This window comes from Ceratotherium simum, chromosome 5 (genome assembly GCF_057802395.1).
Source record: "Ceratotherium simum simum isolate JZ-2026a chromosome 5, ASM5780239v1, whole genome shotgun sequence".
Classification (NCBI taxonomy): domain Eukaryota; kingdom Metazoa; phylum Chordata; class Mammalia; order Perissodactyla; family Rhinocerotidae; genus Ceratotherium; species Ceratotherium simum.
The window spans coordinates 41,307,911-41,434,769 of NC_141904.1; the positions used below are offsets into that span (position 1 = coordinate 41,307,911).

A 126,859-nucleotide genomic window follows, 5' to 3' on the forward strand; every position below is an offset into this window, starting at 1 on the left:
AAGGACCAGCAGCCTAATAGGAATGAAAGTATCACTTTATTAATAGCGTCAAAAGGGCCCAAAATGTCTTTTACCTGTTTAAAATCTCTGCATGGCGGGCTCCCTCTCAGTTTTCTCACAGAGGTCTTCTCCAAACTCCCTAATTATTCTATCACAGTATAATGGCCTTTTCCTGCACGATGCTTTGTAACATAATTACCTACCTATGTACTGGCTTAGTTGTTTACTGTTTCTCTACTAGACCATATGCTCCATGAAAACAGGAACTAAGTTTCTTTGTTTTCTACTGTATACCCAGTGTTTATGACAGAGCTCTTGCATGGAAGATGCTGCATACGCTGAGAAAGAGGTTGAGGTTTGGCCTTCTGGCCTTAAACAGCCACCAACTCCCTGCTCATTAAAAACATGTAATCTTAACCTCTATCAGGCCACACGGAGAAAGTCCAGGACATGGGGGAAAAAATGACCAGATCCGCAGAGCAGGTTCTGGCTCAACTAAAACATCAAGCTATACACGTGGAGGAAGTAGAAGAGAACTCATTAACGCGTGTATAGTGACCCTGTCCACCAGGGGTCAATTAACATCTTGAATTTTCACTATTAGGTTAGTAGCTCCTTTTCACTGGGGAAAAGAAAGAGAGGAAGGAGGAAGGAGGCCAAAATCTCTCCCTGAAGTATATACTATTCTGCATATAATTTCAAGGGAGTTAAAAAAAAAACCAAAAAACCCACAAACCTTCTGAAGTCTGTCTATGATCCACAGACACCAACAATCCCGGATTAAGAATCTCTGTTTATGGATCTTTCTATTGGTACAAATCTTGAGATCTCTAATCTTTACCATCATTTTTAGTTCCTCTCTGATATTTTTGATCCCCATCCCTCTTCTCCCTGCAAAAAGAAAAAGAAAGGCAACACATGGCAGTAAAGAAGGTGTCAGTAGTAATGGCTGAAACCAATTCCTACAGCAAGGCCTGTGCTATGTTTTCAAACTTGGGCACCTTTGCTACGACTAGGAATATTCTATTCTCTCAATTTCCACCTGCTGAAATTATGTTAACTTTGCAGGTCTGGTACAAATGCTATCTCCTCCACGAAACGTTCTTCAATGGCACCAACCAGGTGGAAATCTGCTAATAGCTCCATTCCTGCAGCTCCTAGTTCACTGCTTTGGTTTCGTGGTCAGTGGACCTCCTACAGCAGAGTTCAGCACAGGGCTTCCAGTGCCTGGCAAGGCCTCGGTGAAGATCTCTTCCTTAATGACTACTATTGGTCTGAAAGACGTTCAACTGAGAACAGTTTTGCACCTAGCCCAATCCAGGTTGATCCTTTTTTCCATTTTACCAAGTGCGTTCAATTTTCACCTCATTAATTTCCCCAATGGACCTAAGTGGTCAACCTGAGAAAACTGAACTTCAGTGAGATCACATAAAAGTCTAGGCCGTTTAAACGACCCCCAGCCCACTGGGCCAAATCTCACTTGTGTAACGGCTCACGCCGCATCAGGGGAAAAAGCCCAACCTTTCCCCAAGACAGATGCTCATTTGAGCTCCAGACCCAAAGTTGACACTGGACAGAACTCCGTCCCTGCCCAATAAGGTTACAGAGAAGGCCCCGACGTGCGCTGCAGAGAGAACTTCCGTCTTGAAAAAAGTGTCGTCATGGGGCAAGCTTCCGGTAGCACTCCGTCCCCTAGCTCAAGGCCTTTTACCCTAGTTGGCAGTTGTCCACTCCCCAAGGCTACCGCACCCAGCTTCTCCTTCGGCCTTCTCCACACCCTGCGAAGCCGCTGGCACGTCTCGAGGGTGTGACGGTTACGCCGCGAGAAAGCGACAAAGCGAGCGTGCACCGCCAATCTTCCAAGACGAGAGCCCTGGCATGCAGAAGCACGCTGAGAGCCTGGAGGCGGGACTAACTTCTGACTGACGTCCACACACACCCATTGCCTTTCGGATTCCTTCTCAAACAAACCAATGAATGCGACGACAGAGACGGCAACGTGCCCCCGCCGCAAGAAGTGGCTCCGCCTCCTCCGCTCGGCCACCCTTTGGTCGCCATGCTTAGTGTGGCTACCGCCTCTCTGCTACTTTAGGCTTTTTTCTGGCTTTGTGCTGCCCTCGCTGAACTCCTTCCTAAGCGTTTCTTCCCTTCCACTGTCAACTTCCACCTTCTCGGGCTTCTTGCTTGCTCGCTGCTAATCCAGCCACACTTGACATGGCGGCCGAGGCGGGGCCGAGGCGGGGCGTGCCCGGCGCGGTTACGTCAGCGCGCTGCGTGTCGGCAGGTGGAGGGAGAAGGGAAAGTTTGGCCCGTGCGTGGGGCTGGGGTGGAGGGCGGGACGGAGGGGTTGGGCCGAGGCGAAGCTGCTGTCGCTGCTGCAGCGGAGGCCGAGGCCGGGACTCGAGCCGGGCCGGGGAGTGCCGGACGCGGAGGAGCAGGAGGCGAGGTGCGCCGGAGCTTCGAGACCCCGCTGCTCTGCCGCGCGGTGACCCCGTGCCCAGGCGCCGTCCGACCCGTGGCTGTTCCCGAGGCGGTTGTTGGGGGCGCGGCGGCAGCGGTTGGGGGTGGGGAGAGGCGCGGCGAGGAGACGAGAGAGGTCAGCGAGTTTGAGGGAGGACCGGGAGCCGCGCCGCCGTCATGTCCGAGGACTCGAGCGCCCTGCCCTGGTCCATCAACAGGGACGATTACGAGCTGCAGGAGGTGATCGGTGAGAGCTGGCGCCGCTGAGGGGGGAGGTGCCGCGCTGGGCGGCGGGTGACACGCGGGAACATCGGGACCCGGGGGAGCTTCGGGAGCGCAAGACCCACAGATATTCATGGGCACTCGTGCGCCTGGGGGTGTGGAGGGCGCGTGGGTGAGGCTCCGGGTTTGTGCAGCGCGTGCGAGGCGGGGAGGGGATTTGGAGTGGCGCGCTGTGAGGCGGGGTGGGGTGGGGTTTGAGGGGCTCATGAGAGATTTGTGTAGTGACAGATGTTTGAACCTGAGCAACAGATGTATCTGGGAGAGGAAGAAAAGTGACGGCGTGGGGCAGGCCTTTACGAGGCTGTGCGAGAAATGGGATATTGGAGTTGTGGGCACATCCACCTATTTGAGGGATTGTGGGATAGGGTGCTTTAGTTCATTCCCGCATCCGTGCAGAAACGCTTGAGTGCCCACGAAGTACCACACATGCTGGGGTGGAGTTGGGGATCCTCTCTAGATGAAGCTGCAGGTACCGCTCTGAGCGACGTAGACACAACTTCTGACTGCTTGGAACTGACTTTCTAGTCTGGGAGTTAGGCATTAAATAAGTAGACAAATGAAAAGAATTACAGGTTTTGGCAAGTGCTAGGAAGGAAGTAAACAAGATGTTCTGATAGAGAATAACCTGGAGACCCAGTTAGGGTGATTTCAAGGAAAATTCTTTGTCTGAGGCATCAATATTTAAGTTGAGCACTGAAGGATGAGAGAGAGTCTTAAGAGCCTAGGGAAGATTTTTCCCTACTGAGGGAAGAGGAAATGCAAAGGCCCTGAGGAGGAAAAGAGCTTAAAGTGTTTAGGACCTAAAGGAAGACTGGTAAGGATGGAAAGGTAAGGGAGGGGCCAGATTTTAGGGATCTTCTCAGCCCTGGGAGGATTTTGAAATTTTATTTTGAATGTTATTGGAGGGCTTCAAGCAGGGACATGACATGATCCGATGCATCTGGCTGCTGTGTGTGGCATGGATTTTAAGGGGGTCCAGGAATACCAGTTGGCAGAGACCAAAACTTGCACAAACATGAATTGTAATTCTCTGAGAGGCACAGTGACTGGGGGAGGGTGGGGAATGGGGATGAGGGCAGTATTTGTTGGATAACAATAATCCAGTGACTTGAGAAATCAAAGGGGGGTGGGTTTAGCTAAACAGAAGCTCAATCCAACTGACATGAGCAGACCCCTGTGTATTGGAGAAAGGACATTGTCTACTTTGCTAGATCAGCATCCTGTCCTAAAATTAGTTTTATAACAAAGACTGGCTGAAAACTCCTTAGCTGCCCTTGGGGTGTGAGTCTTTATTGCACTGTGTCTGTTTTAGAGAAACCTTGTCATATTTCTTTTTTTCACTTTACTTCCCTCTTGTTTCCAAACAAATCTGGGCTGAGTTTTATCTGAAAGACATCACATCTTCTTTTTCCTTAAGCCACTTCATGGGCCCGTGTCTTTGCTACATGCTGCGTCTTTGACATGTACTGGTTGGTTTTAAAGACAACTAGCTAGGTCTCTTGTCTTGATTGATAGCTTCTGGGTCCCTCAATCAGAGTTTTATACTGAAGAAAGGGATTAAGTGAGAGATTCCATATTGATATGTGAAAAGTAAAGAAAGGGGGTCCCTATCATTGTTTCAGAAGAGGAATTTTGCTTTCCTGGTAAGGTGTTCATCTTTCTAGGGTGAAGAGGATGATCATGGGCATTCTTAGTGCCTTTGCTAGTACGATGGCATAGGGCTCTGGAGATTTAGAGACTTATTAAGTTGGTGTCCTCAGACCCATAGGGTGTCTGTGCATGGGCAAAAGGGAGTCTCAGTCCTCTGGGATAGGGTTAGTCTTCATCTCATTTTCAAAGTGGTTCGTGGATAAAAGGTTAAGAACTCCAGTGTGATTTGACCACTGTATTTTTTAAAATAACTTTACTGAGGTATAATTTAATACCATGAAATTACCCATTTTTAAGTATAAAATTCAGTGATTTTTAGTAAATTTACTGTATTGTGCATCAATCAGCATAATCCAGTTTTAGAATATTTTGATCTTCCCAATGAGATCCCTTGTGCCTATTTACAGTTAATCTCTGTTCCCACCCCCAGCCCTAGACAACCACAAATCTACTTTCTGTCTCTATAGATTTGCCTTTTCTGGACATTTTGTATAAATGGGATCATATAACGTGGTCTTTTGTGTTTGGCTTCTTTCACTTAGCATAATTTTTTTCATTTTTAAAACAATTTTATTGAGGTATAATTTATATACCATAAAATCCACCTGTTTTAAGTGTACAATTCTATAGTTTTTTAGTAAATTTACAGAGTTGTTCTATCATCACCATGATCCAATTTTAGAACATTTCCATCATTCCAGAAAGATGCCTCATGTCCATTTGTAGTCACTCCCTGTTTCCACCCCCTGCCGCAGGCAACCACAAATCTACTTTCTGTCTCTATAGATTTGCCTTTTCTGGACATTTCATGTAAATATAACCATGTAATATGTGATCCTTTGTGTTTGGTTTCTTTTACTTGACATAATGTTTTTTGAGGTTTATCCATGTTGTAGCCTGTTTTATTCCTTTTTATTGGCTACCACTTGATGGATATTGTGTTGTTTCTGCTTTTTGGCTATTTGGAATAATGCTACTATGAGCATTCACACCAGATCTTCATGTGAACATGTTTCATTTTTCTTGAGTGGAATTGGTGGGTCGGGTCATATGGCAAATTTATGTTTATCTTTTTAAGAAACTGACAAACTTTTAAAAAATGACTGTACTATTTTACATTCCCATCAGCGATGCATGAGGGTTCCTATTTCTCTATATCCTTGCCAGCATTTGTTGTCTGTCTTTTTGATTATAGCCATCCTAGTGGGTGTGAAGAAGTATCTCATTGTGGTTTTGTTTTGCATTTCCCTAATGACTAATGATGGTGAGCATCTTTTCATGTGCTTATTTATCAGCTTTTCATATATCTTCTTTGGTGAAATGTCTATTCAAATCTTTTGCCCATTTGGGTTGCCCACTGGGTTGTTTTCTTATTGAGTTATAGTGGTGTGTCTTTATGTATTCATTCTGGATATGAGTCCTTTACCTGATATATGATTTCAAATATTTTCTCCCAGTCTGTAGCTTGTCTTTTCATTTTCTTAATGGTGTCTTTTAAAGCGCAAAAGTTTTGAATTTTGATAGAGTTTAATTTATCACTTTGTTTTATTAACTGTGCTTTTGGTGTTGTATCTAAGAAGTCTTTACTAACCCAATGTCATAGAGTTTTTTCCTTTGTTTTCTTCCAGGTGTTATAGTTTTAGCTTTTCCATTTAGGCTTCTGATACATTTTGAGTTAATTTTTCTGTATGGAGTGAGGTAAGGTGAACCATCTTGTTTTACAGATGAAGATATTGAGATGTAGAAAGGTAAAATGACTTGTCTAAAGTTATAGAGCTAATTAGTGGCAGAGCCAAAACTGGCGTCCAGTTCTCCTGTTGCCTAATTCAGGATCCTTATTCTTGCATCTGCATTTGATTGGTTTTTGGATATAAACTGGAAGATGGTGGTCATAGTCCTACAGATTAAGGGAAATATCCTTACAATGAAAAAATCTGATAGGAGCAGATATTTTGTAGATAACCCTTTTGGAAGTAGTAGGATTTGTTCTTTATTGTGTATCCTATTTTGTGTTTTTTTAAGGTTCTCCCTCTCATTAGTAAGTTCCTGAAAGTTCCTAATATCCTTCCGTCCCATTCCTCACACTCTCTCTCACCCCATCTTCCCAACAGGGAGAAAAAAAAGTTTTTCCTTGAACTATAGCCTAGTATAAGTAGCAAGGCTCAATAAAGCAGTGTATTCTTACTCTAACTTTGCCTCCATACCGAAATGTTTGGAATATAGTATTTTGTAATAAGCTGCAGTCTTCAAAATGAATCTGGGTGATTTCTTCAGATTACTCTCGATTTTTTCAGGAAACAGATGATTGGAGTCCAGAAAAAAAGGTTTAGGGGATCATTTGAATTTTCTGTTTTCAAAGGATTATATTTTAAGGAAACAATATAATGGTGTCTCCTTTCTCATCAAAGCACATACATTTGTTTGAACTGTAATTTTTTTCACATGTGCTACCTAACACTACAGCATGTACCGCATAACAATGTTTTGGTCAACGACAGACCTCATTTATGACAGTGGTCCCATAAGATTACTGTCATATAGCCTGGGAGTGTAGTATGCTATCCCATATAGGTTTGTGTAAGTATACTTTGTGATGTTCACACAACGACGAAATCAACTAACGACGCATGTCTCAGAACGTATCCCCATCATTAAGTGACCCATGACTGTATAATATTTGTGGGGTTAGTTTCTTATGTTCTGTTTTGTTCCCTCTCTTTCTGGCAAAATCCTATAGAGAAAAGAAAACTCTCTTCCTAGAACATGATAAAAACATACAGATTAGGAATTCAAAGGACTTCCTTTTAAAGAATTGTATCATCTTTTTTTTTTTTTCCCTGAGTCTGTCAATTCTGAGTCAGGAGCCTCCGTTAATTTCTTCTTTTTTTTTGGTGAGGAAGACCGGCCCTGAGCTAACATCTATAGCCAATCCTCCTCCTTTTTTTTTTTCCCCTTTTTCTCCCCAAAGCCCCAGTAGATAGTTGTATGTCATAGTTGCACATCCGTCTAGTTGCTGTATGTGGGATGCCGCCTCAGCATGGCCAGAGAAGCGGTGCATCGGTGTGCGCCTGGGATCCGAACTCGGGCCACCCGTAGCAGAGCACACATACTTAACCGCTAAGCTACTGGGCAGGCCCAGAATTGTATCATCTTAAGCATGCTTTGATTTGAAGTTCTTTAAGTATGATTACTTAAAAAAAGATGTTAGTCTTATTCTGACTATTAATCATTCATCTTTTCAGTGTTTTGGGGCTCCTTCCTCACCCCTATTATTGTATTAGAATTTCTGACCAGATGTTGTATTTGATATGTGTTGAAGCAAGTGTAAGAGTATGGAGTTTGGGGTTAGACTGACTTGGATTCAAATCCTGGCTTTCCCTCTTACTACCTGTGTGATCTTGGGCGATTTATGTAACTGATTTTAGTGTCAGCTTTTTCTCTGTAAAATGGCAATGATGGTACCTATGTCATTGGAGCTGTTATGCAGATTAAATGTAATTGTTTGTAAAAAGTGTTTTGCTTTTATCAGATGCTCCATAAAATAGTTGTTGTTGTTTCTGCCTTTCTTTTTTTGTCCTTCTCCTTGTCCTTACATTTCCTAATTTTTGGTATTGCCAGGAAGTATGAAATACTGTGCGATTTGAAATCTTGTAACGTTTAAATATTTTGACTCTGTAGTAATGCTTATTGGAACATCACTGCATCTTTTTTTTTACTTCCAGATCTCATTCAAGTTTAGATGGATTTAGGGATTTATGTTGGACAGTCAGTATAGCTGTGTGAGGCCCTGCCACCTATGGTATTGCCAGCAATACATTATGGTGGCAAAGTGGGAAACCAGTCTGTCAAGGATTGTGCCATGTGGCTTTTATTGTCATGCATCGTGAAAAGTCTTGATAAATATTTACTGTTTACCTCAGACTAGGTTTAGAAAATTGTTCTTTAAGATCTGTTTTTAGTAAGGTACGATTCACTGAGCTTTGACACTTTGGTCAAGGCAACTCACTAGCTTTATTCTCTACTTTCCCCTCTCCTTTTTTATTTTTATTAATTGTTCACAAGCCACACATTTTGATATCTAAAGTTGTGGTTGCCAAATACAGATTCCAGGATCCCACCTCTAACCCCTCTATGAATGTGAAAGATGTCATGCCCTATCAATAGAGTGGTGCTTAATGGTTAGTGCACAGTATTTTCTCCCCCTGATTGGGAGACTTAGCTATGGTGACATTTTCAATAAGGCCATTGTTGGGCCAACAACCTCAGAGGGTTGTATCAAATAGGGATTGTATTTGGCTGCATGTAATGGAAAACAAATACTAGTAACTTAATAAAATACTTTTCCCCACTTTATATAACAAGAGAACTGGAGTGGCAGCCTAGGTGCCATCAGACACCCAGGCTCCTAGTTTTTTCACTCCACCACATTTAGCACGTGACTCTCATTCTCATAGTTACAAGATAGTTATTCCATCTCTAGCCTCATGCTTGTGTTCCAGGCCAGAAGAATATGGCAAAAGGACAAAGCACGTGACAACTCAGTTGACTCCCTTTCAAAGGGCTTTTTTCCTGGAAAGAAAATTCAGTGACTTCCATTTCTATTTTATTGGCCAGAACTGTGTAATTTGGCCATTTGCAAGGGAGGCTGTGAAATGAAGCTTTTTAGCTGGGCACGTTATTACTTCAAACAAAATAGGTCAAAGTTCTTTTATTAAAGAAAAAGCAAAAATTGTATGTTGGATAGGCAACTAAAAATGTTGGCCTCGGGTTTTTTTTTAATTAAAATGGTTAAGACATTGCAAGTAAATAATTTAACCTGACACATAGTAATCAGTTAATAAATGTTAGCTTTAATCTAAAGAGGCAGTTGCCTACCCATTAAGAGCATGGTGTTAAAACATCGTGTAGTTCTGGTTTCTAGGCCATACTCTGCCTCTTACTAATTTATGACCTAAGTCTTAATTTTGCTGATGTTGCTTTTTTTACTTTGCTTTGTTAAGATCAATAATACCTAACTCATAGGATTATTGTGAGGATTAGATGAAAGAAAGAAATGCAAGTAAAGAAAGTGCTCAGCATAGTACTTGGCACACAGAGTAAGTGTTCAATAAATGTTAATGCCCATGATGGTCATAATGAGGTAATGCCGTGAAGACTGGGTTATTTTTGTGTTTGTTCTGCCCCAAGTGAGTAATTTTTTTCCTTGAAAATATATGCCACTAGTTGATTGATTAATCTATTCAACAAATATTTATTGAACTCATCTTATGTGTCAGGCACTGTTCTGGATGCTAGAGATACAGCAGTGAAGCAGACAGACAGAAATCCCTGCTTTTATGGAGTTTATAACGTAGTGGTGGTGAAGGACAAAAATAAAGCAGCGAAAGCGGGTGAGCACTGCTGGGGATAGAGATGAGTTTTAAATAGGTCAGGGAAAGCCTCACTGAGAAGGTGACATTTGAGGAAAGACCTGAAGGAGGTGAAGAAGTGAATGTTGTGGTTATCTGCAGGAAGTTTATTCCAAGCAGAGGGAACAGCAGGAGCAAAGGCCCTGAAGTAGAAGCTTGCTAAATTGACTAAGTAATAAGGAGGCCAGAGTTGCTAGAGCAGAGTGAGACAGAGGGTGAAAGGCAGACAGGTGAAGAGATCAAAAGAATAAGGCTGTAGGGATGTGTGGTCCTGACCATCAGATTGTGTGAAGTCTCCTCGTAAGTCATTGTGGGTACTTGGCTTTTGCTTTGAGTAAGACTGAAAATCATTGCAGGTTTTGAGCAGAGGATTAATATGCTCTGACTTATGTTTTAAAAGGATAACTCGGGCTGCTATGTGGAGAATAGTTTTGTGAGGGTGCAAGGGTGGAAGGAGAGGTTATCCAGGGGAGACAGGTGGTAGTGGAGGTGGTGAGACGCAGTCCGATGCTGGATATAACATATTTTGAAGTTAGAGATATGCCATTGGATTAGATGTGAGAAGATTCCAAGACTTTTAGCTGGAGCATCTGGAAGGATGGAGTTATGATCCGTTGAGATGGGAGATCACCAGAGTGAACAGGAGAGAGAGGGATGATTCATTGCAAAACCATAAGGCTGCTTGACTAATTACTCAAAGCATATGGCAATGTGTCTTTATTTTCATCTTTGTGTGGAGAGAATAGCATGATTTTTATGATGATGACTATTCTTACAGCTGTTTCACCAGTTCTAGGAGCTTTAATTTTCACCATGACTCTGACAAGAGGCCTTATTTAGAAAAGAGTTTACAAAATTGTAAGTTCCTGTATTTTCCATGGTTCAGGTGACAATGTCTTAGTCATCTTTCAGAATGAACAGTCTGGGCTAGCTCTTTAGTAAATGCAAAACCTTACTAAAAATACTTAAAAACAAAATCTTTAGAATATATATCTGTTATAGTGGTGGCTGACCAAAATTGTTGGGAAAATATTTTCAATTGATTTGGTCCATTTGATTGATTTTTTCTTCACAGCTAGGGATAATATCCATTTTTTTACTTTGTTTTTTGAATGTCTGTGTCTAGTAAAGTAGAGAGTGACTGGAAATTTTTTTAGTCCCCCTCATGCCTTTGGGCAGCTCCTCTCTGTCTCAAGAGATGAAGTTACCCGGTTTGAAGGATTTCAGAAGAAAGCTCATTTATATTTTTGCACATGAATCCATTCTCATGTGTAATGTACACTAACATTGCAGTTAAAGAACTAACTAGGAGAGGACAGAAGAAGAGTGGAAGAAGTGGGGAGCTAGGGAATGGTGCATCAAGGATGCTCAACAGTGTAAAATAGTGAAAGTCTGAATTAGGATGTCTTATTGGAAATTGTTTTACATTTTCCATTACATTATTCCTCATGTTAGGCCAATGCTCAGTAGAGGGCATTGGAGTAGTAGCTTTCACGCTTTGACTAAGCCATTCCTAAGAGACACCTTTTACATATTTGCATGTGTATTTATACTGAAGTAAAATTTACAAAATAACATTTACTATTACCATGTGCAAGGCATATGGTGTTTTCTATTTGATTTTATTTCCTCTAAGAAAAATGATGGTTAAAACCCAGTAAATTGACTTGTAGCTTGAAAAATTCCACAGGAAGGAACCTACTTCAAAGAAGAGATGAAATATTTTCAAAATTTGTCTCTAATCCTATATTTTTAAATTCTTGCCAAAAATTGGTGAATAGTTAAAATGATTATAAGTACATTTTTTAGATATTCTTCCCTATCCTTGTATTTACATTATTAGTTGCTATTTTCTGTGAAGTAAATTTTTTTATGATGAAAGATAGAACATCATTGGCTCTTCTGAATTAGTAGTGTTGAAATTAGAGTTTTTATTGCATTACTATAATCCTTTATGTTAGTACCTTAACATGTTTTTTGATTGCTGAACAATATTTTGGCGTTTGTTTTGGGAAGATCATATGAAGATCAATGAAAGTGATTGTTAGCATAGAAGAACTGGAGCCTAAAAGTCTCTTTTTGTCGTCAGATGTGGGAAATGTTAGCAACTTGTCTTTTGGCGATTTGTTAAATCACAGCAGAATTTAATATCTTGCTCCTAGGGAGATTTGTTTATTGAGTGAATCTTTGAGTGAAAGAAAGGTCCTTTTAGTATATAAACAATCTTGATTGATAATACCTAGGTTTCGTGTTTCGTTATTAGTGACGTTAATTCTGTGTTTAATAATGACTAAGAATGAATAACAACTAAACTTAAAATCAGATATTCCTATATCTATATTTTTAACCCCAGCATGGTTTTGGTTTATGTAGGACATGTTATTAGTATGTTTAAAGCTGGTATGTCAGATTTTGTGTATATAAGATAATCAATTTTGGATTATTTAGGGGTAGAATAACTGGTTTGAGAATTAATACTGGTTAAAAAGAATAACAGTAGATAGTACATTTGTGAAAATTAAAATGATGAAGAGTCAGGGAACTACATATTAAAAGATGTCTGTTATATGGGACCAAAGGTACCTTGTAGAGGCCACACTGTGTCTTCTGTGACTTGAGACTGCCTCTCATCTTAGCCAGACAGATATGTGACCTGCATGGTTAACTTCCTTCCTGTCTGACATTTCCCAGAGTAGGGCAGTAGCCTCTCACTGAAGGTGAAGAGAGAGATATTAAATTTTCTTCAGGATTTACATGCATAAGGAATTAGGAGAGGAAAGGATGGGAGAGGGAGGAAACAATGGCAAGCATTAACCGTCTGCCTAACTCTGACCCATACTCATGTGCAGAATAAAGAGAGCCCAGCCAAGGAGCAGACAAACTGCAAACCATTTAAATTGTAGCATACTGGATCATTTTTATCAAGCGATATGTTAGTATTCCTAAATTATTGTCAAAATAGTTCAAGTACACTAGTATTGGATGACGTCATTGAATGGTGAATGTGTTCTTGAATATCAGATTTTATTTTGAATTTTGCATTACATGAGCTTTGTGCAGAGTTTTTACTTAGTTTGTTATAACTGTGATTTGGGTTAATCCATGTTAGTGTTGACTATGGACTAGTATGTACATGTGGCTTTAGTCAGGGATTTGAAATGGATTTAAATGTAACAAACACAACTTCTGTTGAATTATATAGTTGTATATGTAAATTGTTTTCAATTTTTAATGTTTGTAGCACATTATTATTAGAAACTTGATGGCATACTTGAAGAAATTTTTTTTTTTTTTGAGGAGGATTAGCCCTGCGCTAACATCTGTTGCCAATCTTCCTCTTTTTTTCTTCTTTTTTCTCTCCAAAGCCCCAGTAGAGAGTTGTATGTCATAGTTGTACATCCTTCTAGTTGCTCTATGTGGGATGCCGCCTCAGCGTGGCTTGATGACCGGTGCCCAGGATCCGAATTGGGGAACCCTGGGCCACTGAAGCGGAATGTGCGAACTTAACCACCACGCCACCAGGCCGGCCACTGAAGAGATTCTTTTTTTTTTTTTTTTTGTGAGGAAGATTAGCCCTGAGCTAACATCCAGTGCCAATCCTCCTTTTTTTTGCTGAGGAAGACTGGCCCTGGGCTAACATCCATGCCCATCTTCCTCTACTTTATATGGGATGCCGCCACAGCATGGCTCGACAAGTGGTGCGTCAGTCCGCGCCCAGGATCCGAACCTACGAAACCTGGGCCGCCACAGCAGAGTGTGTGAAGTTAGCTGCTGCACCACTGGGCTGGCCCCCCTAAAGAGATTTTTTAATAACAGCTTTATTGAGATGTAATTCACTTAACCATAAATTTGCCCTTTTAAAGTATGCAATTCAGTATATTCACAGAGTTGTGCAACCATCACCACTATCTAATTCCAGAATACTTTCATAGCTCCAGAAAGAAATTCCATATCCATTAGCAACACTCTCCATTCCTCCCTTCCTCTAGTCCCTGGCAACCACTAATCTACTTTCTGCCTCTGTGGATTTGCCTATTCTGGATATTTCATAGAAATGGAATCATACTATATATGGCCTTGTGTGTCGGGCATATTTACGGGTTTTCATACTATATATGGCCTTGTGTGTCGGGCATATTTACGGGCTCATCCGTGTTGTAGCATGTATCAGTACTTTATTCCTTTTTTACTGCCGAGTAATATTCCATTGTATGGTTATACCACATTTTCTTAATCCATTCATCGGTTGGTGGACGTTTGAGTTGTTTCCACTTTTTGGCTTTTATGTGGTGAACATCTGTGTGCTGCTATTTATATGTACATGTTTTCTGTTCTCTTGGGTGTATACCTAGGAGTGGAAATGCTGGGTCATGTGGTAAACCTATGTTTAACATTTTGAGGAACTGCTACACTCTTTTCTAAAGTGACTGCATCATTTTATAATCCCACCAGCAATGTAGGAGGGTTCCAAATTCTCCACATCCTTACCAACACTTGTTATTGTCTCTCTTTTTGATTATAGCCATCCTAGTGGGTGTGAAGTGTTAACTTGCTGTGGTTTTGTGAAGAGATTTTTAAAATTGAAAACTTTCTATTAGAAAGTGGTATACACTATACATTGTATGTTAATCTTGATTCCTAAAGTAATATTTGAGTGAATATAGAAACAATAAATAATAATGAATGAAATAACCTTAACACTGAAATAAATGATAATTCAGAAGAGTAAATTTAAGTTGTGATGCCTGAGCCTGACTTTTTTAGACATTTCACTGCTGTTAGACCATATAAACAAAGGCAACTCTCAATTCATGTTTAAGATTGCCTTTATTCTTTGCCATGTTTTGATGTTCATATAAGTTGCCTTATAATTTGAAAATGATTGCAAAATTATCAAGCTTCTTTGGCTACTGAAATAATTTTTTCTTTGCTAGAAACCCAGAAATCTTCTAGAAGATTTAGATATTTCATTTTAAGATGATGGAAATAGAAGTGATTTCTTCTGGTAATATAAATAATAATATGGCTTATAGATTGGGGAAAATGGACTTGCTACCTAATCATACTTTTCTACAGTGACTTATAAGGACGGAATATATGTATTTTTTCTTTTGTTTTCTGATGATAAGATGCTGCTTTTCCACTCTCTGTTAACCACTCTTAATAGTTTCTGTGTATCCTTTCAGAAAACTTGGACACATAAGTATCCTTTTATAGTGTTTTGCTCTTTGCTTTTTTCCCCTTAGAAATTTAAGTTTTAAAGCCCTAGGTGTTAAACTGCCTTATGCTTCTCTTAGATGATCTAATTAGCTCTTTTACAGGCTGATACAGGGTCTTATTAAAGTAAATATCTCATTCTCCAAAGTAAATGCTCTCTGTGAGAGTGTCTAGGTGGTATTTCCCCCAGAATATTGCAAGCATGTTGCATGTTACATGAAGCATTCTGCTCAAAGTTGCTTTTTCTTAATATAATTACTCTGCAATTCATATAGCACTTTTTTGTCCACCATGCCCTCTTTTGCCAACATTTTGGTGATATTACTTTTTATTTGGAAAGAGGTTGAGAGAATGGAGAGGAAGGGGGAAAGAATTTAATGATTGCACATTTTTCCTTTTTTAGTGTTTACAGTTCGTCTCTATCCAAGGCTGAGTATTTGTACAGGAAAACATTTAGTCTATGTTCATACCAATGATTAAAACGTTGAAAGAAACTACAGTTTTAATGGAATGTATAGAGATGGGAACTTGGTGGGGATAATTTGTCCTTGTGTGTTTTGGTAAAGATTCAAGTACTGTAGAAGTATAATAAACCTACCCTAATACATGAGGAAACACAGCAATGTCTTTTAACAGTTTAAACATCTAAAAGTAAGGTAATTGGTAAATAAATGAGCAATAGCGACATTTATTGAGCATTGCTATGTCCAGGCGCATAGTCAGGAGATGAAGACTTACTCTGCTAATAGTAGTGGAGCTTAAGTTTGAATCTAAGTGTGTTTTCCATGGAGCTGCCTGAAGTTAGGTGAGTTTTGAGTTGGGCTTTGAAAGAAGGGGGTGGTATGGATTAATATGTAGAAAGTAGGGTGAATGGCTTGCACAGAGGCGTGGAGATGGGGATAAAATAAATTACGTCTCAGGTATGGAAAATAATGTGTTCAGCTATCAAGTAGTACAGTATCATGTATCTGCTGTGGTTTAGGGATCTGAGGAGTGACATTGTGAAAATGATGTTTGAAGATTATTTTATTAATGGTAAGGGATGGATTGAGGCCCAGGCATTTTTTTTTAAACAATCCACAGAACTCACTCAGATTTCATAGGTTATATATACATGTACTGTACTCCTTTGTGGTCATGTGGGTATAGTTCTCTGCAATTTTATTACGTGTATATCTTTGTGTAAATATCACTAAACTCAAGATACAGAACTGTATCCCACCACAAAGTTCCCTCAGGCTACCCCTTTATAGCCAAACCTAACCCCTGTCAACATATCCCTAACACTTAGCAACCACTAATCTGTTCTCCATCTTTATTATTTTTGTTATGTTAAGAGTGTAACATAAATGGAGTCATAAAATATGTAACTTGTTGAGATTGGCTTTTTTCGCTCAGCATAATGCCCTTGAGGTTCATCCAAGTAGTTATGTATATCAGTTTGTTCATTTTAGTGCTGAGTAATATTCCTTTGTATGGATGTACCATAGTTTAACTGTTGACTTGTTGAAGGATATTTGGGTAGTTCCCAGTTTTTGGCTATTATGAATAAAGCTGCTATGAACATTCATATACGAGTTTCTGTGTGAACATATGTTTTTATTTCTCTAAGATAAATACCCAAGCATACAATTACTGGGTTATACAAATCCATTTTTAGTTTTAAAAGAAATGACCAAACTATTTTCCAGAGTGGTTGTACTGTTTTTTAAATTCCCACCATCAATGTATAAGTGATCTAGTTTCACCACATCTTCACCAGCATTTGGTGTTATCACTTAAAATTTTTTTTTAGCCATTCTGATAGGTTATTCTCCATTGAATTGCTTTTGCACCTTTGTCAAAAATCAATGGGGCACATTTGTCTGAATCTATTTCTGGGTTCTCTGTTCTGTTGTGTGTGTATGTCTGTCCTTCTGTCAATACCACACTGTCTTGTTTACTCTAACTACGTGGTAAGTCTTGAAATTGGATAGTATGAGTTCTTCAACTTTGTCTTCTTCACTATTGTGTTGGCTTTTCCTAGAATAGCCTTTCCTTTTCATATAAACTTAAGAATAAGCTTGTCTATGTGTACAAAATACTTTCCTGGAATTTTGATAGGAATTGCATTAAACCATATATGTAGTCAATTTGGGAAGTATTGACGTCTTTACTATGTTGAGTTTTCTAATCCATGAACACAGTTAGTCACTCCAGTTATTTAGGCCTTCTTTGCTTTCTTTCATCAATTTTTGTAATTTTCAGCATACAGATCCTGTTCATATTTTGTTGGATTTACACCTAAAAATTTCGTTTTGAGGGAACAATTTTAAATAGTATTGTATTTTCAAATTTTGGTTTCTGCTTGTTTGTTGTTAGTATATAAAAATACAACTGATTTTTGTATGTTGATCTTGCAATCTTGCTAAACTCTCTTATTAGTTATAAGAGCTTTTCTTGTATATTGGGATTTTCTTTATAGACAAGCATCTCATGTACAGATAGGGATAGTTTTATTTCTTCTTTTCCAATTTGGATGCCTTTTATTTCTTTTTCTTACTTTATTGTGGTGGCTAGGATTTCCAGTACTATATTGAGTAAGAGTGATGAGAACGGACATCCTTGCCTTTTTCCCAATCTTTAAGGGAAAGTATTCAGTCTTTCGCTGTTAAGTATGATGTTAGCTGTAAGTTTTTTTTGTAGCTGTTCTTTATAAAGTTAAAGAAGTTCTCTATTGCTGGTTTTCTGAGGGGCGTTGATTTATCATGAATGGTGTTAGATTTTTAAAACAATGTTTTTCTCTGTCAATTGATGTGATCATATAATTTTTCTGCTTTAACCTGTTGATATAGTGTATTACATTGATTTTTTTTTTGAATATTATACCAGCCTTGCATACCTGGAATACATACTGCATGGTTGTGGTCTATTATCTATTGTTGGTTTTGATTTGCTCATACTTTGTTAAAGATTTTACACCTAAGTTTGTGAGAGATATTGGTCTGTAGTTTTCTTGTGATATCTTTGACTGGTTTTGGTATTGGTAGTACTAGCTTCATAAAATTAGTTGGGAAATGTTACTGCTTCTTCGATTTCTGGAAAACATTGTGTAAAGTGGCTGTTAGTTTTTCTTTCAATGTTTGGTAAAATTCTCCAGTGAAACCATCTGGGCCTAGGGATTTTTTCAAGAAATTTTCAATTACAAATTTGATTTCTTTAATAGTTACAGGATTATTCACGTTATCTACTTCATCTTGACTAAGTTCTGGTAGTTAGTCATTTTCAAAGAATTGGTCCATTTTTTTTCTAAATTGTTGAATTACGAGCTAAAGTTGTTCATAGTATTCCCTTATCTTTTTTTAAAAAATTGAGATAAAAGTCATATAACATTAAATTCACTATTTTAAAAGTATGCAGTTCGTTGGGGTTTTTTTTGGTATATTCACAGTGTTTTGCAACCATCACCACTATCTAATTCTGGAGCATTTTCATCACCCCAGAAAGAAATTCTGCACCCATTAAGCAGTACCTTCCCGTTCTCCTCTTCTCCCAGCCTCTGGCAACCGCTAGTCTATTTTCTGTCTCTAGATTTGCCTGTTGTGGATATTTCAGGTAAATGGAGTCATACAATATGTGGTCTTTTGTGATTGGTTTATTTCACATAGCATGTTTTCAAGGTTCATTCATGTTGTTGCATGTATCAGTACTTGCTCCTTGGCTCATGGTTCCATCACTCTGACCTCTGCTTTCATTGTCTCATCTCCTCTGACTCAGAGCCTCCTGCCTTCCTTTTGTGAAGACCTTTGTAATTACATTGGGCCCACCCGGATAATCCAGGATAATCTTCCCATCCTTAATATAACATAACAATACATGCAAAGTCTTTTTTGCCACATAAGGTAACATTCACAGGTTTCAAGGTTGAGGACATAGACGTCTTTAGGGGGACCATTATTCTACCTACTATGTGGACTTTAGATCTTTTATTATCATCCCACTGCTCCCTGAGACTCTTCTTTGTGTTAGTCTTTTTTCTCTCTTTTGTTTAGATTGAGTAAACTATTGATCTTGTCCTCAAGTTCACCGAATTTATCCTTTGTCATCTCTGCTACTGGGCTTATCTAGCAAATTTTTTATTTTGGAAATTGTATGTTTCAGTTGTATGATTTCCATTTGGCACTTTTTTAAATAACTTCTGTTTCTTTCTGAGATTTTCTCTTTGTTTTAAGAGAATTCTTAATTGTTTGTTAAAGCATTTTTGTGATGGCTGCTTTAAAATTCTTGTCAGATAATTCCAACATGTGATTCATTCTGGTGTTGGCATCAGTGTGATTGTGTTTTCTCATTCAAGTGTGTTTTTCCTGGTTCTTGGTATGACTTGGTATGACTTTTTTTTTTTTTTAATATCCTGGACATTTAGGGTATTAATGTTAAGAGACTCTTGATCCTATTTAAATCTTCTATTTTAGTAGGCAGTTACTTTATTTAGGTTTAGTGTGTAGGTCCTAGTCCACTTTTGTGAGCTGTGTAATTCGTATGATAATTTAGTTTTCAGAGTTCTTGCAGTGCTATTCTCTTCTGTTTTATTCTTCTGGAACCACAGGGACTCCTGTTTGATCTCTACGAGTGTTACCTGTGCTTACTGGTGGGTGTGGGTCCCCAGCTCTGCTGCTGCCAAGGACAGATTGGCTGGACATGGCCCCAGGTGTGGGACGGGGACTTGGTTGCCCCTCTGGTGAATCTGGCCTACTGCTGTCTGGGTGTGGGGTTGAGACCCTGCTGATGTTGATATTGATGCTGTGGTGGATTGGGTCCCACACTGTCCTGGGTGGGGATTGGGGAATCTGTCTCCCCTCTAGGTCTCTGCTGAGCTTCCCCTTTCACAATCCTTTGACCAGAAAGCAGGATTTTCTCAATAGTTTATTTATCTGTCTGTCTATCCCTATGTGTGGTTCCGGGTTGCTGTTCTGGTGCCCACTCATAGATATATAGGAGATAAAAGGAAACCCAGCGAACAGCACCACTCACAGTGGTGTTTTTCCTCTCGTCTTGAGCCCCCTAGCCAGTCCACCCTCTTCTTTGTGCCTTTCAGAGTCATTTTATGATTGTTGAATTATTTCTAGGGTATTTAGTTGTATTTAGAGGAGAGGAGCAGGGAAATGTGAGCCTGTGCCATCATATTCTAGAACTGGAACCCTAACAATTTTTTTTTTTGCACTGGTATTTATTGGCGATTCTCTGCAATGGTCGAGGCTTATGTTTTTATTAACACCCTACTTTTTAGAGTGTTTCTCTGCATCTGTTGTTGAGTGTAGGAACAAGATAAGAATTATTCTTCTCTTGTTTAAATTGTATGGGAATTAGAAATGTCATGTTTTTATCTGTCCATCTATTTATTTGCTCATTTATGTATTTATCTTTAGGGAGTGGAGCAACGGCTGTGGTCCAGGCAGCGTATTGTGTTCCTAAAAAGGAGAAAGTGGCAATCAAACGGATAAATCTTGAGAAATGTCAGACTAGCATGGATGAACTCCTGGTATGCACATCTCATATTTCTTATATGGAGAGATATACTCATATATTCATATTAGAGTGGGAAATAACTTGAAGTGTTTTATTTCTTTTTTTAAAAAAGGTGTGATTTTTTCATTAAGTAGTAATGTTTATTGTAAAATTTATAAAAATCCAGGTAAGTAGAGAGAAAAAAATTAGTTATTATCCTGTCATGCTGAGATTAATACTTGCTATATAATCTTTCAGATGGCACATTTAAACATCTTTGTATTTTTATGATAATGTAATCATATAGTTGTTCTTTTCATTGAAACATTTATCATAGAAATCTTTCTGTATCTATAAATATGAATTAATATAATTTTCAATATGTGTGTAGTATCCGTTGAATATGTAGACCACACTTTATTTAACCTATTCTCTGGTATTGGACAATTAACTTGTTTCCTCTTTTTCATTGTTATAAACGATACTTGCTTACTTCTGTCTTTCCTTAAAATAGTATCATTCAATTATGATTTCTGGGTCAAATGGAATATCCTTTAAAAGGCTTTTGGCCTCCTAGGAACATGGTACCAGTCTGCATTCTGACTATTGATGCAAGATGAGAGATAGAATGACCCCCCCAGGGAGAAGAAAGGGAGTCCCAGGAATCAGTAACTGCAAGAGATGTTCTGTGGCATTAAAAGCTAGTCACACGGGGATTGTTTTTACTTCTTTTATGCACCATGACACCCAGAGTAGTTTTTTTTTTTGTGTGAGGAAGATCAGCCCTGAGCTAACATCCATGCCAATCTTCCTCTTTTTGCTGAGGAAGACCGGCCCTGAGCTAACATCTATTGCCAATCCTCCTCCTTTTTTTTTCCCTTTTTCTCCCCAAAGCCCCAGTAGATAGTTGTGCGTCGTAGTTGCACATCCTGCTAGTTGCTGTATGTGGGATGCCACCTCAGCATGGCCAGACAAGCGGTGCGTCGGTGTGCGCCCGGGATCCAAACCCGGGCCGCCAGTAGCGGAGCGCGAGCACTTAACCACTAAGCCATGGGGCCGACCCCCGGAGTAGTTTTAAATAAGTTGTAACTGGTCAGCAAGGGAAATGAGATAGTTTTTCAAATCATTTAACTTTTTAAATCCTCAATTTCTTTGGCTTAAAATGGAAATAATATCTGCTTTGTGTACCTCATGAGGTTTTTCTTGAAGATCAAATGATACTGTACTTGAAAACTATAAACTGCCATACAAATATGAACTAATATTGTTATTTGATTAGGTAATTTCTCTAAGATCATGTACAGCTAGTGATAGAAAGGACAGGAATTAGGATTGGGATGATCTGACAGTCCAGAAGTTTTTTGCATTGTCCCAGATTGGATTTAATTTCTGGTATAGTCTGTACTGACTTAGGGAATAATTGGAATAAAAGGAAAAGAGATAATAGAATTATATGTTGAACTTTTAAGCAGATGAGACAAATGTATTTCTTCAGGAGTTGGTAATGCATGAGCAGAAGCTGAAGAAGTGGGTTTCTGGAGTGATCTTGAGCCGTCTTTGGTGAGCGAACACACACTTGGAAGGAGATGCTGATTGAAATCCTCTTTGATGATCTTGGATTTACAGATGCCAGCAATACCTTAGAGCACCGTTTGGACATTTGAACTGCAGTGATCATAAAAGAAGTCTAAATTGTAAACTAATTCTGTTAAAGAAAAGTAATATTGTTAACCTACATGTTGACTGGAATTTGAGACGCCCAATATAAATTCCTATCATTTGCCATTTTACATAATCCATAAGGATAGTGTAAAGATGAGTAAAAGTCTTATTATTTATTACTTCATGACTAAAGAAACTGAGGCTCAAAGTTTAAATAACTTGACTAAGTTCATATGATAATAATAGCTAACATCTTTTCAGTGCTAGGCACTTAAGCGTACTTGAACCTCATAAACCTCTCTATGATATAGGCAGTAGTTCCTTTTTATAGATGAGGGAAATAAATCATAGTAAGTGACAGAGTCTGGATTAAAAATCAGGTCGTTCTGCCTCAAGTCTATTATTTTCTACTTCAAATAATAGCAAAAAGATTATAATCTTAGTTCAAAAATAGAAAGAACATCTTTTCTCATGTCATTTGACATTCTTAAAAGTATTATTTGTGTTATTACACTAGGGCCTTACTTTTAGAGGAATGCAAATTCAATACAACCTAGTAAAAGGAAAAAAATTGATTAGACCTCCATAAGTTTTGCCCACATATTCCAATAAGCTTTACATTGGAAATATAGTATTTATATATTTGGCAAGTAAGTAAAGGTGAGGGAGTGACTTTTAGTGAAGCAAATTTAAGATAATTGGCTTTGTGGGAGGCAGACAGGTAAGATCTCACTAAACCCTGAAGAAACATCAGGCATATAAAGAATGCCTGATTTATTTGTGGTGTTTGTTGTGTCGGGACCTGAGATCTGAGTGCCAACGGCTCTATTTCTGTGATATGAAGCCCTTCAGTTTACCTTAAAAAACACCTATTAGATAAACATACTAAACTTTTGATGTTGTGATTTTAAAATTTATTTTCAAAACTATGTTTATTATAATGCAGAAAGGGTGCTCTGGATCTCCAGAGAGTGCTGACGTAAACTGATTACAGGTGTGTATCGTGTGTGACAGTTAATAGTGAGGAGGCAGTATATCATTCCTTTCTCTTGTCAAAATGTTTTCTTTTGTCTGACAACCTTTGCTAAGTGTAATGGGAAAATCAGCTGTCAAATCTTACTACATTTATTTTCGCCAGGGGATTTTACTCATAGGCTTTTCTCTAAGAAGGCACACAGTGCAGTGTTTTGAGATTTTTCTCTTCTTTAGTAGATGCCGGGACCAGGTTCATTGACAAACATCTGAGGGGGGAACATTAAGAGTTTTAGAGTTAAGGCTCTTGCCTGCTGTACAAGGCAGAGTGTGACAAATGCCTAGGAAAGGTATAAAGTACTGTGGAAGTAAGAGGAGGAAGAGAGTTCCCAGTTATGAAGATGGAGGCCTTTGTGGAGATGTTTGTGTCCTGGGCTGCCAGGGCTGGGGAGATGGAGAGATGGAGTCCCTGCCAGGCAGGGGTTTAGAATCATTAAGGAATAGCATATGTGTGTATGTGTGTGTGTATGAAAATATATGATATATATGAATATGATATATATTCATGAATATTAATATAACTGAAACAATATTTTCATAAAACAATTCTTAATTATATTATGTGGAATGCACTCTGATTTTCTATTCTGTTTCTTTTTGTTTGTTTTTAACACGATTCACTAAATTTATTTCATGACCCATGTGAGCTGCATCCCATAGCTTGAGGAACACTGGGCTACACAAGAGGTACTGAGGCTCTAAATTCAGGCAGTGACAGTGACAATGGAAAGGAAGACACAGATTCTCTAGACATTTTATAGATGGGAAAATTGTTAGTACTAGAATGAGTACTCCATGAGGGCAGGGGCTTGTTTTGTTCACTCTGTATGAATGAATGAATAAATTAACATTACTTGGGAGCTGACTGAATTGTATAAAGTGGAGGAAAACTGCCTACCTTGGGGTAATTAGAAAACCAGGGAGTAAACAGTAGAAATCAAGATGAATGAGTTTCATGAAGCAATGAAAAGTCATCACTAAAAAATTGCTTCAGAAAGCTTCAGGTGGAGACTGAAAAGTCCAAACAAAAGATCTGGTACTAGCAGATAATAGAGGACTTTCTTTTTTTTTCCTTTTTTTGTGAGGAAGATCAGCCCTGAGCTAACATCCATGCCAATCCTCCTCTTTTTGCTGAGGAAGACTGGCCCTGGGCTAACATCCATGCCTATCTTTCTCCACTTTATATGGGATGCTGCCACAGCATGGCTTGAGAAGCGGTGCCTCGGTGCAGGCCCAGGATCTGAACCCGGGCCGCCAGCAGCAGAGCGCGCGCACTTAACCGTTTCGCCATGGGGCCAGCCTCAATAGAGGACTTTAAAGAAAACACTTTCATTAGTAGGGGTGGAATTCACTTATAAGTGTTGAGGAAGCTTCTGGGAAATTTGAGTCAGAATGAATATTCACTCTTGCAAAGCACTTATATATTTATTTTTCTTTTTGAAAGGAAAAGGAAAAGAATAACTCCAGTGGCAGTTAAGATAAAAGAAGGTTCCTTTTCCCCCTTTAAAGGAATAGAAGAGAAGAAAAGGAATATTTAAGGCCCTTTTAATCTTTGAATTTTATGGTTCTCTGATAGACTCCCGTTAGAAAACCCTTTGTAATACCCCCCTTTTTCAGGGTAAAGCTCAAAACCTTTAGCTTAACATTTAAGACCTTGGACAATTTGACCCCAACTTTTTGCATTAATTGTTACTCTCCCATGTTATTCCTGTCTGTCTCACCTCCCCCATCCGACTGGTCACCAAGTCCTATTGTTTATACCTCTTTAGTATTATCTCTTGACTTCTCCCTTTCTTTTCATTCATATTGCCACTTATTTTTTTAAACTTTCTATTTTGATACAGTTGTAAACTTACCAAAGTGTTGCAAAAGCAGTATAGAAAGTTCCTGTATGCAGTTCACCCAACATCTCCTGATTGTAACATAACCACTATACAGTGATTAAAACTGAGAAATTAGCTATTTATCATTTTTAAGGCCACCATCTCTCTCACCCAGATCATGGCAATAGCCTTAAACTAAGTCTTTGCCTCTAGTCTTGCCTTCTCTTATTTATTTTCTACATTACAGCCAGAGTGATTTTTATGAAAAAATAAATATAGTTCAACCTTTGATGCCTTTCCATTGCTGTTAGGATGAAGCCTAAGTTCTTGAACACAGTTACAACGTCCTTTATGATATGGTCACAGGTAATTAAACAATCAAAACCCATAAAAACCTACTTATCTTTCCTATTTCAGTGTCAGTTCAGTAGTAAAACTTTTTATAGGAAGCCTTCCCTGATTATCACTCCTTGATAATTTGCCTCTTTGATGAAATCATGTAGTATCTAGTATTTCCTCTATTAAACTGTTTATTAATCTATGTTGTAAATTAGTATTTGTTTAACTTCTTCACCAGACAAGTTTCATGAGGCACCTAGCACTACACCTGCCACGTAGTAGGTGCTTGGTAAATATCTGTTGAAAGCATCAACTACTTACCCTAGACAGGTTTACTCATTGTGTCCTAAAATCTGTCTTGCATATTTCATCTTTTTTTTTTGTAATTATATATTCCTTGTACCTTGTACTGCTGTAATATCTTCACATCCTGCAGAACTAAACCTAGTTCCCACCTCCCCTGTGAAGACTTCTTGCCTACCTTAACTATTCTTTCCCTTGGATTCTTGTAACATTTAATATCTTTACTACTCACTTGGCACATACATGCTGTCCTATATATTCTCTCTCATATGTACATGTCTTATCTTTTCGAATCCTGTATAACTATGTCAATAGGCAGGTGCTTACTTTAGTTCCTTCTTCCTTTTCCCTCATATTTACTTAGCTTTTAGTACAGAAGACTGTGCTGGTGACTTTGGGGGTTACAAAAATTCATACGATAAGGTCCTTGCCATAAAGAAATTTACATTCAAGTAACAGAAGATGAGAAAAGAAAAACTAGTGTTTATCAAGCACTACTTATGAATCAGGGATTATGGGCAATTTTTACACAATTGATCTTACTGAACAAATACCAAGGGCATATAGGGCAAGTACATGAATAAGTAAAAAGCTATATAAAGTGCTGTAGGATTTCATTCATTCAGCAAATATTTATTGAAGGTGTACTGTGTGCCAGGCACAATGATAAGTGCCAGGAATACCAGCGTCTTAGCTCTCATTGAGCTTACAGTTTTGTGAGGGATGCAGAAAAATAAACAGGCAATTATAGTATAGTGTAAGTTCCACAGTGTTTAGCAATCCACTTTTAAATACTTGCCTTCATGGAGCTCTCAGTCTAGCAGGGAGGGACAGACAAATAAGCACCTGATGTACTAGCCAGTACACACGTGCCATGAGGTAAGGAGAGATACAGGGATCTTGGAAGCCACGAGAAGGGACACCTACCTCAAACTGGGGAGCTAGGAGGAAATGATATTTTGGCTGAGATCAGAAGGAAGGATTGGTGTTTTTAGCTAGGCAAAAATGAGGAAAGTGTATTTGAGGCAGAGGGAACAATAAGGTTAAATGTTGATGGTTAGAAGCAGCATGGCTTGCTTGAAGTTACTGTGGCTGGATCGTAGGACTGGGGTGTGTTGCAGGTAGGATCAGTGAAGGGAAATAGAAATGAGACTAGAGGGCCGGCTCCGTGGCTTAGCGGTTAAGTGCGCGCGCTCTGATGCTGGCGGCCCGGGTTCGGATCCTGGGCACGCCCCAAGGCACCACTTCTCCGACCAACCCGAGGCCGAGTCCCACATACAGCAACTAGAAGGATGTGAACCTATGACATACAACTATCTACTGGGGCTTTGGGGGGAAAAAAATGAATAAATAAAATCTTTAAAAAAAAAAATAGAAATGAGACTAGAGAGGTAAGCAGGACCCTCATCACACAGGGCTTTTTTTTTTTTTTTTTTTGTGAGGAAGATCAGCCCTGAGCTAACATCCATGCCAATCCTCCTCTTTTTGCTGAGGAAGACTGGCCCTGAGCTAACATCTATTGCCAATCCTCCTCCTTTTTTTCCCCCTTTTCTCCCCAAAGCCCCAGCAGATAGTTGTACTTCATAGTTGCACATCCTTCTAGTTGCTGTATGTAGGACCCGGCCTCAGTATGGCCAGACAAGTGGTGGGTCGGTGTGCGCCCGGATCCGAACTCGGGCCACCAGTAGCGGAGCATGCGCACTTAACCACTAAGCCATGGGGCCGGCCCCACACAGGGCTTTATAAGGCATTTTATCACACCAAATCTAATCTAAAGTCATTAACTGAGATACTGTAAGCTTAGACTTTTGGCTCAGGTTTCTACTTTGGATTTAGTTTATGACTTTGCCCTGTTTCAGTATATTTCTCTTTAGAGTGGAAATTGTTAATCATTTCACAAAAATGGGATGAAGTAATATTTTGAAAAAAAAAAAACCCACAAACAAAAACCACCCTCTGTTTATTACTAATTATCCTCTGTAACTCTAAAACCAGATTTCCCAAGATGGTTCTTCAAGAGCACCTTGAAGTAAAAATTTGTGTCCCAGTGGAGGCCTCTGTGGTGCTGTGCCAGAGTGTGATTAACAGTGCATGTTTCTAGCTTCAAAGATTACTGGTGTAATGAGTGAAAGGAGTAGAGTCAGAATGGACTGAAGGAAACTAAGTGATTTTTTGGTTTAACCATTCTTGAAGAGGTCAGGGCCATGGAGATCCCAGAAAGGTTATAATACATGTAGCCTTGGGATTTCCAAATCTGAATTCACTACTTGTAGTGTTGTTTTAGGCTTACATATAATGAATTATCATGTTTTTTCTTCTTTGTAGAAAGAAATTCAAGCCATGAGTCAGTGCCATCATCCTAATATCGTGTCTTACTACACGTCTTTTGTGGTAAAAGATGAGCTGTGGCTAGTCATGAAGCTGCTAAGTGGAGGTGAGTAGAGTACAATGAAATGTTAACTTCCATAGCTCGTAAAGTTAATAAAAATGTTCTTCTTTTCTATCCTGGTTTGGTTTTCATGGACATCTGCATTTAAGGAGATACTGAGAATATAGTATTTACTAATGATGCTAGTGTATGAGCTGAGACAGGTTTCACACATTGAGTTTGGTTGTCATGCCTCTTAAATCTCTCTTTATCTAGGATGGTTCCCTCCCGCTTCCTCACCTCCATGACCTAAACTTGTTGAAGGGTCTAGTCTGAAGGGTCTAATGATAACTATTTTGTAGAATGTCCCACGTTCTTCTGGATTTATCTGATTATTTCATCCTGGTGTTTAACTTGATTTATATTCCTCTATTTCTTGCAAATTGAAAATTAGACCTAAAGATTTGATTAGATTTAAGTTAAATATTTTTGAACAGAATATTTTGTAGGTGATGCTGTGTACTTCATACTGTATCACATCCGGCACTGTTTGCTATCTGGTTTTATCTTTAATGGTGGTGTTAAGTTGGATTGCTTAAGATTATGACAGCCAGGCCACTCCATGAAAAAGTTAACTGTTTTTGCCCTTTGCAGCTAGCAGGTAATCTGTGAGATAATACTTTGGCACTGTCATTATCTGGTTCCCCATAAGTCTTTTGTCTAATGATTTTAGCATCCATTAACAATCTTTGTTTGAATCTCTTATTGTATAAGGGGTTGCAGAATGGTGACTTTTCTTATTGCATCCTTTCTTTTACATTTACAAACTGGCATGCTTCTGTGTAAAGGAACTTTACCTTATTAACTGGGGCTCTTTGATTAATCTGTACTGTAGTTCCTACTGAAAAGGCAGGATAAATAATTGATTATTCTTTTATGAACCAATTTTCAGAGCAAAGAGTTAGTTAAATAATCACCTCCAATGGTAGCAAATCAGATGAGTTTTTGTTTTTTTCCCTCTTTCCCATTGGGTACTGCTTTCATTTTTTTTTAGTATCATTATATAGACTCAAGGAGTTATATATATTCAGTATGTTTCAGTCAGTTATACTCTATTTGGATGCTCAGGTTGTCCAAAATTTTGTCAGTGGGAGTCCCTTCAAGCTTACTCTTGTGTCCTTTTGACATGAATCCATCAGTCTTTGATAACTTGCTTGTTTTTCAGTTCAAGATTTCCTAGGTTTGTGTTTATATCGCTTTTCCCAGACCCAGAATCAGCCAATGCTCTAAGGAGCTCTGATCTTTTTTGTGTGTGTGTGTGTGTGTGTGTGTGTGTGGTAGTTTGTGGGTAAATGTTATTGATATAGGCGTTTTTTTTTAAATTAATTAATTAATTTATTTATTTTTCCTCCAAAGCCCCAGTAGATAGTTGTATGTCATGGTTGCACATCCTTCTAGTTGCTGTATGTGGGACACGGTCTCGGCATGGCCAGAGAAGCGGTGCCTCGGTGCGCGCTCAGGATCTGAACCCGGGCCGCCAGCATCGGAGCGTGCGCACTTAACTGCTAAGCCACGGGGCCGGCCCAGCTCTGATCTTTTTTATGAGGGATGGTATTTAGAAAGCTTAACTTGGATGCTTGGGTTGCTCATTACTACTACTTTGTCATTGCTTCTAGTTGAAAGAACTCGGAAATATAGCATATTAAAAATAAATCATGATTTGACATTAATACTTCTAATTCAAGTTTAGCATTACAGACCTTAAAACTTTAAAATTATACTTGAATCTCTTTTCTCTTCACAGAAAATCTTGGTCCCCGATATTAACATAATTAATTATGTGCTTTATCCTGCAGTATATATAAAGTTATTTCTGATTTAGTCCTTAGAATAAAATGTAAGTATTGCTGACTGCAAACACTGAACCCTTGGCATGTATAGAGAGAACATTTTGTTAGGTTACCTGACGGTCCACCCCATGTAGTAAATTAGACATTTTGCCAAGCAAGGCATGGATTTGAATCATGTGGCAAGATTGAGAGGACTAATGACTGATGGAGCCACCCAACTTTCCCATCACTATGCTGCTTGGTTTTTGTTTGCATATGTATTTTGTGTAGGAGCGTGATTTTCTGTTTTAGAATGTAGGGTTTCAGAAAAGAAAATCCGTGATTTTTTGCAATTTTAATACCATGCCTCATTGAACACTTTACTTCCCCAGAGAGGCTGTAAAGGAAAGAGCATAGGTTTTAGAATTAAATTCTAGCTTTTCTACTTAGCAGTTGTATGTCATTGGACAAACTGTTTCAACTCTTTGAACCTGTTTACTTGTCTGTTGAATGGGGATACCTTTCTGTATTTCAGGGTATTGAGGGGGAGTAAATGAGATAATATATGTAGAGCATCCACCACTGTGCTGCCACGTAGTAGGTGGACTAGAAATTTTAGTCATTAATAATAATAATCCCTCGTTATTTAATGCTTTTCAGTGTAGCCAGAATCACCTTTTTGTTTCAATCCCATTAGTGACACACTGGAGAAACTGGATTGCTTTGTTAAAGGCCCTGTTCATATGATGATTGGAAGCCTTGCTAACACCAACCACCTTTCAAGATGGTGGTCAAGCATGGTTCTTTCAGTATGGACAGATATGGGAATATTAGGTAATACTGTATCTTTCATTATTCATCACCTATAAGCATAATTTTCTTTATTTGTAATTTACAAAAATGTGTAATACAAAGTTGTTAATGCTTTGCTAAAAAGTCCTCTGATGACAACGAATAAATCGTTTCCTTAATTCTCTCATCCATAGCTGAATGCCACCCCATCCTTTCAGCTACTCCTCAGTAAAATAACTTTTTTTTTTTTTTAAAGAATCCGTTTTCCTCTCTCAGTGAGTATGTGTCCTCATCACAGAAGGGGCAGGACATGTAGCTGGCTAGGATGTCTTTTAAATGTACCTCTCTGTCCCTCCTGGTCTTAGGTTTCCTGGAACAGTGCCCAGTTTTTCCAGCCTAGCACTCAGCAAATGTCCTGGATAATTTTCAGACGTGTTCCATGCATTAATTCTTTTCATAATTACTTATATTTTCATGAGTCAACATAATCTTACATCTAAACCTTGTAAAATATTTAAAATTTTGCATCTTTTTTAAGGAAAATGAAATTTTGCAATTGTAGTTATAAAGTGAATACACATTTAAACTGAAGAGATACGTTAAATAATATTTAGAAAACAAAAGATAGAACTAAGTGCAACTTAAAATTTTTTTTTTTTTAATTTTTCGTTTTTTTTTTTTAATTTAATTTAATTTTTTTCCCCAAAGCCCCAGTAGATAGTTGTATGTCATAGCTGCACATCCTTGTAGTTGCTGTATGTGGGATGTGGACTCAGCATGGCTGGACAAGCCGTGTGTCGGTGCGCACCTGGGATCCAAACCCGGGCTGCCAGCAGCGGAGCGCGTGCACTTAACCACTAAGCCACAGGGCCAGCCCTAAAATTTTTTTTAAAATAAGAGGAAACTATATCAAGATAGCTCAGTTAAAATGCTGTTCATCAAATACTTATTAATCACCAATACATTGGTGCATCAAACTGTTGGTTCCTTGCTCTTATAGCTATTATTAGCTATATATTACAGCTAATATTCCGTATTAGCTAATACGGGAAAGTTACAATTAAATAATTTTAAGTGTCCAAGGGCCATGAAGAAGTATCAGGCGCCATGGAAACAAGTACCAGGAGAACCAACCTTATTGAGGGAGAATGGATGCGATGGAGTTAACACAGATTTCCCTCAGGAAGTGATGTTCAACTGAGACCTAAAAAATAGGTAATAATTTGGGCCAGCTCCGTGGCTTAGCGGTTAAGTGCGCGCGCTCTGATGCTGGTGGCCCGGGTTCGGATCCCGGGCGCGACCCAAGGCACCGCTTCTCCGTCCAGCGCGAGGCTGAGTCCCACGTACAGCAACTAGAAGGATGTGAACCTATGACATACAACTATCTGCTGGGGCTTTGGGGGGAAAAAAGTGAACAAATAAAATCTTTAAAAAAAAAAAAAAAAAATAGGTAATAATTAGCCAGGTGAAATGGGAGGTGGAGGTGGTGTCGAGAAGGATGGGAGAAGTGATCCAGATGGAGGGACCACTGTGCAGAGAAGGGTCTAGAGGCAGGATAGAGGAGTGTGGTGTGTCTTGGGAACTGATGGTGGTATCACAGCTGGAGCAGAGACAGTGAGAGGAGAGGACCATTGATAAGCAGGGGTTCCCTTTGAATAATTAAAAAATATAAATAACCACAGTTAACTGAAATATATATAGGCTGCCTTCTTTCACATCAACTTTTTTAGTCAAAATATTTAAAACAAAAGCATATTTTTGATTTAGCAACATCATACTGAGGTAGAGTTTAATAAGCTAATTAAATTGTAAAATGAATTGTAACTGTCATTCTTAAACCCGTCAACCAGCCGCACATCATGATTAAAATAAGTTTAAATGTGTCAATATTATAATTATTTCATAATGCTTCCTTATAACTAATATTCTTATTTTTGCTAATTAAAACTCTGATGTTGAATGTTGGTATTTATTTATATAGAAAGTCAATCTTTAGAAATTAGAAGCACTTTTGATCTAAATAGCTTTTTCTATAATTTATCACCAAACTGCAATATAAGATTTTTAGAAATCAAAGTAATTAAGAAAGCTTCTGAAAGGAAAAGAGAAAGAAGTACCTGTAGGACTTAAACAAATGAATTGTAGAAATGTAGAAACCTAATTTAAATTTACTGTCTTAGTGAGTTGTTTTGTTGTTTAGAGATGGTCTCAACTTTGTCATCTTCTAAGATGTAAAAAGTATGGGAACTTCCTTGATCTTAAGCAAGACTCAGGGAAAATACCTGGTATTAATAGTGACCAGCTTTGGATGCTCAAGCAACAGGGTAGGGTATGTCTGTTGCTGTGAAATGGAATACTCAGACCAAGCAAATTTTGACCTCTTTGAAAATGTGAGAGATCGAAATTTGGCCACTCCAAAATATATCTCTTTACCTTGATTATTTTCTTTGATGGACTTTTGACCGCCCTTAAACTGCCTAAAGAATTTAACATAGAAGGCCTGTTTCAGGAAGGAGCCACTACCATATGATGGCTATAATCTAATGTAAAATAGATGCTACAATGGGAAAGGCACCAACAAGCCCATCTTATCAAAAATTCTGTCTCTCCCAGGCCACATTCTCTAGGTGGCCCTGTAAAGGGTTGTCAGACAAACATTTACATTTATAACGGAAATCTCCATTTGTAAAGGTATCTCCGTCTCTGTACTGGGAAGAGGGGGGATGACCTCATCTCTAGAAACTTATCAGTTTGGAAGGTGAGGCATTAAATCTGCATAATAACCTTACTTTTGTTTACTGTGCTTTTCTGGTAATCTCCCATAACTGACTCCCCCCATCCCCAACATCCTCTTTTCTCTTTAGCTGAAGATAATGTTTAAGATGAGAACCTCCACCATTTTGTTGAGAAAATTCAGTTTCCCTGGTTTCTCCCATGTATACATGTTATTAAACTTGGTATTATTTTCTCCTGCTAACCTATCTTTTAATTATTTGGCCAGCCATAAGAACCTTAAGGGAAAGGGCAGAAGGGTATTCTCCCTCTTCCCCAACAAAACCTTCTGTGGCTCAGGAAGACACAGACAACACCCAGTAGCTAAAGAGTGGCTAAAACTTATTGGTAGAAATACTAGTGACTAAAATGAGTAAGTTAATTTTGGACTCAAAGAGTGTTTTTTCATAAAAGTAAACTGAAAAACATATTGACTGAGTAACTAATTTGATTGAACTATAATTATCAGATTTAACAAGCATCTTAAACTAGCAGGTTTTTCACTACTTTTTCAATATTATTTTAATATTTAGTAATAATTTTCTTGGACAGTTAAAGTTTTGCATTGCTTTTAAATGTTCTGTGCCATAGGCTGTGAAGGCAGACATGAGATGGTTTTGGGAATAAATGATCTACATTTTAACTTTTTGCTTTCTTACAAAATTTGTACCAAATCGCTCTTGTTTTTCCTTATTTAATTTACTTGCTTTTACTCTGAGAAATGCTTGGATTTCAAAGGAAAGTGTTCATCAGGTAGCCTGGGTTGTTAAAATGCAACTTCTTGGGCTACCTCAGATCTTTTAAATGACAGTCTGTAAGGCCTGGGAATCTGCATTTTTAGCTAGAAGTAATTCCTTCATGTATTAAAGTTTAAGAATAGATTATCTCTGTAGAATATTTCTTTCAGATAGTGCCGAGAACATAACACTGTATATGCTGCTATAGCCTTCCTTCATTATTCCTACTTTTCTTTAGGTATTAATTTGAATCATCCAGTGATAATCTACAGTTTTCTTTTCTTAGCATATTTTACCTTCACCTTTCTCTTAGTTGATATGAAGAATTCTATGTAATTTTGATATTAGAGGTGAGAGGATTGTAAGCACTACCATTGTGTTAGATGCTGCAAGATGCTGAGGATATCATATGCAAAAGAAGGGGGGACCTTCGAGGACCAATATTTGTCAGTTAAGGATGAAGGTCTTAGTGGCATGATCATCCCTCCACTTATAAAAATTATATTGTTGGGAGACTGAAACTGAAAAGACATTGTCATCCCAGGGAAGAGGGGGCTTCTTATATAGCCTTGTTCAGAATATCTGTTCTGGACATAGCTTGGGGATGTTTATTGCTTTAATTTCCCCCTTGATTGTTGGATTATGTGAAATCAATAAAAATCTTCTGAGATTTTGAAAAGGAGTTCCTGCTTTAAACTCTTTACAAATACAGATCTAATAACTTTTTATGTGCCCTAGGGTCTTTGTTGCCCCATTTGTTTGATCCACCAGACTGTAAGTTCCCTGAAAGTCGGCAGTAGTGCCACATGTATCTTGACATATTCTGTGGCACCCAATTCTAGATCTTGCATGTATAGCTTAATTGTTGAATGAATAAATCATGTTAATTTTTAATTCCTAGTAGGCATTTATCCCTTTGCATTCCTTATTTTAGATATTCTTTACATTACAAACATGTAACTCAGTTGGTGTTTATATAGATGTGTTTTTACTAACCAGTTCTTGTGTGGCCTAGATTTCTCAGAAGAATGAAATATATGGCTTGTTGGTGTAGTCACTTTGCTTTGGGGATTAATGTGTGATTGATTAAGCAGAACAAAACTTCTCGCTTAGGTATTCCCCTTTGTAGAACACAGTCTTCTGAAGCCCATCAATAAAGAGGGAAAAGTGTAATAATATATTAGAAAAGTTACCCGGAATCGAGAGCCTCCCTGGTTCTTTGTCTACAGAGGTCTCCTGCTGGAGATGGGGAGTGGTAGTGGCCTGGCTTCCAGAGAGGGGAGGAGGGATCCAAGAATCCTATTCTCCCTTATATGAACTTTCAACCAGTTTTCCTGTTTTCCTCCCTTTCCTTCAGTACCCCCTCACTTCCCCTTGTGTGGTCCTTGGTGTATGTGTTCTGAGCCTTTGTGGAGCTCTAGGTAGGGATCCACTTTTTGCTAATAGGCATATCTCCTCTGCAGGCATTGAAGAGGCATTGAACTGCTTAGTCAGTTACTTTTTCTTTTTCTGCTTTTGCCTTCTTCCAAAAAATTATTGCCATCTCTCTTCTGTTATCTTCTTTCTTGTTTTCTTCTTTATTCTGGGTTTATGAAGTTTATCAAGTTAGTGAATTTCAAGTGGGAGCTAAAGTAAACGTGTGTTTAATCCTCCCATGCTTTCAAGGATTCCATCTAGATCACTTCTTTCCATCTGTTTGGAGGTACGTTTTTTTCTTTTTACACGTGTGAAATAAAAAACACCCACCAGGGCAAGTTTTTAACAGAAGTGTGTGTTTGTTTGTTTGTTTTGTGAGGAACATCAGCCCTGAGCTAACATCCATGCCAATCCTCCTCTTTTTGCTAAGAAGACCAGCTCTGAGCTAACATCTATTGCCAATCCTCCTTTTTCCCCCTAAAGCCCCAGTAGATAGTTGTATGTCATAGTTGCACATCCTTCTAGTTGCTGTATGTGGGACGTGGCCTCAGCACGGCCGGAGAAGCGGTGCGTCGGTGCGTGCCCCCGGGGATCCGAACCCGGGCCGCCAGTAGCGGAGTGCACGCACTTAACCGCTAAGCCACGGGGCCGACCCAGAAGTGTTTGTTTTAATTTTAGTTTTGATCATTGAGGTCTTTTGCCAGGAAATGGGCATCCAGTCTTTTTAGTGCAGTTTGTGTTATGTTTCAGACTTCTTGGCACAATTTCTAATATTGGGGATTGTTTTATTTTGGGTCTGTCATCTCTATGGGCCATTCTACTGCCAGAAATCTTATGAATCTCTAGCAAACTTTTTTTTTTTGGTCAGGAAGATTGGCCCTGAGCTAACATCTGTTGCCAATCTTCCTCTTTTTGCTTGAGGAAGATGGTCGCTGAGCTAACATCTGTGCCAGTCTTCCTTATTTTGTATGTGGGATGCCACCACAGCATGGCTTGATGAACAGTGTGTAGGTCCGTGCCTGGGATCCGAACCCATGAACCCCAGGCCACTGAAGTGGAGTGCGTGAACTTAAGCCCTATGCTACCAGGCTAGCCCAAACTTTTTTTGTATGACAGTCATCAGTTACGATTCTGCGTTACTTTATTATATAGGTGTCTTTTCCCTCCCTACTCCTAATTTTTAGTAGGAGTATTATTTCCCATCCTTGGAAGAATGGGATTGATAATACATCTGGACTGTTATTTAAAGAGAACTGTATTTTTATTCTTTTCATATTTTTCTTTGCTTTACCTATTTTATTTCTATTATTTATTAACCTGAAATGTAATTTGAACGCTTATTAAGTTAGTTTGCATACACATGTGATCTTTACTTTCCAAGTATTTCTTCTGTAATTTGACCTGCATTTCAGTTGTGTTTTTATATCTTTATTCATACAATGTTGCACACTCTCATCTGGTGTTAGAAGCCTATATTGATTTGTGATATTTTATACTAAAGTGTTATTGATGGGCATAGTTTATCTAGGGATTTTTCAGAGGTAGTTAAATCCTCTCCTACCTTTTCCAAGTTCTCATTAGGAGTCTAAAGGAGATGCTGGTGTAACACTACTATTTGGATATCAGCAGGCGGCCTTCTGTTTTAAATTGGAATTGAGAATAAATTATTGATATTAAACTTCGGTATTTCCTTATATTGGCTATTTTTTCCTTTCTTTCCCAGACAGTTAAGTTTATGAAAAGGTTTACATGTGTTTTGATTTCATAATGGCTCTGAATTATATTGAATGAACTGAAAATATATGGAAAATTGTGTCTTCTGTTTTCAGGTTCTGTTCTGGATATTATTAAGCACATTGTGACAAAAGGGGAACACAAAAGTGGAGTCCTAGATGAACCTACCATTGCAACAATACTCAGAGAAGTGCTGGAAGGGTTGGACTACCTGCATAAAAATGGACAGATTCACAGGTATGTAAAAAACAACACTCTTCTCTTTCGGATGAGCGCCGTATCATTTCAGTGAGGCCATTCCCCATTCTTTTGCAGAATTAATCATAATCTCTGAGTGTTAACATGGCTTTTTGTATTACCAGTTTCAGTACATTGTGGTTAGGGTTTTAATTCATAGTTAGTAAGTATTTAAAAAGTAACAAATACTTTAATCAAATTGGAAAATACAAAAATAGGAAAAATTCCCAATTTCCTACCAGGAGGTAATCACTGAAAACATTTTGGAATATTCCTTTCCAGTTTCTTTTATATGCTTAAAAATATTTAAAACAAAACTATATATAATTTTGTCTATTGCTTTTTTCAGTTCTTTTATCTTGAGTATTTTCTCAATTTATTAAAAGCTCTTTTTAAAATAACTTCTTTTATTAAACCTTTTTTTTTTAATAAAATAACATTTAAAATGTTGTGTAACATTTCATGGTTCAAGTATTTCTAGCTATCAATATTCAGTTTCTGAGTACAGATAACAAGAATTCAAATGGTGATGGATTCTGTTAATACAAATCTGCTTAGTCCCTGCATGTGGTTTTCTTTTATTTGAGGATATCTTTATTTCCCCTTTATTCCTGAAGGATAGTTTCCCTGGATATAAGAATTTGTAGTTGACAGTTCTTTTCTTTCAGCACTTGAAAAATACTGTGCTACTTAATTCTGGCCTTCATGGTTTCAGATGAGAAACTTATCATTTGAATTGGTGTTTTCTAGTTAATATGTTGTTTTTCTCTGGCTACTTTCAAGATTTTTTCTTTTTCTTTGTTTTTGAAGTTTAATTACGATATGTCTGGGTGTGGATTTCTTCAAATATATCCTATTTGGGGTTCCCAAATTTCTTGAATCTGTAGGTTTTTGTCTTTTACCAAATTTGGGAAATTCTCAACCATTGTTTCTTTGGCACTTTTCAACCTGTTTTTCTCCTCTTTTTCTGGGACTCTGATTATATAAATGTTAGATCTTTTGTTATTGTACCATAATCCCTGAGGTTCAGTTCATTTTTTTTTTCAGCCTATTTTTTTCTCTGTTCAGATTGAGTAAATTGTATTGATTTGTTCTCAAGTTCACTGATTCTATCCTCTGTCCTCTCCATTCAACTATAGAACCCATTCATTGAGTTTTTTATTTCAGTTATTATAATTTTTTAGTGTTTAATTTTCATTTGGTTCTTGTTTATGGCTTTTATTTCTTTACTGAGATTTCCTATTTTTCATTTGTTTTGAGAATTCCAGATTGTGTGTTGAAGCATTTTTATGATGGCTGCTTTAAAATTCTTGTCAGATAATTCCACCATCTGATTCATCTCGGTTGATGTCAGTTAAATGTTTTTTCTTATTGAAGGTTTTCCTGGTTCTTGGTTTGATGAGTGATTTTTTATTGTATCCTGGATGTTTTGGATGTTATGTTAGGAGATCTTGATCCTATTTAAATAATATATTTTAGCAGGCAATTGCCCTGTTTAAATTTAGAATATAGGTCCTGGCCTACTTTTGTGTGCTGTAGTTCCAATGATTGATTTTTAGAGCCTTTGCAGTGTTGTTTTGGTTTGTTTTGTTCATGTGGCACTGCTTGGGTTCTCTACTTAATCTCTGCTGAAGCCACCCATGGGCAGAGTGCTCTTGCCTGGTGCTGCTAGGTGGAAGATGGGAGATAGATGTTGTGCCTGTGAGTTTGTGAGCACTTCCTTAGAACCCACCCTGTTGGCCAAGCATCTTAGTGAGAGTGGGGCTCCCATTCATTCTCTGTTGGTATTGCCTGTGGGGCGTGGAATTTCCCATCTGGTCTTCATTGACACCTCCAGTTCTGGCATAGAAGGCCAGCCTGCAACTCCAGCAGTGGAGTTGGGGGTGAGGTCCCCTGCTAGGTCTGAGCTAGGCTGCCCCATTCCTGCTCCTTTGGCCACAGAGAGCAGGCTTGGAGCTTTTTTTTGGTCTATATCTGTTGATGGTTCTGGGTTGCAGGACTCTCTAGTACCCAGTTCACGGTATACAAGATTAAAAGAAAACTCAGGGAAGTGGTATGGTGCTATTTGAAAGTGGAATTGGATTAAGTGTAAATGCAGATAGCAAACTCTAGGGCAACCATGAAAAAAAGAATAAGAATTGATATGCTAAGAGAGGACATAAAAATGAAATCATATAAAATTTATAAGATCATATAAAATTAAAATCAAGGAAGGCAGAAAAAGAGTGAAAGACACAAGATGTCATCTTAAAAATCACCTACCTTTAAGGAACTAGAAAAAGAAGAACAAACTAAGCCCAAAGGTAGCAGGAGGAAGTAAATAAAAAAGACCAGAGGGGCTGGCCTGGTGGTGTAGTGGTTAAGTTTGCATGCTCCGCTTTGGCAGTCCAGGGTTTGCACATTCGGATCCTAGGCGCAGACCTACACACCGTTCGTCAAGCCATGCTGTGGTGGTATCCCTGGCACAGATGTTAGCTCAGGGACAGTCTTCCTCAAACAGAAAGAGAAAGATTGGCAATGGATATTAGCTCAGGGCCAACCTTCCTTACCAAAAAAAGACCAGAGCAGAAAAACATGAAATATACACTAAAAATGTAGTTGAAAAAATGAATGAGACTAAGAGCTGGTTTCTTAAAAAGGTAAACGAAATAGACCAACTGTTAGCCAGACTCACCAAACAAAAAAGAGAGGACTCAAATAAATAAAATCAGAAATGAAAGAGGAGACATTACAACTGATACCACAGAAATACAAAGGATCATGAGAGTCTACTATGAACGGTTATACGCCAACAAATTGGACAACCTAGAAGAAATGGACAAGTTCCTAGAAATGTACTATCTATAAGGACTGAATCATGAAGAAACAGAAAATCTGAACAGACATATTACTAGTAAGGAGATCAAATCAGTAATCAAAAACCTCACAACAAAGGAAAGTCCAGGACCAAATGGCTTCACTGGTGAATTCTACCATACATTTAAAGAACTAATAACAATCCTTCTCAAACTCTTCCAAAAAACAGAAGAGGAGGGTATACTTCCAAACTCATTTTATAAGTCCAGCATTACCCTGATACCAAAGCCAGACAAGGACACTACAAGAGAAGAAAATTACAAGCCAATATCCTTGATAAACATAGCTGCGAAAATCCTAAATAAAATATTAGCAAACCAAACTCAACAATACATTAAAAGGATCACACACCATAATCAAGTGGGATTTATTGCAGGGATGGTCCAACATCTGCAGATGAAGCAATATGATACATCATATTAACAAGTGAAGGATAAAAATCATAATCATCTCAATAGATGCAGAAAAAGCATTTGACAAAATTCAACATCCTTTCATGATAAAAACTCTCAACAAACTCGATATAGAGGGAATATACCTTAACATCATAAAGGCCATATATGACAAGCCCACAGCTAACATTGTACTCAATGGTGAAAAGCTAAAAGCTTTTCCTCTAAGATCAGAAATGAAACAAGGATGCCTACTCTCACCACGTTTATTCAACATATTATTGGAAGTCCTAGCCAGAACAGTTAGGTGTGAAAAAGAAATAAAAGACATCCAAATCAGAAAGGAAGAAGTAAAACTGTCTTTATTTGCAGATGACACGATATCATATATAGAAAACTCTAAAGACTACACCAAAAAAACCCTCAAACTGTTAGAACTCATAAACAATTTCAGTTTTATTTCTTTTTCTTGCCTAATTGCTCTGGGAAAAACCTCCAGTACTATGTTGAATAAGAGTGATGAGAGTGGGCACCCTTGTCTTGTCTTTCATACCTGTTAAATGTCTGTTATCAAAAAGACAAGAGATAACAGATGCTGGTGAGGATGTGGAGAAAAGGGAACCCTTGTACACTGTTGGTGGGGGTGTAAACTGCTACAGCCACTATGGGAAACAGTGTGGAGTTTCCTCAAGAAATTAAAAATAGAACTGTTATATGAACCAGCAATCCCATTTCTGGGTATATACCCAAAGGAAATGAAATCAGTATCTCAAAGAGATATCTGCACTCCTGTATTCATAGCTGGCAGTCTAGTGGTTAAGATTTGGTGGTCTCACTGCTGAGGCTGGGGTTTGTTTCCCGGTCAGGAAACCACACCACTCGTCTGTTGATTGTCTTACTGTGGTGGCTGTGTGTTGCTGTGATGCTGAAAGCTATGCCACCCGTATTTCAAATACCAGCAGGGTCACCCATGGTGGACAGGTTTCAGCAGAGCTTCCAGGTAAGGCAGACTAGGAAGAAGGACCTGGCCACCTACTTACAAAAAAATTGGCCATGAAAACCCTGTGAACAGGAGCAAAGCATTGCCTGATATAGCACCGGAACGTGAGAGGATGGTGCAAAAAGACCGGGCAGGATTCGCTGTACACAGGGTTGCTAAGAGTTGGAATCTAGTCGATGGCACTAACAACAAAAAAATGTTTATAGCAGCATTATGCACAACACCCAGATATGGAAACAACCTAAGTGTCTGTCAATGGTTGAATGGATAAAGAAAATGTGGTGTATGTATATATATGATGTTAGCTGTGGGCTTGTCATATATGGCCTTTATGTGTGTGTGTGTATATATATATATATATATAAAATGGACTATTATTCAGCTATAAAAAAGAAGAAAATCCTGTCATTTGTGACAGCATGGGTGAACCTGGAGGGCTTTATGCTAAGTAAATTAAGCCAGACAGAGAAAGACAAATACTGCATGGTATTACTTATGTGTGAAATCTGAAAAAAAAAAAAAAAAAAAAAGTTGAACTCATTGAAACAGAGAATAGAAAAGTTGTTACCAAGACCTGGCAGGGTGGAGGAAATACAGAGAGGTTAGTAAAAGGGTGCAAACTTTCAGTTATGAGATGGATAAGATCTGAGAATCTAATGTATAGCATGGTGACAGTAGTTGAGAACACTGTATTGTATTATTGCAATTTGCTAAGAGAGTAGAATTTAAATGTTCTCACCAAAAAAAAAAAAGCGATGTGATAGATGTGTTAATTAACTTTTTGGGAGAAATCCTTTCCCAGTGTATACATATATTAAACCATCACTTTGTATACTTTAAATATCTTACAGTTTTATTTGTCAGTTATACCTCAATTAAAAAAAAAAATCACCTACTTAACCCTAATACCTCAGCAAACAGACAAGCAGAGACCCAGAAGAGCAATTGATCAAAAAGATCAGACAACTCCAAGTTGTAAAACTGAGGTTTTAAGGAGTAATCAGAATATGGAGGAAAAAAAGCAAGGTACCACTCCTGCCCCCACCCCCGCTCCCCCCACCCACAAACTTTTGATTTGGTTACTCTGAGATCAGCAGGATTTTAAAGAAAATCAACATATAATAGGTGAAATCAGCCATCTATAGAAGCATCTCACTCTAGGAAAAAATGAATAATTCTTTCTAGTTGTCTCAATTTTCCAACCTGCTTGTGTCTTACCAAGGAAAATGAACTCTCCTTTTATGAGGATGAAGGAGAACAATCGACTCTAAGGAATAATATATAAACTAGAAATCTTAGAAACACTAAAGATATATTTTTAAGACAATAGGATTTTTCATCTAAAATTGTACCTAGTCAGTTGTTTTGTGCTCAGTTAAAATAATGTGTTAACGAATGACTGAAAAAGGAGTATGACCAAAGAGTAAATGTTTGGGAATGTATTTCTCACACTGTCAAGAGGAAAAGATGCCCTGAAAAACAGAGGGATCCCGTCCTCTAAATGGTGAGAACCCCCTGGATACACACCTTGATGCTAGCAATGAACATAATTCAGTTAATACCTCAATTCTGATTCCATGTTCATCAGGCAGTCTCCTAGAAAGAAATGTGCCAGAGACTGCTAATTAGCCCCTAATATGTCTCCCTTTCTTTTAGAATTTTTAAAAAATGGCATTTTTAATGGGCATATGACCATCCAGGAGAAAGGCAACATTTCATAGCCTCTCATGCAGGCCAGATATGACAGTGTGATTTTATTTCCAGCCACTGTGATGAGAACACAAGTGTTGTGTACTACTTACGAGTTGTTCCCTTAACAGGTTTTATCAACCCCGGCAGTCTTGATGTCTGGGTTGAGTAATTCTTTGTCGTAGGGGCTGTACTGTGCATTGTAGGATCTATTTATCAGAATCCCTAGCTTCTACCCATTACATGCCAGGAGTACGTCCCCCTAGTGCCCACTGTGACAACCAGAAATGTCTCCAGACGTTGCCAAATGTCCTGAGAACCACTGCTAACAGAAAGTGGCGTAACCTCCATTTCCCCTTTTCTTCCTTTCATTGAAATGTGGGTATGGTGGTAAGCCATCTTGGACTATGCAGCAAGAGCTTAGAGGTGGTAGAGCAATAAAATAGAAGGAGCCTGAGCCCCTGACTCTGTGGAGTCACCATACTGGACTGATGTTACTTATGCCCAGACTATTATGTGATACAAAAAAAATTTTTTTTCTACAGCCCTGTAGATCATCAGCAATGGACAAACTATGGCCCACAGGCTGAATCCAGCCTAATGCCTGTTTACAAAAAAAAAAAAAAAAGCCACACCCATTTATTTACAGATTGTCTGTGGCTGCTTTCACACTACAAAGACAAAGTAGTGGTGACGGAGAACTTCTGGCCCGAAAAAACTAAAATATTTATTATCTGGCCCTTTAATAAAATGTTTGTCGACCTCTGGTGCAGATAGTAACAGCAAGTAACATTCGCTGAAACTTGTGTGCTAGGTAATATTCTGAATGCGTTGTCTCCATTACCTCATTCATCTTCACAATGACTTTATGAGGAAGGTACTATTATTATTCCCATTTTACAGATGAGGAAACTAAGGCAAAGAGAGTTAAATGACTTGCCACAGGTCACGCAGCTAGTGACAGGGCTGGGATCTGAATTTAGGCAGTCTGCTTCCAAAGCCTGCTAGAAGAGTTTGTTCTAATCAGTGTTGCTGAGTATACATTGGTTCAATATCAGTTATATTTTTTAGTTACTAACTCAATAGATTTTAGATCTGCCACTGGAATTATTATTCTTTAAATATACCACATGTTGTCTTTTGTTTAATATATCTTATTTCTCTTTTTAAAAGTCAAAGTCTTCACTTCAGAACATGGATAAAAGTATATTCTTTTTACTAAACCTTTACATATGCAGACTTTATATAGTTAATAGTAAAATTAACCCAAAATACACACTGAAATACACATTAAGGTCACTGTCTTTTTTGGAAAGCAATGAATTGGTTCACATCAAGTTCAGGCACAAATTCAGTCTGTGCTCGATTTTTTATGACCGTAATGTCTATTTTTTAAAATGTATCAACTCTTGTTTAGCTAAATGAATACAAGGGACAGAAAAAATATTGAAAGAAATAATGGCCCAGAACTTCCAAATTTGAAGAAAAACATTCATCCACAAATTTAAGAAGTTCAACGAATCACAATTAAGATAAATACAAAGAGATCTATACTTAGACACATCAGAGTCACACTGTTGAAACCTAAACACAAAGAGAGTATCTTGAAAAAAGCAAGAAAAAACCACTCATCATGTAGGGGAAGTGCTATGGACTGAATGTTTACGTCCCCTGAGAATTCATATGAAATCTAATCCCTAAAGTGATGGTATTTGGTCGTGGGGCCCTTGGCAGGTAATTAAGTCATGAGAGTGTCCTCATGAGTGGGATTAGTGTCCTTATAAAAGAGAACTCAGAACTCCCTTGCCCTCTGCATGTGAAGACACAGCAAACAAATGGTCACCTGTGAACTAGGAAACAGATCCTCACCAGCCCCCAAATCTGCCACTGCTTGATTTTGGACTTCCCAGCCTCCAGAACAGTGAGGAATAAATATTGATTGTTTAAGCCACCTAGTTGGTGGTATTTTTGTTATAGCAGCCTGAACAGACTAAGACAGAGAGCATCAATATGATTAAGAGCTGACTTCACATCAGAACAGTGGAGGCCAGAAGTTAGTGGGAAAGAGCCCTACAACACTGATGACCCCTTTGAACCATAATTCTCTGTGATTGAAGATATGTTTAAGTACATACAGGTTTGGGATTGTTATCTTCCTGGTGAATTATTCCTTTTTTTGTTAGGTAATGACACTTTTTATTCCTAGAAATACTTTTGTATTAAAGACAATTAGGTCTTATTTTAATATGGCTATACTACCTTATCTTATATCTTTCATTGTGGCTCAATCTTCCCAGGGTCCTGGCTTTATGAATGGGGTCTCAATTCTATCTCTCCATCTTAAACCAGCTCGGTGCCATGTTTTCTAGTTAGGGGTGGATTTTAAAACCTGAGCTCCCTAGCCATTTGGGGCAGTATCTCTGTTCTATCTCCCAGGGCTTACTGCTCTGGCTTTTAAGTGTCCATTTCATTTCTGAAACTTTAGGATTTCTTTTTCTTTATTTCATGTTCAGCTATGTGAGTTTTCCTCCCTAATTTATCCAGCATTTCTTTGTGTTTGTAGCAAGGGAATGATGTGTTTGGTGGCAAAGGCCTGAGTAGTAGTGGTGAAAGTCTCTGTTTGCCATACATAGTTTGCCATCTTGCTGGAATGGAAATTTTCTATCTCACACTTCAAATCAGAGACTCTTAACCTTGCCTACATATTGGAATCACCTGGGAAAATTTAATAAGTACTGATTCCTGAATCTACTGCCAGAAATTCATTTATTTGGTCTGGGATGAGGCCTTGGCATTGGAACTTTTAAAAACTCCTCAATTGATTCTACTGTGCAGCCAAGGCTGAGAACTACTACTTACACTTTAGCTGAGATGCACTGAGACTTCAAAAGGCTTGGGATAAAGTTGTTATACTAGGAAACAGAGATGGGTATTTTTAGTAGGTTTTGCTGCTTCTCACATTTTTAGAGTCTGATTGTTATTTCAGATTTGTGTCAGCCTGGTGGATCAGGTCAAATAATTTTCCTCCATCTGTACTATGTTTTTCCCTTGACCCTCTATGCTTTAGAAGTTTTAAGTAGGGTGAATACGTCTCCAAATTAGACTTATATGCTTTCTCTCTGAATCTACCTACCCAAATATTTTTCCCGTTAAAGAGATTAGCTCTAACAGAAATGTTATATGTTTAATCATATAACAGTTCAGGATACCTAAATATAGTGTATTTTTCAGCTTTTTGATTCATTGCTTCTCTTGACCTTTTTCAAGTTTTCCATAAACTATGCCTATTGATGACTCATAAAAATGTTATGGGGAGAAATTTGTGTTCTGTACTAATGAGAAAGTCAAGCATGTCTATGATATTCCTTTTAATTTTAAAAGGAGTTTATAGCCTTGGTGCAATAGTGACATGAGAAATGGCATTAAGCTGTGAAAAACAAAACTCACTGTTCTTGCTGTTTAAGAGTGGATTGAGGGTTTAACTGTTGGGGCTGCTGGGTTGCTTGATATTCTTTGTGGCAGAGTAAAAAAGATTCTTTAATTAAGGACTATATTGATTTCCAGATATTTAGTTGCACATCTTTTCCTTGAAAGGTCAGTTGTCCTGTTGTTTGTGAGGACAGGCTGTGGTGTGTTTGATTGTCCAGTGAGCCATTTAGCTTCATGATATTCCTCTGCTTTTACTCCTGGAAGCTGTTCTACAGATTGTACTTTTGGTTTCAAAGGGAAGCATCAATTGATTATCTAGGGAATTGGTCAGGAAAAGTAGTCACCCAAAGGTGGGCTCTACTGAAAATAGATTATTGTCTCCTCACTTATGAGAGACAAAAACTTAGAAAACATTTGAATAGGTAATACATGTACATGGCTTAAAAAATTCAAATGACACAAAATGGCATATGATAAAAAACAAGTCTTCTCCATATCAACTGTGCTAAATCATGCTGATACTATGTATTTTTGATGTGATGTGATGAAAATGGCACTTCTGTGGTTTCCTTCTGAAAACTCATAACACCAGTCTAATCATGAGGAAAATATCGTACAAATTCCATCAGAGGGGCATCCTGCAAAATACTTGACCATTATTCCTCAAAACTGTCAAGGTCATCAAAAACAAAGTCTAAGAAACTGTCATAGACAAGAGGAGCCTAAGGAGACATGACAATTAAATGTTAATATAGTATTCACGATGGGATCCTGGGACAGAAAAAGGACATTAGGTAAAAACTTAAAAAATCTGAATAAATTGTGGACTTCAATTAGTAGTAATGCATCAGTACTGGTTCATTAATTGTAGCAAAAGTACCATACTGATGTAAGATGTTAATAATAGGAGAAACTGAGTGCAAGGTGTATGAGAACTCCCCTGCACTGTCTTTCAATTTTTATGTAAATCTAAAACTTCTAAAAAATAAAGTACATTTGTGTGCCACATAACGACATCTCGATCAACAACAGACCACATATACAATGGTGGTCCCATAAGATTAGTGCCATATAGCCTAGGTGTGTAGTAGGCTAGACCATCAAGGTTTGTGTAAGTACACTCTGTGATGTTTGCACAACGACAAAATTGCCTAATGACGTATTTCTCAGAATGTGCTCCCGTCATTAAGCAATGCATGACTGAGTGTATTCCTTCCTTGAACCTCTGGTACCCTGGTCTAAAGGGAACCACTTCTTGCTATTTTCTTGAGACTCCTTTGAGAGAGATTTTATACTAATATAAATGTAATGTATATATCCCTCTCCCTCCTACTTTAAAAAAAACAACAACAAATGGCAACATACTATATGTAGTATTCTTATTTCACTTAAGAATATATTTGGAGATTGTTCCATATTAACACATCTATTCATTACTATTCATAATTAGTATTCATAGTATTTCATTATATAGATATACCACAGTTTAATTGGTCTCCCACTGATGGATTGTTAGGTTGTCCTATTTAACTGCAGCCTATTAGTTTATAACCCTAATGTTTGGAACAGAGCTAGCAGGTGGGACTTGGGGGTTGGAATGGCGGGGAAGTAACAGTCAAGTTTCATTTTGGTATTTATTTGGATTGATTGATTGATTGGTTTGATACTCCTCTCCAGAAACCATCAAGTTTTATTTTAGTGTTTAATTGGATTTATTTATTTATTCGTTCATTTATTTAATACTCCACTTATCTCCATAAGAGGATTTGAGGCAGGTTGTCTCCTATTTAGTTATTAAAATCTATTTGATGAGGGGCCGGCCCAGTGGTGTGGTGGTTAAGTTTGTGTGCTCTGCTCCGGGGGCCCAGGGTTTGTGGGTTCGGATCCCGGGCGTGGATCTGTGCACCACTCATCAAGCCATGCTGGGGCTGATGTCCCACATATAAAATAGAGGAAGATGAGCACAGATGTTACCCCAGGGCCAATCTTCCTCAGCAAAAAGAAGAGGATTGGCAATAGATGTTAGCACAGGATTCATCTTCCTCACCAAAAAAAAAAATCTATTTGATGAATATGTGGGAGATGCCTCCTATGTACTAATCATAATACTAAGTAAGTGCAGGTGGTACAGAAATGTATTAAGATGTATGTCCAAGGGCTGTCCCCGTGGCCTAGTGGTTAACTCCGCGTCGGTGGCCTGGGTTCGGTTCCCGGGCGCAGACCTACATGAGTCATTGGCGGCCATGCTGTGGCAGCAACCCACATACAAAATAGAGGAAGACTGGCACAGATGTTAGCTCAGGGTGAATCTTCCTCAAGCAAAAAAAAAAAAAAAATATGCCCAGATATGGCTCGTGGTGAAATGAGAGAGACAGACCCAGAAATATGATCATATTTCTGTAATCTGTGGTGACTCTATATTACAGCCAGCTGCAAAAACACAGAGGAGGAAGTGACTAAACTATACATTGTTTTTTCCATTGTTTTAGATGTCATTCCAAATGAGCTCAGAAAAAGGAGTTGAAGGTTTATAATTAACTCAGTTGAATGGTCTTGGTCACTAAGGGAAGGGAATGTCCTCAGTTCTCTCCTGTTCGTGGTATTTAGAATCAGAGACTTCTGGTTTATAGAGCAAAGTGAGCCAGCCTCCACTGTAAGTCAGCCTCCACTGTAAGTCAGCCTCCACTGTAAGTCAGCCTCTGGGAAAATGTCCTGTAAATTGCTTGGATTTATAAGCAGCACAAAAGTACTGAGTAACATAATTTCCTTTGCTTTAGTATATGTTCAGGAAAGGTGTTATATACTCTGGTATGGTGCTGCTGCTACACATAGTTGTGAAACTGTTGTTCATTGTTTACCAAGGAATGATTATATCTAAAAATGGAGGAAAAGAAGATAGGGACAGGGAAAAGATGGAGTGTTGTGCTTCTCACTGGTTCCTTTTCATGACAAACAAGGTCTTCCATGAGCTGTTCTTGCTTTTCTTTCTTGTCTAGCTTCAAGAGCTGGCTCTCTTTTGTTTGTTTAATTGTGTTTATTTTTAATTACAAAATAAATAGATGAGTCCATTCCCACAAGCTATTGAAACATCATTCCCCTTGACTCCAATCCCACTCCTCTCCACAAAAAGAACCATTTATTGCTCTCTGTTTGGTGTATTATGGAAAAGGGTGTGTGTGTGTGTGTGTGTGTGTGTAACATTAACGGTTTCATGCAAAAGGCACTGTCCTATTTGATTTGTTCACTTAGCAGTATGTATTAGAAGGCATTTCAAGTCATAACATGTTGATTGACCTTATTGCAGCTCATGGATGTACAGTCATGCCTCATTTAACAACGAGGATACGTTCTGAGAAATGCACTGTTAGGAGATTTCATTGTGCGAAGATCATAGAGTGTACTGAGGGGGGGCAAAATTTGCCACCCCAGGATGTGTCACTTCAACATGAGGATTATTTTAGGCTAATTATTTTTAAGAAACAAAAGAATCAGAGTTTTTCTTATCTCCCCCCTTAACTGCCTAAAAGAATTCAGATTAAAAAACCTGTCTCAGGAAGCGAGCTATCACCTTAGCATAACGTGATCTAGGTGGTAAACAGAGAGAAACCTAGAAGAGACTGTTTGTTGGGCTCCCCTCTGTGTTCTTCTGTTTCCATGTGGCTGAACACTAGTTTTCCAATTGTCTGCTCCTTTTCACCTACCTATGAATTGCCTTCCTTCCCTTTGAAGTCCCTAACTCTCCTCACTCTCAACATCTTCCCTTGTCTTTAGCTGAGGATGGTATTTAAGGTGAAGGCTTTGGCAAATTTGGTGAGTTATTTGATTTTCCTGGGTTTCTTCCATGTATATATGTTATTAAACTTTTGTATGTTTTTCTCTACTTAATCTGTCTCATGTCTATTTAATTCTTAGACCAGCCAGAAGAACCTAGAAGGGTAGAGGAAAATTTCTTCCTTCCCTGCAGTACTTACACAAACCTGGATGGTACAGCCTAGTACACCTCTAGGCTATATATGTGGTACTAATCTTATGAGACCACTGTCATATATGCGGTCCATTGTTGACCAAAACATAGTTATGCGGTACATGACTGTAACAGCATTAGTTGAACCTTTCTGCTATTGTTAGCTTTCTAGGTTCTTACCATTTTGGGTCTCTTATTACAAATAATGCTGCAGGGAACGCCCTTCTACATTCCCTGTACATTGTGAGTTTCTCTAGGTTATCAAGAAGTAGGTTTGCTACTCATAAGATTTAGGGATTTTAAATTTTGCCAGATACTACTAACACATTGTTGCATGAGAAAAACAAGTTGTAGATTTGAATGGATAGTATAACATCATTTATGTTGGAAGAAAAGCCCAGATATCTCACAGGAACATATTCTATTAGCCAGACTGACAATGGTTGAAAACTTTGGAGAGAACACTAAACTTGAGCATGGTAGTCAAAGGGACTTGGGCCTTTTTAGTGATGTTCAGGTTTTTATAACAAGAATGTATTTGTGTATTACTAAACTTGTTATTAATAGTTACCAATAAAAATATAGAGGTGTTTGAATAATTTATGTCTCTCTTTATGCTACAGGCATAGGATAGTCCCTGTTTTCAACTACATACTGACCATTTAAAAATTTTGATCATATATGAAATGTACGTGTAGGGTGCAGGAAAAAAATATATTTCAAAGAGTAGAATTAGGTGAAAGTGGGTGAGGGTCATATTCTTTGGCCACTATTATCCTAATTGAGTTTTTAATCACCTTGGGTTTTCTAGATTTTATAGTAAAAAGTTATTGTACCTTTCTGTTTACAATATTTGGATTCTAGTGCAAGTGATTAAAATTTTCAAAATTTTACTCTTGGCCTTCATAATACCCTTTAATGCAAAATAGAGCATTTAAGTATTGCCAGTGTTGTATGAATATAGTAAGCAATTGCTTAAATTATGTGACTTCAAAGAATAGATGTATTTTAATATATAACTTTTTTTTCCTTAAAGAGATGTGAAAGCTGGAAATATTCTTCTTGGAGAAGATGGCTCAGTACAGATTGCAGGTAATGATTAGTATTTCTTTTTATTTTTATTTAATGGTCAATAGAACCATATTACTTATCTTTTGTGTTTTTTAAGTCAGTTTTCTCTTCTGTTCCCTGGACCATCTCTAGTCAAGCATCCTATGTTGGCACATTGCTGCTGACTCTCAAGATATCTTCCACTACTCATCATTCATTTTTGTTCTTAGACATTTTTATGACCATTACTCATTACCTTCTAGTTATCCACTCCTTACCCTCATTAGGGTCTTCCTCTATTGGTTCTCATAAGCATTCTCTACTTTCCTTTAAAGGAGAAGTAGTCAAGAAACCTCATTATGTTTAAGAATAAATGTTCTATAGAGAGGTGATAGAGATCTGCTGCTGTCCTGGGGGACAGACAAAGAGGCGGGCAGCCATTGTTCTGGCACCTTGCTGCCACCCCGACAAGTGACTTCCAGGGGACTTAATAGGCCAGTGCCTTTTTTCCTTCACTACATTTTTCTCTTTTTCCCCATTTTGAAGCTAGACGTTAAAGACTAGGGCATTAAAAAACAACTACACTTACAGGGAAAATTGGAAAGTGACTGTACATGCCCAGAGAAAGATGCAGAAGAGATCTGAGAAGACCTAAAGTTTATACCTCTGGGTGATGCTTGACACAGACAGCCTACAGCAATCAAAAAAAAACAAAACCAATAACAAAAAACAGCAAACCCTGGGAAAGCAGGAGAATCTGATTTCCAGAGTTACAATATTATTAGATTCAAACGTCCAGTTTTCAACAAAAAAAATCACAAGGCTTTCAATGAACAGGAAAGTATGGTCTATTCAAAGGAAATAAATAAATCAACAGAAACTCACGGAAAAAGACTGATGGCAGATCTATTAGACAGAGACTTTAAAACAACCATCTTCAAGTTGTTCAGAGAACTAAAGCAGGATATGGAGAAACTCAAGAAAACGATGTGTGAACAGAATGGATCTATCAATAAAGAGAAAACCTAAAAAGAAACCAAAAAGAAATTCTGGAGCTAAAAGGTACAACTTGTACTATGAAATGAAAAACTCACTAGGAGGATTCAAATGCATATTTGAGCTGGCAGAAGAAAGAATTAGTGAACTTGAAGATAGGAAAATGGAAGTTATCCAGTCGGAAGAGCAGAAAGGAAAAAGATTGAAGAAAAGTGAACAGAGCCTGAGGGACCTGTTGGACACCATTAAGTGGACCAGCATACACACTGTGGGACACCCAGAAGGAGAAAGGAGAAACGGGCAGAGAGCATATTTGAAGAAATAATGGCCGAAAACTTTCCAGATTTGCTGAAAGACATGAATATAAACATCCAAGAAGCTCAACAATCTCCAAGATGAACCCTAGGTGACTCACACAGAGACACATTATAATCAAACTTATGAAAGCCAAAGACAAAGAATCTTGAAAGCAGCAAGAGAGAACACATCACATACAGGGGTTCTCAATAAGGTTGTCAGCAGATTTCTTATCAGAAACTTTGGAGGCCAGAAGGCAGTGGGCCAAGATATTCAAAGTGCTCAAAGAAAAAAATTGTCAACCAAGAATCCTATAGCCAGTAAAACTGTCCTTCAAAAGTGAGGGATATATTAAGACATTCCAGATAAACAAAAGCTCAGGGAATTTGTTTTACTAGAACTGCCTCGCAAGAGATGCTCAAGGGAGTCCTGCAAGGTGCAATGAAAAGACACTAGATAATAACTCCATACGGTATGAAGAAATAAAGGTCTCAATAAAGGTGAATACATGGGCAAGTATAAAAGCTAGTATTATTGTAACAAAGGTTTGTAACTCCATGTTTTGTTTTCTACATGATTTATGAGACTAATACATTACTAAAAACAATTATTGGTCTAAAAGTTAGTATTACAGTAACATTGGTTTGTAATTCCAACTCTTATTTTCTACATAATTTAAGAGACTAATGCTCTTAAAAGAATTATCAGCTCATGTTTTTGAGCACACAGTGTATTAAGATGTAATTTTGTGACATCTACAACCAAAAGGGGTGGGAACAGTGCTGTGAAGGAGAAGAGTTTTTGTATGTTATTGAAGTTAACCTGGTATAAATTCAAATTGGAGTGTTATAACTTTAGAATGGTAAATGTAATCCCTATGATACCCACAAAGAAAATAGCGATAGAATATAAACAAAAGGAAATGAGAAAAAAATTTAAGGATTTCACAACAAAAAATCAACTAAACACAAAATAAGTAATGCAGGAAATGAGGGACAAAAAAGCTATAAGACATATAGAAAACAAATAATAGTGACAAAATTAAGTCCCTCCTTATCAGTAATTACTTTAAATATAAATGGATTAACTCTCCAGTCAAAAAACACAGATTGGCAGATTGGATAAAAACACATGATCCAATTATATCTGTCTATAAGGAACTCGCTTTTGATCCAAAGACATAAGTAGATTGAAAATGAAAGCATGGAAAAATATACTCCATGCAAATAGTAACCAAAAGAGAGCAGAGGTGGCTATTCCAATATCAGACAAAATAGACTTAAATCAAAAAAGGTTATAAGAGACAAAGAAGTACATTACATATTCAATACAGCAAGAAGATATAACAGTTATAAATATTCATTCACCTAATAACACACCGGCAAAATACACGAAGCAAAAACTGACAGAACTGAAGGGAAAAATAGACATCTCTACAATAGTAGTTGGAGACTTCAGTACTCCGCTCTCAATAATGGATAGAACAAACAGAGAGAAGATAAGTAAATAGAGGACTTAAACAAGACATTGACCAACTAGATCTAAGAGACATATTCAGAACACTCTACCCAGCAAGAACAGCATACACATTCTCAAGTGTACAAGGGGCTTTTTCCAGGGTATACCATATTTTAGGCCACAAATTAAGTCTCAGTAGATTTTAAAAGATAGGTATCATACGAAGTATCTTCTTTGACCACAATGAGATAAAGTTAGAAATCAATAACAGAAGTAAGACTAGAAAATTCACAACTTTGTGGGAACTAAACACACACTTAGACAAACCAGTGGATGAAGGAAGACATCGTAAGAGAAATTAGAAAATACTTGAGAGGAATGAAAATGAAATCATAACCATACTAAAACTTAGGGGAAACAGCAAAAGTGTTGCTAAGCGGCAAATTTATAGCTATGGACACTTTTAAAATACAAGAATGATAGAAAATTAAAAACCTAACTTTACAGCTTAAAGAACTAGAAAAACAAGAAACTGAACTCAAAGCTAGCAGAAGGAAGGAAATAATAAAGTTTAAAGCAGAGATAAAGGAAATGGAGAATAGAAAGCAATGGAGAAAATCAGTGAAACCAAATACTGGTTCTTTGAAAGATCACCAAAATTTACAAACCTTTAGCTAGATGGACTAAGTAAAGAAGAGAGAAGAGTCAAATGTCTAAAATCAGAAACTAAAGTCAGGACATTACTACCAATTCTACAGAAATAAAATGGATTATAAGAGTATTATGAACAATTATACAGCAACAAATTGGATAACCTAGATGAAATGGAGAAATTCCTTGAAACACAAAACCTACCAAGATGAAATCACAACAAAATAGAAAATCTGCGTTGACCTATATCTAATATAGGAGATTGCATCAGCAATCAAAAGTCTCCTGACAAAGAAAAGCCCTGGATCTGGTGGTTTCACTGGTGGATTCTACTAAACATTTAAAGAACAACTAATAACAATCTTTCTCAAAGTTTTCCCAAAAATTGAAGAGAAAGGAACATTTCCTAACTCATTCTATGAGGCCAGTATTGACCTGATACCAAAAGCCAGACAAGGACACACAAGAAAAGAACACTACAGACCAATATCCCTTATGAACATTGATGCAAAAATTCTTAGCAAAGTACTAAAGAAATGAATTCAGTAGCATATTAGATGGATTTATATACCATGACCAAGTGAGATTTTTTTCCTTGGGAATGCAAGGATGGTTCAACATATGAAAATCCATGTACTACACCACATTAACAGAATGAAGGGGAAAAAAACCACATGATCATCTCAATGCAGGGCAAACATTTGAGAAAATTTAACATCCTTTCATGATAGAAACATGTAAAAAAGTAGGAAATAGAAGGAAACTTCCTCAACTTACTAAATAGCCATACATGGAAAACCCACAATGAACATCATACTCAATGATGAAAAACTGAAAGCTTTTCTTCTGAGTTCAGGAACACAGTGGCAATGATGTCCACTTTTGCCACTTCTATTCAATATAGTATTGGAAGTTGTAGGACAATTAGGCAAGAAAAAGAAATAAAAAATATTCAAACTGGAAAGAAAGAAGTAAAATTATGTCTGCAGATTATATGATCTTATATATAGAAAACTCACTAAACATTCCATAAAAACTATTTTAATTAATAAATGAATTTAGCAAAGTAGGATATAAAGTCAACACATAAAGATCCAGTTGCATTTTATACATGAACAAGGAACAATTTGAAAAGGAAGTTACAAAAGCGATTTCATTTACAAGTAGCATCAAAAAGAATAAAATACATAGGAGTTAACTTAACCAAGGAGTGAAAGACTTGTACAGTGAAAACTATAAAACATTGCTGAAAGAAATTAAAGAAGATAAATAGAAACACATCCCATGTTCATGGATTGGAAGGCTAATTGTTAAAATGTCAATACTACCCAAAGTAATCTACAGATTCAGTGCAATCCCTATCAAAAGCCCAATGACTTTGTTTTTTTCAGAGATAGAAAAACCTATCCCAAAATTCACATGGAATCTCAAGGAAGCTCAAATAGCCAAAACAATCCTGAAAAAGAACAAGAAAAGCTGAAGGATTAATACTTCCTGTTTTCAAAACTTACTGCAAACCAACAGTAATAAAAATAGTATGTTATTGGCAGAAAGACATAGAGACGAATGTAATAGAAAAGAGCCCAGAAATAAACCTTTGCATATATAGTCAAATGATTTTGACAGGGGTACCAAGACCATTTAATTGGGGAAAGGACAGTCTTTTTACCAAGTGTTGCTGGGGAAACTGGATATCCCCATGCAAAAGAATGAAGTTGGACCCTTATCGACCACCGTATACAAAATTAACTCTAAATGGATCAAATACCTAAATGTAAGATCTAAAACTGTAAAACTCTTAGAAGAAAACATAAGGCAAAAGCTTCACAACATTGGATTTGACAATGATTTCTTGGATATGACACCAAAGGCACAGGCAACAAAAGAAAAAATAGATAAATGGGACTTAATGAAAATTAAAAATTTTTGTGCATCAAAAGATACTACCAACAGAGTAAAAAGGCAGCCCACAGAATGGGAGAAAGTATTTGCAAGTCATATATCTGATAAGGAACTAATAATACCCAGAATATATAGAGAATTCCTAAAAACAACAGTAAAAAAAATCAGTTAAAAAATGGGCTTGAACAGACATTTCTCCAAAGATGTACAAATGGCCAATAAGCACGTGAAAAGATACTCAGCATCACTAATCATCAGAGCAGTGCAAATCAAAACTACAAGGAGATACCACCTCACACCCGTCGGGATGGCTACTATCAAAAAAACAGAAAATAAGAAGGATGTGGAGAAATCAGAATCCTTGTTCACTTTTGGTGGGAATATAAAATGGTACAGCTGCTGTGGAAAACAGTATGGCAGTTCCTTAAACAATTAGGTATAAAAATACTATATGATCCAGCAATTCCACTTCTGGAACTGTAAGCAGGGACTCAAACAGATATTTGCATACCCATTTTCATGACAGCATTATTCACAATAGCTAAAACATGGAAGCAGCCCAGGTGTCCATCAATGGATGAATGAATACACAAAATGTGGTATATACATACAATGGAATATTATTCAGACTGTAAAGGAAGGAAATTCTGACATATGCTACTGCATGGATGAACCTTAAGGACATTATGCTAAGTGAATAGCCAGTTATAAAAAGACAAATACTGTTTAATTCTACTTACATGACATACTTAGAGTAGTCAAAATCATGAAGACAGAAAGTAGAATGGTGGTTACGAGGGACTGGGGAGAGGGGACAATGAGGAGTTATTGTTTAATGAGTATAGAGTTTCAGTTTGGGAAGATGAAATGAAAAGAATGGATTGGAGCAAGGAGGAAAATCTGAGGAGATGATGTTGGGTGGGAGTGGAGAGGAATAGAATGAGGGACCTGTTAAGCTACATCTTAATTTAGTCAAGAAGTTCGTCAGAAAGAAGAGAAAACGCCATGCTGTTTGTATATAGAACTGTAACTACATTTATTTTCCTATCTATTTATGTTAGTTACTGTACTTGTAGTACCTTGCTATTGTATTCTATTTCAGATTTTGGAGTTAGTGCTTTTTTAGCAACTGGTGGTGATATTACCCGAAATAAAGTGAGAAAGACCTTTGTTGGAACCCCTTGTTGGATGGCACCTGAAGTTATGGAACAGGTACTATCTTTTGTCTTTTTAAAATGGTTTAGGATTTTGTTATCAAATTGACAAATCTGAGTAGTGTTTGCTTTTGTTTGGTATACTAGGTTAGCTTTGGGAAGTACACATCTCTGTTGCTTCATGAAGAATTTGATCCACCCTTAAAAAAAAAAAAAAAAACCCTAGAACTTTACAAAGGATGTATGAAACTCAGGATTTATACCGAAGACAACCTAAGGAATGATATTATCAAGATTGGTTTTTTAATAATTTCCTTAGTACAAATTAAATGATCTAATCTTTTTACTTGTCATTTCATTGCTGTGGTTCCCGAAGGACTAGTTTTCTCCACATCCCCATTTTGCATTTGCTCTCAAACAATTTCAAGCTGTTGACACTCATCCCATCTGCTAATTCTCGAATCGAGTGCTCATTTTTTATTCCTTGTCTTATTTCCCTCTTCAGGGCATTTGAAACTCTTGACCATTTCCACCTTTACTCACTTTCTTAGCTTTCCTAGTGTAGTTTCCTCATTTGTCTCCTACTTCTCAGTCATTTCTCTGACTTCTTTTCTGGCTTTCCTTCTTACTGCTAAATGACACTGCTTCCCAGGATCTTGTTCTTAAACTCCTCTTCTCTGACTACACATACTCACTAGATATTTTCATCTCTGCTTCCTACCTATTAATTATTTATAAATTTTGTCCAGTCCAGTCTTGTTTCCTAAGCCTCTACATAGATATTTCCAACTCCCTATAGATGTTTTACATAAATGTCTTATAGGTATATCAAACTCAGTGTGTAGAACTGAATTCACTTTTCACTCTGTTGTAGTACCTATATTCACCCTGTGGGTGAGGGAAGGATTCCTACCCTAGGGTTATGGGGATGGCTGCACACACAACACCTGATACTGGACTGATGAGATTGACAGTAGTTTATTAGTTGCATATACACATAGCTGGGGGCAGGAGGGCACTGCATGCCACACAAGTTTGTACTCAGGAAGAGAGTGAACAAATGGTTGCTGTGGAAGACAGGCTTTGTAGTATCAAGAGAGTGAGTTGCCCCTTGGTTTCCTTGTGAGGGTGTGACTGGGTTGTTTGAATAATTCTGAGGGCTGTCAGGGAACTGAACCCTGCTACTCAGGGATAAGCAGGAACTGCACCTGGTCCATTTGATAAGGGTTCTTGATCTAGGAGACTTTATCCTTGGGAGCAGGGTGGCAGGTGGGGGGACTTGTGCTTAGGTCATTAGAGGCCCTCCTGTTTACCAGGTGTCAAGGCAGCACATAATATGGAGCTTTAATTTTAGGTCTCAAACCACACACTCCCAAAACCTATTCCTCCTCCTCTATTGCTTAGGATAGTGTGCTGGTGACCGTATAAAAGGAGAGAAATTTGGCAACATATTCACAGCAACAACTTTAAAAATATTCACACCCTTTGTAACTTTTTTCACTATAAAAATTAAAGTGGTAAAACAATACTATAACATAGAAAATTTGGAAAACAAAAGACTCACCACCATTGCTTAACATTTTGTTCTATTTTTTTTTAAATAGACTATATACCTATTTGTATTAGTATCAAAATTTATGAACAATTTTGTATTCTTTCTTTCATAAGTGCTTTATCACAAGTGTTTTTTCATATTTTCATATAGAATTCATTAACATTGCTTTTACTTGACTGTGAATTTCTTGAAGTGAATATACCATACTTAACAATTTCCCCATTGTTGGTGAACATTCATTCAGGTTGCCCTTTTTTTTTGTTTTTGCTCTTACCAAGTATATTTACCTTTTGTCTACTTTAGTTTATCTTACTGGTTTAAAGCTTATGAACACTTTTATGGTTCCTGATACATATTAGAAGCTACCTTTAAAAAGTGCTTTTAGGGGCCGGCCTGATGGCATAGTGGTTAAGTTTGTGTGTTCCGCTTGGGCGGCCCAGGGTTTGCAGGTTTGGATCCTGGATGCGGACCTGTGCACCACTCACCAAGCCATACTGTGGTGGCATCCCACATACAAAATAGAGGAAGATGGGCAGAGATGTTAGCTCAGGGCCAGTCTTCTTCAGTGAAAAGAGGAAGACTGGCAACAGATATGAGCTCAGGGCCAATTTTCCTCACCAAAACAAGTGCTTTTAGGATGGTAAAAGTAATCATCTCTCTGTTCTTTGCAGGTCCGAGGTTATGATTTCAAAGCTGACATTTGGAGTTTTGGGATCACAGCGATTGAACTGGCCACAGGGGCAGCTCCTTATCATAAATATCCGCCAATGAAGGTGAGGCTCGTATACAAAATACTACCCCAGCTCATGTCCCAGTTCCTTTTGAGAGCCTTTCTTCATTTGACATTCTTATCCATAGAATTCTGCCTTACATTCTTTCTAATTCCTGTGGCAGTTAAAATCTGTATTAGACAGCAACTAGAAGGATGTGCAGCTATGACATACAACTATCTACTGGGGCTTTGGAGGGAAAAAATAAATAAAAAATAAAATCTTAAAAAAAAAAAAAAAAAAAATCTGTATTAGATATTTGGTATTTAGCATTGGCTCACTTTACATTGTAATTGACCTTTTTGTATGATGACTCTCCATCTCCTAACTGTGTAACTACTTTGATATTAGGATCTAATGTCTCTCATTTTAGTGTGCGTTCCACACAGTCACCTGTGTAGAACAGCCTCGGTGGGGTGATGATCATTTCTACTTCATAACGTTGTTGAAAGGGTTACATATTAATGGTGTTTATAGCTAACATTCATTGAGCACTTATCTGTGCCAGGCGATGTTTTAAGTGCTTATCATATATTAAATAAGATAATTCATGCAAAGTGTTCATGTGCCACATGTATGTATTATTCTTGTTATTATTGAATAAAAGTTCAAATAAAAGTTTGCTTTGTGGTAGAACACTAACCCGCTTTTATTAAAAGGCCTATTATTATATCCTGATGTAGTAGTTACCTGAAATGCAGTTGTTAATTCTGTCCCCAACATTAGTAACAGAATGAGTTTTTTGTCTTTCAAGATAGTGCTGCCAATACTGTTGGTGACCATTTTTATCTATGTGACCCCTTAGTTATAATATGCACGTGAATTCTTTTCTCTGTTTGTAGCTATAGCTGTTGTTTATAGTTCTGTTTGCCCATTTTGCAAGATGCCCTATGACTGTTTAAAATAGCGACCGTCATTGTGAATTGTCATATTGATATTATTGACATCTCTATGATCTTGGTGCACTCTAGAACCTTTAAAAGATATTTTCTGCCCCGTTTAAGGCTCTAACAATGTAGAGAGGGACAAAACCAGTAAAAGGCTATTATGAAAAACCTCTCTATATCTCCATATTCAAAGCGTATGTATATTGACCTGCGTTTGGGTGAAATTTTGATTATATGAAAAGTTAGTTATATTTTAAGCCCCTAGTTTTCCTAAAGTTTGAAGACTCCTAGGAGTAAATGGGTATTCACAAGGTTTTGAAAAGGATTTTTTTTATAACTGTAAGGTGGGAGGCTATTTTTGGGCCAAAGAAATGGCTTATTTTTAAAAAGGGAGGGGAGAGGATCCGTTGTAGGCAATGATTCCTGCAATTGTAGCCAGACATACATGTTAACCTGTTTGCTCAAAATGAGGAAGATCAGCAACCTTAGTAATTCTATTTCAGTAAATATAAATTGAATCTGAAAAGCAAGTAATAATTCTGAATATAGGCCCCTTTTATTATTTTTTATTTATTTACTTTTGGCTGAGGAAGATTCACCCTCTGAAAAGCAAGTAATAATTTTGATTATAGCCCGCTTTTATTTTTTTTATTATTATTTATTTATTTATTTACTTGTTTTTGGCTGAGGAAGATTCACCCTGAGCTAACATCTGTTGCCAATCTTCCTCTTTTTGCTTGAGGAAGATTCGCCCAGACGTAACACCTGTGCCAGTCTTCCTCTATTTTGTATGTGGGTTGCTGCCACAGCACGGCTGCCAGCGAATGGTATAGGTCCATGCCCAGGAACCGAACCTGGGCCGCCAAAGCAGAGTGTGCCGAACTTAACCACTAGGCCGTGGGACCAGCCCACCCCCTTTATTTTTTAATGTTGACTTTGTGTTTAGCAAAATGGCTTATGCTTTTATAAAAAGTCAAACAAGTGTAGAAAAACACAAATCACCCAAAATCCCACGACATAAATATGATCTTCATTACTTACATCCCTATGCATCAAGCCATGATGTGAAAGTCAAAGAAGGAACAGATTTAGGATGGACAAACTAATCAAGATTGTCAGTTGCTGCAGGGAAGGTAGGAAGAATGAGAACTAGAAAGACTGTAGCTTTATTAACTAGGACATCATCAGTGATTTCTTTGATAGAAATTTCTGAGGAGTTCTGGGAAGAGAAGGCCAGATTACAAGGGATCATATTGAAACAGAGCTATAGGTAAAGTCAACAAGGTCACAGTCTTAATTTTGCTATGGTTTTAATTGTTTTTAAAGATATTTTGGCGGTATCTGAATGGGGACAGAGGACATGAAGAAAGGGTTCTAGCTAATGAACATAAAATGTTGATACAGTTGAGCTGTTGCAGACACACTATCTGGGAAGCCAGCTCTCTATAGGATATTATTTATGTGGAAAGCACCTAAATAACTCTGGGTTCCAAACAACTGGTCTAGATGTGAACTTTTAGAAAATAAAATCTGTTTGTATGTTGGGAGGTTGTCTATACTGAAAATCTTGGTCGCAATATTTAATTTTACTTTGAGTCTTCAGAAGCTTTTACTATATTAAAAATTCTTACAGGTTTTAATGCTGACACTGCAGAATGATCCTCCTTCTTTGGAAACTGGTGTTCAAGATAAAGAAATGCTAAAAAAATATGGAAAATCATTTAGAAAAATGATTTCATTGTGCCTTCAAAAGGATCCAGAGAAAAGGTAAAATATGAGATAAAGCTTACTTTTCTCTTCATCTTATATATAAACCGTTGTGGGAAGTCTAAGAATCACATACATACATGCACAGGGAATTATTTGTGCATATTCAAAGGAACTTAGTATAAACTTTAGAAAAAATATACAGAGATCGTTACACTAGATTGGAAATGAGTGAATTACTTTATCCCTTCATCTTAATATGTGGTGTGTTCTAAATAGTTCACTGGTTGATTTCTTATAATTATAAATTTGTATGTTGTGAATTCTGTATTAATTGTATATCAAGTTAGTGGGAGGACTCGTTTTCACTGTGCATTTAAAAGTTATAAGTAAATAGATATTTCAATACTGCTTATAATTTTAATAACAAAAGAAGCACCCAGCACAAATGTTATATTTAACGTCAAGTAATCATACTTATTTTCTTATTGGAAAGATGTTAAGTGGACCAAAAAGTCAAAGAGCTTACTTGTTAACACTAGACAAATTGGAAGGCAAGTAAGTACATAAACACCATCATCTACTGTGTGTGTCTTTATAAATTAAACAGAATCATAGAATGTTGGAGAGCCATGAGTACATTGAACCTTTTATCTTTGAGGTCAACCAGCTACCTAGTCATAGAAGTGGGACTTGAATCGAAAACTCCTGATTCCTAACCTAGAGCTCTGTTTCCACTATATCTTATTTTTCTGTTTCGCTTATATATTCCACTCAGTTTCTTAGCCCTAAGAAGTTCTTTAATTTTTTATTTCTCTAAAGATCAACAAAAGTAAAAGATTTTAATTGACATCCATGATCATATCTTTAGTGTATTTAATGGGGCTTCAGAATTTGCTGTTGGAAATATTGAAAAGAGTAAGAAAAACAGGCAGAAAAGTTCACACCTGTGTTTTTAGAACATTTTTCCTGTTCCTGAATAAATTGGTACAAAAGATAGGGAACACTTTTGGTTCTGCCAAGTGAGTTGACTAAAAGAACAAAATTTTCCTCTTACAAACACTCAGAAATGCAGGGTAAATCTATCAAACTTAAAAACCAAATCTAGAAATGAGCTTGCAATAAAGGGAAGTCCTCAGATGCCATAAATAATGAGGAAGCCATAAATTGGAGAAGAAACATCGTGAGCTAATGCTGTGGCTGCCCTCAGTGGGACACTGTGAATTTCCAACTTTCACCTGGGGACTGGAAATGAGATACTGGGGCCCACCCAGCGGGGGTTTTGAACTGAGATTTCTGCTTAAAGCTAGGACCTTCAGAAGCCTTTATACTGAGTAAAAGCATAGACCAGAAAACAGAAAGTCTGTGCATCATCACAAAGACAAAACAAAAATCTCTCCTGAATACTCAAGCCCTCCGACCTGGACATTCTACAGGTTTACATCTGAATTTATACTACCCATACTATCCAGGAAACCACAGAATTAGAAAGTAACAAAAGTTATTACCAAGCTAGTTTTATTTTTGGCAGAAGCAATTGCAAAACTGCACTGTTAGAACACTTATGAAACCCAGGTCTATGAGATTCCTGCATATAACGCCCCACTGAAGAGAAGATCATGATCCAAAATTACAAAACACACAGTGAAACACTACACTGTGAACTAGAGTCAGCAGATACATCAAGCAGAAGAATTAGCGCTCCAGAACTTTGGATAATGCAAAAATACCTGAAAAGACCATTAAATAAGTAGATTTAAAATAATTACGATCATAAAAGAAGAAATCAAAATCATAAGAAAAGAATATGACTAAGATAAAAATGTCAAATAGAACTGCTAGAAATGAAAAATACAGTAATTAAAATTTAGAACTTAATGGATCTGCTTGACTGTAGGCTGGTCTTAGTGACTTGCTTCTGATGAATTGAGTATGAAAAAGGAAAAGTAGCAACTTTAGAGTGGAGAAACATAGATACCTTCTTCACCAAGTGGTCAAGGTTAACATCACCAATAATAAGACATATTGATAGTTACATACTCCCTGATATGATGCAATGAGAAGGGCACATCACCTGAGGTATTATTCCTCAAAATCTATAATTTCATTCTATAATGAGAAAACATCAGACAAACCCAAATTGAGGAATATACTACAAACCACCTGACCAGTACTCTTCAAGTGTCAAGGAAAGGAGGAAGCATGAAGACTACATACAACGTGGGGTCCTGGATTAGATCCTAGAACAGAAAAAGGATATTAGTGGAAAAACTGGGGAAATCTGAATAAAATGTGTAGTTTAGTTAATAGTATTGTACCAATGTTAACATTTTTAGTTAATTTCTTGATAATTACACCATGGTTTTTAAAATGTTAGCATTAGGGGAAGCTGGTGAAGGTTATGTAGGAACTCTATACTATCTTTGCATCTCTTCTGTAAGTCTAAAATTATTTCAAAATACAAGTTTTTTTTTAAAAAAATTTGGAAACTATAGAACATCTATTCCAGTTTGTAAACCAAAATTAGACCTTGTTGAGAACATTTCTAAGTAAAAAAAAAGAAAAAGAAAACCTCAGTTAAATAGAACAGCCAATAAAATAAAAAAGAGATAATTACTTATTGATTACTAATCAAGCTACCAGGCACTGTTATAAATGCTTAACATACACTATCTCATTTAAGTTTTACAGTAATCCTATGGAGATGGCACTATTATTTTTTCTGTTTTACAAATGAAGAAACTGAATCTCAGGTTAAGTAACCTGGCCCAAAGTCACACAGCTAGTAAATGGTGGAGCTAGAATTCTAACTCATGCAATATGACTACAGGGTGCCACTGTTAATCATACTACGCTATACTGAGGAAATTGTTCGGAATGCAGCACAGAAAGATAAAAAATGAGAATACGAAAGAAAGATGAACATTTAGAGGATAGAATGAGAGAGTTCAGTATGTGTGTGTGTGTGTGTACACAGGCATATACATATATACATATGTGCACACACATATACATATATGTATATATGGACTGTCCAGGAAAGATTAGAGAGAATGTGGGAGAAGCAATATTCAAAGAAATATGGCTGAGAATTTTCTAAAATTGACGAAATACCTGTATCCTCAGATTAAAGAACCATCCCCAAAATCCAAGCAGTGTCCCCCTTTCCCCACTTGTACACATTGTCATGAAACTATTGGACACAAAGGCAAATAGAATTCTTAAATGCAACCTAAGGGAACAGATTACCTACTGAGGAATAGCAGATAGACTGACAGCCACTTTCCCAGTAATTACAATTGAGGCCAGAATATATTAGAGTAATGCTGCAAGACAATAACTGTTAGTCCAGAATTCTCCATCTAGTCAAACTATCATTCAAGAGCAAGCATGAAATTAAGATATTTTTCAGACAGAAATTGAGTTTTCCAGTCATGTTTTATTACTTAAAGAACTCTTATAAATTGTACTTTAGAAAGAAGGAAATGAACCTAGAAGAAAGGAATGAAGCGTAAGAAGCAATGTTGTGCAAACAAACTATTGAACATATTGAAATCTTGACTGAATGAAAAAATAGGAATGGTGGTGTCTACTTTCAGTTTGCATGGTACTTTCACATTTGTTCTCTCTTTTAATCTTTATAATAATCTTCTGAGGCCCTGGTCCTGAAGCTTGATTGCACATTGGAATCACCTGGGGAGTTTTAAAAACTACCAATACTGGTTCTGGCCCAGTAGCATAGCAGTTAAGTTTGCACGTTCTGCTTCAGCGGCCCAGGGTTTGCCGATTTGGATCCCAGGTGCGGACCTACTCACTGCCCATCAAGCCGTGCTGAGGTGGCATCCCACATAGAAGAGCTACAACTCTACAACTGTGATATACAACTATGTACTGTACGTACTGGGACTTTGGGGAGAAAAAAGAAAGAAGAGGAAGATTGGCAACAGACGTTAGCACAGGGTCACTCTTCCTCCAAAAAAAAAAAAAAGAAACCCTTTTCAAAACACATAAAAAAAGTAAAAACTACTGATACCTGGATTTGCTCCCATAGATTCTGCTTTAATTGGTATGGGGTGCAGCCTGTGCATTGGGATTTTTTTTTAAACTCCCAGATATTATAATGCATAGCAGTGTTTAAGAATCACTGCTTTTAGGGACTTGGCCAGGTAATTCTGAACCTTAGAGGAGTGATTTGCTTAGGATTACATGGTAGGTGTGTGGCATAGTCAGGTCCAGTCTCTTAAGTGTAGTATTGCTCATTTTTATTCTTAATCACTCTTTTAAAAGTTCATAAAATTGACATTGATGCCTTTACGCAAAGTCAGACTGTGCACAGTTGAGTTAAAAACTGAGCTTAGATTAAATTTGGGGAATATACATTACGATCATGCATCACTTAACAATGGGGATACGTTCTGAGAAATGCGTCAATAGGCAGTTCTGTTGTGTGAACATCATAGAGTACTTACACAAACCTAGATGGTACAGCGTGCTACACATCTAGGCTATGTGGTACTAATCTTATGGGACCACCATTAATCTTATGGCACAGTTGTATATGCAGTCTTGTTGTTGACTAAAGTGTCGTTATGCCGCTCATGACTAGTTTTAGAATCTTCAGTTCTTTTTTTTTTGGCTGAGGAAGATTCGTCCTGAGTTAACATCTGTTGCCAATCTTCCTCGTTTTACTTGAGGATTCACCCTGAGCTAACATCTGTGCCAGTCTTCATCTATTTTGTATGTGAGTCGCCACCACAGTGTGGCTGCTAACGAGTGGTGTAGGTCCACGCCCGGGAACCGAACCCGGGCCACCAAAGCAGAGCGTGCCGATCTTAACCACTAGGCCATGAGGCTGGCCCTAGAATCTTCAATTTTTTAAGGAAAATTGTGAAATCTGTTTTTAAGAATATGTAGTTACCTAAGTTGAAGGTTGACAGGCAGCCACGTGGCAAGAAGCACAGGGCTTGATTTGGTCCATTTCCTTTTTGTGAGTTTAAATGTATTTTTATGCCTCATTAAAGTAGATACTGTCTAGCCTACTTCTTGGGAAATCATATTAAATAGCAAATATATTGGAAGCCACTAGGAAACCATACATCCAAAAGAAACATTTCACTAATGAGTTTTTCAAAGAATCTACAATAGTTATTATCATTGAGATTTTTTATTCTATTCATTGTCTTGTACCGAGTTTATCTTATTTTTTGCTTTTTGGCAGGTTAAGGAGAGTGGAGTACACTGAATTTTTATCTTGCAGCTGAACAAATCATTTTCTCATTTTTGAAGATAGAAACCCACATTACACCTGAATTAACTATAAAAACTTTCTTTTCTGGTTTTAGACCAACAGCAGCAGAACTGTTAAGGCACAAGTTTTTCCAAAAAGCAAAGGTAGGAAATTCTAACTTTTGATTTTATGTGTTGCTGTGATCCTCCTCAGTTACTTAAATTAGGTACACTGCTCTAGAAGTTGCAGTATCTTAAGATGTTTATGTTTGGAAGAATGATGGTAGATCAAATAATTATACCAAAGGCACTATCTATACAATCTTTGGTAATTAAGATACCTACTTTGGAATTAGTAAATGTATTTTTCATATAAATTAATTTAAATGTCAGGTTAAACTTATAACAGGAACAATTAATATTAAATTTTGCCATTATAAATATAATCTCTGAAAAATACTGAACTCTCATTTCAGGATTTACTACTGAATTAGTAAACATCTCGTTTCCCAAAGATATTGGATAAGTGGAATGTTACTGTAGTTGGAAATGTGGGACCATGATCCCAAAGGACATACAGTAAAGCAAACTTTTCATGGATAATGGTTCATACAATACATTAAAGCCCTGTCTCAATATATAAAACTATGGTAGTAATGTACTAAAGGAGCTTCAGAATAAAAGAATGGAAGCTTTCTCAAACTTTTCTATAAAACAGTTATTATATCACATTTTAATTGTGAAATTTCTGTGTCAGTTTTTTTGACTCAATAAAAACTTCTTGTAAGAAGAAAATACTTATTTTTCCTCTCCAGAATAAAGAATTTCTTCAAGAAAAATTACTGCAGAGAGCTCCAAGCATTTCTGAAAGAGCTAAAAAGGTAAATGGGGATTTAACTCAGTTTTCCTGGGAAATTGCTTAGAGTTGATTTTACTTTTGCATTTTGAACCTGTATGTTAAGTAATACTTTGTTAAGAATATGAGTATTACTCATTTTCTTTCAACTTGTTCTTTAGCATTCTTTGAAATATTCATTCAGCAAATTTTGTTAGTTTACTGTATGCCTAGGTATTACCTTGCTATCTTTTAGAATGAAAAGGTATATTAGACAATTGATGAATTAACTCTAAACTCTATTAAAAATCACTGCAGCTACCAGAGTGAACTGTGAAGTTGGTCTCTTTCCTCACACCATACAAAAACAACAAAGATACCACTTCATACCCACTAGGATGACTGTATAAAAAAGACAGACAATAACAAATGTTGATAAGGATGTAGAGAAATTGAAACCCTTACCCACTACTGATGAGAATGTAAAATGGTGCAACCACTTTAGAAAGTAGTCTGGCAGTTCCTCAAAAGGCTGAACAAAGTTGCCATATGACCCAGAAATTCCACTCCTAGGCATACTCAAGAGAATTGAAAACATGTACACACAAAAATACACAAATATTCATAGCAGCATTATTCATAGTAACTAAAAAGTGGAAACAACCTCAATGTCCATTTACTGATGAATGAATATAAAATGTTGTGCATCTATACAATGGAATATTATTTGGCAATGAAAAGGACTGAAGTATTGATACATGCCATAACATGGATGAATCTTTGAAACATGGTAACTGAAAGAAGCCAGTTACAAAAGACCACATATTGTATTATTCCATTTATGTGAAATGTCCAGAATAGGCAAATGTATAGACACAGAAAGTAGATTAGTGGTTGCCTAGGACTGGGAGGATTGTAGAGAAATGGGGAGTGACTACTAAGGGGTATAGGGTGTTTTTTTGGAGTGAGGGAGTGATGAAAATGATCTAAATTTGATGGTGAAAATGATTTCACAGCTCTGAATATACTAAAAATAATTGAATTGTATACCTTAAATGGGTCAATTGTGTGCTATATGAATTACATTTCAATAAAGCTCTTAAAAAAAAAGGCATTCAGAGAATGGTGCTACCACCAACAAAAAGCTCTTGGAAGTGGAAAACATTATAGAAGAAATGAAAAAATTCAATACAAAGGTTGTAGGATAAAGTTGAGGAAGTTTCCCAGAAAACAGAGCCAAAAGGCCAAGAGATAGATAGCAAGAGAGAAAAGATGAGAATACTAAAGGATCATTTGAGAAGGTTCAACATTTGAGTAAAAAAAGTTCTAGAAAAGGGGAACTGAGAAAAACAAATGAAAGGAAATCATTGAGGAAATAATTCAAGAAAAATTTCCAAAACTGATGCTCATGAGTTTCCAGATTGAAAGAACCCACATACACAGCACAATGAATGAAAATGGACCAATACTAAGGCACATAAACATGACAGTCAGAATGCTGGAGGCAAAAAGAAGATCCTATAGCTTTCCAGAGAGTGGGGAAAGATGACAGACAGCATCAGGAGTCATAATGACTTCAGTAGCACTTCTGGAAGCCAGATCACAGTGGAGCAGTTATGTTCAACATTATGAAAGACAATGATTTCTAACCTAGACTTTTTTTTGTCAGGTAAACTGTAAGTGAAATGTGGGGTTAGAATCAAGATATGTTTAGAAATACATGGCTTTACTAAATGTGCCATGCTAATAGGGGAAAACATGCTTAAACTAAGAACAGGGAAGTCTTGTGATCCAGGAAGTATGGTTCTCTGGCTGATGGTAGAGTGAGATCTGAAGTACCAGACCTGGAGTGAAACCAGGCTAGGGTGGAGCAGGTCAGGAGGCTTTGGTCAGAGGCTTCCTCAAGAAGATTGTGATGAATACCTAATATATGTAAATGTGGTAAGAGGAGATTTACGCATCTGGGAGAGAACTTGGGGATAAATATGACAAGGACACAGAAATGTCGACGCAAAATAACCAATGACCATTCTATAGATAAGAGAAATAAGGTGAGTTTACTTGAGCCAGAATGAGGATTATAACCCGGGAAGACCTTAGAAAGTGTTCCAGAGAAGCATGGTTTTCAATACAGTCTTATATCTTTTTAGAACGAAGAACATACATTAAACACACCCAGGATACATTTTTATCAAAATTTCAAAGAAGTATTCAGTTGCAAATTAGCAGGTCAATGTGACGGTGATGTCAGGAAAGGGACTAATTTGGGCATTACCAATAGGACATTACCAATAGGGCGTAGGAGGGGAAGTATGCATTCTTATCTTAAGAGAGTGTATTCTTTAATGGTTAAGCAGATGTACAATGTATGTTCAATAGGCCATAACTCAGGCTTTTTAGTTCAAGCCGAATCAGTTTTGAACCCGAATAGTTATCCCATATACCTCAATATGTGAAAATTTCTTGTCAGAAATAAGCCAATATTAACTCCGGGAGAAACAAAAATGTTATACAGGAAAGAAAAGTAGTTGTAATATACTGTAAGTCTCAGTTGTATCATTTATATAATCATATTACATAAACACTTAATATTGATTTAACCAGAATTACAATATATCTTGTATTGTAATAGATATATTACAATATATCTATTACATAGATTACATATTACAAAAGGAGGAGGTTGATAATTGGGGTAAATTCTCATCTTCCATAGGGGAAAGTGCAATAGACAAGTTCTAAAACCAGAAGATCAAAGGGTAATAGTAATAATGACCTAGAGAGATGAATATCAATTCCAAAAGAATAAGCTAAAATGAGTTGAAAGTGATTCCCTGTGGGGAAGAGGGAGAAAGTTAGGAGATTGCTGTTTTTCTTAACAAAACTTGCACAGCTTTAGTATTCTTGAAACTGTGCAGGTATAATTGTGATTTTAAAAATTAAAAAGAAAAAAGAGCAGAATCTTCTTTTTCTTGGATTTATTTATTTGGGGGGCTGAAAACTTTTTTTTTAAAATGTCTCTAGACGTGAAACCGTTAATCAGATTTGACCTATGACTTCACATAAGAAGGATTTGGGTGATGTTCGGGCTCAGAGTACGGAAGTATAGGGAAAGTCAGTGGTTGTGAGTAAAGACAGATAGTGGAGATTGTGAGCAGAGAGCAAGTGAGGGGTGGAGGATATAAATTTGTATGGGAAAACCTGCTTATGGGGAAAATGATTATCTGCTTACTGTGTTGAAGTAATAGAAAAGGAAATATAATTGACTTTGTTGTATAGTAAATGTCAAACATTGCCATAATCCACGTCTCTCTTCCTAATGAGCAGGTTCGGAGAGTACCGGGTTCCAGTGGCCGTCTTCATAAGACAGAGGATGGTGGCTGGGAGTGGAGTGATGATGAATTTGATGAAGAAAGTGAGGAAGGGAAAGCAGCAATTTCACAACTCAGGGTAAGTTTTGTTAAAGTGTATGCTTTAGCTAGAGCTCTATCTTTTTGTTTGAAGCCTCTAAGATAATACTATATTCTGTGGTTCTGTTAAGCTTAACCAGCTAAAATATAAAAAATACAAGTGTTAGTGACAGAATTTCCTTGAAAACTTACTAACAACAGGAACCCAATTAATTCTACACAGCAAAGTGAACTGGCACATATGTTTAAATATGATAATATTTAGGGTATATAAAAATGACCTAAATCTAGAGATGAAAACTACAATGTCTGAGATGACAGTACACTGGATAGGATTCATGGCTGATTAGACATTGCAGAAGAAAAGATTAGTGAACTTGAAAATTTAACAATAGAAACTTTATCCCTGAGGTCTGCTAACCTTCTACCTAATGAAAAGCAGTGTACCTCTTCTTTAATTGGTATATCCTGGATGGTGTGTGTGTAGCATCCTGGATGCTACAAGCAGTGAAGATAAGGATCTTGTTTTGGTTTGTTTTGTCACTCTTGCCTCAAGTTAATGCCTCAGGTTGATTGTTAGAACTCATTCCCAAGAATAGAAATGTGTATAGCAAATGTTAATGTTTGAGGTCATCATAGCCTTGACTGCTCAGAACCTTTTTGTGGGATGAGTTGTGGGTAGGTAGTGTATCTCTGCCTTCTTTTAGGATCTGCTCTGCAGTAGCACTTATGACTCTTGCTGATCAACATTGAAATGCTTGCTGATCTTGTTTATCAAATAAGGTCTGTGAGTTTAGTCCTTTTGCAGTTTGTCCTTTTCCTGTATGTTTGTAAAGACCTTGCCAATGACAGTTGGCAAAAATTTATTAAGCTCTAACCTTGAAAAAGTTCTTAAAAAGATAACAAATGTAAACATTCGTTTATATACAATTGTGAATTTATTTCTTTACAGATGTGAGACTGTGGCATCCTTTTTTCCTTATTTTTCGTGTGATTCCTCTCTGAATTGATATGCTCTTGTAATGTTACATTAAAACCACTAGGAGAAGCTAGAGCTACATGGTTCATGTAAAAGAGATGATGATGCTCTTTTTCCTCTGACCAACAAATAATATTTGGGAAGATAAATGACAGCTTTTCAATGTCTGATTATTACTCCCTAGCTATCTGGATAAGAAATTTGATAGTTCTGAAATACTTATAGTAGCTGTTTCTAAACAGCATAGAAAATTATATACTTTGTTCACAGAATAAGTAGCTTTCTGTATTTCTCATGTTATCCAGTATTTCTCATGTTATCCCTATAGCCATTTTTGATACCATGAATTCTTTTTTAAAAAGAGTCTTTTAAAACTAAGTTGAACTACATTAAAAGAATATACCATGATCAAGAGGGGTGGGGTGAAAGGATGGTTTAGTATTAGGAAATCTTGTAATATTAATAGGCCTAAGGAGAAAAAAAAATCATATCCTTATTTTCTTACAGTCTGAAAAAGCCTTTGACAAAATTCACATATTCATAATAAAGACTCTTACATGGTTCCAGATTTCCATCTTTATGTCATTTTCCTTCTGCTGAAGAATTTCCCTCAACATTTTTTGTAATGTGGCTCTGCTGGTGATGATTTCTTTAAGGTTTTATGTCTGAAAATGTCTCTATTTCACCTTTGTTTTGAAAAGATATGTTTTCTGCGTATAGATTCTAGATTGATAGGCTTTTTCTTCCAGTATTTTAAAGATGTTAACTATCTTCTTGTTTTCATTTTTTCCAATGAGAAATCTGCTGATATCATTTATAAGTCATATGTGTTTTTACTCTGGCTGCTTTTAAGATTTTTTTTTGCTTTTGAATAGGTTTGAGTAATTTCATTATGATATGCCTAGATTTTTTTTTTTTTTTTCATGTTTCTTGTGCTTGGGGTTTATTGAGCTTCTTTGATCTGTGGGTTTACAGTTTTTATCAAGTTTGGAAATTTTTCAGCTATTATATTTTTAAATATTTTTCTGTCTTCCTTCTATCTTGGAGACTCCAATAACATGTATATTAGGCTGCTTAAAGTTGTCTGACAGCTCACTGATTCTCTTTTCATTTTTAAAAAATTTGTTTCTCAGTTTCCTTTTGCATAGTTTCTATTGCTAGCCTTCAAGTTTGTTAATCTTTTCTTCTGCAGCAAGTCTCTAATCTGGTAATCTCATCCAATCTATTTTCTATCTCAGACATTATAAAACTCTAGAAGTTTGATTGGTGTGTGTTTATTTATTTATTTATTTTTACATCTTCCATTTCATCTTCCACTTACCTTTTTGAAGATATATAATATAGTTATAATAACTGTTTTAATGTCCCTCTCTGCTAATTCTAACATCCATGTCAATTCTAGGGCAGTATTGTTTGATTGATTATTCTCTTCATTATGGCTTGAAGAGTGTTTTCCTGAGTTGAGGAAATAGAGCTAAGAGTCTGGGGAAATCAAGGCAGATAAAATGGATAAGGTAGAGTACAGGGAGGAGAGAGCTACACAGAGACAGAAGCTTAGAGATTTGCAGAGCTTGCCTTTTGAGTATTCAGCAGAAAACTTATCAATGAATACATAAGAGAAAACTGAGACTGAAGAACAGTGCCAAGCACTCACACAGAGCCAAGAACAGTACCTATTCCCACCAGCCAGACTGGAGAAACTTATAATTCATGGGCATTGGGTAGAGTTCTCAGAAAGGTCTTGTCTCAGTAGTGGGGATTATATAGCCCTAGACTGAACACTGTTCCAGACCCAACTAACAGCTCATAAAAACAAGCCAAAAGGATTAAACCATTTCCAAGTAACTTTACTGTGTTCCAGAACAAAGCTCAAGAAGATTTATAGCAATACAAAATTATCAGCATGCAACAAGATAAAATTCACAACTCCTGGCATCCAATCAAAGATTGCCAGGTGTGCAAAGAGGCAGGAAAACAATAACAACAAGCACACCTTATGCCCAGATCTTGGTCTCTAATGTCATTCCCTACTAAAAGAACAAGAGCTCCTTGGAGAAATGGCCAATTCCAGGACTTACACAGGGGAAATAAAAGATGAATCTGGAATATTTTCTTTCATCAGAAAGAAAAGACTTTTTATTTAAAAAAAAAAGTCCTAATAACACAAGAGCCAGGTTGAAGGAGCTCCCACTGGCCAAATTAGGGAGAATTTAACTATCAAAATCATTAAGTGCAGTAATAAATTATAAACTATTTTAAAAGTAATCTATGAGTCCATGCCAATAATAAATAGATATATAAACAAATGGGGGAGAAGGGGATGGTTTTTCATTCCAGTAAACTGCCAAGTGCTGACAGGTAAATGTGGAGGAGTGTTGGGGTGGAAATCATCATTTTACTGCTATCATAAAGTAATCATAAAGATGAGATCAGGCACGGATCATCAGTGATGCTCAATATAGGGCAAAGTTTTAATGAGCAGTATATTTACATGGTCTTACAGTGTCTCCCCACAGATTGCCTATCACTTGCAAGGGGAAAAATAGTTACTACATACTGGAGAAATTGGAAAATGCCTTGACTAGATGATTAAAATGAACATCACCAAAGAGAGGCAGGTGAACGTGTGATTACCTAAGATTATGATACCCTAGGAAGGACACATCACTATGTGGAATTCCAGCGGGGAATTCATATAAGTCTGATCATGAGGAAACATCAGACAAACCACAAGTTAGGGGTATTCTATTAAAAAGTGTGGGAGGGGTAACTATATTCTTCAAAAATGTTAATGTGCCAGATATAAAAAGTCTAAAGAGACATGACGGCTAACTGAGGTACATGATCCTAGACTGCGTCTTTTACTGGAAGAAAAAGAAAGGCTATAAATGACATTATGAGGTCCATTGAAAAAGTTGGATTATGGATGGTAAATTAGGTAAAGGTATTGTATCGTTTTTAAATTTATTGAAGTTGATAACTAGTAGTGTGAAGTTATGCGAGAGAATATCCCTATTCTTAAGAAATACTCAGTGACTATTCAGTGGTAAACAGCTATGATATATGCAACTTGTTCTCAAATGGTACAGGAACAATATAATTGATTAAATATATATATTTAGAAAGAGAGAAAGTGAGCATCTAAATAATAAAGCAGATGAGGAAAAAAGGTTAATGGTGAATCTGGGTAAAGGATATACTGGTGCTCTTTGTATTGTTATTATTCTAAGAAGTTTAAAATTATTTCCAAATATAAAGTTTTTTAATAAAAGGTTTTGGGTTGGCCATATACTTGCTGTGATACATTAGCTATACCTGAACCTTGATTCTCCTTAATAAAATGGTGATGAAAATTTTAAGAACCTAAGTCGACCTTTTAAGTAGTCTAAATCCATACTTGGTAGAATTTCCCATGAATTGATATTTGTTTAAAGATATGTTAAGTTTTTTGTGTATTCTCCAGTGCCTGTATCCAGAATTACTACTAATTATTATGATTTACTAAATAAATTTAGCTTAGATTTTCATATGGCAGATTATAATTGGTTTTTCAATTTTGGCTCAAGAGTTTTCTCCTTTAAAGCCTATGATCAGAATTACTCTCTTTGAGAATGTTGGATAATTAGCTTGAAGGTTTGCATTGGGTCTAGGATATTACGCACATGATATGTTCATCATTAGAAGAAAGAATTGTACCTTGAAGAATGTGACCTCCCTACTACCTGGTAACTCAGTCCCATTATGTTTGCTTATAAACCTCGAGTTGTGAACTCTTAAAGTACCGTAAGTACATTGATGTACTTGGGCTACCTGGACAAACAATGCAGTAGTAACATGACAATTTTCATTTTCCGGAAAACTTTCACTAGAGTTACTGGGGAGATAATGTATGGATCAGAATGAAATGGAGTTGACTTGCATTTCAACTTTACATGCAGTTTGGAACTGACTACAAGTAACCTGAGTTTTGAGTTAACAACCCTCCTTTTTTGTATTTCTTTTAGTCTCCCCGAGTGAAAGAATCATTATCAAATTCTGAGGTAAGTAGTTGTGATTATTGAATCATTAAAGTATATATGCTTTTGTTTTGTTTTGGTTTTAATGTTAAGCACATTTTTTTTTGTATGTGCCTAAATGGGAATGAGAATTTATACCCAATTTTATATCAGAGATGTCAGTTCTGAGTTTGAATGGACTTTTGTGGTAAATTGGTGCCAATGCACTCATAATTTTAAAAGTTGGCCTAAGGGCCCAGAATGCTCTTATTTGCTTGCTTGACTTTATGAATTGCGTTTTTGGCTTGGGCTACTTGAAGTAGAAAGGAGTTTTTTTGCATTAATCTGTCCAGGAATTTGTCATATGCCACCTTTCCTTTTTTGGATTTTTTTTTCCAGTCTCTTCTCTTGTCAAATAGATTCTGTTGTCTGTTACTGCCGTAGTGTGTTAGGGAATCCTACTAAACAGAATCCTGTTAGGCTGGCCTGCCTTATGCTCACTACCTGAAGAGAATAATCATTTCATGGGTGCATTCTGTCATACATTCTTCCATCTGGCAGTATCTGCATTCTGAGCTCAGTATTTAGTTTAATGGTGCACATCTCTTGCTCTTAAACCAATTTGTTCTTGCCGCTATGCTTAAGAGTAACTATTTTTTCACTTCATTTATGTACATAGTGTACAATTTGTGTACAAGATTTGTATACATAGCATTGTAATGTTTAAGGCTGAAAATATATACTGTACCTCAGCATATTAACAGGCCAGTACCTGACAACTTATATTAGAACTGCTGTTCACTAAGATTCTGGCTCCTCTTCTTCTTGGTACATGATAGAATTGCATTTCCCTGCCCTCTGAAGTTATGCATGGCCATGGCAATTTCTTTGGCTAATGAAATGTGACCACAAGGAAGAGCCACTCTGGGTTCCCTTGCTCCTGCCACCATGACCTGCATCTCTGAGTGAGGCTGATATGAGCTTAGCCTCTGCTGGCCGGAGATAGACATGAAGTGTGTGCAAGAAATAATTTTTGTTCTTTTAACCTACTGAGAATATAAGATTATTTGTTGCTCTCTAACTTAACCTATCTTGACTATTCTTAGTTTCTCAGAAATTAAATGAGGGGATTTTACAGATTATCCAGAGTCTTGCTTTTTAGTCTTCTCCTTGTCTTTTGCCTAAATAGCATCTCCACAAGAACTCTCACATGTTCATACTCATATTCTCATGCTCATTACTTTTTTGTTGTTTTTTAAAATTTATCATCTTAACCATTTTTTTTTTCTTTTTTGTGAGGAATATCAGCCCTAGGCTAACATCCAATGCCAATCCTTCTCTTTTTGCTGAGGAAGATTGGCCCTGGGCTAACATCCATGCCCATCTTCCTCTACTTTATATGGGACACCGCCACTACGTGGCTTGACAAGCGGTGCGTCGATGCGCTCCCACGATCCGAACCTGTGAACCCTGGGCCACTGAAGCAGAGCGCGCGCACTTAACCACTTGCGCCACCGGACTGGCCCATCTTAACCTTTTTTTTTTTTTTTTTTTTTGTGAGGAGGATCAGCCCTGTGCTAACATCTGCCAATCCTTTTTTTTTTTTTTTCTGAGGAAGAGTGGCCCTGGGCTAACATCTGTGCCCATCTTCTTCCACTTTATGTGGGACGCCACCACAGCATGGCTTGCCAAGCGGTGTGTCGGTGCGCGCCTGGGATCCGAACCTGCGAACCCCGGGCTGCCGCAGCAGAGCGCGCGCACTTAACTGCCTGCGCCACCCGGCCGGCCCCCATCTTAACCGTTTTTAAGTGTACAGTTCAGTGGCATTAAGTATAGTCACACTGTTGTGCGACCATTGCCACCACCCATCTCCAGAATTCTTTTCGTCTTGGAAAACTAAAACTCTGTACCCATTAAACAATACCTCCACATTCTCTCCTTCCCCCAGCCTCTAGCAACCACCATTCTACTTTCTGTCTCTGAATTTGACTACTCCAGGGACCACCCATATAAATGGAATCATACAGTATTTGTCCTTTTGTGACTGGCTTATTTCACTTAGCATAATGTCCTCAACGTTCATCTATATTGCAACATGTATCAAAATTTCCTTTCTTTTTAAGGCTGAACAGTATTCTATTGTGTGTGTGTGTGTGTGTATATATATATATATACACCACATTTATTTATCTATTTGTCTATCGATGGACACTTGGGTCGCTTCCACCTTTTGGCTATTGTGAATAATGCTGTAAACATGGGTGTACAAATATCTGTTTGAGTTCCTGATTTTGATTCTTTGGGGTCTATACTCAGAAGGGAATTGCTGGATCATATGGTAATTCTATTTTTAATTTTTTGAGGAACAATCATACTGTTTTCCATAGTGGCTGTAACTGTTTTACATTCCCACCTGCAATGCACAAGGTTCCAATTTCTCTACATCCTCTCATTACTTTGTTTTGTATAACCTTTCTGTCTTTATTATAGGTGAACATATATGTGTGTGCAGTTTGGAAGCTAACTGCCCTTTTGAAATAGTGCTAATAATTATATTAACATTTTCAAAACTAATCTTCAAGTTCTATTTTTCTATCAAAATCAAGAACCAGTGAGTGACTTTCGATTTTCTCTGTAAAAAGCTTAATGAACATAAAATTTTACTTCCTTGTCTCCTCGATTTGCTTATATAATATCAGCTATTAGACCCCTCTTTATTGCCCTTTAAAATTTTTTCTCTTTTAACTCTAAATTTTAGCCTTTGCATTGATTTTTTTCGCTAACTTATAATTTTGAATATATTTAACTTGATATTGTACTCAACATCAGTCTTTTTTCTCCAAGCTACATAATTAAAATTTGAAATATTTCTGACATGCAAGATAATATATATAATGTCTATGTTAGTTATAAAGCTTCACATCCATTTTGAAAAGCATTTCAGATATATTAAGGAATTATTGGTTGCTTGTCTTTATAAGTAATGGAAGGTCCCCAGACATGGAAAAATATAGCTTCTGTAATTTTGTATTACAGACTTGAATCTGTATTTTGGAGGTACATTTTTGCTGGGTAAGTGGGATAGAATAGATGTAGTTAAGAATAAATATGATTCAACGAACTGCTATTCTGAAAAGAAAAGTGAACTACTGGTATATGCTACAACATGGCTAAACCTCAAAAAACTGCTAAGTGAAAGGAGCCAGACACAAAAGAGTGTATATCCTATGATTTTGTTTATATGAAATGTCCAGAAAAGGCAAATTCTTAGAGACAGAAAGTAGATCATTGTCTGCCTAGAGCTGGGTGTGAGAGCAGGAATTATCCGTAAATGGGCACAAGAGAACTTTTTTTGTGTGTGTGTGTGAGGAAGATCAGCCCTGTGCTAACATCTGCCAATCCTCCTTTTTTTTTGCTGAGGAAGACCGGCCCTGGGCTAACATCCGTGCCCATCTTCCTCCACTTTATATGGGACGCCTCCACAGCATGGCTCGCCAAGTGGTGCGTCAGTGTGTGCCTGGGATCAGAACCGGCGAACCCCAGGCCACCGCAGCAGAGCGCGAGCACTTAACCGCTTATGCCACTGGGCCAGCCCTGAGAACTTTTTGAGTCAATGGAAATATTCTAAAACTGGATTGTGGTGATGTTTGCACAAGTATAATTTTTCTAAAAATCATTGAATTGTACACTTACAATTAGGCAAATTAAGCAGGATATAAATTACGCATCAAAATGTTGTTAAAAACAAAAAAAGCCTAGAAATATTTGACTTCCATTTGGAATAGATGTGTTCAGAGACGTAGAGATGTGCCAGGACACTACACAAAAACTACTTTAAAAATGTCACACACACACACACACACGAGGCTCTGCTTGCCTGTCAGTAGATTTGCCTTCTTTTCCACTCAACTTAAGCAACACTCTGTGTGTCTTTGTTACAGCTCTTTCCAGCAACCGATCCCGTGGGTACTTTGCTCCAAGTTCCAGAACAGACTTCTGCTCATCTACCTCAGCCAGCTGGGCAGATGCCTACACAGCCAACTCAAGTTTCCCTCCCACCCCCTATAGAGCCAGCAACAACAACTCAGGTAAAGCAAAGATATGCTTTAATGGTCAGCCTTCTGGATAGATGAAAAAAGCAGAGATTAATGTGGAACACAACCTAATGTAATATGGTGATGACTTGGTAGATTTTGAAACAAGATAGAGATTCTGTTTTCACAGGTTTAAATGTGTGCAGATAAGAGTTCTATAAGAACCACACAGGTTTTTAAGCAACAAAATAAGTTAATGATGGAAACATTCCAAACATCAAAATTTTGATGGGGCTAATTTCTTGTCAGCTTGAATCATTATTATATTTAACTTCATAATGCAGCTGATGGAGTTCATCCTGAGACTAGGAAAGTTGTCAGCTCTTCTGTTTTCTTTTTGTTCATTTATGCTTATGTTATTTACTATCTCCAATCCACAGTTTTCCTGTATTACTCTTTTAAAGATATTTCTCAAATTTTGTGAGGGTTGATTTTGTTAAAATTAGGTAATGTAATCTATAAATCCGCTTACTGAGGCACACACAAACTTCATTAAATCACAGTGCACTGAAAGCAGCCGAGGGAATGAGGGCTCCACTGTGAACCCCTCATGCTGTGTAGCTCCCACTCTTCCCTTAAGAAACCTCAAATACTGTAAGCAACGTGACTTTCTGCTCCATGACGGTAAGACAAGGATTTCAGAATCTATTTATTAAGTATTAGAGGTTTCATTTTTTTCTAATATTTTAGATGGAAAGAAATAAAATTGGAAGTTCTGATTTTTTTCTTTTGCACCCTAGTGGTTCATCTTATATTCTGTGTTTGGAGAACACTGCTCTGAGCACTTCTAGTTATTCATGGCACTGACTTCGTTTAACCTTTTCATCACCCAAGCTTTCCATTTCTGCCCATCATATGGAAAAAGATACAGTTGTCTTATGAAAACTGATGAAAAGATTGAATTCATTTTCTAATGAATTCAACTTAAATAGAATTCAACTTAAATAGAATATGTATCCTTCAGTGAGCAAAGGATAGCTGTTCAGTTTTCAGAGAGGGTTAGTTTAGCCATCAAAAGACCTGGAACCTCCAGGTTGGGTGGATTCCTAAGGGGCAGCCAGTTTAGACCCTCCCTGTGTGTTGTCATATATAGTATGCTGGCATATTTTTTAAAGGGAAAAATCCACCTTCATGATTTTCACCCCTGTAGAGAGAAGCAGGGGTCTGAAAAATACAAAATTTAAATGTGGCTTTGTATGGCATTTCATGTGGGTTTGAGAATTATCTTTCTAATTGTTTGATTCAGGCTGACATTCAGCTCTTGTTGCTGCCTTGGAGTGTGTGTCCTCCCACAGCAGGGAATGTCCTAGGGACTAGTCTGACCTCACCTGGAGATGAAGAGAATTGCTGCCAAGTAGACAGTTCCTCTGCAGATGACCGTTAATCACCTCCACACTTAATAGTCCAGGCAATGACTTTATACCTTTCGATGCTTTTTAGGCTCTGTCTTCAGGAGCAGGTTCACAAGAAACTAGGATCCCAATCAGTCTAGTGCTAAGATTAAGGTAAGTAGACCAGTTTTTTTTTCTGAATACTTTGAATATGCTGTTTTCTCTTTGCGAGTTACTCCTTTTATAGTCTATGCCTGACATTTAAACTGGATGAGATTGTGTCTTCCCAGTATCAAGTGCTGTTTGCTTGCAGGTGTATTATTTCCCTCAGAAATAATAGCAACAGTGTGAGGACCTGGATGTTAGTAGGTCCTACAACTGATGCACACATTCTCTTAGTTGTTTCTCCACTAATAGTGACGAATTTGTGTGTTTGCAATATAGCTAGTTTAGGTTAGGAGTATGGTCTTTAATTGTGGAAGAGTTGTTAGGGGAGGCGCACTAGTTGGCTCATCTGAAGATTAGTCTTATAATTATGACCATATAAGTATCATGGACTCTGAGATCAACTAACTCAAGAATGGAGCACTTTCTGATTGTGATAGATCAAATAAAGGCCTTGTTCTTAAAAGATGAAAGGAAAACCTCTAAGTATGTTTTTGGTCTGTGTCGCTACTTTACAGCAGGTGTTCTAAATTGATGGTTCTTGGTGGGGCCATATAGAGAGGCCCTGACAGATTACTCACAAGGAGTGCTGCAGGTGGTGGTATGTTTATTTTAACCCTCTCCCTTGGCAGCTAGTTGGATTAGGATTCCAGAGCTTTCTTGTCAGAATAGCTAAGGCTATTGTATTGCTCTAATTAGGTCTCTTTCTATTCATAATTGCATTTGAAAAAAATAAATATTAAAAGCATCACCTGAGACAGCTCAGGCCTTCTTTAATTATTACTAACATTTTTAAAAAGAGTTCCACTGAATTACCATTGACTCATTCCTCCTTCCACATATGAATTCCTAGTCTGTTTCTCAGTTTGACTATAATTAGAGATAGAGGCAGCTGTTTTGAGAATGTTTTGATTTTACCACTAGGAGCAATGAAATTATGCCATAAATGTGAAGAAAGCAGATTTGGTTGCCTTTCGTTTACAGAAGGCTACTCACTATACCTGTCTCATCTCAAATAGTTCTGAATTAATAGAATGCCTTAGTACTCTCATCCTACTTTAATTGTACATAAAGAATACCACTTGTCTCTTTTTAAAAAGCAGTTAATCGACACTATAAAAATTCTATTTGACATGTGCATCAGGAAGTTGGGGAAGATACTTCGAAGTGATATAGTTAGCTTTTTGAGATAGTAGTTTTTTAATGAACTATGTTCTAGACTTGTTTATGGAAGAGGACGCCGGATTCTTATTCTCACTGAAGACGACTTTGAAGTTAAATGTCTAGAAGAGACGTTAGGCACATTTAGTCCAGTTTAGTATATTGTTGTCCCTGAAGATGTTTGTGCTTGGCATGCCAGTTAAATCACTAAAGTGATGCTGAACATTCTGTCTTAATTATTCAGTTTTCAGAAAGAATAGATTGAACAGTTATGTATTAAGCAGACTATGTATAGCACTTTTAGCTATTATGGAAGGATACCAAGAAAAGAGAAAATAAAATGCCTCACTTGATAATCAAGTCTAGGTTGGAAGTTGATTTGTATTATGTATTTAACATAGCTAAAAACAAATTTCAGGTAGTATACATGCAGAAGTGTAAGTCTGTATATACCAGTGCAGAGAGAAAGCAATGTGAGGGAAAAGTTGCTTTGGGGCAGGTTGTGTGGGAGATGGGTGGCTATATTTTAAGCGCAATTTCAGTAACACCCTCAAGTATTTGTCAAATAGACCTAAGCCCTCTGCATTGTTTAGATAAAGTGGATTTGGGTCCTAAGTGATCAGGCATGTCTGCCTTTAGACATAATGTTCTAACTTCTCTTCCTTCAACCAGAACCTATAGGGAGCCTGGTTAATCTCATCACATAGCGTGGTGAGTGGTTGCTCTGACTGCCCCTCACCAGTCATGTGTTGATTCTCTGGAGTTGTATATCAAGTCTGCTGCCAGTATGGGCCCAATTTCTTTCGCCATCTTCTCTGCCTGCCCAAATCCTACCTATCCATTAAGTCCTATCTAAAAACTACTTTTAAAGTTTTCCTCATTATCTCAATCTATGTATTCCTCATCCTCATCCTCTGAAATCCTGTAGAATTTGGGGGAGCATCAAGTATTTCATTCTGTGAGTCTGCCAACACTGATCACCAGTGGCAGGCAAGGTGCTCTCCTAGGCCTATGGGGCATGGGGGTGGGAGTGGAGATAAGGATGAAAAGGGCATCCTATATCATTTTAATCATAACTCCTTAGGCTCAGACAGATTTCCCTCTTAGTTTTATATGATCATCTTAGTGGTAATAAGGATAGGAGTAGGCATATAAGAATCACCTCAAAAGCATGAGATTTTTATATTGCTCAGTGGAGGACATAAGTTAAAAGGGTTGCAGGACAATTAGATCACTGAATTGTTTGCTCTGAGGCCTGCAGTATGAGCTCATTAGGACAAATCATATGATCTATGGGAACAGAACAATCTTTCTTGAGGCACAGCTTTCCTAAAATATATGTTGGCAGAGTCTGTATTTATAAATTCAGAAATTATTTTATGCATTCTGTTTTCTTTCATAGGAATTCAAAAAAAGAACTAAATGATATTCGATTTGAATTTACTCCTGGGAGAGGTGAGGCATCAAAAACATTGAAAACAACATAACTTCTAATTTGTTATTTAATGAAATGTATTGTGGAGATTTTGTCCTTTAGATATATTTTGCTTTTAAAGTATGATAAAAATATTTCTGGTTTAAAGGGTTTCGGGGAGGGGGGTGCATATGAATAAAATAAAAATGCTATTTATTTACTGCTCGCCTCATTTAGAAAACCTAATGTAGTACAAACAGTAATGAATATAGCTCTAATTTACTGCTTACTATAGGCCAGGCATTGTGCTAAGCCTTATCTCATTAAATTCTCAAAACAGCCTCCTAAGGAAAGATTATTATCCACGTTGTATAGATGATGAAATCAAGGCTTAGAGGGAGGTGAAGTGACTTGGTGCAGTTCACACAGCTGGGAAGAGGTGTAGCTGAAATTCAAACCCAGATCCGTCAGAGTGCCAAGTTCTTGCTCTTATCATTGAACATGGTTGTCTTCCGTGACTACAGAAGAAACAAGGCTTCCAGTCTCTTCTCTCCCCAGGCTGAGGCCGAACTCTGTCATGCATAGTTTCTGGCCATGAACTTTTCGCTGGGACAAGGCTTGTTTTCTCTCTCGCCTTTGTTACTCAGGGTTCAGATTTGGGAAGTGGCCAGCAGCCAGCAGATCTCTGTCCTGTGTCTCTTCCTGTTGTCTCAGTATCATCAGCAACTAAGTATTAAAGAGAGCAGATGCACATGTACAGAGGTGTATCTATTTTACTTTTATAAGCCAAGCAGAGTCGCATTTTAAAGAACTAATTCAAATTTCTGGTCATCTGCACAAGTGTGTGCACACCCCCAGGGGTCCTCTTGTTCTCTCTGAGGGGACAGTGTTCAGCCCTTGGGAAGCAGCACCACTGAGTCAGTGGGAGATGAGGTTAATTGGAGATTCTCTGTCCTCATCTTTAGTTTCTAGTTGTACCCATTGCTCAGATTGTACCACCTGGAATAACTAGACATGAAGAAAAGCCCTCCAGAATAAAAAAGATAATGATTTTAATAAAAAACATGTAGTGTAATTCCCAAAGAGAAGATATTACAATTTGTTTTCTCAAGATTTAATTGAGAAAAAAATCATTCTGTTTTATTAGCCCTGGAGATGTTGCATGCTCATCATATCTCAGAGCTCACAGGGGTTGGGTCCAGGGTTGCACTCGGAGTAGCAGTTCCCTCTGTAGTGTTGGTGTCAGGTACTCTTGTGACAAGGGCCTCAAACCATCTAAATTATACTGTTATTTAGAAAGTTATCTTTACATTGAGCTGATATTGGCCATCTGGTTGATATAGATTCTGCCCTCTAGCTACACCTGTGAGAATGCCTCACTTGAGATAATCCCAGTGGTAGGAAAAGCCTTTGTGTAGGAGGAAGACTCCACCTGCCTTCTTGGTTCTTTGGAGTTAGCGTGGGTGTGGCAGTGCCAGCACCCGCTCTGAGAGTTAGCAGTGACATGCACGCACGAGAGTAGAGCACGTTCTTCTTTGTCTTTGCAGATACAGCAGAGGGTGTCTCTCAGGAACTCATTTCTGCTGGGCTGGTCGATGGAAGAGATTTAGTAATAGGTAACTACTTTGTGCTCTGCCCTTCTGTCCCCGTGTCTCTATCTATGTACCTAGGACCCAGAAAACCAGGCTTTGATTCCATTGAGCAGGTCTAATCGTTCTTGGTTTTGCTGGAATACTGGGGACAGGTATTGGGGACAGTTCCTTACACAAAAGAAAATCTCACTTCTGAGTTTGCTTTGTGACATCCGGTGATAGTAAGTGAAAGCACACCCAGGTCTCTGAGAGACTCTGGTAGAAGTGATGACAGAAGTCACAGGTTAAAGTAAGCTTGGCCATATCCAGTCCATTTAGGTAAGCAAAAATCATTAGAGATTTAGTCCTAGAAAAAAGCAGGAAGTAAGAAAAGGCACAGTCAGGCCATAGGTGCATAGTACTAAAGAAAAAAACATTGTCTAGGGCAAGTCAGCAAAGTTTTTCTGTAAAGGGCCATATAGTAAATAGTTTAGGCTTTGTGGGCCATGTACAGGCTGTGTCGTTTTTAAACCATTCTTAGCTCACAGGCAGAATAGAAACAGGCCACAGGCCGTAGTTTGCCAGCTCCCAGTCTAGGGCTTTCTGGCCCATGAGTAGGCAAATCATACCTCTTTCACCTGAGTGTCTTTCATAAGTTAATACAGCATCTTAAAGAAAGTTAATTTGACAATGATTCAAGATTTATTTGCGCTGCTTGGAGTTGAGTTTAAAAGATACTTTCGTTTGGGGAGTGATTTATCTTTCTGCTTCTATTTTGATTGTACATAGAAGATTCTGAACTATCGTTTAAGCTTTTAAAATATGGTTGAAAGTGGATATACTTAGTCTCTCATTACTTTCTCTGTTTGTATGATTACAGTGGCAGCTAATTTGCAGAAAATTGTGGAAGAACCTCAGTCAAATCGATCTGTCACTTTCAGACTGGTATTCATCCCTTTCTCCTTATTAAACCATCTTACTTTTTACATACCAGCAGCCTCTACATACCAGATTCCATATTCCCTGAGTGATGAGAATATTAAAATATGGTGGATTGTGTTCATTTAACCTCCCCACGACCCTGGTTTGATGTCTCCCTTTGAGTGGCCTCCCTCTTTCTCTCCCAGGAAGCCTTCTACCCCAGGCCCTTGGAGTTAGCCATTCTAACTCCAGCTGTGTACCTAGTCCTCGTCTTTTCTGGAAGAGACACCTTCATCTGCCTCCTGTTTGTATCCCAGGGACTTGTCCCCGACTGCCTTCCTTCCCGCAATCCCCATATCAGTTTTAATTGCTATCTGCAATTTTGTTTATAAATAGCCAGTTTCTCATTTTGTTTGGTTCTTAGGCATCTGGTGTCGAAGGCTCGGATATTCCTGATGATGGTAAACTAATAGGATTTGCCCAACTCAGCATCAGCTAAACCACAGCCCTGGAAGAGGCGGCCTAAGGAGATTCCACACGTGTGTATCTCTGTTGCTTCTGTTGGCCTAAACCCACTACTGCCAAAGAACCCAGCAACAAACCTCCCAGCTAGGAGCTTTAGAGGTCTTTCTTTATGTTTTTCCTGCCATCATTCCCCGTTTTTCCCACACGGAAAGAAAAGTTGGATCACCAGTGGCCAGCATCCCTTCAAAGAGTTCTGTTAGTAAACTTACTGCACATGTCCCCTATCTTCCTCCATCAGAGAAGTGGCCCATGTGCCTCAAGGCCCAGGAGGGAGATCTGTCAGCTCATCTTGCCTTACTCCAATGATAGCGCTGGGTGGAAAGTAGCAGCTATATTGGGCTTCCTCATCCTGCCTGTTCTCCCACACCTGACAGGATGTGGGCATCTTGGGATATCTCTTTACCACTGAAGTAGCAATTAAAAGTTGATTGTTCAGCTGGAGTCCAGGAGAATTTAATTTAGTGATTTTTTTTTTTTTTTTTTTTTTTGTATCTGATGTGAATTCTAGCAACCTTTGTTAGGAAAAAGCACAGCCTCAGATGGAGGCAGCCTAAACTATATTCTTGTTCTGTTCATGATGTTTCTAAGCGTTTTGCTGAAGCTGCTCTCAGGCACCCCTCTTCATTACTCCCTCCAGAAAGGGTTGCTAGCCTTAACTTCAGCTGGTGCAAAACATCTGACTGTAGTCGAACTTCAGCCGTCGGATCCTTCAAAGTGGAACTTTGGACTGTTTTTAGAGAAAACATCAAGTAATGGCTTGTAAAAGTAAATTTTCCCAGCAGTGGTTTTTGAACAGGAAAAATCATAACTCATATCATTGTGGAAGTATTTATTTTCAAATCTTAAAAAATTAAATCGAAGAAAAACTGCTCCTCGATCCTCCCTTGAAAATCAATTTGCCTGGCCTCCAAGTCATGAGGAAATGCAAGGCTGAGATTTCTACAGCAATAAAGGAGACTCACTGGGCCAGACAGGCCTGCCTTCTGCCCCCTCTCCTGCACTGACCCTTCGGAGGGGGTCCACACTTGTGTGTGCTGAACCTGACCCAAGATGGAAAGTGAAACCACACGTGCCGTGACTTTTAGGATTTATGAGTAGACAGTGTTCATTTGATTTTCTACAGAAATAATATAAATTATTCTTTAGGTTTAAAAAAGAGCACTCAATGCAATATGTGAATAATCAGTGGAGTTGATTTTTTTTTTTCCTACTGTTTCACAGTTAGCCTTTGTCTAACTGTACATAGCCCTAACAAATTTTGTATATGAAAGGGATACTCAATCTGGCCTTAAGACGACAAACAAAGATGGGCTTTGGCCCCGTGGAAAAGGGAGAGTTGTGTCTTAGAGAATCGATGGAGCCTTTTCCAGCGTTGTTGGTCTGTGAATAAGATTGCTTCATCTCGACTTTCTCTTGGAGCATCTCTTAAAGCTTTCCCCACAACTGACTTGTCACAGTTTTTGTTTCATCTGGAGCTTATAGTTTTATTCATGGGTTTTTTTCACTGCCCTGGATGCAAAGGCATGTTGGGAAAGGGATGGATGAGGGGATGGGTTTGGGATGGGGGTTGGGAACAAAGTAGATTAGAGGAAAAGACACCAAAGTCCATGGTCCCAGCAGGATTCATAAAAGGAGGAAGCCTGCTGAGCCTGGAGAGAGAAAAGAAGATTGATCAGCTTGCTGGAAAATATTCAGCTTTTCTTTTTCTTTTTTTTTGGAGGGGGGTGGAGGGAATGAGGATAAGGAGATGGGAATAAGGTATGAAAAAGAGACAGTGCCCCCTGTGGCACAAGACTAATGGCTTACCTTAGAGTCTGTTTTGGTTTCAAACAAGCCCATCATAATCCACTTATTTATGAACCCAAGGGGTGGTGGCATCACTCTATTCTAGCTTTCTATTTGGAGGTGGTCCGGAGCCCAGGCTGGGAGTAAGCAGCAGTTCCCTCTGTTCAGTTTCTCCAGCCAGCCATGATGTTTGAACTGCAGTGGGACAGGCATGACAAAAGAAATGGGCTGGGGCTTTCTCTTTCTTTTCAGTTCATTTGTTGCCCTGCTGGGAATTAGGAGTCAGACACCAAGCCCCAGGACAGTGTTATTTCTTCTTCTGCATGATGGATAGTGGACTCCCTTTGCTGACTTGTGCAGTGATGCTGAGAAAATAAGTGAACAGAAACTTCCAGGTGGGACAGCACATGACCTAGTAAGCAACCACGCTCCTTTCCAGGAGTGGTGGTTCGGGGTGTACCTGTGTCCCTAGGTCCCCAGGATCCCCTGGTCCCTGGGGCAGGGACTAACTTAGCGCAAGGTAACATGTGCCAATGCTATTTGTGAAATGTATGGTCTTTCTAAATGACTAATGGATTTGTTTGGGTTTTTGCTTAAGTGTTGAACCAAATTCTAGAGCCAGCTGATAACTATTTAATAATCTGGAAGATAGAATAATGGTGTATCAATAAATGGAGGTTTCTCCTTATGACGTACGCTAGATTATGGAAGATGTAAAATATTTGACTCCCCTCCCCTTTTTGACTTTGTATTTTGCTGCATGTTTCCTTCATTTTTAATCAATAAAGAGTAAATTGTCTGTGGTGGTGTAAGGATTTTTTACTTTAGTGGCTGTTGGTGGGGAGCTGTGGGGGGTGGGTCAGGGAGTCACTACTATCTTGAATTTTTCATGCAAATAGAGAAAAGTCAAAATGCACATAAACTAAAAAATGTGTGTATTGATCTACAAATTATCTAAAACACCTTAAAACCATTGTACAAATGGGGAAACTGAAATCTCAAAAAGAAGAAATAAGAGCTGCCCAAGGAAATTTGATAGGGTGGGATATGGAATTCTTTGCATGGATCTTTTCTAACTCTTTGATTCTGCTCATGCTAATGGGCAGAAGAAAGAAGCCAGATTCAAAAGCCCTTAGGAGTCCCTTTTGGAAAATTAGAGCAGGGCTGAACTTGTCCCCATTTGGCTTTGATATTGAAATGGTGGGGTTTCCCATAAGATTCTAGGCCCATCTGTATTCCTCCACCTGCTGGATAGGTAAACTCCCTGATCATAATTCTTTCCCAGCGGAAGGTGGCCTTTGAGCCAGGACAGGGTGGATTGTGGGTCCTGGTAATTCAGAGCTCAGGTCCTGGAGCCTTGGAGTTGATAGCATCATTATCTCATTGAATTTGCTTTCAAGATAAGCAGGTTGTAAAAGTGGACTCTGACTCTTGTGGGAGCAGAGAGGAGGTGTTGGTTACTCAAAAGTAACCATGGTGTATATGGAGGGAAGGGGGTGGGGCAAGAGTAAATAGAGCCTCTGAACTTGCCCATTCTCTCTAACAAGGTCAGATCTTATGTAGAGGCCTTATTCCTTAGCTCTATCTCTTCATAGTAGAAATGCTCAATGCAGCAGTTCATGTATTCCTCCTTTGGGTCAGCTCATCTACCCCACATTTTTTGTTTTTGTTTTTAAATAGACTATATTTTAGAGCAGTTTTAGTTTCACAGCAAAATTGAGCAGAAAATACACAGAGTTCCCATAGACACCCTGACCCCATGCATGCACAGCCTCCCCTACTGTCCATATTCCATGGTACATTTGTTACAATTGATGAACCTACACTGGCACGTTATTATCATTCAAAGTCCATAGTTTACATTGGGGTTCACTCTTGCTGGTGTACGTTCTATGGATTTCGACAAATGTATAATGATATATATCCATCATTATGGTATCATACAGAATAGTTTCAGTGCCCTAAAGTCCTCTGTACTCTGCCTGTTGATCCCTTCCTCCCTCCCCTCTAGTCCCTGGCAACCACTGATCTTTTCAGTGTCTCTATAGTTTTTTGTTTTCCAGAATGTTATATGGTTAGAATCATGCAGTATGTAGCCTTTTCAGAATGGCTTCTTTCATAGTAATATGCATTTAAAGTCTCTCCATGTCTTTTTGTGGCTTGATAGCTCATTTCTTTTTAGCACTGAGTAATATTCCATGTCTAGATATACCACAGTTTATTAATCCATTCACCTACTGGTTGCTTCCAAGTTTTGACAATTATGAATAAAGCTGCAGTAAACATCTGTGTGCAGATTTTTGTGTGGATATAAGTTTTCAACTCCTTTGGGTAAATACCAAGGAGCCTGACTGTGGGTTGTATGGTATGAGTATGTCTAGTTTTCTAAGAAGCCACTGTGTTCCAAAGTGGCTGTACCATTTTGCATTCCCACCAGTGGATGAAAGTGCCCGTTGCTCTAGATCCTCGCCAGCATTTGGTGTTGTCAATTTTTTAGATTTTGGCCATTCTAATAGGTGTGTAGTGTTATCTCATTTTAATTTGCAATTCCCAAATGATATGATGTTGAGCATCTTTTCATATGCTTATTTCCCATCTTGTATATATTCTTTAGTGAGGTGTCTGTTTAGGTCTTTTGCCCATTTTAGTCAGGTGGTTTGTTTTCTTGAGTTCTAAGAGTTCTTTGTATATTTTGGGTAACAGTCCCTTATCAGATATGTCTTTTGCAAATATTTTTTCCCATTCTGTGGCTTGCCTTTGTCATTCTCTTAACAGTGTCTTTCACAGAGCAGAAGGTTTTAATTTTAATGAAGTCCAGCTAATTAATTATTTCTTTCATGGATCTTGCCTTTGGTGTTGTATCTAAAAAGTTATTGCCCTGCTCAAGGTCATCAAGATTTTCACCTATGCTATCTTCTAAGAGTTGTATAGTTTTGCATTTTACATTGAGATCTGTGATCCATTTGGCGTTAATTTTTGTGAAGAGTATAAGGTCTGTTGTCTAGATGTGTTTTTTTACCTGTGCATGTCCAGTTGTTTCAGCACCATTTGTTGAAAAGACTGTCTTTGCTCCATTGTGTTACCTTTGCTCTTTTGTCAAAGATCAGTTGAATCTGTGAGTCTATTTCTAGGTTCTCTATTCTCTTCCATTGATCTATTTGTCTCTTCTTTTGCCAGTACCACACTTTCTTGAATACTTTAGCTTTATAGTAAGTCTTGACATCAGGTCTTGTCAGTCTTCCAACTTTGTTCTTCTCCTTCAGTATTATGTTGGCTATTCTGGGTCTTTTGCCTCTTTGTATAAACTTTAGAATCAGTTTGTCAATATCCACAAAATAACTTGTTGGGATTTTGAGTGGAAGTGTGTTGAATCATTGGTCAAGTTGGGAAGAACTGACATCTTGACAGTATTGAGTCTTCCTGTCCATGGATGTAGAATATCTCTCCATTTATTTAGTTCTTCATTGATTTCTTTCGTCAGAGTTTTATGGTTTTTCTTGTTTAGATCTTGTACCTATTTTGTTAGATTTGTACCTAAGTATTTCATTTTTGGCATGCTAATGTAAATGGTATAGTGTTTTTCATTTCAAATTCACTGTTTCATTGTTGGTATATAGGAAAGTGATTACCTTTTGTATATTAACCTTATATCCTGCAACTTTGTTATAATCACTTACCAGTTCCAGGAGTATTTTTGCTAATTCTTTTGGGTTTTCTACATAGATAATCATGTCATCTGCAAAAAAAGATGGTTTTCTTTCTTCCTTCCCAATCTATATACCTTTTATTTCCTTTTCTTCTATTATTGGATTAGCTAGGATCTCCAGTATGATGTTGAAAATCAATGGTGAGACAAGATATCCTTGCCTTGTTCCTGATCTTAGTGGAAAAGCTTCTATTTTTTCAGCAAGTATAGTGTTAGCTATAGGTTTTTTGTAGATGTTCTTTACCACTTGAGGAAGTTACCCTCTATTTCTAGTTTGCTGAGAGTTTTTATCCTGAACGGGCATTAGATTTTGTCAGATGCTTTTTCTGCATCTGATTTTTCTTCTTTAGCCTGTTCTTAACGATAGATTACATTAATTGATTTTCAAATGTTGAACCAGCCTTGCATACCTGGGATAAGTCCCACTAGGTTGTGGTATGTAATTTTTTTGTGTGTGTGTGTGAGGAAGATCAGCCCTGAGAACATCCATGCTAATCCTCCTCTTTTTGCTGAGGAAGACTGGCTCTGAGCTAACATCTATTGCCAATCCTCCTCCTTTTTTTCCCCAAAGCCCCAGTAGATAGTTGTATGTCATAGATCCACATCCTTCTAGTTGCTGTATGTGGGACACAGCCTCAGCATGGCCGGAGAAGCGGTGCATCGGTGCGCACCCGGGATCCGAACCTGGGCCGCCAGTAGCAGAGCACGCGCACTTAACTGCTAAGCCACGGGGCTGGCCCTGTAATTCTTTTTATACATTGTTGAATTCACTTTGCTAGTATTTTGTTGAGAATTTTTGCATCTTTGTTCATGAGAGATCTTGCTCTCTAGTTTTCTTTTCTTATAATGTCTTTGTCTGATTTTGGTATTAGGGTAATGCTAGCCTCAAAGAAATGAGTATTTCCTCTGCTTCTATCTTCTGGAAGAGATTGTAGAGAATTGGCATAATCCTTAAATGTTTGGTACAATTCATTAGTGAACACATCTGGGCCTGGTGCTTTCTGCTTTGGAAGGTTATTAGTTATTGATTCAACTTTAATTGATGTAGACCTATTCAGATTGTGTATTTCTTCTCATGTGAGTTTTGGTTTGTATCTTTCAAGGAATTGGCCCATTTCATCTAGGTTGTCAAATCTGTCGGCATAGAGTTGTTTATAGTATTCCTTTATTATCCTTTTAATGTCCATGGGGTCTGTAACAATGTCCCCTTTTTCATTTCTGATGTTCGTAATTTTTGTATTCTCTCTCTTTTTCTTAGTTAGCCTGGATAGAAGCTTATCAATTTTATTGATCTTTTCAAAGAGCCAGCTTTTGGTGGTGGTGTTTTCTTTCCATTGTTTTCCTATTTTCGGTTTCACTGATTTCTGCTCTATTTTTTTTTCTTCTGCTTCCTTTGGATTTAATTTGCTCTTTTTCTAGTTTCCTAAGGTGGAAGCTTAGATTATTGATTTTAGATCTTCTTTTCTAATATATATATTTTCTAAAATATATATATATTATATGTCTAATATATATATATATATTCAGTGCTATAAATTTCCCTCGAAGTACTGATTTCACTGCATCCCACAAATTTTGATAAGTTGTATTTTCATTTCATTTTGTTCGAAATATTTTTAAATTTCTCTGGAGGTTTCTCTGTGGACCCATGTGTTATTGAGAAGTGTGTTGTTTAATCTCCAAGTATTCTGAGATTTTCCAACTATCTTCATGTTATTCGTTTCTGGTTTGATTCTGTTGTTGTCTGAGCAGACATTGTATGATTTCTGTTCTTTTAAATTTATTAAGGTGTGTTTTATAGCCCGGAATGTGATCTATCTTGGTGAATGTTCTATGTGAGCTTGAGAAGAATGTGTATTCTGCTGTTGTTGGATGAAGTAGTCTATAGATGTGCATTATATCCAGTTGATTGATGGTGCTGTCGAGTTCAACTGTGTCCTTAACTGATTTTCTGCCTGCTTGATTTGTTCATTTCTGTTAGAAGGATGTTGAAGTCTCCAAACATAATAGTGGATTCATCTGTTTCTCCTTGCAGTTCTATCAGTTTTTGCCTCATGTATTTTGATACTCTGTTTTTAGGTGAATACACATTAAGAATTGTTGTCTTCTTGGAGTATTGACCCCCTTATCATTATGTAATGCCCTTCTTTATCCCTCATAACTTTTTTCTTTTTTTTTAAGGAAGATTGGCCCTGAGCTAAACATTTGTTGCCAATCTTCCTCCTTTTTTCCTTTTTTCTCCCCAAAGTCCCAGTAGATAGTTGTATGTCATAGTTGTGCATCCTTCTGGTCGCTCTGTGTGGGACGCTGCCTCAGCATGGCTTGATGAGCGGTACGTAGGTCCGCGCCCAGGATCCGAACCAGCAAACCCCAGGCCGCCAAAGCAGAGCATGCGAACTTAACCGCTACGCCACTGGGCCGGCCCCACTCATAACTTTTCTTGCTCTGAAGTCTGCTCTGTCTGAAATTACTATAGCTACTGTCACTTTCTTTTGGTTAGTGTCAGCATGATACAGCTTTCTCTATCCATTTACTTTTTGTTTTCTTTTTTGGTGGGGAAGATTGGCCCTGAGCTAACATCTTCGCCCATCTTCCCCTACTTTGCATGTGGGACACTGCCACAGCGTGGCTTGATGAGCAGTGTGTAGGTCTGTGCCCGGGATCTGAACCTGCGAACCTCGGGCCGCTGAAGCAGAGCGCACAAACTTAACCACTACGCCACTGGGCCAGCCCCTCTATCCATTTACTTTTAATCTATATGTATCTTTATATTTAAAGTGAGTTTCTTGTAGACAACACATAGTTGGGTCTTGTTTTTTTTTTTTTTTTTTTTTTAAAGATTTTATTTATTTTATTTTTCCCCCCAAAGCCCCAGTGGATAGTTGTATGTCGTAGCTGCACATCCTTCTAGTTGCTGTATGCGGGACTCGGCCTCAGGATGAACGGAGAAGTGGTGCCTCGATGCACACCCGGGATCCGAACCCGGGCCACCAGCATCGCAGCGCGCGCACTTAACCACCAAGCCACAGGGCCGGCCCTGGGTCTTGTTTTTTGATCCACTCTGACGATCTCTTTTACTTGAAATTTAGACCATTAACATTTAAAGTGATTATTAATGTAGTTGGATTAATATCTACCATATTTGTTACTGTTTCTATTCATTCTTCTTGTTCCTTGTTCCTAGTTTAGTCTTTTACTCTTTTTTCTGCTTTTTGTGGTTTTAATTGAGAATTATATATGATTCCATTTTCTCTCTTTTCTTAGCATGTTAGTTATATTTCTTCTTTTTATTTTTTTTAGCGGTTAAGCTTCCAATATACATTTACAACTAATCCAAGTCCATTTTCAAAGAACATTATACCACTTCATAGGTAGTGCCAGTAGAGTATAATAACAAAATAATCCTAATTCCTCCCTTTTGTCTTTTGTATCATTTGTATCATTGCTGTCATTCATATCACATATCTGGGCAATCCAAGGGTAATGATTACATGTATGTGTATACACACATATATGTACCTACATATATGTATGTGTGTATGTACATATTTGCATAGGTAATCTAATACATTGTTGCTATTATTACTTTGAAGAAACTTATTTGTTAGATCAACTAAGAAAAGGAAAAATAAAAGTTTTTATTTTACCTTCACTTATTCTTTCTCTGATGTTCTTCCTTTCCTTATGTAGTTCTGAGTTTCTGACTCATCTTTTTCCTTCTCTCTGAAGAAGTTCTTTTAACATTACTTGCAAGACAGGTCTACGGGCAACAAATTCGTTCAATTTTTGTTTGTCTGAGAAAGCCTATTTCTCCTTCACTTTTAAAGGATAATTTCACAGGATATAGAATTCTAGGTTGGTGTTTTCTTTCTCTCAGCACTTTAAACATTTCATTCCACTCTCTTCTTGCCTGCCTGGTTTCTGAGGAGAAATCGATGTAATTCTTATATTTGCTCCCATATAGATAAGGTGGGGTTTTTCCCTTTCTCTGGCTTCTTTCAAGATTTTGTCTTTATCTTTGGTTTTCTGCACTTTGAACATGATTTGTCTAGGTGTAGTATTTTGGGGGGCATTTATCTGCTTGGTGTTCTCTGAGCTTCCTGGATCTGTGGTTTGGTGTCCAATGTTGATTTGGGGGAAATTCTTAGTCATTGTTGTTTCAAATATTTCTTCTGTTCCTTTCTCTCTTCTCTTTCTGATATTCCCATTATGCCTGTTACACCTTTTGTACTTGTCCCACAATTCTTAGATATTTTTGTTCTGGTTTTTTGTGTTTTTTTTTTTTCCCTCTGCTTTTCAGTTTTGGAAGTTCCTATTGACATATACTCAAGCTCAAGAGATTCTTTGCTCAGCTTTGTCCAGTCTACTGATCAGCCCATGAAAGGCATTCTTCCTTTCTGTTGGACTGTTTTTGATCTGTAGCATTTCTTCATCTTAGAATTTCCATCTCTCTGCTTACATTACCCATCTGTTCTTGCATGTTGTCTACTGTTTCCATTAGTCCTTAGCATATTTATAGTTTTTTTAAGTTCTCTGATAATTCCAACATCCCTGCCATATGTGAGTCTGGTTCTGATGCTTGCCATGTCTCTTCAAACTGTGTTTTTGCCTTTTAGTATGCTTTGTAATTTTTTGTTGAAAGCCAAACGTGATGTACTGGGTAAAAGGAATTCCAGTAAATAGGCTTTTAGTGATATGGTGGTAAGGTGTGGGCAAAGGGGAAGCATTCTATAGTCCTATGACTCAGTGTTTTAGTGAGCATGTGTCTCAGCTGTGAACTTCACAAGCGCTTCTCAGTCTCCTCCCACCTCTTTAAGTGGGAGAGGATGGCTAGAGGGGGCTATAGTTGGGTGTTTTCTGCCCCCAGGTGATTTAGGGTCTGATAAAACCCCAACAAGTTAGGCTCTGGTAAAATAGTTTCTTTTGAGGGCAGGCCTTGGTGAGAAGAACAGAATGCTTTTACATATTTGAAAATGGTTACTTTTCATTAACCCCTGCTGGAAGCACAGGGGATTTTTCTAATATTCACCATGAGAACCTGGTAGAACTCCTCCAGGTAAAACTCATAAGTGTAGGGACCACCTCCCCCCCCCCCCCCCCCACTTTGGAGTTTTTAACTCAGACTTATCCACACTGAGCCTCCAGCAATTTGTCAGTTACAGTTCAGGTTTTCCTGCTCTGATACTTGTTCCTGCGGAAGTTTCTGTTTGTGGATTTCTTCAGTAAGTTATAATTCTCGGTATTTACTTGTCTCTCTCTCCAATTTGAGGGATAGCAGTTTGCCCTGTGGCCTCACTTCTCTGACGGATCTAAGAAGAGTTGTTGATTTTTCAATTTGTTTAGCTTTTTACTTATTAGAACAGAATGACAGGGCCGGCCCCATGGCTTAGTGGTTAGGTGCGCACGCTCTGCTGCTGGTGGCAGGTCCGGTTTGGATCCCGGGCACGCACTGACGCACCGCTTCTCCGGCCATGCTGAGGCCACGTCCCACATACAGCAACTAGAAGGCTGTGCAACTATGACATACAACTATCTACTGGGGCTTTGGGGGAAAAGAATAAATAAATAAATAAATAATTAAAAAAAAAAAAAAAAAGAACAGAATGACAGCTTCCAAGTCCCTTACATACTGGACCAGAAACCAAAAGTCCTACCCCCAGTTTTTATTTACTAGAATCATTTATTCTCAAATTTGGAAGAGATTTGAGACACCGTCTAGTGCATCCCTATAGGCAATGTTTGAGGAATACCTTCCCCTCTCCCTACCACACTCGCAAACATTAAGGCTGGATTAAACATTAATGCAGCTGTCACCACTGCCCAGAGGAGTAGATGCCCAGAGCCAAGCTGCAGAGTTGTCTGGTGCTCCCAGGCTGAGGAAGTGGTGACCAGTAGACATGGCTCACTTTGGCCAGGTCCTGGCTGAAATAGGCGACTTTGGTCGCTTCCAGATACAGCTGCTGATACTGCTGTGTATCCCCAACTTCCTGAATGCCTTCTACCTGTTTGCCCAGGTCTTCATGGTCCTGGATGAGACCCATTACTGTTCAGTGGCCTGGGTCAAGAACCACACTTTCAACCTGAGTGCTGCTGAGCAGCTGTCACTGAGCGTGCCTCTGGATGCTGAAGGTAACCCCGAGAGCTGCCTCATGTTCCAGCCACCCGCTGACAATGCCGGCCTGGAGGACATCCTCAGCCACCGCTTCAATGAGACACAGCCTTGCGAGGCAGGCTGGGACTATCCTGAAAACAGGGCCCCATCCCTAAAGAACGAGGTAGGGTGGCCTTTTTGCCTGTCTGCCATTTTGGGTCTGTCAGTTCCTCTGCCTGGCCCTCTGCCCTCAGTCACTGATGTTGCTGCCTCTGTATCTACCCTTGTGCCCCCATGCCTGACTGATTGACCATTGGTATGCCTGTTTTTCTTTCTGCCAGTCACCCTGTTTTTCTCTTTGTCCTCTGCCTGTTGGCCTATTTACCTCTCTATCCATTTTCTCTCTGGTCTATCTGCCCATCTGTCCATTCGTCTCTGCCTATCCTTTTATCTGTCCCTCTGCCTGTCTGCCCAGTTGTCTGCCTTTCTTCCTTTCCCTTCCTGTTTTCCTGTATGTGCTTTTCCCTCTCTCCAGTGCTCCCATCTGTCTGTCCATTTGCCTTTGTCTTTCAGTCCTCCCCTGCACGTCTGCCTGCTCACCTATCTTCCCATGTTTTGCTAAATCTCTTATGCTATCGCTTTCCCTGTCCACTCTTCTGCCTTCCTGCTTGCTTGACCTGGGCTTTCTACCTTTCAGCCTCTAGATCTCTGCCTGCCTGCCTCTGGGATGCTGGAGGACACCCATGACTCTAGGACTTGTTCTATAGATAACTGAGCATTTGCTCTTGCTAAATTCAATCTCTTAGCAGGCACCCAGGCAGATAAACAGAAAGATTCCCGCTCCAGCCACTTCAGAGCAAGAAGGACCCTCTGAAAGCATCTAGGCCCATTCTGTTGCTTCCCAGATCGTAGAATTGAGGCACAGGGAGGACAGAAGACTTGGCCAGGACAACATAATGAGTTGATCATGCGTTGGGACTCCCACTTGGGGCTGCTGCTGCCCAGTGAACGGGCCATCCCTGCAGGAACAGGAGAGAGCACAGATAGTCCAGAAACCTGAGAGGCAGGCATTGTTCGGAGATCTGTGCAACTCGCATTGTTATGGTGGCAAATCCTGAGCCTTTGTGGAGAGGGCAATCTGGAGTCCAGAGATTAAATATTCACTTTTTTTTCCCCTATGGGTAAAAAGATATTTATTTTTTTAGAGGCTTTTGAGGACAATGTTTTAACCAAAGGCAAACATTCACTTTTTAATACGTAACCATTAACCTGTCCCCAGAACCCTGGCAGCCTGAGGATATGTCCTGCCTGTCTTCCTCCTGGCCCTCCACCACATTCTACCCCACCGGGGGAGTAGGTTGCTGTGAACTCTCCCAGCCTCTGGATCTAGCCCAGCCTAGCCCAGTGTGACCCTCCTTGGCTTCTCTATCATCTCCGCAGCATCACTCCCCTGGTAGGTTCCAGCCTTTGTTGGTCCTCAGATGCTGTGTGTATGCCCACCTGGCCAAATATCATCGTCCTTAAAGCCCACACAAACTTTCCTCAGTTGGCTCCTCAGAGCCAACTCTAACCCTTGTTCACAGCCTGTGCTGGACTGTCCGCAGAATTTTATTCAGCCAAAGCCCCCTGAGTATAAACTATGCAGGGAACAGTCAGAGGAGGGAGACACCCTGTTCCCCTTCTCCAAGGACCCCAGATGGTCAGGGGAAGATCTGGGCTCCTTGCAGAGGAAGAAAGGGCTGGATGGGCCCCGAGGCTAGAATTCACTTCCTCCTGGAGAGGGAATGGGCAGGCAACATCCTGAAGGAGTTGGTATGTGAGTTGAGCACCAAGGTACCAGAAGAATGTTAATAGAGAAAAGGGAAAAGGCTTTGTAGACAGAGAATAGCAAAAGCAAGGCCCGGCAGCAGGAAGCAGGCGATATGTCTGGGGAGCAGCAGGAATTTGTTGCGCCTGGAATAGTGGTGGGCAGGGGTATAGGAATTGAATGGGATGTTCTCAAGGAGTGGGGTCCTCTCTCTTTATCATCAATCATCAGCCTAGACTGTGCTGGCACTGGGGTTGGGCCTTGGACCTCTTGCCCTTCTTTGACATGCTCCCTCCCACTCCACCCTCGCAAGGACTGTGACTCCCAAGGCAACATGCACCTTTAGTACTTTGGTGCACCTTTGGTATCGTGCATCACATGATAACCCCAAGCTCCGTTCCAGAGTGAGCTACCTTGGTGTGAGATCTCCTCCTCTGTTTCCTGTTGATGAGGAGGGGCTCTGCCACACTGACTCAGAAGACCCTCTCTGAGCTCCATCCCAAGTTTCCTTATTATAACCAGCAGCTTCATAATCAAACTGAAATACAAACAATCCTAATTTGAGAAGAAAAGAGCACGTTTCCTTATGGGCTGTGTGCTCTTGAAGGGCAGAGTACATTTCTCCTTCTCAACCCACCTGTCCAACATTTCCTGGGTGCCCATCCTTGGTAAAAGAAAAAATGACTCCCAGCCGTGTCCACATGAACCCCTGAATAGGGAGGGAAATAGCCCATCAATGAAGAGCAACAACAGTGTGGTCTGTCCTGGGACCAAAGAAGGGGCGCGATTGAGAGGGAAGGGGAAGCAGAGAGAATAGCCATTTCTAGGGTCTGGAGGCATGAAAATGCCTGGTGTGTATGAGGAATGCAGACATGAAAAAGAGGTTGGGAAAGAGGCAAGAGCCAATTCTTAAAGGGTCTTAGATACTGTGCTGAGGAATTTGGTCTCTAATGCTTTCTCCTAGAGACCAAAGGAAGCCATTGAAGATTTTGGAACTGAGGAGGGAGATGTCATGGGGTGTGCTCCAAGAAATGGAGGTGGGATTCTCTGGGCCTCTGGGGGCATTAGGGCCGGGGAGGTTGATGACTGGTGTCCCAAGTTGCAGCCCTCTTCATCTTGGTTCCATCTGCAACATGATACCACCATATGAGCTTGGGTACACCTTGGCACCTCTCCAAGCCTCAGTTTCTGTTGCTACACAACAGATAAGTGGGAAAGATGAGCCTTCCTGGAGTTAGAATGATGATTTAATGAGATAAGGGGCATATAAACTACAGAGAGGTAGTGAATGGTTGCCACTGAGCAGGGGTGCCAACCTTGGAAGACTCCCATGGCTTGGCACCCATGCCTTCAGAACACTACAGCCCCTTGTGTCTGAGATGGCTATGTCACCAGCTGTGAGCTTCATGAGCACAGGGGCCAGTGAACCCTGAGCTGAGCTAACATTTACTGAGAGCTTTCTGTGTCACAGCCACAGTGCTAAGCAGGTTACATGTGTTAATTCCTTTAATCCTGTTGGGTGATACTATGTAGTATATTTTATCCCCATTTTGTACATGGGAAACCAAGACACCAACAGAATGGCTGACAGACTCAAAGTCACACAAAGTCACTCAATTCTGACTCCAGAGGCTGACAGCAGCAGGCTTTTATTTATTTATTTATTTTTATTTTTATTTTTATGAGGAAGACCAGCCCTGAGCTAACATCCGATGCCAATCCTCCTCTTTTTTTTTTTTTTTTTTTTTTTGCTGAGGAAGACTGGCCCTGGGCTAACATCCGTGCCTGTCTTCCTCTACTCTATATGGGACGCCACCACAGCATGGCTTAACAAGCGGTGCGTCGGTGTGTGCCTGGGATCCGAACCGGCAAACCCCGGACCACCGCAGCTGAGCACACGCACTTAACCACTTGCGCCACCGGGCCGGCCCCAGCAGGCTTTTATTTATTATTATTTATTTTAAATAGCTCTAATAACAAAGGCAATCTGCGGTTGCTAAACAAAAACGAAACAGGATAGAACTGGATGAAACAAGTTCAAGTCCCCTGTCCTGCTCCACTTCATTCCCAGGGGCAATCAGTTAACCATTTGACACATATGGAAAGTTCTTAAAAATTAACAGTTGTCCTTGAGAACAGAAGTCTGAGCACAATGGTATCTCCTGGATTGATTAATTTCTTGCTAAGGGTTATTTAACTGATGGTGATTGGTTAGTTGGCTAGCTGTAGGTATTAGTTCATTTATTCATTCAGCAAACAGTCTCTTAGCTTCCACTCAGTTTCAGTCTATCTGGGACAATAGAGATGTCTGAACTCCGCTGCTATCCAGCTGTGGGACCTAGGCTTAGCTGCTTAACCTCCCCTCCCTTAGGGGAATCTAATAATAAGTCAAGGATTCTTGTCAGAATTATATGAGATAATGCGTATAAAGCATTTAGCATAATACCCAACACAGAGTAAGCCGTCAAAAGGCATTAGTCACTGTTGTGAAGCTATCTCCACGAGCTCTGAGGAGAGCTCACGTGTCATGTTCCCCCCACAAACTTTTGTGTATGGAGCTGAGCTGTGTGCAGGGGGCAGAGAACTCCGAGAGGCCCACAAAACCAGTGGGGGTCAGAGTGAGTCACATGTACTTATTGTATGTGCGCATGCAGTAGACATGTGTACAGAGTTATATGGACACGCATATTTTCTCCACTTGGTTTCCCAGTCTGTCTGTCAGGTTCTCTCTGTGAGGCTCCAGGTGGGTTGCCCCCGCCTGCCACCCTGTGTGTGTGCGCGAGCATTTGCATGTTCTTCCATCCTAATCTCCTTCCTCCAGGGGTGTGTGTGGGCCCCTTAGGTTTCTGATTGCCTGTGAATGATGAGAGTTTTAGGGGGATTTTTCAGCCAAGTGGGAAAACTTCGAACGGCCCAAGTAGGTCACAGCGGGGCCCTGGCTGGGGGGAACAGGCCCCATTTGTCAGGAAGCAGCAATTAGTGATCCATCAGAGGTTCCTAAACTTTGCATCCTTAGTGTGTCAGTAATTTTCCATGGCATTTCCAGGCCAAAAGAAATATGGAATTGTTTTTTGTATTAAGTAAATTAGGTCCAAACAACTTAAACTATTTATGTCCTAAGAGCTTATTAGCTGTTTACAAAAATAATACACATAACGTGAAAGAAAATACTTTTATTTCATTCTTAAATAAATACCATTACTAATAGGATTATATGCCTGTTGGGAACTGCACAACTTCGCAATGCTTGAACACTGACATCTTCAATTTCTGTTCCACGTTGATTCTTACATGGTGCTTGCTTTATCACAGCAACTGCCAAAAACATAACTTCACATAGATATGATGTCACTGAAAGGAAAGTAGCATGATCTCCTGTTGAAACTGAACTATCCTGAGCTAGCAGTAGTTTGTGTAATATCAGACAGATGTTGAGTGTTGCTGTATTTTCCTTTAAAATTTTAAATATCATGCTGTGACCCATGAGTTCACTCTGGTGCCCTGGGTGCCTTGGCACACAGTTTGGGAACCATGGGCATCTCCCCTGAGAGGTTTGTAGTGGGTGGGCTAGACGACAAAGGACTTGCCCTCAGCTGCCCTTAGACTGACCTCTGCCTATGTCTGCCTCAGTTCAACCTGGTTTGTGATCGGAGGCATCTGAGCGATACCTCGCAGTCAATCTTCATGGCTGGGCTCCTCGTTGGGGCTTTCATCTTTGGGCCCCTCTGTGACTGGTAAGAACCTTGACCAGCTCACCCCTCACCTAGCATGCTCTTAGGCTCCTGGCACAGGGCTGAGTCTCCCCCCTGTGCTCCTCACACTGGTCTCCAGGATAAGGCCCTGTTCCCCCCCCCCTCTCAAATGTGTCCTCCCTCAGAGAGCCCAGGGCAGGGCTGGGTCTCCCTTACTTCCTTCCCCTCAGAGAGATTCCCTCCTGGACCCGCCCCTTTGTTACCCTAGGATTGGCCGCAAGGTCACCATCCTGGTGCAGCTGCTCTTCTTCGCCATCTTCGGCCTGAGCACAGCCTTTGTGCCCACCTTTACGCTCTACGTCATCCTGCGCTTTGCTGTAGCTACTGCCGTCGCTGGATTTACCTTTAGGAATGTCACCCTGAGTGAGTGTCTGGGCCCTGAAGCCTTCAACCACAGGGCGAGGCCTTGGGGTCTGGGCTGGCCACATTCTCAGACTGCCTCTCGGGGCCTTGTCAGGGCCCTACACCTGGAGTGGTCACACCGGTGCTCCCTGTGCTGGGACTGAGGCCCCAACCCTGACAGGGTGGCATCTAGGGAATGACAGGGAGTGAGAGGGCGGGGTCTGGCCCTGTCTCAGCCTCTCTGTTCACACAGTGACAGAGTGGGTGGGGCCCTCGTGGAGGACTCGCACCGTGGTCCTGGGCCAGTGCGCCTTCTCCGTCGGGCAGATGGTGCTAGCAGGACTCGCCTATGGCATCCGTAACTGGAGGATCCTGCAGATTGCCGGCACTTCACCTGTGTTGCTGCTCTTCTTCTACTACTGGTGAGGCGATACCTCCCAGGAGCAAGCCACCCCTAGGTTAGATGTGCTGCAGTTGCGTTGGAGTGCAGCACTCATGGTCACCTCATGGGACACTCAGAGACACGTCCGGGAGAGGAAGCCTGCAGGTAGTTGGGGTTCAGTGTGCACTGGAACAGCCAGGAAGGCTCCTAGGGAAGTGAGAAGGCTCCAGGACTTCATGCCCCAAGGTCACAGCCATTCCTGACCCACAGGGTTCTACCAGAGTCAGCACGGTGGCTCCTGACCTGGGGGAGGGTAGAGGAGGCTAAAACACTGATCCAGAAGGCGGCCACGGTCAACAAGCGGAAACTCTCCCCAGAGCTCCTGAGCCAGGTACTTCCAGTAGGCTGGGTCCAGCCCTGCCCCTGAATCTGACCCACACAGACCTTGCTGCCTGGACCCTCACTCCACATCTTCCTCCCAGCTGGTCCCAGAAAAGACAGGCCCCTCAGGGAATGCCCTGGATCTGTTCAGATACCCCCAGCTCCGGAAGATGACCCTGATTCTCTTCTTAGTCTGGTGAGTGCGCCAGGGCCCATGCCCCTTCCTTAGGCTGCAGCCAAAGGGCTGCCACTTCCCTGGTGTGTGTCAGTGGGATGTGGGTTGGTGGCTCTCTGGCTGGGATGGGCTGTGTGGGAATGACTGGGTCTCTCCTTGGCTGTGCTACTGTCTCCTGTTGTGACTTCTGGCTAAGGCAGGCTCTCCCTCCGAAAGTGATGGTGTCACCCAGCAGTGACAGGGACTCTTGGGCACTTTGTAGGTTTGTGGACAGTCTGGGGTACTTTGGCCTGGGCCTCAAAGTAGGAGACTTTGGCCTGGACATCTACCTGACGCAGCTAATCTTCGGAGCAGTTGAGATTCCTGCCCGCTGCTCCAGCATCTTCATGATGCAGTGGTTCGGCCGCAAGTGGAGCCAGATGGGAACTCTGATTCTGGGTGGCCTCATGTGTATTGCCATCATCTTCGTCCCAGCAGGTACCAGGGCTTGCTTTCCCCCACCTCCACCCACCCCCATTCCCCTGCTGCCAGAGGCCCATTGCTTCCCTTTCAGGAGGGAGGGCTTCCCTGGGGTTCGAGTGCAGAAGGGGTGAGCAGTTTGGGTAGACAGGGCAGGGAGCAGGGCCCAGGTGATGGGGCTGTCCACCCTTTGTGTGGCTGACCAGCATCTTCCACCAGATCTGCCTGTGGTGGTCACTGTGCTGGCCGTGGTGGGGAAGTTTGCCACAGCTGCCGCATTTACCATCTCCTACGTGTACTCTGCTGAGCTCTTCCCCACCATCATCCGGTAAGGGCTGCTGATGCAACGCCTTCTCCTCTGCTCCTGAGACCCTAATGTTGGCCACCCCTCCTCTGTCCTCACCACCATTCCACAAATAGCTTATGGGGCTGGCTCTGGGGCAGGAGTGCTGGATGGGGTCCAGGGCAACTAGAAATCTAGTTCTAGCCCTCAAGTTGTCCCCGGGCTGGTGGAAGACAGATACAGAAGTAGACCATGCCCTGGCTGTGTCAGAATTGGCATAGGGAGTAAGTCTAAGATGAATGGCTCAGAAGAAGAACACTCAGGTGGGGGTAGAGGGTGGTAAGGAGGTGCAGCCTTTGACCTGAGACTTGCTAGGCCAGCAGGAGTGTAGCAGGCAGACAGAGAGGCCTGGAAGTGGGAGAAGCGTGACAAACAGTTGGACTACAAGTAATTCAGTGTGCAGCAGCAGAGATCTGGAAGCCAGGGTGGGCTGGGTGAGCCTGGAAACCCTGCAGGACTGTGGAGCCATATGAGGGGTCTGGGCTGTCCCAAGGAAGTGTGCTGAGGTGGAGCTGGAGCTCGGAATTAAGGCCGAGTCTGCTCAGTTTGTGCTGGCTTTCCCCAGGCAGACGGGCATGGGGCTGGTGGGCATCTTCTCGAGGATCGGGGGCATCCTCACACCACTCGTGATCCTGCTGGGTGACTACCAGGAGGCCGTCCCTATGATCATCTACGGCAGCCTCCCCATTGTGGTAGGCTTACTCTGTTTCCTGCTGCCAGAGACACGTGGCCAGGCCCTGAAGGACACCATCGAGGACCTGGAGGAAGGGCCCCACCCGCGGTGAGCTGCTTGCTTTCTCTGAAGCCCAGGTCCTGGGCCTCATATCAGTGGCCCCTATCCCAGAAGCCCAGGCCTCTACCTCACCATTTGTCCATTGTTGTTTAGAGGCCAATAGGGGGCCCTCAGGAACCACAGACATCTGACCAGCTTTGGGTTAGATTCCCCCTAATTTGGGGAGGGGATGGTGAGGGACACTGCCATGGGACCAATTCCTGGTCAGTCAGTGACAGCCTTCTGCTCCCTCCAGGTCTCTGAAGTCAGAACCCTCAGAAAAGGACATGGAGGTCTCTGGAAGAACTTCCAGCCAAGGAGTGGCCTTTGTGAGCAACACGTACTTCTGATTGTGTCTCCAAGAGCCAGACCAGCAGCAGCAGGGAGCTGCCTCAATTTTACCCTGAAAATAGTTGGGACCTGTGAGCAAGACCATCCTTATGGATGGAGGCAGCACCGTGACCTGCCCCAGCACCAGCACCTGCTTCTGTGCCCAATCCCAGAAGCATCATTACCTTCCTCATCCCCAGATCCCCACCCTCAATACCCTGTTCTGGTTTAGAGTCTTGGGCTCATCTGCTCTCTGATAGTCTTGTAGGGGTATGGCTCCCCTGACCCCCTCAATCTGGGGTCCCTCTGCCCTCAAAACACAGTCAAGCTTTGGTGGTTACCAGAGGGGAAGGGGGCAGGGGGGAGGGCGAAAGGGATAATTCGGCACATGTGTGTGGTGATGGGTTGTAATTAGTATTTGGGTGGTGAACATGATGTAATCTATGCAGAAATAGAAGTATAATGATGTACATCTGAAATTTATACAATGTTATAAACCAATGTTACTTCAATAAATAAAAAATTTAAAAAAAATAAAGTAAAAAAAACCACAAAAAACCACAGTTAAGCCCAGAACAGAACAGCTAAGTAGGGACTTTCCAAGTATGAGGGGGTAGGTGGAGAAAAAATTTGAAGTTGTGGATTCTATCCAGGCGAATGGATGAAAAGGCTGTGGATGAGGAGAAGGTTGTGGTTCCTTCTGGTGGCTGGACCAGGCCCCTCTGGCTAAGGTGGGAGCCCCGACATTTGATCCTGCTGAGAGAAGCTCTATGTCCAGTCACAATCAAAGCTTCCGTCTTGCATTCACTTCAGAGATCCTCCAGCCTCCTGCTTCCAACTCAGCTCACTCCTAACCTGTGTGGCTTTTAGAATGGATGATTTTGTAAGTCCCTTTACACTAATCCTCAAGGATTCTAATCTTGGATGCCCTGGCTGGGTGTGAAGGGCAAAGGACTCTAGCAGTCTGCCTCCAAGGTCCAAGGAGATAGGAAAGGAGTGCCACCCCCCACCCTACCTAACATCCCCAGATTACTGCCAGGCACAGAGCACCCCTGGGTTTTACCTCCCTCGTGGACCCAGTCACGCACTCATCTGTCGGGGCGGCCCTGTGTGCCCTGCCCTGGCCTGCTGCAGCGTGGGAACAGTCTGGACCCAGAGATGCACAATTCGTCTGCAGCTATTAAACTGCTCCCCAGAACCTCGGGAGAATGCCATGGATGAAGAGGAGAGGACACTGTGGTGTTAAACAAGGCAGCTGACCCAGCTTGTGAGGCTTGGAAGGCCTCCCTGAGGAGGGACATTTAGGGAGGGAACTGCAGCTCAGATGAAAAGAAGGCAGGCAGAGGATGCAGACACACTTTTGGGGGTGAAGACTAGCAATGGGCAGGTGCTGCAGCTGGATGGATTTCTGGGAACTTGAGGAAGCAGACCCAGCTGGGACTTGTAAGGCCATGTCCTTAATTTTGAACTCTGTTCTGAGGGCGAGAAAAGCCACTGATTTTGTTTTTTCTTTAAGCAAGGAAGTAGTCCAATAAGATTGGTATTTTTAAAATCGCTATCTGAAGAAGGTGTTGGAAGAGGACAAAAGTAGAAGCAGAGAAACCAGGCAGGGCATCATTACAGCAATGAAATTAGTTGCAAACATTTATTACCTCGTTTCATCCTCACAACATTCCGATGATGAGATGGGGTGATGGCAGTGGAACTGGGAGGAGACGAAGACACTTTGGTTGGTGTTCCCCTGGCCTGGGCTCTGGGCAAGAGCTTAGCTTCTCAGTTTCCTTTGGTTCTCCCTAGGAGAAGCTCCCTGGCGCTCGGCCCAGTGCCCAGCCTCCTTGGGGAGGCCTCTGAGATTAAGACCACTAGACTGCACACCTTGTGTTCACTATGTCAATGTCCAAAGCCTAAGGCCCCCACACATCCCCAGCCATCTCCTCTACATCGACACTGTCCCCATGACTCAAGCCTCACTGATCTGGCCCCATCCTCGCTCAGTTCCACCCACGGTCTCAACCCTGTGTCTCTGGAACTGCTGCTCCAAATCCAGCAGAAGCCCAGTGTCCTCAGCCCTTCACAGAAGGGTACTCCATCTCCTGCCTCTTTCTCTGCTCACGCATTCTCTCATAGCCTGGGAGCTGGGGTGAGAGCCTCTTTGCTCCCCATTGCTGCTGCTCAACCATTACGGCTCTTCCACCTGTAAAAATCTCTTGTAGGGGCCGGCCCAGTGGCGTAGTGGTTGTGTTCACGTGCTCCGCTTTGGTGGACCAGGGGTCACAGGTTTGGATTCTGGGCATGGACCTACACACCACTCATCAAGCCATGCTGTGGCAGAATCCCACATACAGAATGGAGGAAGATTAGCACAGATGTTAGCTCAGGGACAATCTTCCTCACAAAAAAAAAAAAAAAAAAAAAACCTCTTCTTGTAGAAACCTATCTCTTCCTTGCTCCTACCTCCTATCCTCCAGCTCACACACCCTCATTCATCTAAAACTACCTGGTTCCTGATTGTCCCTTCCACTCTAGCTCCTCCCATCATCTTGGGAAAATTCATTTCCACCTCTAAAATGTCAAAAATTTCTGGCATATAAGTGAATAAATGAACAAATCTCTAATTCAGACCTCCCTTTCTCTGACCACAGCATCCCATCCTTCTGGCTTGTTTGCTCCATCATTCCCATCTGCCTTAGTCTGCCCAGGCTGCAATAACAAAGTACTACAGCCTAGGTGGCTTAAAAACAGTAATTTGTTTTCTCACAGTTCTGGAGTCTGGAAGTCCAAGATCAGGGTGCCAGCAGGTTCTAGTGGAGGCCCTCTTCCTGGCTTGCAGATGGCTGCCTTCTTGCCTTGCCCTCACATGGCCTTTCCTCGGCATACATGTGGAGGGAGAGAGATCACTCTTTTCTTCTTATAAGGCCTCTAATCCCAGCATGAGGGCTCCACCCTCATGACCTAATCTAACCCAAGTTACCTCCCAAAGGCCCATCTCCGAATAACATCACATTGGGGGTTAGGGCTTCAACGTATCAATTTGGGGCGGGGTGGGAGGGGGCACGTGGACAACACAAACATCAGTCCATAATACCATCCTTAGCCTTATTGGGCCCTATGGTCTGTTGTCCTTGTTACTTTCTCCCCAACTCTGTCCTCTCTACTCATATTGGAGGATGTAAGCCGTCATTTTAATTTCTATTGAGAGAGAGATCATTTCTCTCTGTGGCCAACACACTATACTTTACCCCTTTCACCCTTTGATTGTAGCCAACTAGCAAAACCATAGCGGCAAATGAGCCCGATTGTCTGCCTTCTCTCTCCCTGCACCACAGACTGCTGGTCACTGCTTGAGGGCCACACACCCAGGAAACCTGTACTGTGAATGCACAGTCACCAGCCTCAATGGGGTCTTGAACAGCGCCTACCATTCCTACCAGCTTTTTCTAGTCTGCTTATTTTCCAACTCTCACAGTGGCTATTTCTAACCTCCCCTCTGCATACCTCCCAACAGATGACTTCTCCTCCTCCTTTCAGAGAAAGGAGAAGCCATCATATGCCAGCTCCCCAAACTTCCCACCACCAAATCTTTGACCTACATTCTCTCGTCCCCTTCTGCTGCAGCAAAAGAACTGTCCTGCATAGAGATGGTAGAGGGAAGCTGTTGAGGACTAGGCCCTTAGCTCCCACTTCTGCCCCCAGCTCTGGGGGCAGCTGAAGGTAGGGCCTGTTCCCCTTCTGACTCTCCTCTCCATCCCCTCACCTTAGGTATGGGGACGTGGATGGGCAAGTTGTGTCTGGAGGGATGGGAGAATATCCTTCAGTGGAGGTGGGGCCCTTATGGGGAGGGCAGGTGCTCCAGGTGCTGGGAACAGTTTGCACAAAGGCATAGGGCTGGCTCATGTAGAGGTTTCCCCAACCTGCCTTGCCCCATTCTGTCCCTGGGGTCTGTGGCCAGTTGTGCCCCTGGAGTAGAATGCTCCTCCTCACCATTCCTACCTCATCTTGAGGACCTCCCTACCCCATTGTGACACAAGTCCCTGGCCACCAATGGAACCCAAGGGTTCTGCTTCCAAGAGTCTGGCTGGGCCTGGATTGTGGTCAGGTGGGCCCTGGCTTTGGCTTGTGGTCCTGTCTCCAGGGAGGAGGGACTGGGAGGGTGTGGAGGGTGGCAATTATGATGACACCTGGCAATTATGGGGCTGCGTTCTCAGCACAGATGTGGACAGGAGCCTGTAGGGGCCTGTTCGGCTGTGAGTTGTCTGTGGAAGGAGCAGGCTGCCCTCACAGGAAGCGTGAGTTCTCAGGTGTGGCATCTGGCCATTTCCTGCCCTCAGATGGAGCGCTGCTCCTGGCTATACCTCCCTTTTCCAGGCCTCAGTTTCCTCCTTTGTACGTTGAGAACCAATTGCCTGGGGCCTGTCCACCTGGCAGGGGAGCTTTGGGATCAGTAGAGGAGCAAGGGCTCCAGGACCTTGCAGGCTATCAGGCCCCTGTGGGTATTCAGGTAATGCTGGGGGGCCATTGAAGCCTGCTGAGGAAGGCTGGTACAGCTGGCTCCAAGCCTGAAAGCCAAATCTCTGTGAGGAGAGTGAATTTTCCCTCCCTCCCTCCCTGGGAAGTCTCTATCCACCTCCATTCCCTTCTAACCTTACACACATATACGCTGTATTAGTTTCCTATAGCTGCTATAAAAAATTACCACAAACTTAATGGCTTAAAACATCACAGACTTATTGCCTTATAGTTCTGGAGGTCACTGGACTGAAAGCAAGGTGTCCGTAGGGCTGCATACCTTTCTGGAGGCTCTAGGGGAGAATCCATCTTCTTGCCTTTTCCAGCTTCTAGAAGCTGCCCACATTCCTTGGCTCATGGTCCCCTTCCATCTTCAAAGCCAGCAATGACTGTTCAAGTCATAATGGATGTAGCTAAAGTCTATTCATTTTTACTGCTGTATTGTATTTCACTATATAGATATGCCACAGTTTATCCGTCTTCAACTGATGGACATTTGGGTTCTTTTTATTCATATTTGAAGTGTGTCGTCATGAATATTTCAGTAGTAATTTCTTGGAGCATAAGTACAAATGTTTTCCCAGAGTATATACCTGGGAGTAGAATTGCTGGGTCGTAAGATATGGGAATATTCAACTTTATGAGACAATGCCAAACTGTTTCCTAAAGCGGAACTATAAGTAATTTTGCCAGAAATGTATGAAAGATAGACCCTCTCCAACACTTGATATTGTCAGAATTCTTAAGTTTTGTCAAACAAATGAGTGTAGATATCTCATTATGGTCTTGATTTGCATTTTCCTCCTTGTTAAAGAAGTTGAACATCTCTTCATATGTTTGCAGGCCACATGAATTTCTTCTTCTTGAAATGGCCATTCATGTCTTTTGCCATTTTTCTATTGTTTTTTATCATTGATGTGTGGGGTTCTTTGTATATTCTTGATCCTAATTTTTTTTTGGTGATATGTTTACAAATATATTCTCCCGGTTGTGACTTGATTTTGTTAAGATTTTCATTTTCAAGTAGTCAAATTAATAATTTTTAAACTTTATGGTTAGCATAAAATAGCATAGCTTTTGTGTCCTGGTTAAGAAATCATTCCTCATCTCTCATCTAAAAGTCAAAAATATAGTCTCTATTTTTTCTATAAAAGTTTTGTTTTTGAAATTTAAGTCCTTAATAGGACTGTTATTTCTGTTTATGGTGTGAGACAAGAATCTGTGTTAATTTTTTTCCATTTACTGATCTGTCATGCTGCTCTCCTACTCTCTCTCATATATCAAAGCTTTGCATAGATCTATTTCTGGGCCTTCTATTTCGCTATTTCTGCATTGACACCACCTTGTCTTTATTGAATCTAACTTTATAATAAATTTTGATATTTGGCAGGACAAATCATTCATCTTTATTATTCTTCAGAATCGTCTTAGGTATTCATGCCCCCTTGTTCTTCCATTTTAGTTTTAGAATCATCTTGACAAATTTCACAAAAAATACTTTTTGGATTTTTGACTGGAGTTGTACTGCATCTACAGATCAATATGGGGAAGAATTGATAACTTTTATTCATGACCATGAGATATGTCTTCCTTTATTTTTCTTCCTTAGCATGTTTCTGTAAGTTTTATAATTATTTTACACACAGGTCTTGCACATATTTTTAAACCATTTTTTATTGTGGTCAAATATGCGTACCATAAAATTGATCATTTTCACCATTTTTTAAATTTTAGCTTTACTGAGGTGTAATTGACAAATAAAATTAAAATTATAAGATATTTAAATTCTACATTGTGATGCTTTGATATACATATACATTGTGAAAGGATTCCCCCTATCTAGTTAATTAACACATCCGTCACCTCACATAGTTATCTTTTTTGTGTGTGTGTGAGAACATTTAAGTTCTACTCTCAGCAAATTTCAGTTACACAATACAGTGTTATCAACTATAGTCACCATGATTTACATTGGATCCTCAGACCTTATTCATCTCATAGTTGAAATTTTGTACCCTTTTACCAACCTCTCCATATTTCTCCACCCCGCCAGGCCCTGGCAACCCCTTTTCTACTTTCTGTTTCTATGAGTTTGACTTTTCTTTTTTTATTTTTTAAGATTCCACAAATAAGAGATACCATGCAGTATTTATCATTCTCTGTCTGGCTTATTTCACTTAGCATAATGCCCTCAAGGTCCATCCATGTTGTTGCAAATGGCAGGATTTCCTTTTTTCTCATGGCTGAATAATATCCCTTTGTATGTACGTATCACCTCTTCTTTATATATTCATCCATTGATGGAGACAGGTTGCTTCCAAGTCTTGGCTATTGTGAATAATGCTGCAGTGAACATGGGGGTGCAGATATCTCTTCAATATCCTGTTTTAATTTGTTTGGAAATATACCCAGAAGTGGGATTCTTTCATCATATGATAGTTCTATTTTTTAGTTTTTTTTAATCTTAATTAATGGGTTTTTAAAAAAAATTTTTATTGATGTCATAATAGTTTATAACATTGTGAGATTCCAGCTGTACATTATTATTTGTCAGTCACCGTATAAATGTGTCCCTTCACCCTTTGTGCCCAACCCCGAACTCCATTCCACCTGGTAACTACCAAACTGTTCTCTCTGTCCATGTGTTAGTTTATATTCCTCATATGAGTGAAGTCATACAGTGTCGGTCTTTCTCTGTCTGGCTTATTTCACTTAACATAATACCCTCTAGGTCCATCCATCTTGTTGTAAATGGGGTGATTTTGTCTTTTTTATGGTTGAGTAGTATTCCATTATATATATATACCACATCTTCTTTATCCAATCATCTGTTGATGGACATCTGTTGCTTCCACTTCTTGGCTATAGTGAATAATGCTGCAATGAACATAGGGGTGCATATGCCTCTTTGGATTGTTGATTTCAAGTTCTTTGGATAAGTAGCCAGAAATGGGATAGCTGGATCATAAAGTATTTCTATTTTTTAGTTTTGAAGGAGCCTCCATTTTGTTTTCCACAGTGGCTACACCAATTTACATTTCCACCAACAGTACACAAAAGTTGCCTTTTCTCCACATCCTCACCAAAACTTATCTCTTGCCCTTTTGATAATAGCCATTCTAACAGGTGTGAGGTGATATCTCATGATTTTGATTTGCATTTCTCTGATGATTAGTGATGTTGAGTACTTTTTCATGTACCTGTTGGCCATTTGTATGTCTTCTTTGGAAAAATGTCTATTCAGTTTTTCTGCCTATTTTTTATTTGGATTGTTTCTTTTTTCTGCTAATGAGTTTTAGAAGTTCTTTCATTTTAACCATTTTTTACAGTTCAGAGGCATTAAGTACACTTACACTGTTGTACCACTATCACCATCATCCATCTGCAGAACTTTTTCATTTTCCCCAACTAAAACTGTACCCATTAAACAATATCTCCCCAAAGATAAACCAACACATGGACAGATAGAACTGTTTAGTGGTTACCAGGGGCTGGTGGGGTGGGGGGTGGGCACAAAGGGTGGAGGGATGCACTTATATGATGACTGATAAACAATAATGTACAACAAAAATTTCACAATTAAAAAAAAAAAAACACCAATATCTCCGCATTCTCTCTTCCCCCCAGCCCCTGGCAGCCGCCATGCTGCTTTCTGTCTTTATGAATTTGACTACTCTAGGTATCGCCTCTATTGGAATCATACAATATTTGTCCTTTTGCAATTGGTTATTTCACTTAGCATAAGATCTTCAAGGTTCATCAATGTAGTAGCATGTGTCAGAATTTCATTCCTTTTTAAGGCTGAATAATATTCCATTGTATATATATACACAACATTTTGCTTATCTATTCATCCATCAATGGGCACTTGGGTTGCTTCCACTTTTTGGCTATTGTGAATAGTGCTGCTACAAACATTTTTGTACAAATATCTGCTCGAGTCCCTGCTTTCTAATATTTTGGGTTTATACCCAGAAGTGGAATTGCTAGTTTAAATGACAACTCTAGTTTTAATTTTTGGAAGAACTGCCATACTTATTTTCCACAGTGGCTGCATTTCACATTCCCATCAACAATGTACAAGGGTTCCAGTTTCTCCACTTCCTCACCAACACTGGTTGTTTTCTATTTTTTCAGTAATGGCCATCCTAATGGATCTCTTGCACATATTATGTTATATTTGTTCCTAGTTTATATTTCCTCAATATTATAAATGGTGTCTTTTTTCAATTTCCCTGTTTCAAAGAAATCTTTTTAGTTTGAAATAATTTTAGAGTTAAAAAAATTGCAAAAATAGTACACAGAATTCCCATTTATCCTTCACTCAACTTCCCCTAATGTTAGCATCTTACATAAAATAGTACAATTATCTAAACCAGGAAATTAATATTGACACAATTCTATTATTATTAATAATCTAGAAATCTTACTTGAATTTTGCAAATCATCCCACTAACGTCCTTTTCCTGGTCTGGGATCCAATGTAGGATGTCACACTGCATTTCGTGGTTGTGTCTTCTTGGTCTCTCCAATCTGGAAAAGTTCCTCAGGCTTCATCTCTCATGCTTTGACATTTTGGAAAGTACTAGCCAGTTATTTTGTAGAATGTCCTAAATTTGTTGGGTGTTTTTTCACGATTATATTAATAATGCATTTTTGCATAATTAGTTATGTACTTTTGGCAAGAATACTCCAGAAGTGATGATGTGCCCTTCTTAGTGCGTGATATCAAGGGGTACATGTCAACATGTCCCATTACTGGTGATTTTAACTTTGATCCCTTGGTTGAAGTGGTGTCTCCCAAGTTTCTTCACTATAAAGTTATTATTTTCCCCTTTGTAATTGACAAGTATCTTGTGGGGAGATACTTTGAGACTGTGCAAATATTTTTCTCATATTTTCATCTTCTAATTTTAATATCCATCAATGATTCTTGCCTGCAACAATTGTTAACTGTAGTGCTTGCCAAATGGTGATTTTCTATTTTCATCATTCCTTCTATATTCATTGATGTGGAATTCTGTAGTAAGAAAGAGCTGTCCCATTTCCTCCTGTTTCTTAATTCAATTATTTATTTATATCAGTATGGTCTCATGTATATTTATTCTATGGGTTATAATCTATTACTAACATTATTATTGTGTTGCTAAAATTGTCCCAGATTTGGTCATTAGAGGCTCCTTCTGTTTGGCTCCTGTGTCTTTTTGACATGCCGTGTCCTTTTGGGGGCATGTCCTTCCTTTCTGGCACCACGAGACATTCTATACTCATCTTGTACTTTCCCTGCCCCAGCCCTGGAATCAATCATTTCTCTGAGGAACTCTAGTTTTTTTATTTAGAAACAAAGATATGGGGCCGGCCCCGTGGCTTAGCTGTTAAGTGTGCACACTCCACTACTGGCAGCCCTGGTTCGCATCCCAGGCGCACACCGACGCACTGCTTCTCCGGCCGTGCTGAGGCCACGTCTCACATACAGCAACTAGAAGGATGTGCAACTATGACATACAACTATCTACCGGGGCTTTGGGAGAAAAAAAGGAAGAGGATTGGCAATAGATGTTAGCTCAGAGCCGGTCTTCCTTAGCAAAAAGAGGAGGATTAGCATGGATGTTAGCTCAGGGCTGATCTTCCTCACAAAATAAAAAAAAAGGAAAGAAACAAATATATGAGTACTAAGTGTGATGATTGCTACTTAGGTGTTACTGCTCCTAGGCCATCTCAGTGGACAGAGCTAGGAAAAATGATATATACACATATCTATATCTCTATATATCTATATCAAATCATAAGCTCATACTGCTACCTTTGATTCCAATCTGACACCCCAGTCTTCATTCTAGTCTCCCTCTGTCCTTAGTTGTAACTCCTTTTTCTAACAGAGAGAAATCTAGCTGTTATTATCTACAGTATAGTTGCCTATTTGCTTAAATCCAGTATACATATGAAGTAGTTTCAGAATTGCAAATTTATATCCCTGTGAAAAACAAATTCAGTAACAAGAGTACAATATTTTTGTACAATTTTTCTTATCTTCAGCTTTGTAATATATAGTCAACATACTGTTTTTCAAAGTTCTCAGGTTAGTTCTTTTCTTCCCCATGCCCTTCAATGTGGTTGTGATGTTTATTGTAATATAGTTAGGTTGAATTGTTAATGTTTGGGTTTCCTCCTCATCCTGGTTGAGTCCAATTAATTATTTATTGGGGGGGAGGGTATATATGAAACATTGCTATGGTTCTAAGAGTCGGAATTATTCAAAAAGCTATACTCAGAGAAGTGTCACTCCCCCCTTTATCCCTTCCTCCCCCTTCCATTCCCTCATTCTTTTCACCCGTGCCCACCCACTGACTCTCATAGATAACCAGTCTCAGTGGTTTGTGACTTATCCTTCCTGTAATTTTTTCCACAAATGAGCATATGCATGTATATTCTCTTATATCCCCTTATATGATATGAAGAGTAGCATACTACAGATACTCTTGAGCATATTGCTTTTTTCACTTACCTAATATGGCCTGAAAATCATTCCATATCACCTCATAGAAATTTTCCTCATTCTTTTTTATAGCTGCATAATATTCCATTGAGTGGATGTACCACCGTTATCCAACCATTCTCCTATATCCGGACATTTAGGTTGTTCCCAATATTTTGCAATACAATCAATGCTGCAGTGAATAATCTTGTGCATATGTATTTTCTTATTGTTGGTCTCCAAGACCACCCTCAGGTTCTGTGATTCACCAGAAGCACTCACAGGCCTCAGAAGTTGTTATACGCGCAGCTAAAATTTATTACAGCAAAAAGATACAAAGCAAGGTCAATAAAGGGAAAAGATGCATTAGGTGGAGTCTGGAGGATACCAGGCACCAGCTTCCAGTAGTACTCTCCCAGGGGAATTACACAGGATGCCCTTACTTCCCCAGCAGCAAACTGGAGCAACATGTGTCAAGTCTTTTCTGCCAGGGAGCCTTCCTTGAGCCTAGAAGTCCAAGGTTTTTACCGGGGGTCTACACAATGCCTTCATGACTAACTGCAGTTACTGAAACTTCACTACCCAATTTCAGACCTCGAGAAGGAAAGGAAATGTTCACCATAAGGCACAAACCATCTAGACAGGCTGGTAGAGTGTGGTTCTAAGCTCCAAGAGTGCAAAAACACTTTTATCAGGTAGTGGCACAGGGAACACTCCATGAGCTCAATTCCCAGAAGCCAGGAAGGAATACCTGCCCAGAAGGTATTGTCAAATTGGCCTTCAGAGGGTTGTACCAGTTTGCATTCCCATCAACAGTGTAAGAAAGTGCTTGTTTCCTCACAGCCTCACCAACCAAATGTGTTGTCATAATTTTAACTTTTGTCAATCTGCTAGTTAAGAAATATTATCTTAGTATTTTTTAATTTGCATATCTCTATTTGCAAATGGATTTGAACATTTTTCCATTAAATGGTTTATTTTTATAAATTTAATTGTTCTGGGTTTACAGATGTGTAATTGACTTTTATATATTCACATTATACCCAGCTAGATTGCTAAGCTCTCCTATTGTTTCTAATTATTTGTAGATTCTTTTGGGTTTGGTTTCTTCTTTCCAATCTTTATGCTTTTAATTTCTCTTTATCTCATTGCACAGGCTGGGGCCACCAGTACAATGTTGAATAGGTGATTGTGGGCATCTTTGTCTTCCCTCTGATTTCAAGGGGAATAATTCTAATGTTTCCCCCTCAGGATTTTTTTTAGGGGGTGGGGGATAGATTTTCTTTATTAGAGCAAAGAAGTTCCAATTTTTCCTAGGATTTTTTTAAAATCACAAATCAGTGTTGAATTTTATCAAATGCATTTTCTGTATCTATAAACATGAATATATGGGTTTTCTCCTTTAATCTATTAAATATGATAAGGATTTGTATCTTTTCTGATAGTAAAACAATCTTTGCATTTCTAGGTTAAAACTAACTTGACCATGGTATATTTTTCCTATTTATACACTATCAAATTTGATTTACTAATATCATATTTAGAGTTTTTGCATCAATTTTTATGAATGAAATGGATCTGTAATTTCGTTTCTTGTACTGTAATTTTCTAGTTTTGTTATCAAAGTTAGAATGATTTGGGAAATTATGTCTTTTCCTATTCTCTGAAAAAATTTGTATAAACTAGAATGATCTGCTCCATAAAAGTTTGGTAGACCTATAAAATGGTTTCGGTCTGGTGTTTTCTTTGCGGGAAGATTCTTAACTTCTGCTTTCATTTCTTTGATCACTATAGAACTTTCAAGGCTTTCTCTTTATTCTTAAGTCCATTTTGATTCACTTTGTTTTAGGAATTTAATTCATCTAAGTTTCAAATTCATTAACATAAAGTTGATGTTAGTATTTAGCTAATATTTTTAATCTTCCTGTATCTTTATATTCCTTTTTGCATATATAAGAGACTTATTTGTACATTATGTCTTTTTTATTTTTTATTTAATTTCACCAGAGGTTTGTCTAACTTATTCATCTGTTCAAAGAAACAATTTTGGACTTTGTTGATTCTCTTATTTTATATATATATGGTGTGTGTGTGTCTGTGTGTGTGAGGAAGATTGGCCCTGAGCTAACATCTGCTGCCAATCTTCCTCTATTTTGTATGTGGGATGCCACCAAAGCATGGCTTGATGAGCATTATGTACGTCCATGCCTGGGGTCTGAACCCACGAACCCTGGGCCGCCAAAATGGAGCACACGAACTTAACCACTATGCCACCAGGCCAGCCCCTCTTATTATATTTTTGTTTTCTATTTCCTTGATTTCTGTCTTAACTTTATTGTCTCCTTCCTTTACTTATCTGAGTTTTTTTTTTCACTTCTTATAATGGATAATTTATTAATTTCAGTCTTTCTGATTTTCTATTATAAAGCAGTGAAAGCTATAAATTTCCCACAAAGTACCACTTTTTGTACCACCCACAAGTTTTGATATGTTATCGTTTTCATTATCACTCGTTTATAAATATTTTTAAATTTCCAGTATGATCTCTTCTTTGACTTCTGAGGTATTGTTTTTTTTTAACTTAAAAGACATGAATATTTAAAAAAACTTAAAAAAATATATATTCCATGCTCATGGATTAGAAGACTCAATATTATTGTTAAGATGTCAACTCTTCCCAACTTGACCTATAGATTCAAGACAATCTCAATTAAGAGCTCAATCAAGCTCAATCAAAATCAAGCTATTTTGCAGATATCAACAATCTGAGTCTGAGGTTCATATGGAAAGGCAAAAGACCGAGGATAGCCAACACAATAGTGAAGAAGAACAAAATTGGAAGACTCACACTACCTGATTTCAAGACTTACTATAAAGCTACTGTAATAAAAATAGCATGGTATTGGTAAAAGAGTAGACACATAGAACCATGCAACAGAATAGAGAGCCCAGAAACAAACTCACATTAATATAGTCAATTGATCAAAGAAGCAAAGATAACTCAATGGAGAAAGGATAGTCTTTTCAACAATGGTAGTGAAATAATTGGATGTCCATATGCAAAAATATTAATCTAAACACAAATCCTATACCCTTTACAAAAATTAACTCAAAATGGATCATAGACCTAAATATAAAACTCAAAGTTATAAAACTTCTAGAAAAAAAACATAGGAGAAAATCTAGATGACCTTGGGTTTGGCAATGAATTTTTAGATACAACACCAAAAGCAAAATCTATGAAAGAAGAAAATTGATAAGTTGGACTTTATTAAAATTAAAAGCTTCTGCTCTGCAAAAGATGTTGTTAAGAGAATAAAAAGGCAAGCCACAGACTGGAGAAAATGTTTGCAAAACATATATCTGATAAAAGACTTGTATCCAAAATATACAAAGGGTGTGACCTCTCAAATGGTCAAAGAACTCAAAGCTTAATAAGAAAACAAACATCCCAATTAAAAAGAGAGAAAAAGATCTAGTGAGATAATTCACCAAAGATGATATACAGATGGCAAATAAGCATATGAAAAGATGCTCAACATTATTTGTGATTGGGGAATTACAATTTAAAAGAATGAAAAAAATAAAAGAATGAGATAACGCTACACGTCTATTAGAATCGCTAAAATTCAATAAACTGACAGTACCAATTGCTAGCAAGGATGCAGAACAATAAGAATCCTCAATCATTGCTGGTGGGAGTGCAAAATGGTACAGCAGCATTGGAAGACAGTTTGGCAGTTCCTTACAAAGCTAAACATACTTTTACCATATAATCCAGCATTTGTGTTCCTAGGTATTTACCCAACTGGTTTGAAAACTATGTCCTCACAAAAACCTGCACACAAATGTTTATAGCAGCTTTATTCACAATTGCCAAACACTGGAAGCAACCAAAATGTCCTTCAATAGGTGAATGGATAAACTGTGGTACGTGGATATGGTGGAATATTATTCAGTGATTTAAACAAAAAAAGAGCTATTAAACCATGAAAAGACATGAATGACCCTTAAGTGCATATTGCTAAGTGAAAGAAGCCAATCTGAAAAGGATATATACTGTATGATTCCAGCTACATGACATTGTGGAAAAAGGAAGATATACAGTAAAAGGATCAGGGGTTGCCAGGAGTTTGACATGAGAGAGGGGTGTTTAATAGGTAGAGCACAGGAGATGTTTTAGTGTGGTGAAACCTCTGTGGCATACTCTAATGGTGGATACACCACCATATGCATTTGTCCCGTAGGACTTTACAGCACAAAGAATGATCCTTAATGTACACAAATTTTAAAAAATAATTTAGGAGATTGAGGGATCCCAGGATGGAATGCAGACTGTGACAAATGAATATAACTGTATTACAAATGTATGAAAAATATACTGGAATTTTAAATTAAGCTATTAAGCTGTTTGATTTAACTGCATTATAGTCAGAAGACAGGTCTATATGATATCTATTCTTTGAAATTTGTTGAGCTTTGCTTTATTGCCTAGTACATGATAAAGTTTCACAAATGCTCCAAGTAGGCATGAAGAAAATGTGTATTTCCTAGTTGTTAGATGCAGAATTTTATAAATGGCCATTTGATAAAGCTTGTTAATTGTGTTATTCAAATAATCTCTATCTTTACTAAGTTTCTATATATTTGACCCCTTGAAAAACATGCATTGAAATTTCTCATTATGATATTGGAGCTGTCAATTTCTCCTGTTTGTTATACCCATTATTGATTCATGTATTTGAAGACATTTATTAGGTTCATATACATTTAAAATTAATATTTTTGGTGTACCAAAACTTTTATCTTTAGACAAAATCTCTATTCCAAATGATGCTTCATCTTTATTTTGTTTGGTAGTAATATAGCTAAATCAGCTTTCTTTTGATTAATGTTTGCCTAATGTAATGTTTTCCATCCTTTTACTCTCAGCCTTTTCGTGTCTTTATGCTTTGGGTGTGCATAAAGGGTGTGACCTCTCAAATGGTCACCCAAATCCAGACTCATATGAGAGGAAAAGGGACACTATGGATCACTACACTAGCACAACAGACATAAATTGGGTATGTTTGGGGAAAACTGGGAAAGATTGGCCACCCTATTTAAAAACAGCATATTAATATGATTTTTTTAAGAGCTCAGTCCAGCCATCTCTTTTAACTAGTGATAATAGATATACTTTGACTCATTTCTCCAATCACAATTATTGCAATCTGCTTTTTCTATGTTTACTCTTTTTTCTGTTTCCTTGATTTTTTCTGGATTGAGGTTTTGTTTTTGTTTTTCCCATTAGTCTATCTTTTTCAATTACCGTTTTCTAGCTATATTATTGTACGGGTTATCCTTGAAATTTGATCATGCAAATATAACTCCATCGTCTCGATTTCCCTCTCCTACACCCTGAACAATAGGAAGATTCTGGGATACTTTGGTTCTGGTTGTCCTCTTCTGACATAATATTGTTGCCCATCATTTGATCTTTTTTTTTTTAACTCCACAATTGGACAAATTTTTATTATTTAATACAATCAGTATTTTGATTTGCTTACATGTTTACCATTTTGATTGCTCATTATTGCATCTCAGACTGTCCTTCTGAGATAATTTTCCTCCTTGTTCTTTACAAGATTCATTAATCAGGTATCTTGCATGTATGCTCCCTCAATTTTTGACTATCCATACCAGTCTTTATTTACCCTAGTTCTTGACAGATAATTTTACTGAGCAGACAATTCTAGGTTGGCTATTATTTTCTATCAACATTTTGAAGATATTCTTCACTCTCTTCTGGTTTCCTGTTGCTTAACCACTTTTGTTTCTTAACAGAAGACTGAGGACACTGCTCATTTGTCAGTGATCTGTCTTCTCTCTAGATGGTTTGAAGATCTTTTCTTTGTCACTGGTGTTCTGCGCTTTATTGCAATGTGTCTAGCCATGGGTTTCTTTTTTATTTATCCTGCTTTGGATACGCTGTTTCCTTCATGTTTTTCAAATTTTAGAAAATTTATTGCTTTTCCCTTTAAATATCTCTTCTCTGTTTCTCCTATTGGGCCTCCAACTAGATGCATGTTAAATCTTCTATCTTCCAAGTCGCTTTACCTCTCTTTCACATTTCAGCTGTATATTCCAGTTTACTAATTCTTTGTGTCGAATCTGTTTAACCTTCCTTTTAGTGTTTGTATCTCAACAATTTGTTATTCAATGTTTTTATTTTTAGAAGTTCAGAGTCTTCCTTTCAAAGGTGTCTGCTTTTTGCTGATTCTTGTTATAAGTTCATCTTTGTAATTACAACTTTTATTTCTTTAAAAAGTTTGCATCATAGTTGTTCTGTATTTTATATCCGACAGTTTCAACATCTGCAGTCTAAATCTGTCGCTTGTCGTTTCCATCAACTCTCAGAATGGCTTACCTTCTCATGTGTTTGATAATTTTTGTTTTGAGCTCTTTGCTTGATCTTAATCTGTGAGAGTCTTGCAGGCTTAACTTGGAGAAATTTTCTTTCCGAGAAGGATTGCTTCTGCTTCTGCTTCTGCTGGTAGCCAAGGACCTCTTCAGCCTTACTGACAGTTTCAGTTTTAAGCTTAGTTTCCCCTCCTTGCTGCTGTTCCAAGGTGATATCTTTAT

At 38.9% G+C, this 126,859-nt stretch overlaps 2 protein-coding genes across 10 annotated transcripts; both read left to right on the forward strand.

Moving 5' to 3' along the window:
* The first annotated feature begins 2,352 nt into the window (after positions 1-2,352).
* OXSR1 (oxidative stress responsive kinase 1) lies at positions 2,353-100,501 on the forward strand. 5 transcript variants are annotated; one of them, XM_014790625.2, is made up of 19 exons: positions 2,353-2,707; positions 20,423-20,535; positions 27,986-28,094; positions 37,404-37,545; positions 51,912-51,967; positions 58,332-58,441; positions 60,610-60,711; positions 63,229-63,362; positions 68,645-68,693; positions 69,344-69,409; positions 72,691-72,813; positions 77,757-77,792; positions 81,689-81,835; positions 83,282-83,346; positions 85,901-85,953; positions 87,460-87,528; positions 88,364-88,428; positions 88,829-88,943; positions 100,435-100,501. In XM_014790625.2, the coding sequence occupies exons 1-18, from the start codon at positions 2,638-2,640 to the stop codon at positions 88,901-88,903; spliced, it is 1,584 nt and encodes a 527-aa protein (XP_014646111.2). In that variant the 5' UTR covers positions 2,353-2,637; the 3' UTR covers positions 88,904-88,943; positions 100,435-100,501. The 5 variants fall into 5 exon arrangements, with proteins under 5 accessions (XP_014646111.2, XP_014646113.2, XP_087286856.1 ...); XM_014790627.2 differs by lacking the exon at positions 100,435-100,501 and adding an exon at positions 89,438-91,513; XM_004419513.3 differs by lacking the exon at positions 100,435-100,501 and having other exon boundaries at positions 2,354-2,707; positions 88,829-91,513.
* Positions 99,546-111,469, forward strand: SLC22A13 (solute carrier family 22 member 13). Of its 5 annotated transcripts, XM_087430728.1 has the most exons (11): positions 100,607-100,695; positions 103,283-103,355; positions 105,949-106,052; positions 106,279-106,433; positions 106,666-106,834; positions 107,065-107,185; positions 107,277-107,371; positions 107,613-107,827; positions 108,029-108,137; positions 108,873-108,933; positions 109,181-111,469. In XM_087430728.1, the coding sequence occupies exons 2-11, from the start codon at positions 103,326-103,328 to the stop codon at positions 109,484-109,486; spliced, it is 1,365 nt and encodes a 454-aa protein (XP_087286854.1). In that variant the 5' UTR covers positions 100,607-100,695; positions 103,283-103,325; the 3' UTR covers positions 109,487-111,469. The 5 variants fall into 5 exon arrangements, with proteins under 5 accessions (XP_087286851.1, XP_004419571.2, XP_087286853.1 ...); XM_087430725.1 differs by lacking the exon at positions 103,283-103,355 and having other exon boundaries at positions 99,546-100,695; XM_004419514.3 differs by lacking the exon at positions 103,283-103,355 and having other exon boundaries at positions 99,546-100,695; positions 108,718-108,933; positions 109,181-109,355.
* The last annotated feature ends 15,390 nt before the right edge of the window (positions 111,470-126,859 follow it).

Coding starts and splice junctions, on each gene's coding strand:
- OXSR1 (XM_014790625.2), top strand. CDS start 2,638: ATGTCCGAGGACTCGAGCGCCCTGCCCTGGTCCATCAACAGGGACGAT. Junction 58,442..60,609: donor CACCTGAAGTTATGGAACAG/GTACTATCTTTT, acceptor TGTTCTTTGCAG/GTCCGAGGTTATGATTTCAA. Junction 85,954..87,459: donor TGAATTTACTCCTGGGAGAG/GTGAGGCATCAA, acceptor TTGTCTTTGCAG/ATACAGCAGAGGGTGTCTCT.
- SLC22A13 (XM_087430725.1), top strand. CDS start 100,318: ATGGCTCACTTTGGCCAGGTCCTGGCTGAAATAGGCGACTTTGGTCGC. Junction 106,053..106,278: donor TTTGGGCCCCTCTGTGACTG/GTAAGAACCTTG, acceptor TTGTTACCCTAG/GATTGGCCGCAAGGTCACCA. Junction 107,186..107,276: donor CCCCAGAGCTCCTGAGCCAG/GTACTTCCAGTA, acceptor TCTTCCTCCCAG/CTGGTCCCAGAAAAGACAGG.